The sequence below is a fragment of the Mustela erminea genome, chromosome 5 (genome assembly GCF_009829155.1).
Source record: "Mustela erminea isolate mMusErm1 chromosome 5, mMusErm1.Pri, whole genome shotgun sequence".
NCBI lineage: Eukaryota > Metazoa > Chordata > Mammalia > Carnivora > Mustelidae > Mustela > Mustela erminea.
In genome coordinates, this window is record NC_045618.1 from 41,207,356 (window position 1) to 41,351,534 (window position 144,179).

The following is a 144,179-nucleotide window of genomic DNA, read 5'->3' on the forward strand; positions in this document are numbered from 1 at the left end:
CTACTTTTTCTTCTAGTTTTACCAGTCACATTTTTCTGCTTCTTTATATGTCTCATAATGCTTTGATTAGATGCAGGACATTATGGCTGTTACATTATTGAGGATCTGGATTTTGTTTACTTAAGTGTCAGGCTTTGTTTTAGCAGTTATTTGTGGATCAGCTTTGAATCTTGTAAATTTTTTTAAATTTTATTTTTTCAGTGTTCCAAGATTCATTGTTTATGCACCACAACCAGTACTCCATGCAATACGTGCCCTCTGTAATACCCACCACCTGGCTCACCTAACCCCCCACTCCCCTTCCCTCCAAAACCCTCAGTTTGTTTCGCAGAGTCCACAGTCTCTCATGGTTTATCTCCCCTTCCAATTTCCCCCAAGTCACTTCTTCTCGTCTTCACCCAATGTTCTCCGTGTTATTCCTTATGCTCCACAAGTAAGTGAAACCGTATGATAATTGACTCTCTCTGCTTGACTTACTTCACTCAGCACAATCGCCTCCAATCCCATCCATGTTGATACAATAGTTGGGTATTCATCCTTTCTGATGGAGGCATAATACTCCATTGTATACATGGACCATATCTTCTTTATCCATTCGTCTGTTGAAGGGTATCTTGTCTCTTTCCACAGTTTGGTATTTAAAGCATCTTTGCTAGAGTGGGTCCAAGCTAAAGTAGCCTTCACTCCAGGGATATTTTATGGCTATTAATAAGGCATGACCCCTCTGGGATCTCTATTTAATACCTTGGATGACTACTGAGGATTCTGTACTCTGGCTCCTGGTCCTATGTGAGCTCTGGGAATTGCTGTTTACAACTAACCACCCACAATCCCCAGTCACTTCTTGTACTTGTAGAGTGTCATCTTGTACAAGATGAAGTACAGCTTCATCTTGTAATTGCAGAGTGTCATTCTTCTTATGTACTCCATGAAGATTCTAGGGGACCACACTGTATTAATTCCTTTCTGAAACTCTGCTAACTTCTAATTACCTGAGTAATTAGAAGTTAATATCTAACCCCCAATCTAAACCCCAATCTACTATCACCACACAGTTACACATTTATGTTCTTGTGATGAGAACTTTTATGATTTTTCTTTTAGCAACTTTCGAATATTCAATAGTGTTGTCAACTATGGTCACCATCTTGTACATTACATTCCTAGGACTTACTTATAACTGGATGTTTGTACCTTTTGACCATCTTTGAACATTTGACCATCTTTGTACATTTTGCCCACCTATACCTACTTCCTGTGATCTAGTCTCTGTATCTATGCATACACACACACACACACTTTATATATATATATATATATATATATATATACACACACATACATATATACACACACACAAATATATTACATTTTCTTTATTCATGCATTAACAGACACTTAAGCTATTTCTGTGTCTCAGATATTTAAATAATGCTGCAATGAACATGGGGTAAATAACCACAAGTGGAATAACTGGGTCATATGGGAGTTCTATTTTTAATATTTTGAGGAATTTCCATATAGTTTTCCATAATGGCTCTACCAATTTACATTATCACTAATAATGGTGCACAGAAGTTCTTCACATCCTAACACTTACTTTTTGATAAAAGCCATTCTAACAGGTATGGGGTAGGATATCTCATTGTCATTTTGATTCACATTTCCCTGATATTAGTAATACTGAGTACATTTTCATGTACCCGTTAACTATTTGTATGTCTCTCATGTCTATTCTAAATCCTATTGGACCGCTTTCCATTAGTTTTACAAGTTCCATATTTTGAGTCATAACGCTGTATCAGATATATGACTTGAAAATATTTTCTCCCATGCAGTAGGTTGCCTTGTTGTTTAGTATGTTTTAAAAAAGATTTTATTTATGTATCTATTAGAGAGAGAAAAGGGGCAGAGGAGGAACAGAGGGAGGGACAGAATCTTAAGCAGACTCCATGCTGATCACAGAGCCCAACATGGATGGGGCTTGATTTCATGACCTTCAGATCATGACCTGAGCCAAAACCAAGAGATGGATGCTTGACCAACTGAGTCACCCAGATGTTCCTGTTACCTTTGCTTTTGGAGTTAGATCCAAAATAATCACTGCCAAGATTGGTATCAAGGAGTTTACTACCTGTTTTCTTCTACGAATTTCATGGTTTCAGGTCTCACATTTGTCTTTAATTCATTTTGAGGTTTTTTAAAGATTTTAAGTAATCCCCCACATTCATTGTGGGGCTTGAACTCACAGTCCTGCCATCCAGAGGTGCGTGCTTTACTGACTGAGCCAGCCAGGTGCCTCTGAGCTCATTTTTGTGTATGGTGGAAGATAGTGGTGTGGTTGAGCTTCATTCTTTCACATGTGGCTATTCAGTTTCCTCAACACCATGTATTAAAGAAACTACCCTTTCTCCGTGCGTATATTCTTGGCTCTTTGGTCATAAACTAAGTGTATTTGCACGGGTTTATTTTTGGGCTCTCTGCTCTATTGATCCATGTGTGCATTTTTATTTCCATGCCATACTATTTTGATTACTGTATTTTTGCTAATATAGTTTGAAATGAGGGAACATAATGCCTCTAGCTTTGTTCATAAGAACGCTTTGTTTATTTGGGTGTTTTGTGGTACTTCATCTTAGAAAACAGAATGAGTAAAGTCACAGGGAAAAAAGCATAGAGCATGTGTGTCCACCCCCTTAACTTAGGCAAAGTTTTGGTTACTTGCTCATGCATTTCCAGAAGTGGAAAGCACAATCTCTAATCTCTGCCCAGTGGCAAAAGAACCAGTTTCGTCTGGAACAGAACTTTCAGAGGCTCACAGAATCAGAAAGTAAGAATTGGGACATTCAAGACAGAATATTATTGAGTCTTCCTGCACAGTGCTGTTGAACTAACTGAATGCATTCTTTCCTGCACGTTGCCACATTCCTGTACCTATTATAAAGTGAAGTGCTTTGTCCCAAACCCCATGCAAATCTATCAACCTATGTACTAGGAAATTAAGATCTTTTTACTATCACAGCATGTAAAATAACAAAGTAGCTGGGTGAATTTTCACCAAATTAGAGGGTGTTTTTAGAGTGGTTTGACAAAGGCTCTAAAATCTATTGGAGGGTCCTGGAAGGCAGATGGCAATTATTGTCTAGAGAAGATGAAAGTGAGTTATGAGATTGCTATGTGGGTTCCAAAAGCTATGATGGCAAGATGTGGACACAGCAAACAAGGGTTTAAAAAACAAGCCCTAAATATAATATTTTAGGCCCAATGCTACACAGTACAAGCATTGTCTTTGGGGCGGGGGGGGGGGAGGAAGTAATTTTCTAACATATATTCAAATAGATGAGTACAATGAATCCCATTTACCTATTACTGAATTTTAACAACTATCAATGCATGGTTAATTTTTTTAAAAAAATTTTATTTATTTATTTGACAGAGATCACAAGTAGGCAGAGAGAGAGGAGGGAGCAGGCTTCCTGCTCAACAGAGAGCCTGATGCGGGACTTGATCCCAGGACCCTGGGATCATGACCTGAGCTGAAGGCAGAGGCTTTAACCCACTGAGCCACCCAGGCACCCCGCATGGTTAATTTTATTAATATCCCCCTCACACCCATCACTTCCCTCATTTGTTTTTGACATGCCAGGCATCATATAATTTTAAAAATATTTAGTAGCAAGCATGGATTTTGATCAACTAGATTCTCACTTGGACAACTCCATGTAATATGCTCCTACATGAACAGCAGCAGGGACTTTTTAAAAACATATTTTTAAAATTTAAATTCAACTAATTAACATATAGTATATTATTAGTTTTGAAGACAGAGTTTAGTGACTCATCAGTCTTCTATAACACCCAGTGCTCATTATATCCCATGCACTCTTTAATGTCCATCACCCAGTTATGTCATCCCCCCTCCCTCTAAACCCCTCCAGCAACCCGGTTTGTTTCCTATGAGTAAGTCTCTTATAGTTTATCTCCCTCTGATTTCTTTCTTTCTTTTTTTAGGATTTTACTTTTTTAAATGTATTTTAGAGAGGATGAGAGGGGGCAAGGTCAGAGGAAGAAGCTGATTCCCTGCTGAGCAGGGAGCCCAATGTGAGGCTCAAGTCCAGAACTCCAGGATCATGATCTGAGGCAAAGGCAGATGCTTAAATGACTGAGCCACCTATATGCCCTGATTTCATCGTATTTTTCCTTCCCTTCCTATATGATCCGAGGCAAAGGCAGATGCTTAAATGACTGAGCCACCTATATGCCCTGATTTCATCGTATTTTTCCTTCCCTTCCTCTATGATCCTCTTTCGTTTCTTAAATTCCACGAGTAAGATCCTGATAATGGTCCTATTTCGTTTAGCATAATACCCTCCAGTTCCAATCACATCAATACAAATGGCAGGACTTTGGGGTTTTTGATGGCTGTGTAATATTCCATTGTAGAAATACACACATCTTATTTATCCAGCAGCAAGGACTTAAGATGTTTAAATAAGAGATGCTGTAAAGGACACCTAGTATTTTCATGTTCCCTAGTTTGATAGCTTTTGGGGTTTTATACTTGGCTCTCCTGACTGGCTTTTTGGGCTTGGAGCAGCAGAACCCTCTTGATCTTAACTTCATAATGCACTGAATGAGGTTGGATTCACTGGTTGATCTTTGAGCTTCCATCAGCTTTGAAGTCTCTGATCTGTGAACCTCATCACGTCGTGGCCAGCAGGTCTGGATGGATGTCCATATAATTGTTAACACCCCGAACTCTTAGCTCTGTTGACTTTTTTGGGTGAAATTTCCCTGATCTGGAGGTCTTGCGTTCCCACAAGTATTTCTCTAGGCCAAATTTTAACTCTTGAGTGGATGCTCCTATCTTCCTGCATTATTTCAGCTTTGCTTCATGTGTCTCCCCTCCCCAAAGACCATTCAAGGCTGTCTAAGAATTCCCCTGTCCAGCTTTAACAGCCTCTGATATTGTGTTCTCATTCTCGTGTCAACTCTGTCTTCTACTTTCCCCTACCCTGTGCTCTTTTATTGAGTCCAAATTTCATAACTAGGCTACAAATAATGACCTCTCCAGTTGAAAAAATATATATATTCATGACACATGTATGTAAATTTTCAAAATTTTACTATTAGTAGGAATCTAATTCCTACTAATTGAAAATAATTTGACTAAGACTGAAGGCAACCTACCTTCACATTGTAATTGACGTCTACCAAGAGAGAAAATTGTTTTTTTCAAAATTAGTTGAAGATAGATCAAAATAAACAAGTCAAACAATAACCAACCCACTAGTCAAAGAGGATACTCTTTGCCCACTATTCGGGTGTTAAAGTAGCATTAGTAATGCATCTATAGTGGACTGATTCTACATTACCACAAAAGCCCAGCTTTTACTCTTACTCCTAAAAGTAGAAAAACTAATGGATTTTTTCTTCTTCCTATTCTTCCTTTTCTTCCTTGCCTATTAATAGGCAAGTAAACTTACTATCATTGGAGCCTGTGGCCAGCTGGGAAAGCACAAAGTGGAGTGAGCTCTTGCTGTGATCCTTTCACAATCCCAATAAAGTGTGGGACCATCAGAACACCTACCACAATAAAAATGTCAGCTGTGTGAGATGTATGCAAGTAATGAGAATGGACAGGAGGAAACGTGAGCTAGCGTTACTGCAGCCCTGCCCAGGCAAAAGGTTCTGGTGACTAACCTAAGCACAAGAACAGCTTTCAGTTGATGGAATGAAGTTCCAATGACGTTACCTGGATTGAGCACCTGAGTGAGCGGTTAAACAGACCACGTTCTTCCAGTCGCTTGTGGTGTCTTTTCAAGTATTTAAAGGACTCCTTTGTAAGAGGAGATCAGTAAGTTTTGAAGGCTTGGTAGGATACGGATTTGTAGAAGGAAAGCCGCAAGAAATGGACATAACCAATATAACCAAACTTGACTGGAGCAGATGATATGCTGGGTGGTGGGGAACGCGAGGAAGAGAACCCTGGAACTGATGACGAGAATGGGCTGCAAAGATAACCGTTAAATGGTCATGTGGGAGTCAAGGATTACACTAACATGCTGAGGAAATACTACAGAAGCACCTAGAGCATGGCCTATGTCATTATCACTCCAGTTAGTAGGTCAGGTCAGTCAGCCACATCTTACACCAAAGTCCTCACCCGGGGAGGAGAAATGCTTCTCCATTTCTCAGAAAAACAATCTACCAATACCATTTACAGGATTTTAAATTCCCAAACAAGTGTACAACTCCAGCCCTGTTCTTCCTTCTGTAAGATATAAGTGACTATTACTAGGGGAAAAAAAAAAAGTTTAAATCATGGCTTACTTTTTAAGAACCAGAAATTTCTACCACTACTGTTTATTATCAACACACCTATCCCTTAAGCATTATGTTGAACCTCCAAAGTAAAAAAGCTTTGGTTGTGATTAGTTGCAATTGAGGAAAGTCCTAATTATGTACCCTTTGGTGGTACAGAGAGGTTGAGTTGGTTTCTTAATTTGTAAAAAGGGAACAAAGTTCTTCTGGGTTCTTGTGACACTCATCCAGGAAAAGCTAGGTCACACATATAGCACTCAGTCTCACTTGTAATAGTCAGTTATGCTTGCTATTATTCTTACAAAGTCTGTGGTGCTAAAGCGAAGAGTGATCACACTTGAGTAGTGGTTGCTTAAAAAATGACACTTGTTATACAATGTGCTTCTACAAATGAAAAAAGGGGGACTATGTGTAATACAAAAAGCTACTGAACATTTTAATAGGTTTGTAAAAAGCTGTTTTCCTGAAGATTACCACCAACTCTATTATCTCGCGGCAGCATTAACTTTCAGAGAGAGAGAAAAAGGTAATTTTTCATCCCAGTGTGGCTCTGGCACACTAATTGCAGGTGACCACTGGATGGGACCCTTGAGAGCCTACCCTCACTAAACGATAAACAGTGTCAGATCCTTATTAAAAGTAGTTGGTCTTGACTCATCTATCATCAGCTGCTAAATTTCAGTTACTTAACCTACCCGGTGCCCAATATTCTTCTTCTGATACTTTAGAAAAGCCACATTCTTCATTATATATACTTAGACTGACAAACAAAGAAACTTCTTTTGAGTACACAAAGATATGGCATATATTTGGTAGGACTTTTTATTGGAAGTCTAGTAACTGTTAAGATGTAGATAATTTTAAAGTGTATGAAATATGACCAATATGGCCAGCTTAACAAATTATTTACATGTCATGTAGAGACTATTTCATGTTGCTAGGTTTTTTTTAGTTTTGTTTTGGTTATGGAAGCTGTGTAAAGATTGTCTAACTTTTCCTAATTGAATTGTACTTCGGTTTTGTATTTTTAAAAAAGACCTATCCCAATCCAGAATTTGGTTTTGCCCTACTGATGAAACTCACTTCCCTTCAGTGAAGAGAATGCATTTCCTAATTTCCTTTGTAAGGCAGATGGTGCAAATGCTTATCTAATATCCTCATATTGCTAGCTTAATAGCTGTACCACTTATTACTCACAGTGAGTTTTAAAATGAATTTATTCAAGAATGTTCTTAGGAAGGCAACAATGTTTGTTGTTAAAAAAAACTTCTGTTTCTTCATGCTGAAAAAGTAATGTAAGAGGCTATAGTTATAAGCTTCTTCCTATTGGAATTCTGGTAGTATATATAGCACAGTGTAGTCATTTCCGCAATGCTAGAATAAATAAAAAAAGTCTCTTCTATGCTTCTCTTCAAAAAGTGATGAATAACAACAGAAGATGGCATAAAAAAGCCATTTTTTTTCTATTCATTCTGTAGTATTGGAGCCAGTATCTAGGAAACAGGAGAGAAAGATTAAATTCAAGGAGCAATTTAAAATTTAAATACTTTGATAATCTCTTAAAAAAAAGAACTAATGGTGGTGTGAGGGCTGGGGAAGTAAAGAAGGTAAACCTGAGGGAAGCTGATCAAAGAACTGCCCTGAGAACTTGAAAGTTATTTAAGGCATAGGTAAGAGGATAATTCTTAATTCTCCATAGTTATGTTACTGAAAAACCGAATTATATTACTTGGTTCATTATATAAGTTATACTGGTTTGGTTCCTAGGGCTATTACATGACCATTTCTTCTATCAGGTCCTCTACTGTCCTCAAAATTTTAAACCAAAATTTAAACCAATTTTCAGAAGAAAATTGTATTTTAATTCCTGGTGAGGCACATACCAAAATTCCAGCCACTATCACTCTTCCTATGTCAGAAAACTGACTTTTAGAAAAAATGGGCTTACTTCATAGTAGCACTCATTTATTTGGTCACTAAGGAATGGTAGTTTCTCTGTTACTTGAACTTCTACTTTTAAATGCCAAACTTTTTATATTTTACTTTTGGAAAGAAAACATTCTAAGATTGTATTTTTTTTCTGCTGACAGCATACGTGGAACACAACTGAAGCTCCTCCTGAACACTCAACAGAGATCAGTTAATACCATGTGCTGGAAGTGGGGCAAACTTCTCAGAAGCTATGGCAATAGGTAAGGCTGATTTGCTACTTTTCATCTACTGAATTTTGAAAAAACAGCTCATCTTGCATCTGTAGGCAAGAGTATCTGTAATGTTCAACATGGTAGCCACTGCCTAGCTATGTGTGGCTATTAGTTAATAAAACATTAAAATTTCTTAGTTGCCCTAGCACATTTCAAATGCTTAGGAGCCATATGTGGCTACTGGGAAGTACAGACAGAGAACACTTTCTGTAGGTACAAGTTTTACTGACTACTGCTGGTCTTTTGACAGAGATACAGAAGTTATAAATTAATGCCCAAATTCCAGAGTCTGGTAAAAACTTAATACAAAACAAATATACATTGTTTGACATGCAGAAATGTTAACATCTTGTAATCCAAAACTATAAAGTTACATATTTTCTGTCATTATAGCAAAGTATTTGATAACTATATTAAAAAGTCATCTTTGCTTAAAGTTGATTTAAGAATGATTACTCCTAGCTAACCTGAAAAGTGCAAGTCATTGAAATGTTGCTAAGTTTTGGACACTTTCTGATACCCAAAATAGACTATTTCTTTGGGGAAAAAGTGGGGGGGGGGGTATAATTTTATGCAGCCCTGAAAAATGATGTATTGGCAAATGTGTATACATGTGGATGTATATTACTGTAAAAACAGATACATAAGACTAGAAAGTTAAGTATTAAGTGATGTTATCTACAGATGGTGTTGCAAATTATGCTTTTCTATCTTCTTTACAGTTTTTCATTGGTTAGCTTATTTCTTTTGAAACCCAAAATACATAAAACAAAACCTGAGAAATTTAAGGTATTTCTACAGTTTCTTTTGCTTTTCAAAACTCCCCTTCTTAGAGAGTTATAGTCTTCTGTATTTCAGAACAGTTGTTTAGACACAAATGGTTCAGATCATAAAGTAAAAATATATTTAAAATATAACTAGCAAAAAAGAAATCGCTAATCATGGAAGAGAAAGATGTATAGGTTTTGAAACATTTGACTTAAACAAGGTCCTGGATCTGCCACAGAAAATATATCTGCACAGATAGATCAGGAATGGTAATTTACAATTATACCTGATAAGGTTCTTACAGTTATTTTAAAATCTTTAAATTATTACTTTAAAAATATAACATGTATAGGCATCCAGCAACATAGAAACTAGGATAAATTTCAAAAATTAAACACTTCAAATTTGCAACTAACATGGGGGGGAAAAATCCCTTACCCTGCTTACTTTTAACTCACAGAAATTTAACGTGTGGAGGCAATCCACATGTCCTATGAAATGTTCACACCTAAAGTCATTGAGAGGACTGTTTGAGAATTGAGATCAGGAATTCAGAATCTAGCTGGGATGGAAGCCATTTCCCCCCATAATTTCAGGCAAAGATTTTCTAAAGACTCACAAGAACAAGATTTCAAGCAGCTTTGCTTTCACAGTAATTAGGTAAACACTTACTTTTACCATCACAGGCTACAATTTTCACTTTATCCACTTTAATAAGTTCTGTCACCTCTCTGAATTCAACATCATTCAATACAAAAGTCCACACGTTATCGCAGAATCTGTATGTATTTAGAGAGCCCTTTAAAACAAAACATTTAGACATACCATGAAGTCATTTTTTCCCCCCAAAGCAATTTGAGAACTCAGCTACCAAGTACCTAATTCTTAAAACAGCAGGGCAATTTAATGTTTACCTTAAGATCTTCACCCCATAATTAAAAAAAAAACCACCCAATGTAACTTTACTAAGAGTTATATACTGTAGTTAGCAGACTATTTTCAGCACTGTTAAAGAGTCTGCAACTTACCTGAAAGAGGGAAAAGTTGAAAGGAAATTTAAATTTGTACTTCTACTGCCCTCTTGTGGCAACATGACAAAAGTTCACTGCTCTCGCAGTAGAAAATTCACACACCACTTTAGATTCCACCCAAATTTAATGACTGTTGACCAGAAGCCTTACCAATAACATAGTCAATTAATGCATTTTGTAACATTCCGTGCATTATATCCTGTATTTTTACAGTAAAGCTACAGAAAAGAAAGATAAGAAAATACCTTTACAGTACTGTATTTATTGAGAAAATCTGTATCTAAGTGGATCCAGCAGTTCAAACCCCTGTTGTTCAAGGTCTACTGCATTTTATTGTATGTGTTAACTCCAAACTTGTGCAGAAGCAGGGACTATCCAGAAACATTCAGTTTTCAATCTGTGCTTCACTCAGATGAATTACTTTATTAGCCCCAAAAACGACAACATTACTGTCCTGTGCAAATGATTTTTTTTTTTTTTAGGAGCAGGAATATGTGCTTAAACATTAAAAGGAAATTTTTGAAGAATGGGGTGAAAGTGCATGGACAGACACCAACTGAATATAATAAAAACTTGAGCCATACCTACACATGGAATCTTCACAAAGGAAATGTAGTATTGGTAAGAGATTTATATGCCCCAAACCTTCAATTCAAAAAACATTCTCTGCAGTGGTACCCATAATAATAAAAACTACAGTGTATCTAGTGTTCTATCAAGTGAGAAGGATCAGGGAAACTATAAAGGCTATGAATGACTTAATGAAATTTTAAAAACATGAGTAAGTACTATTTGTTGGACTATGCTAGGCCCTGAGCATACAAATATGATTCCTGTCATCAACAAGCTTCGGGTAGCATATTAAAGTAAGAAAATATATAGTATAGCAGTATCATGAAAGAGTAATAAGCTAGGGGCACCCAAGGGTATGGAACACATGGGGCACAGAAAGCTTCTCCCATAAACTGAAGTTTAAGTTTTGAAAAATGAGTAAAAGTCAAGGGAGAGGTGGGACAATGGAAAGGAAAACACATATATAAAGGGAACAGTAAGTTCCAGAAAACTAAATGTGTCAGGAAGTCCCAAGGGTTCTGAAGATCCTGGAGAACCTTGGAAAGCTTTTGCTCTGTCCTAAAGGTATTAGGTCAATGAAGATTTTGAACAAAGTAGTATCATCAGATTTGCATTTCTCCTGATAACAGGAAGAGGTGATTGGAAGCAGAGTGGACTGGAGGCTGAGGCAGCAGATGCCTGAATGCGAGAGGTGAGAGTGGCTTTGTTACAGCAGCAAAGAGGTCAACAGAAGTGGAGAGAGCGCCACATGGGTGGCCCAGCTGGTTGAGCATCTGACTCTTGATTTCTGCTCAGGTTATGATCTCAGGGTCATGAAACTGAGTCCCTTGCTGGGCTCTGCGTTCAGCACAGAGTCTGCTTATCCCTGTCCCTCTGCTCCTCTCCCACCCTCTCTAAATAAGTAAAATCTTAAAATAAATAAATAAATAAATAAAAATAAAAATTTCTCAGCCAATTCGCTATGGTGGGGAGACAAAATTTGTTACCCCTCAAGATTCTGGCTCCAGTAACAGTGCACTCTAAATCACCATGTGCAATAAGCAGCTGGTGTGTAGAAGAAAGCCTGGGCGCATAAGCCCACTGACTTTAGAGCCACAGGGTTGGAATCATTCATTCAGAGACTATGTGGAGCCCTAGCTAAACGTAAGGAATACCAATCATTAAACTACAAAGGGTCTGAGAAAGAGAGGAGTCAGAGAATGGAAGCCAGGACTAATCAATAATATCACAAATTATGCATGAGGTTTAGTAATGGCATGGCAAGAAGAGTTTCAGTGGAGTGGTAAGATTAATGCATGGAAAACCACGTAAGACATACTATTATGTCTTATTAGGTTAACAAAGAATTATATAAAAAAGTAGATCTCCTTAGCTATAGTCTGAGTCTTTGGAAGACTACACAGCCAAATGCCAATTTTAATGTTCATTTCTAGCCTCCCTGAACTTGTGTGTAATGTTACTGTCATACCTAATTAGGGACAGCTATGCCAATTATCTGAACAAGGCCATGTCATTGGGCCTTATGCCTAGTGTGTGACGATTCACTTTCAAATATATATTGAAATTGTTATATAAATGTTTCACTTATTTTATTGCTATATTAAATGCTTTTGAGCCAACAAAAGCTTAATAAAATGTGAACACAAGATGATATATTTTAAGTTGTGTGTTGTTTTTTTTTTGTGTGTGTGTGAGAGTGAATGCACTAGAACAAGTGAGGGTTGAGGCAGAGAAAGAGGGATAAATATTAAAAAATAATTCTGATAGTGGGCTTTGGTCAAGTAACTGATTTCCACAGTAACTGATCTGGCAAACAGTATCTTGAATGCACCTTTAATAAATACAGGTTTCTTTTTTAAACATTAATCTACAACTGGGCAACATTCTTACAGTTAAGATATCTTGTTTATTGTAGAAAATGGAACAGACAGGGAATTTAGAGGGTGATTTTTCTTGACCATTAAATCTTTTAATGTTTACTATCAGAAGTTTAGTATTTAACATTAATTACAACTCTCACCTGCCAGCATACATTCTATCAAAAGCATACGTTGACTCTTTAAAAGAAATGTTCTCCCTAAAAATTAGAAATTATTAAAATCTTAATTCTCATACTCAAGGAGATTTTTCCCCCCTGTAACATTCTACTAAATGATCTCAGTTATATGAAATTCTTTTGAGGATTTAAAACAAACAAACAGGGGCGCCTGGGTGGCTCAGTGGGTTGGGCCACTGCTTTCGGCTCAGGTCATGATCTCAGGGTCCTGGGATCGAGTCCCGCACCGGGCTCTCTGCTCAGCAGGGAGCCTGCTTCCTCCTCTCTCTCTCTGCCTACTTGTGATCTCTCTCTGTCAAATAAATAAATAAAATCTTAAAAAATAAAATAAAATAAAACAAACAAACAAAAAAATTTACCACGTTATCTAAGAGTATTGTTTCAATGAGCCCTCGGGTTCAGTAAAATTCACTACAATATGGATTTCAATGTGATCTAGCCAAATGCCTTTGAAAATTAGAAATGACCAATGTGTGATCTCTTCTACCTTTGTCATATGTTCCACCAAGCAAAACACGTTATTTGCAAACTTTCTGGACATAAAATTGATCAAGTCTGCCATAATGGGAGAGGTAGGTAATGAAAGCCTGAGCTTAGAACAGTAGGAAAAGAAAAAACAAGAGTGGTAAAGTCAGACCTCAAAGCTAATTTTTTAAAAATACACAAACTTACCAAACATTATGCAACAGAAATTTAGCTAAAAGGAACTGGAGAGTGACAATAATACAACTAGAAAACTATCAGGTATCAACATGGATTGATTTCAAATTAAAGCATCTTGGCAGATTTGTACATATGGTTGTATAAAACAGCAACCTACTTTTGCCAAAATCATTACTGTTAAAAATTCAAGAACATGTTTATAAAATTTTATAAAGATATATTTTACTCCAGATAACTTTTAAGCATTCGAAACATTCCATAACATGCATGCTTTATCCCTTCACTAAATTTGTTCTCTGCCAACCCAATATCCACAACAATGCCTGGTATGTAACAGGCACTGAAGTGTTTGCTGAATAAGTTTTTAGCTCAAAACTTTAAGAAAACCCCAAACGCTCTGGTTCTCTTAAAAGCGAATTAACCTCTATGTTCTTTTCATATAGTGTAACCTTTTAATTTCTACTGTATGATATCCCTTAAAACATCATAAGCATAAATATTACATATAACTAAAATATCATTGTACACTGATACATATCTGACTCCACCAATATCCGTATCAATGTGGTAAAATTACTTCTTCCACCATTTTCACCATGATACTTTCAGTGGGCTTTTAGTTTGACTTTACCATCAAGTTGAGAAAGACAATTTTGTTCAGTTTGGGATTACTGTTCAAATGAGATCAAGCTATCAGAAGAGACCATGATCTACTACCAGTTTAGGTCTTCATAAGAGTTGGTGGGAGGCAACATGAACGCACTTCCATGGAATGGGTGAAGATCAGAGTTTGAAAAACAGAAGTGAGCTTTAGGGAGTACTTTGTCACTTACCTTCAATCCTGCAGGTAATGGTTCAGGCTCTTGAAATCTCAGTAACTCTTCAGGGAAGGCAGCCAAACATACATAAGCTTATTTGTGAAACAATGGAATAAAAATCTAAAAACAACTGTCTCACATTACGTGGACAAACTTAGTATGGAGGTCATTTAAAAGTAAAGTATAATTAAACCGTTGCTTCCTTTTATGATTCCTAAATATGAAGGGGTCCTTAAAAGCACTGTTGTTAACCACCAGTGCAAGCTTTTAGATTTAATAAAATATCCTTACCCTGAAATTGACTCTGTTCCTGACCCTCTGCGCCAATGCTGAATTTATAGCTTTATCAAACTGAAGTAGAACTTGAAGGGCAAGTTGGGGGGTGATCTGTTGAGACTGAGAAAAAGTAAAGGTCATAAATCCTTTTAGGGAAGGACATTAAAGACAAAATATGTATGAATTATCATCTAAAATTTAACTGAGGTTAACCAGAGCCTCTTAAACTAGACTCCCTTATTCTTTAACATACTGACAATTAAGGAGTAAAAGCCTGATGAAATTTTCTTGCACTATCTTAACACAAACATAATTTGGAGAAGAAGACATGCAGTGATGTTGCACTCCCAGGACAAGACTCTATCACTCTTTTACAGTGTCTGGAAAGAGGCATTTGAGCGACTGAAGGAATGCAGTTTCTTTATTAAAAAAAAAAAAAAAAAAAAAAAAAAAAAAAAAAGCAGGCCCAGTAATCTATTTTTTTAAAAACCCAATCTCATCAAAGCTCATAAAATCTATGAAAACAAATGGAAATACTTATTATGTTCTTAGATGAGTTTATTTTAAAAGGTTACTTCTCCTAAAACTGAAATATAAATTCAAATTTAAATCTCAAAGACTATCAAATAGTCCAAAATTATCTTAAAGCTACAGAGACTATGCTTTGTAAGTAAGAGAAAACCAATAATCTCAATTTTTATGTTTAACAAAATCCTTGAAAATTTGGGCATGTTAAACTACGTCATTTGATCTTCATTATATTTTCTGCCCTGTAGTCAGGATGGGATAATTACTGACTTGCTGGGTCAAAGATTCTAAGGTACTTAACCTCATTACTTTGCCTGCAAGAAAGGCTCTAACAAAACTTATTATAGACTCATCTAAGTAAAAGTTGGTTTTTAGTCTCCCACCTGTATGAGCTCATCAAGGCTCTCTTGGAGACTGTTTCCCAAAGTTGTATTTCTGTATAATTGATATGCCATGGCTTAGGAGAAAGAAGTTGGTTTTTCTTATTCAGGCTTGCATTGATGTCCTAAAAATTTAATATGAAAATATTAAACATTATAAACCATGAATGTAATATAGTCTACTTCATACATCCTAATATATGCTACTATAACTTGTAATAATTGTAAACTGTTATATAATTAACACAAAGAAGATTAAAAATTATTTTTCTTTTTTTTGTTACTTTGACATGGGCATTTATACTCCTTTATACAAAGCATAGATATATTTATTAAAAGGTACATCTTTACCATTTCTTTTAAAAGTCTGCCTTTTGACCTAATCTATAATCAATTTATTGTGTACTACTATTCCTTTCTCCTTACCATCAGTCAGTGATGCAGACAATGTTTGGCTCACATGTGAATGCCCTCCACTTCATTTTCTTTATTCTTAATTAACATCTGGTATTTATAGAGTGCCTACCAAGAAGACAGCACTGTGCTAGGCAGGAGGAAGATGGATAGAATATGCTCCTGGACTCTAAAAACCTTATACTCTACAGAGGGTAACAGATATACAAAACTGCAATTAACTCAGTAGAGAATAAGCACCATGATAGACGTACACAGTGTATGTGGACTGAGTGAACCTGTTAACAAAAGCTTCCTGATTCTTTAAGCTAGACTTTAGCCAAGCAAAAGCAGATCATCATAGGCTGAAAGGTATGAAAATGGTACAGTTTGTAGAGAGAACTGTAAGTTGTCCCACGGTATTAAGGTCTAAGTATGAAGAAGATGGCATGAATGTATTTGTTCCAACGGGAGGGATGCCAGGGTGAATGCACTGGAAGATGAGGGCTTGAATAGGGGGACAGTAGTAGAGATTCAACAAATACTGAGCTACAAGTCATACACAAGATCCCTGACCTTGTGGCACTTTCAGCTTAGAGATGGACAGGAGACATATACAGGGAGTTATCAGGCAAAACTCAGCAAAAATAATGACTGGTTATCAGTCTTCACATTATATACCTGTGAACACTTGATATGAGATCATTTCTGCTTTCTTGAAACCTTTTCTTTGGCTTTTGGGGCCCCACACTTCATTCTCTCCTCCTAACTCACTGGATACTACTGTATTTGTTTTCTTTGGCCCATCCCTCTGCAGGTACCTGACTTCTACTTGAGTGCCCTAAGACTTCTTAGGTCTTCTCTAGATGCTTTAACTCCCTTAGTATTAGGCTATCTGCTGATGACTCCCAAATGTCTATCTCCAGTCCTTCTCCCCTTGTTGCCCTATATAAAGCTGCCTCCTTGCCAATGAATGGAAATACCAATTAGGAAGCTCAAATGAAATGTATCAAAAACTGAATTCCTGGTACTGTCCCTCCAAACCCTTTCTACCCTCACCTCACCCACCTTAGTAAACAGTAAATCTAGTCCCCCCACCCCCAATTTTACATTCGACATTAGCTTCTACCTCATTCTCCATCTAATCTGTCAATCTTTCCAGCTCTTCTAAGTATAGCCAGAAGCTGACAACCTTTACCGTCTCCAGTACTACACCATCAAGTCCCCATCATCTACCGTCTCCAGTACTACACCATCAAGTCCCCAGTACTACACCATCAAGTCCCCTATAATAGCCCCATAAGAGGTCTCCGGGTTTCTACCATGGCCAGTAAAACCCCTGCCCCTACAGCTGCCACACTGAGCCTTTTCAAACATAAAAAAAATTACCCCAATCCCCCTTTATTCAAAACCTCCAATAGCAGCATCCTGTTTCAGAGTAAAAAACACGATTGTGCTCCTCCATTACCTCAATGAACTAACCTTCTGCCACTTATTCCTTCATTCCCTCTGCTGCAATCATACTGGTGGTCCCTTGCTGGTTTTCAGTATGGCAAGATAGTCTTGCACTAGGGTCTTTGCACTGTCTGTCCTTTTTGGTTCAAATGTTCTTACCAGATCCCTTCATGGTTCACTCCCTGATTTAATTCAGACCTCTGCTCAAATGTCACTTCATCAGAAAAAACTTCTGTGGCCAACCTATAAAAAGGAACTACCTCTCTTACCCCTTATACTACTTTTTCATTCATACCATTCACTGAAGCTGACATATATATGCTTATTGTTTCCATTCACTAAAAGAGATGTTCCATAAGGATGGGGACTTTGTTCAGTTATATATTTACCATCTAGAACAATGCCTAGTAGAGAGTATGTATTCAGTAAGTATTTGTTAGTAAGTCACTTGGTGCTATGTCTAAACACTATTATCAAATATTATAAATTTGTCTAAGTATAATACAAAGTTTTCTACTTTACTGAAGAAAATGAAGCAATGAAAACTTGCAGACTCTCGGGGCGCCTGGGTGGCTCAGTGGATTAAACCGCTGCCTTCGGCTCAGGTCATGATCTCAGGGTCCTGGGATCGAGTCCCACATCGGGCTCTCTGCTCGGCGGGGAGCCTGCTTCCCTTCCTCTCTCTCTCTGCCTGCCTCTCTGTCTACTTGTGATCTCTCTCTGTCAAATAAATAAATAAAAATCTTAAAAAAAAAATAAACAAAACAAAACAAAACTTCCAGACTCTCAAAATGGCATCAAACCATCTACCAGTATCTGTAATCACATACTCTGCCTGCCTGCCAGTCACTATAGCTAAACTATCCATGCTGCTATGCAAATACAAGCTTTCTATCTCTGCATCAAGCCTATTCTCTCTAGTACACTCAAGAATATCATTCCAACAATATAATTAGTCCTCCTCTCCCTTACCGTCAAATTTCCCATCTTTATGGATTATTGCCAGCAGCAAACAGGTGGCTACCTCTCCCATCTTCCTAAATAAATAAATAAATAAATAAATAAAGTCTCAACTCCCTTTCCACACTAGCTGCACTACATTTCTCTGTGCGGCAATGCTCCTAAGAGTTGTCTGTACTCAGTGCCTTCTCATTCCTTTTCTCGCATTTTCTCTTCTACTCACTCATCATAGACTCACTCCTTATAGGCTTTTGCCTCCAACATTCAAAATAAACAGATGGTGAAGGTCACCAATAGCACTAATAAAGCTAACACAAAATTCTCACTCCTCTCCAGACTTAATCATTTGACACAGCTAATTACTCCTTCCTCTTTGATAAAGGATCTTGGCTAAGCTTGTGGGGCATGACGCTTTCTGGGTTGTTCTCTTAAGCTCACAGATTCATCCTTTTCCTATACCTTGCCCTTGAACTCCTGGGTCCAACTGCCTACTCAACATCTTTACTTTTTGTCTTTCCTATTTTAGGTGAGGTAACTCCATACTTTGATGAGCTTATGCAAAAACCTTTGAAATTCTCCCCTACTCCCCTCATCTCACCTTTACATCCAATCCCTAGAAAATCCTGTAAACTATCTTCAAAATGCATTCAAAATCCATCCATTTCTCACCATTTCCACTGTTATCACCCTGGTCTGTGCTATGGTCATCTGCAATTGGATTACTGAAACAGCTTCCTACTAGGCTGCCCTGCTTCCCTGCTGTCCCTACACTTTAATCCCAATCTAGCAGCCCATATCTCTTTTCAGCTCCAAAACTCCCATGGCTTCCATTTTACTCAATCCTTACAAAAATGTGGCTACCTAGGATCTCTCCCTTGCTCTCACCCTTCTACAGACACACTGTCTTCCATGTTATTCTTAGAACATGACAGACATGTACCTCCCTATGTAAGCCTTTGCAAAGGCAGCTCTTTCTACCTGGATACTCTTCCTCCAGGCATCCACTTGGTTCTTGTAATTCCTTCAAGTATAATATGTACTTAATGAGGCTTACACTGATGGCCGTACTTAAAATACCAACTTCCACCTCCACTCTGGAACTTCCCAAACCCCCTTTTCCTTTTTTGATGGCACCATCACCTAACACATTATGTAATTACTTTCTACATCCTCCAACAGGGGACTTTTGTCTGTTTTGTTCACTTAAGTAAAGCAAGTACCTGTAACTGACTCATAATGGAAGCCAAATAAGTATCTGTTCAGTAAATTAATGAGGGCAAAAAACTGAGTATGTGGGTGGGTGGGTGGGGGAGAGTTAAAAAGCACAAGGAGAGGTCCCAATGGAGATATACACCTGACAAAGTAGGAGTACCAAATCTTGTGTCATACTCTTTTGGCAACAGTCTAAGAGTTATTTAGACAATAGCTCTAAGTCAGCAATGAACTATCAGAAATTAAAACAATCCCATTTACAATTGCATCAAAATGAATAAAATACCTAAAAATAAATTTAAGCAAGGTGAAAGAAAGCCCTGTACACCAAAAACTATAAAATACTGAAGAAAGAAATTGAAGACAACAAAAATAAATGGAAAGATATTCCATGCTCATGAGTTGGAAGAATGCTGTTAAAATGCCCATATTACCCAAAGCAATCTACATGTTCAATGCAATCCATATCAAAATTCCACTCTCATTTTCCACAGAACTACAACAAACAATCCTAAAATTTATACGGAACACAAACCCACATAGCTAAAGCAATCCCGACAAAGAACAAAGCTGGAGGCAACATGCTTCCTGATTTCAGTCTATACTACAAAGTTAAAGTAATTAAAACATTATGGTATTGGCATAAAAACGGACATGTGAATGGAACAGAATACGAGCCCAGAAATAAACCCATATTTTTACAGTCCATTAACTTATCACAAAAGAGGCAAGAATATACAACAGGCAAAAGAGTAAATCTTCAATAAATGGTGCTGAACCATTTTCTTACACCATACACAAAATAAACAGAAAATGGATTAAAGACCTAAATGGGAGGCCTGAAATCATAAAACTCCTGGAAGAAAAACATAGGCAGTAATCTCTTGGACATTACCCTTACCAGCTTATTTATGCATAGGTCTCCTCAGGCATAGGGAACAAAAGCAAAAAACTAAACTACTGGACTACACCAAAATAAAGAGCTTTTACACAACAGAGGAAACCATCAATAAAACCAAAGGCAACCTTGTGAGGTCGGGGGAGAGGATTTCTGCAAAGGATATATCTGATAAGGGGTTAATATCCAAAATATATTAAGAACTTCTATAACTCAACACCAAATCATCAAGTAATCTGGTTAAAAATTAGGCAGACCTGAATAGACCTCTTTCCAAAGACATACAAGTAAGTGGCCAATAGACACATGAAAAGATACTCAACATCACTAATCATCATGGAAAGGCAAATCAAAACCATGAGATCTCACTTCACTCATTCTATGAGAATGGCTAGTATCAAAACCACAAGAAATGTCAAATGTTGGAGAGGATGTGGAGAAAAGGGAACACTCTTGTACCACTGGCAGGAATGAAAACTGGGGCAGCCACTGTGGAAAACAATATGTGTGTGTGTGTGGGGGGTCTCAAAAAAAAAAAAAAAAAAAAAGAAAATAGAAATACCAGATAATCCAGTAATTTCAGTAGTAGGTATTAACCCCCAAAACTGAAAACACTGATTTGAAAAAATATATGGACCCCTATGTTTGTTGCTGCATTATTTACAATAGCCAAGATATGGAACCCAGGTGTCCATCTGGAGAAAAACAGATAAGGAAAATGTGGTATATATACACACAATGGACTAGTACTCAGCCATAAAAAAGGATGGCATCATGCCATTTAAGACAACATGGATGGAGGTAGAGTGTCTTATAATACGAGAAATAATTCAGACTGAGAAAGATAAATACCATATGATTCTACTCACAAGTGGAAACAAAAGATTTTAAAAAAACACCCACGCACACACAACCTAACAAATGGATAAACAAAAAGCAAACTCAGATGGGTAAGCAGAGACTGATGGTTGGCAGAGGGAAGAGGGGTGAAGAGTTGGATAAAATGGGTGAAGGGGAGAGGGAGATACAGGCTTCTAGTTATGGAATGAGTAAGTTATGAGAGTAAGAGGTACAGCATAAGGAATATAGTCAATGATATTGAAAAGCAGTGTAACAGGATAGACGGTAGCTACCCTTGTGAACATAAGGTGTATCAACTTGCCTAATCACTAGCTGTACACCTGAAACTAATGTAACATTGTGTGTATCAATCATACTCAAAACTCCCTACAGAACTGTGGTATAAACAAATATTACTCAGCTGTAAAAAAGACTATCTTGTCATTTGTGACAACACTGATGAACCCAGAGGGTATTATGGGAAGTGAAATAAATCAGACAGAGAAAGACAAATACCATATGATTTCACCTACAGGAGGATTCTAAAACAAAACAAAACAAAACAGACTCTAATACAGAGAACTAGTGAGTGGTTGCCAGAGGGGAGGCCAGTGGCAAGAACGGGCAAAATAGATAAAGGGGACTAAGTTATAAAATAAGTCAGAGATGAAAAGTACAGCATAGAGAATATAGTCAACAATACTGTAATAACATCAGCATGGTGACAGTGACTACACTTATCGTGGTGACTGAGTAATGTATAAAACTGTCAAACTAATATGCTGTATGCCTGAAACTAACACTGTATGTTACTTACACTTAAAAAGAATGGACTATTAGGGGCGCCTGGGTGGCTCAGTGGGTTAAAGCCTCTGCCTTTGGCTCAGGTCATGATCCCACAGTCCTGGGATCGAGCCCCGCATCGGGCTCTCTGCTCTAGCAGGGAGCCTGCTTCCTCCTCTCTCTCTGCCTACTTGTAATCTCTGTCAAATAAATAAATAAAATCTTAAAAAAAAAAAAAAAGAATGGACTATTATAGACAAAAGTTGTTATATGTAAGCCTATGGTGATCACAGAGCAGAAACCTATAGTAAAAACACAAAACATAAAGGATACCACTAAAGTCATCAAACCACAAAGGAAGAGAAGAAGAAGAAAGGAAGAAAAGAAGTACAAAAACAGCCAGCAAACGATTAACAAATGGCTATAAGTACATACCAATCAGTAGTTATTTTAGCTGTAAATGCACTACATTCTCTAATCAAGACAGAGAATGGCTGAATGGATTAAAAAAAACCCAGGCTCATCTAAATGGTGCCTACAAGAGATTCACTTTACATGTAAGAACATATACAGATGGAAAAAGATAATCCATGCAAATGGAAACCAAAAGAAAACTAATGCAACTAATATCAGAAAAAACAGACTTAAACATAAAGACTGTAATAAGACAAGGTATGTGTCACATAATGATGAAGGGGTCCATCCAATACAGAACAGAATATTGGGAAATACTGGTGCACTCAGCATAGGAACACCTAGACATATTAAAAAAAGTATTAACTGACCTAAAGGGATAAACAGCAATACAATAATAGATTTCAATATTCCATTTACATCAGTGCAAAGATCATTCAGACAGAATTAGTAAGGAGACATCAGTCTTAGAACATGTCAGACCAGATGAACTTAACATACAGACATACACACAGAACCTTCCATCCAAAAGCAACAGAATACACATTCTTCTCAAGTGCACATGCAACACTCTCCAGGATAGATCACAGTTGAGGCCACAAAACAAGCCAATGAATTTAGGTGGACTGAAACCATATCAAACATCTTATACGACCACAATGGCACAAAACTAGAAATTACACAAAGAAACCCAGAAAATTCACAATGTGTGAAGATTACACAACATGTTACTAAATAACCAATGGGTCAAAGGAGAATTCAAAGAGAAATTAAAAAATGCCTTGAGACATAAGAAAAGTTTGTTGGCTACATCAAAAGCAGCGGTAAGAAGGAAATTCATATTGATAAATGTCTACCTTAAGAAATAAGAAAAGTCTCACGAACAACCTAATTTTACACCTCAAGATACTAAAAACACACACAAAATAAATGAAGCCCAAAATAAGCAGAAGGAAGAAAAAAAAAGAGGTGAAATAGAGATTTAAAAGAACTAGCAATTCCAAATGAAAAAAAGAGCTGGCTCTTTGGAAAGATAAAACTGACAATGCTCTAGTAAAATTCACCTGGAAAAAGTCAAATAAAATCAGAAATGAAAAACATGTTACAACTGACATCACAGAAATAGGATCTTAAAAGACTGCTATGAACAATTATATTCTAATAAACTGGGCAACCTACAAGAAATTAATTCCTTAAAGCACAGAACTGAACAATGATGAAATAGAGAATCTGAATATACCAATTACACATAAGGAGATTAACCAGTAAACAAAAACTTCTCAATAAACGCAAGTCCAGGATCAGATGGCTTCACTGATAAATTCTACCTAACATTCAAAGAAGAATTAGCACCAGTCCTTCTCAAACTCTTTCAAAAAACAGAAGAGGAGGGTCATGGGATTGAGCCCTACATTGGGCTCCCCACTCAGTAGAGAGTCTACTTGAATGAAGATTCTTTCCCTCTGCACCTCCCCCAACTTGGGCGCTTAGTCACGTGCTCTCTCCCTCTCTCAAATAAATATATAAATCATTAAAAAAGAACAGAAAAGGAAAACTCTTCCAAATGCATTTGAAGAGTGCAGTATTACCCTGAAACCAAAACCAGACAAGGATGCCACAAGAAAAAAAAATTGCAGGCCAATATCCTTGATGAATATACATGCAAAAATCCTCAATATTAACAAACTGAATTCAATAATACATTAAAAGGATCATACACCATGATCAAGGGGGATTTATTTGAGGGTAGAGAAATGGTTCAATGGCATCAAATCTGCCAATGTGATAAACCATATTAACAAAATAAAGGATAAAAATCCTATGACCATCTCGATACATGCAGAAAAAGCATCTGACAAAATTCAACATCCATTTATGGTAACTCTCAATGCAGTGGATTTAGAGGGAACATACCTCAACATAATAAAGGCCACACCGGACAAGCCCATAGCTAACATCACAGTCAATAGCAATAAGCTAAAAGCCTTGCCTCTGAGATCACGAGACAAGATTCCTGCTCAATTACTGTATTTGACAAAGTACTAGAAGTCCTTCCAGAGCAATTAGGCAAGAAATAGGAATAAAAGGCATACAAACTGGAAAGGAAAAGGTAAAATAACAAAACTACCAGAGAAATAAAATAATCATTTGCAACTGCATCAAAAGGAACAAAATACCTAGAAATAAATCTAACCAGGAGAGAAAATACCTGTATGTTGAAAACTACAAACATTAATAAGAGAAACTGAAGATGACAAAATAAATGGAAAGACATTCCGTGCTCATGGGTTAGAAGAATTAATATTAATAATATATTCTTATTACCCAAAGCAATTTACAATTCAATGCAATCCCTATCAAAATCCTAACGGTATTTTTCAAAGAGACAGAACAATCCTAAAATTTGTATGGAACCACCAAACCCTCAATAGCCAAAGCAATCTTGAGAAAGAACAAAGCTGGAGGAATCATTCTCCCTGATCCCACAATATCAGAAAGCTATGATAATCAAAATAGTATAGTACTTGCACAAAACAGATACACACATCAACAGAATCTAATAGCCCATAGAGAACTCATGCATAGATGCTCAATGAATGAAGTCAAGACCATCTATTGGGTGGAAGGACAGGATCTTCAATAAATGGTCTTGAGATAATTACACAAACACATGCAGAAGAATGAAACCGGACCACTAACTTACACACTATATACAATAATAAACTCAAAACAGATTAAAGACTTGAATGTAAAACTATAAAACTCCTAGGAGAAAACACAGTTACAGTAGCTCCCTGACACTGGTGCTATAATTTTTTAAATTTGACACCGGAAGCAAAATTAAAAAAAGCAAAAATAACAAACATAGGACTACCTCATACTAAAAAGCTTCTGCACAGCAAAGGAAACCAACAAAACAAAAAGGTAGCCTACTGAATGAAAAAAAATTTGCAAATCATATAAGAAATTAATATCCCAAATATATAATTCATACAACTCAAGAGCAAAAGAACAAGTAACTCAATTTAAAAATTGGCAGAGGATATGAATAGACATTTTTCCAAGAAGACATACAGATGGCCAACAGACACATGAAAAGATGCTCCACATCACTAATTATCAGGGAAATGCAAATCAAAACCATAATGAGGTATGACCTCACATCTGTCAGAATGACTATTATCAGGGCGCCTGGGTGGCTCAGTGGGTTAAGCCGCTGCCTTCGGCTCAGGTCATGATCTCAGGGTCCTGGGATCGAGCCCCGCATCGGGCTCTCTGCTCAGCGGGGAGTCTGCTTCTCCCTCTCTCTGCCTGCCTCTGCCTGCCTCTCTCTCTACCTGCCTCTCTGCCTGCCTCTCTGCCTGCTTGTCATCTCTCTCTGTCAAATAAATAAATAAAAATCTTAAGAAAAAAAAAAAAAAGAATGACTATTATCAAAAAGACAAGAAATAACAAGCGTTGGTGAGGATATGGAGAAAAGGGAACCCCTGTGCACTACTGGTGGGAATGTAAATTGGTAAAGCCACTATGGAAAACAGTGTGGATGTTCTTCAGAAAATTAAAAACACGACCACCATATGATACAGCAATTCCGCTACTGAGTATTTAGCCCCCCAAAATGAAAACACTAACTCGAAAAGAAATATATATGTTCACTGCAACATTATAATAGCCAAGCTATAGGAGCAACCTAGGTGTCCATCAATGGGTAAAGAAACTGTGGGGAATATATCACAATGGAATATTATTCCGCCATAAAAAGAATGAAATCTTGCCATTTATAGCAGGAATCGATATAATGGGCATTATAATTAAATGAAGTTAAGTGAGAGAAAGGCAAATACGTATGATACTGGATACATGCGGAATTGAAAACCAGAAAAGGGAAAAAAAAAAAGCATGTAGATTCAGAGTAGTTGTAAGGCTGGGGACACAATATAGTAGAGGGAGCCAATGTAAAACAGACATAGAAGGTTTGAATCATTCAAAATACTGACTTTTATATATATGCTACATACACAATATAAGAGTTAAGTATTAAAGAGAGAGGACAAGTGAAACTGGAATTTTGAACACAAGGCATACAGCCAAACAAAGAGGTTCAAAGTAATACTAAATAAACATAATTGTTCATTTAAAAAAAAAAAAAAAAGGCGGGGCACCTGGGTGGCTCAGTGGGTTAAGCCGCTGCCTTCGGCTCAGGTCACGATCTCAGGGTCCTGGGATCGAGTCCCGCATCAGGCTCTCTGCTCAGCAGGGAGCCTGCTTCCCTCTCTCTCTCTCTCTCTCTCTGCCTGCCTCTCCATCTACTTGTGATTTCTCTCTGTCAAATAAATAAATAAAATCTTTAAAAAAAAAAAAAAAGGCAACATACTGGAATGGGAGAAACTATCTGCAAATCATGTATGTAATAAGAAGCTAATATCCAAAATATATAAAGAATTCATACAACTCAACAGCAAACTCGCCGATTAAAAAACGGGCAGAAAAGATCCAGACATTTTCCCAAAGAACACATACAAGTCAACAACAAACATATGAAAAGATGTTTAAGACCACGAATGCTCAGGAAAATGCAAATTAAAACCACAATGAGATATCACCTCACACCTGTTAAAATGGCTATTACTAACAAGACAAGAAATAAGTGCTGGCGAGAAGGTAGAGAAAATGAGATCCCTGTGCACTGTTGGCGGGAATGCAAACTGCTGCAAACACTGTGGAAAACAGTATGGAGGTTCCTCAAAAATTAAAAATAGAACTACCAAATGATCCTGCAATTCCGGTTCTCCTATTTATTTGACGAAAACGAAAACACGAACCTGAAACTAATGTGTCAATTATACCTCAATAAATACTAATTTAAAAAGGAGCTCTAAGTTATTTATACATTTGTTAAAGTTACTTGCTTTAATGATCTTAGATTCTTAAAAATTTCTTATGCAGTATTCAAATCTGTTAGATCTGGTATCCGCCACATCAATTTCGTGCTCCTTCATTCTGCAGTTGAGAAAATTACAAGGGCTCCACGTTCGGAATTAACTCTGTAGTCCTGGTCCTGTTTAAATTCATTACCCTGAGGGAGCTGGCTGGAAGTTCAAGGCAGACTTCAAATAAGCGAAGCAGCATAGGAATGAGACACTCACGGAATGCGCGCTCCTGATATCTGACAAAATCAAGATGCGTAAAGACATTCACCTGGCTAAAATTCCCGCTTTGGGCTGAGGACCTTCCCCAGGACCGCTCGGCTGGCGCCGCGACGACCACAAACCTCCCGGCAGAGGACGCCACCGCCTCCCGCCGCCTCCCGCACTTTTCCTTCGCGGGTACCGGCCGCGGGGGCCACCCGGCAGCGAACTCGGTAACGGGCCCACCTTGGGCCCCTGCCCTCCGCGCAGCCCTCCAAGACCCAACCAACCGCAGCCCCACCTCTCGGGACCGCAGGGAGCGTGGACCCGGCTCACCGAGTACCTGTGGGGCAGGCGCTTCCCGCCGCGGAGCGGACTGAAGCGGAGCAGCCAGCAGTCCAGCAGGAAGCACCCACTTCCCGACCACCTCTTCGGCCGCCGCAGGAGCCGCAGAGCTGTGCCGACGACCCGGAAGTGCTCGCCGAACCTGGAAGTGACAGCATGCGGGTGGGCCGGGAGGCCCCGCCCAGCCCCGCTCCGACGCGCCATTCCAGACTGGTCTGGGGAGGGTGGGGTGGGGTGGGGAGGGAGGAGGGGCGTGGGGCCGGCGGCTTTCAAGCCCCAGACAGGTGAACTTGCTTCCTTTCCCAGTAATTCACCAGGTTTGCCAAATCATGCATAAGGGAATTCTAACTTTGAGAGATTAATCTTATCCACTGTTAGACACACAATTAGGAATGTTAGGGCAGTCATACTCTATGCGTTAAGTATATTCTAGGTAATACTGTTGAAGACGCTGCAATACTAAATTGAAGACAAATTGTTAAGATTAGAGCAGGACTTACCATTCAAAACAGGGCTGCAATTCACTTAGCCCAGCAAGCGCTTGTGATTCCTGAAGAATTTTAATGTGGGAGAATTTGTATTTAAAATTTGTACCTAATGGAAGACAAACATTTCAATATATATGGGTTTATAAAAATCCAAATGGTATCCTAAATGTGGATTAAAGGCAGCAATATGTGTACAGCTGTTTGCCATTAAGTAGCTGAACAGTGATTAAGGAGTAAATACATAAGTGTTACCAAGTAGACTCACTCTCTGAGCAGGCCTATAAGCAGAACAGAGTCTCATTTATGGCATGTTTTCAGCCACTTATTGAACTTTTATTGCTGGATTATCCGCTACTAAAATGATTCTAAATTATAAAATACAAAGTGTGATAATTAAGGTAACGTTTAAAATTAAAACAGGATGAATACTTCATGCCCTTGAAGAATAGGAAGTAACACCCAGACTACAGAAAAAGAAACAAAAAGTCTTAAACTATTTGAAAGGCTTATGAGATAACTCAGTGTAAACATTTAGTAGCCTAAGAGAAGACAAAAAAAAAAAAAAAGTGATAAAAATGAGTCAAAAACAAACTTTCCAATTAATTTATTTAAATTCATTAATGTTGCAAAAATATGATGTGCAACAAATCAGGACACAAGTTACCATATTCCTAACAAGTCAAAGGAAAATAAAATATTACATCTCCTTAGTAAATCACGACAACCCTATTATTTCTTACAGGGATCACATCAACATCTTGCACAGTCATCAGAACTGAATTTCTCACGCTGTAAAATGACAGCACCAGGCCAGGCAACATCAACTGAATAGCAGTGAAATGATCACAGCACACTCTGTCTAAATGGCAGCATGTGAACTTATATTAAAAAAGATACTTGAATTTTTGAAATCTGTATCCAAGTGTGTAGGTGTCTAACTCACTCTGAATTAATTGTGTTCTATGTGAATAGTGTCCTATGGACTGTGCAAGTCAGTGGCCCTGAACACACCTCCAACATTTGCTAGCTAGGTTTATGTAAATAAATGGTTTATGGGACGTAACTTTAGAAAGCTCGTGTATATAAAAAGTGCAGTGGAATAGCTAATTGGTATTATTTTCCAAGTTCCTCCTTAGCCACACTGATTGTGAAAGCACAAAGATTCCAAAATGTAAATGTTTTAATCTCCTGTAGGTCTTACAAGATAGAATCAGACAGCTATGTGAAGCAAACAGCGCAACATTATTCCTTATCGATCTGAAACCTTAATTAAACCCTTGATTTTCATCAGGTTTTTAAGTGCTTTATGCAAACTTTTCATAGCATCCTTAAAAGTAATTCTCAAAACGTAAGAAATTAAATAGATCTATCATATACAGTTGCAACAAAATAACAGCTATGTTCAAATTTTAGTGTCACTCCTCATGTTCAACACAATACTTATTTTCAAGTACCATTTAGAACTTCAAAAGAAACTGATCTGATTCTTATTCATTCAGAATCTTGCGACTGGGGTAGAGGTGAGTGAAAGGATCCCAGGTAATTCTTCTGTACTATTAGAACACTGAGTAGAAAATCTCCCATTTCCCGTACTAGCTGACTTTCTTGGGCGAGTCCAAACTCTTCAGGCTTTCTCCTAGTGACTCCAATCACACAATTCCTGTTCCCTGTGACAAGGATAAACTCTAACAGAATAGGTGGTGTAACTAATAAGCATATTAACTCTCCTCTATTCCTTCCTTTTGAGGTTTGTGATCCATTTCTTAAATATCTAAATATTTGAAAAAAAGTAAGTAAGAAAACATGATGGAATGGATTAGCAAATTTCTATTTTCAGCCTATCTTCTCCCTTCTGACTGAGCAATGTTAGCCATTTCCACATATAACACAGGGAAAAGAATGAAGCTACTGTGACCTAATATACACACCTTTACTGATCTCAACAGGAAACTGGCCTGTTCTAACCAATAACACCCTAATGCTAATTTACCTCTCAATTGAAGAAATGTAAAAAAGCCACTTCTGCACTAAATCAAATACTTCCAAAATTCCCTGAGCTCTCACATAAAAATAGCCAAATAATAACACTATAATCATCTACAAGAAGTTTCTATCAAAAATCAGATCCTTGACTTTTTTAAATTCTGAAGTTATAGTTGAAGAAATTCTAGCTACTGATATACAATCAGAAAATTTCAGTATTCAGTGCAGTTACCAAATAGTGCTATTCATTTTGGAAGACTACGTTAATGTTTGTTTCATAAAATATGAAAAATAATCTAGCCCTAAACTTTAATCTGAGCATTGTAATTGTTGACCCTCTCTGTTCAAATTTGCTTCTGTGTGAAGAGACAAAGCAGAGAGAATATAAATTCTCTTTAGAGGTATTGTCAGCCTTTGCACTCTTCACTCCAGTCTTATTTCACAGATTCTATGTGAAGACTGCAGGTTTTCCTGTTGGACACAAGAAAGCCTGTTAGATGGTGCAAAGAGCTGCCATACACGGTACTTCCCTTAACAGGGACACATTCAGTGCCACCTGAGATAACAGCCACTCTAAACTCTAAAGTTCTTTCTCTTACTTCCTTGTTATCTTCCTTTCAAACTACCCCACTAGGCCCTCCTTAGGATCCTATCCTTCCATGCCATCAACTGAGTTAAAGGCTATTAAGCTTCAAGTAGGAGGCCAATGTAGCATTTTTCTTGGTGCTACTAGGAATATAACCAAGCAGAACAAAGGTAAATTATATGTATGAGAAACTTTGGATTAAAAAGAGACACTCGAGACCAAGTATAACAAAATACAGTGGCAAAAATAAAATTAAACCAGTTAAGTTAGATCCATGACCCCAGGAGACAGATAAAATAATACAATTTTATGTACTTTCATTTCAATCAGCAATGGAAAATTAAAATTGAATGCTATGGGAGGAATGTCACATAGTGATAAATTACAAATAACAAACTTCCTAAATGCTTTTCCTCTAACCTATTAGTTATGATCTTAAGCCTTACAGTTACGAAACATTTATTAGGGGACATGTCCCTATACCAGATTCCATTAAGGTGTCGGGTAGAGCAGGTGTCTTTTAATCCACTGATTCACAACACATGCCTTTCATTATATCCCAAGTGTTACCACTGTTTCCTCTGAATTTTCATGTTCTAACAGATTAAAGGTTATTTGTACTTTAAAAAAATATTTAGGAACATGCACCACTTTTGCAACAAGTTGTATCTATAGTTAGGGGCAATGCTTGCAAAAGCAAAAGTGAATAAAGGCAATAAACTGTTGACCCTGAAGAACTGTGTACTTTATGTGGAGGAAAACCACCTATGTAAGAAGTTCAGCAAATTTTGAACAGGATAAATATGTATAGAGAAAAGACTGCTTAAAGAGCTCTATGAATATAGACTCTAATCACAATTAAATTCATTGATCCTTTATTCATAATTCTCACATGGTAAATTCCGAAGGAATGCCTAAGTTGTTATTGTTAGTTTGCTTTTTCAACACAAACTTTCTCTAAGGTTTGAGCAAGCAATAACGGTTTTGGCTTTATTTGATATAATAACATCAGTTTAGGATCTGCCTATGGCTGCTGGATTCAAGTTAAGTTAGAAGACTGCTGAGGAACACCTCATCCTGGGAATCCTCCAGCATCTCCCATAACTGGACTTAGTTTAGCATGCCAAGTCTATAACCAAAGAGGACAAAAAGTAAAGGAAAATTCTCTTTTTTAGTAGAAACTTTGTATGAAAAATGGCAATGGTAAAAGCCATATGTGTGTTCAGTCTAGGGCAGAATAAATCCTAAAAGCTTAGCTCTCATCTGCTTCATTTTGCTATTCTAGCACATTCTTTTATAAATTACCTTACAGGAAGGGCTGGGGTGTGGTAGTACCCTTAAATTTGGAGGATACTAATTTTTCCACGTGTGTATGAGTCACACAAGCAGATGATACTATCAGATCAATCTGTTGTTTTAGGATGATTTTGTGGGTTATTAAGTTCTGTTTGGGCACCTCAGTACAATGTATTTCAATGTAGAGTCAAGGTACTTACCAAATTAAATGAAAAGTTTATATGCTTATATCCCATATTGTCCAAAACAGCATAATGTAATAATGCTCTAAGACTTATAAAATAACTTAAATTTACAGTACTGTCAACATGATTCCACAAGGTCAAACACCTGAACCTCTGCTATCAAGTTTCAGTAACCGATACAGAAGTATTTTGGTAAAGTGCCCACACTGAGAGCAGTTAAAAAGCAGCCCCTATTTTCTACAGAAAAATAGTGACAGTGAGTAACTCATCACATTCTCTGAACACTACACTGCACTCACATATTCTGGAGAGTGACCCTGGACACACAAGCTTATTTCACATTAGTGAACAGACCTAAAATTTTTATAAAGTTCTGACTTTTGGCCAGAAGATAAAACATCCCATATATACATATATACAAACCCCACTTCTTAGCCTCTTAAATTGTGTAGTTCTAAAAATGGCTTTTTGACTTGTCTTTAAAGTTTAAAAAGGAAAATGTGTGCAATACATTTGTATCTGTGCTTCTGAATTAAGAAACAGTAATAAATGAGGGGGAAAAAAGCTTAGGATAGTATTAATCTTAATCTTCTTAGATTATGTACATGACCTTTGGGTATTCATGAGAAACAGTTTAACTGTCCCTCACCTTATGAGCAACTCTGTTTTCTAAGTTACCCAGGAAATGTATCTAACCATTTACAAGAACAAAAATTCAAACATGCACTTTACAAATCATGGTCTTATTTACCTGCATATTCTTCCACAAGACAGGTATACATTAAAAAATATTGCTCAGAAACAAAAATATATATTATCTCTTTCCTTTACCATTTAGGCATATAAATAGTTTACTGAAGATGATGCATCATTCAACAAACAAATGCAAAAACTGCTTTATATAAAGTGTGGTTCTCTGCTATTTAGCAATATAAAATACAAAATGATTACAATATAATTAGCTAATAAGGAGCTAAATTCAAGAGATTTGCAAACCAATACAGCAGTGAACAGTCCCTTATACAAAAGTCCAGTAAGGAAGAGTCAATTTTGTAACAGATTACATAAAAATCAGGGCCAATAAATGCATTATAAATGCAAAAAAGAGCACTGCTTCATCAGCACATTCTTCAGTCTTGTTTGGACTAGACACCAAACTTACTGTTCACTTTTCGGTTCATCTTGTTTTCCATTAAGTTCTTGATCAACTCTGTTTAATGAAAAACAATAGAGATAATAAGACACTAGCAACTAAACAATTTTCTTTCTAAAAATTGTGACTACTTTTAGCACAGAATATTATTCTGTTAAAAACAAAGCTTTGCAAAGAAGCAGACATAGTAAAAAGGTTACCAAACATTTCCCCAACCAGGAAAGATAATTTTTAAAGACAAGAGGACACTGACAAGAAATGTGCTTGTTGTTTCTTTGAAGATTACTGAATACTGTACATACAAAAGCTCAGAGTTTTATTAAAAGTTAAATTGCAACAGGTATATTAAAATCTTAAACTGTAGCATGGCTGGGATCTAACTGATTAGAGAGTGGCAGGAAAAACAACTCCTTCAAAAATGATTTTGTTAACTGACATAATAAAATGTCACCAAATGATCCATGTTTTCAAATTCAGTGATAAAAATGCATATTTACAGAAATGATTCTCCAAAATTTTTTATTAGTATACATAGAATGTAAATGCTTTTCACTTATTTTGATAGTAAGAAGCCTTCAAATAATTGGAAATATCTAGATGTGGTTAAAAATCGAACTGAATTAGAGTGGGTTGCATAGAGACCAAAATTTAAGCAAGTGGGGATTAGAAGAATTATGTAATTACAACACAACTATAAACAACACTTTAAAAATAATATACAACAGTCTATTACTCTTTTTACTAGTCTGAATTACTGATGGAGGGGAGTTTAAAACTTGGTACAATATACGAAGATACTCTTCACACTTGTTTCCCATTTTTGATCATCACCACCCATTACTAGGAGCACCTGAACATTAGTGAATGAAACCTAAAAGTTTTGGTCTGTGTAAAGTCAAATTAATAACATTTAAAAACATTTTTTATGCTGGTATCAAAAATATAAGAGGTATATAGTCTCGATAAGGCATGCAATATACATCCGGTCTTTTCAACATCTGAAATCTGTTAAATTAGTTCTTATGAACTATTTTCACAATTACTTGATTTTTCAACTACATTCAAACACTTTAACAGCTGCACTCTCTCCGGCCACACTTGCACTGAGTCGTTTGAAAGAAACAGTTACAACATTTGACACTACCGTGTGTGCACACGGAGTTTTGAATCCTCCTTATGCCCGGTACTCATCAGAGAGATGTCACCTTAAGTAAGCTCCTCCACACACAGCCTCTGTTACATTTTTAAAAATATTCTCCTTTAAAAAAAAAAAATGCTCCTTTATTTTTAAGACTTGAATGTTACCATCTTCAAGCTGACAAAGATTTATTATTTTTTTAAGACTAACAAACCATGCCAAAACTAACAAGTGTCTGAAAGATATACGTAGTGATTCTATTACAGTTAAACAAGACAAAAATAAAAAAAAAAGAAAAACTCAAGATAAAATAGTATTGATAGGTATCAAACAATATATTAAATAAAAAGTATAGTTCCACTATTTTTCTGATGCCTAAATTCCAGGTAACTAAATACTAAGAACTTTGTAAAAAGGCACAATACAGCGGATTTTATCAACAAAGGCAATTCATTTTGAAATCCATGAAGCATTTGGCTTCATTATACAGTTACAGATTGTATTTTTGATTTCAGTTATCTGTCTGGCAAGTGTACACCAGTGCTTAGAAAGGGAAAAAAAAATCAGCAATATCTAAAATTACCATCCACATCTCTATGTAAAAATGTTCATTAAACTGTTAAAGTGTCCTATAAAAATGTAGAGCTATGGTTCCATCACATGGTCAACTGAATTTTTGCTCATTAACACAGTCAAAATGTGTTCAAAGAATTAGTTCCTTATAATTGTTTCCTTAGAATGGTCAAAATGGTAATAACTACATACAATAAGAAAGACTATACTAAAGCTGTTTTGCTAATTTGTCATTATTTTAAAAAAAAAATCCATTAACAAGTCAGCTCCAAATCCTACACTGTTCTAAATTGCTATTTAAAATGGTAACTCTTTTATACCTTGCCTTTCATCTTCTATGCCGAGATATTAATAGCTAATAGTTTGTTATGCTCAAAGCAGAAGTATTCAAAATTAAAGATGGAAAGCAGAGTGTTTAACTATTTAACAGTATATTACTGAATTTTAGGTATTTTATCATATGTAGAATTTGACTGGTTAGCAGGCCGTTTAAGCGTATAGGGAAATCAATGTTGGTTAGCCAAAGAATATGTGCATTGCAAATATACTCATAAACCCCAGGGAAATAAACTATTTCTTTAGAAGAATACATATATATTTATCAAAAGCACTAGTTAGACATTTAAGTAAAATGATGAAACAAATAAAAAGTCTTAGAAGTAATTGGTTTTCCAAATAGTTTTCTTAGCAGTTTCTTTGGTTTTGCAATCAGTACCTGTAACATGAAGGAGTAAGGAGGGGCTACGACCTTTAATTCCTCATGGGCATTAATACACGATGTTAGAACAGGGTGAATCCAAGCCATATTCAGCATCAGGAACTTCAGATTCACTCTATATTTGAATTCTGGGGTATGTTTATATTTACAAATGCTGTTATCTTTGTCTACAAGCTAACCAACCAATAAGGAAGAGTTAGTCTGTGCAATGCAAATGGACTAGTCTAGATGCAACCCAGTCAAGGTGTGCATATACCTTTTTTGTTTCTTTTTAAACTTTTCTTCTTCATACCTTGGTAGGGAAGAGTTATTTCAGTAAATATACATGTTATGAAGATAAACAAAACTTGAAAAAAAGGCACTGACAATAAACTCATATAAGTCTGCAGGCAAAACCAAAACTATTTAACACACTATGTAGAAAGTCAAAATTGATCTAAGAAATCTCGCTTTACACATTCAACAGACTAAACCTCAAATCAGTAGACCAAAAAACTTTTTCGACACTACAGCAGAGCGATATTCAAGGATTTATGTTAACAGCCTTCTACCGAATCCTTTTAAAAAATTAGATGGGAGGTGAATTCAGTAAACAGAACATATTCCAGCCACTGGAATGAACCAAGGTTAGGCTGATATAAATAATATATTTCGCCAGTAATAGGATTATTCAGCGCATGGATGAATTTACTCAAATTTGGAGAACAGCATGTTCAAGTATGGAGAATGTTCTTTAGTACTGACTGACCAGGAAATCACCTCTTAAGATTGTAAATAGTCTTTAAAAAGAAATAGTCTTTAAAAATAAAAATTAACTACAACCAGAAATAATCCTTCCTGCTTCCTCAGGTGATGGCCTGAAGAAAACAGTATGGGGAAGGTGCTGGAAAATGGCTTCTTTCCCTTTTCCTTAGCTACAAAAACAAGAGCAGTTACAAAATATTTATCATACAGGAAGTGAAAAGGAGGAGTATTGAAAAATATTTACCTCTTGCACATCAATATATAAAGATCCAATACAATTAAAGAAATAAAACAAAACATACTGTTTTATGCATTCTGGTATGCCAACATATTCCATGGGGACAAGTTCCGCTAGTTCTGCCAAATTAAAGACGTATCTAATTTTTTGGCTGAATTTTGAGCTATGGAAGAAAATAAAGATAATTACCTCAATATTCTGACCAACAGAACTGACAAGAAATTCACATAAGGAGCTGGTGTTTTGTTTCTTTTTTTTTTTTTTTAAGTCAATGACTCTCAGAAAATTACCTAATAAAGGGTCTTGTGACAGCTAGAAGTGTTCTGATAAACCATGAGGGATGTACAATGATTAGTGATTTTAGGTTTTTCCGTAACCTGGAGTTAAAAAAAAAAAAAAAGGAAAGGAAACAAAAATTTTAAAGCTCTATAAATTCTAATGCTAGGAAAAAAGGTAAGACATCATTAAGTATGTGCAACTTTACACACACACACACACACACACACACACACACACACTCCTCATCCAGAAGTTCATTTAGATATGATATTCCTAAAGACAAGGAAATACACTCTTGAATTCTGATGGTCTTTTCTACTGCTACGAGATGAGCTTTACTGCATTTGGCTAAATTTATGTCCACAGTATAGCCTGTCGTTAAATGTCTCCTAGATATATTCACTTGTCTTTAGAATTCTGTCAACCAGGGGTAGAGGACAATACCGAATACGAAATTTCATTTTTCAGGATGAGAGGGGAACTGGTACTCATTTCTTCAACACCATGAAAGGCATTATGCCACAAGAACAGGAAATGTAAATCAGAGTCTAAAATTCTGAATAAAAATTACCGGCATTACCCTGAATGACTTAAAATGACCAAAAAAACCCTGCTGTTTTATTATGCATATTCCACACTTAAGTAAAGTGACCATTAAGGATTTTTTTTTTAAATAGTAAGAACTAGTCCATGCCGTGTTTAGGTATTTAGAGAAACCTATCAATGAATCTGAGTTCATTAAACTAGTTCAAGTTAGCTATAGCTTAAATCAAACCAACTGGAGATTCCAAGTTGTTCCTCCCATTAGCATTGATGACTAACTGTTGAGGAGAATACACTCCCTAGAGCTCATTCCAAAGTAAGATTATGGCTAAGCATCTTAAAAACCATAAAATATGCTAAGCACTATGAGTTAGGCAAAATTCAGAATGTACTAAAATAGGAAATGTATTAAGTTCTCCATTCTTTCCTAAAATACAAGTTATAGGGAAATGTTCAAGGTGGTACAAATAAGGAGAAAGAAAGGACTATTTTATAGTTTTGTTTTAAGGGATTATTCTTTATTAAACAGATCAAAACTAATTTTTCATGATATTCTAAAATACTGAACTGAGAAAACAGAAACGTGTTATAAAATTTACAAGTATAATTTATAGTGCCCTTAAGTGACGACAGAAAATAAAATTGAATAAAGCTATTATAAAAATTATTCAGACTGGGGTGCCTGGGTGGCTCAGTAGGTTAAAGCCTCCGCCTTCAGCTCAGGTCATGATCCCGGGGTCCTGGGATCAAGCCCCACATCGGGCTCTCTGCTTAGCAGGGAGCCTGCTTCCTCCTCTCTCTGCCTGCTTCTCTGCCTACTTGTGATCTCTGTCTGTCAAATAAATAAATAAAGTCTTTAAAAAAAAAAAAAAAAGGAAATTCTTCTAAAAAAAAAAAAAAATTATTCAGACTAGCTTTCAATGTGTATTTACAATACCTTCTATCAATTTGCTGATAGCATTTCCTGAGCCATCCCAGACTGGGCATTTTTCTTCGAGTTGTAGCACCATTTAAATAAACTATCATGTAGTTTTCTGCTACTAATAGCTCCAAAGTGCCAATAACATACCTATAAAGACAAATTGAGTTTAAGCCTTAAATACTACTTTGCAGAACCAAGAAAATTATCCAAATTATATAATGCTCTTCCTTCCCTTCAATGACAGCAAAACCAATTAAAATTTCAGAACTGTTATAGTTGGTATTATGAATATGTAACTCTAAAAGAGTTACCTTCTAGAAATACACGCTTAAAAGTCTATGGATGAACTGACATGATTTCTGGGACTTGCTTCAAAGTTATACAATGGAAGAGTATACATTTTGGGAATGAAGTATAAACCTATTAACTGTGGAAGCGTTTGATTCATACACAAATATTCAATACACTTCTTTTACCTTCATATAAGTTTGAAATTTTCCCAGTAAGTTTTTTTTTTTTTAAAATACCACTAACTTAAGAAATAGAATGACTCTGTGGAAATAGAATTGAGTCAGTTCAGTTACATTTGGCTTTTTGGGAGTAAATGCATTTAGCCATATGATTTTGAGATAAAAACAATTTCTTTACATTTAATGTAAAATAAAGAAGTTAGAACAGATAATCTGAAATATCCATTCCAGTTTTAAACTGATAATTTTCCTGTTGAGTTGGAAAATGCATACTTTTATAATGCCAAAGAATAAGGACTTAAAGAACTGGAATGGGGATAATTATAATCTTCTCCCAGGCAAAGTTCACTTCCTTAAACTGGAGATCTAATTAACCGAGAATTCTGTCCACATTTTTCTGCGAAGGTATACTTACTTAAAGAGATTGTCCATCAGGTATCTATAGTTAGGCTGACCACTTTCGGGCATAAAACAGACAGCAAACACAACAATGGCATTTAATCCATCCCCGTAATATCCTGAAAATTAAGTCAAAGATAAAAACACCAGCATGATTTTACTTTTCCAGAGGAAATCTGTACAGCTGACAGATTATAGTGGTTCATGTTCCACAAATTTTTTGATCAAAAAACATGGTTTTGTTTTTAACCTTATTGAGCCTTATAGATCTTTAAATCCCCTCTTCTCAAAATGAGAATAAAATCTGAAGAGGAAATAGTGGGCATAAAAACCAGAAACCCATTTAAAGTAGCATAATCAGAAAGCCAGTATTATTTTAGTAAATAGACAAAAGAAGTGATATAATCCAAGCAGGCATAATATGAAGACATCTGCAACACTCTTATGCAATTTATGGTTAAAGTGGATGCTTCTGAAAAAATACTTTTACACTCAACAATGCCTAGCATTTTGGAGATTCTAGAATAATGAAAACTACAATAACATCTCTGACAATTTTAACTGAAGAAAAAGTGTTAAAATGTATATGTTTATTATAATCTCTCGTATCTAGTAACATTGTTTTAACTTTCATTTCCATTGTTTACAAACATGCACTGAAAAGGTTTAAACACTTCAAGTACACTAGCATCTATCTCAATCTCTTAGTCACAAAACACATTGCTATAATTCAATAGCATAAAATGGTCCTAATTATTTCCCCACAATATAAATAAAGTGCTCTTTTTGAAAGATACTAGGTTTAAACCATGAGGCAGGTCTCACAACTTGTTTCCTATGAACTGGCTGAATTAATGCAAGACTGTGAACTTCCTGATCCAGATTATCCTGTTTTCTTCATCTGAATAGAATTAAATTAGGCGGAATAATGTAAATGCAAACATTCAAGTGATTTGCTTTCAGATGAATGAAGACTATAGAAATACAGATGGGAATGCATTTGACAGAAAGTAAATTAAGTAGAAAGGACTCTACATAAAAAACAAAAAAAAAAAAACAAAAAAAACCCCAATCTGTTTAACCTATGTGGTCCCCTTTCTTGAATTAGGATTCCGTAATAAGAAATGTTCTAGAGGGGCACCGGGGTGGCTCAGTGGGTTTAAGCCTCTGCCTTCTGCTCAGGTCATGATCCAGGGTCCTGGGATCGAGCCCTGCATTGGGCTCTCTGCTCAGCAAGGAGCCTGCTTCCTCCTCTCTCTCTGCCTACTTGTGATCTCTGTCAAATAAATAAATAAAATCTTTAAAACAAAAACAAAAACAAAAACAAAAAGAAAGAAATGTTCTAGAGAGCGACTTGCATTTTGACTACCATTAACGTTCTGACGCTATTTACAGTGTCTAGGTAAGCTTCTATACATGGCACGGTCAGGATGGTTAGAAGTTATAATCATACTCCCATAGCCTTTCCTATTTGACTTGTGATTTAAGAAACGAAGCCTTGTATTTTTGGATATCCTACAAATATGCAAAGCTGGTGCTCCATAAAAATGTGGAATGGACTAGTTCTATACTTTATGGTAAAACTAAATGATTTATTCAGGGTTTTATTGTTTGATTTTTTTTTTTTTTGAAGATTTTATTTATTTATTTGCCAGAGAGAGAAAGAGAGCACAAGCAGGGGGAGCAGCAGGCTCCCTGCTGAGCAGGGAGCCCAATGTGGGGCAAGATCCCAGGACAACTGGATCATGACCTGAGCCAAAGGCAGAAGGCTGACACTTAACCAACTGAATCACCCAGGCATACCTATTCAGGGTTTTAATGTAAAATAAGAGTAATAGTTTAAAATGCCAGGTTTTACTTATATACACAAAAAGACAAGTACAAGAATGTTCAAAGCAGTTTTAATCATAACGGCCCAAATAGGAAACAACTCATAAGTCCATCAAAAGAAAAATGAATAAGCCAACTGTGGTTTATCCATACAACGAAATACTACTTAGTAATGAAAAGGAATGAACAACAGACACAAGCAACAACATGGATAAATGTCAAAAACATGCTGAGCAAAAAAAAAGTCAACAAAAGAGGGTATACTATATGATTCCAGTTAAACGAAATTCTAGAACAGGCAAAAGTAATCATGGGGGCGGACATTAGAATAGTGGTTACTGGAGGGGGGTATTCATTGGGAAGGAGTCTGAGAGAATTTTGGGGGGCAATGAAAATGTTTTACATGTCTAGCTGTAGGTGATATGGTTATATGGGCATCTGTCAAAACTCACTGAATCCTACCTTTCAGATTCGAAGTGAAAAAGTCAGAAAGAAGAAAAACAAACACTGTATGGTATCACTGGTATCACTTATACGCAGAATCTAAAAACACCAAACTTAGAAACAGAGACTAAAATGGTGTTTACCAGGGTCTAGAGGGAAAGAAGATATGTTGGTCAAAGGGTACCAACTTACAGTTACGTGATGAATAAGTTGTAGGGATCTAATGCACAATGTAACGACTATACACAGTAATACTGTATTATGTAAAGTTGCTAAGAGAATAGATCCTAAATGTTCTCACCACAAAAAAGAAAGGCTAATTATTATGCAATATGTATTGTATCAGATCAACATGTTTTAACCTTAAACTTAACAATATGTCAATTATATCTCATGAAGCTGGGGAAAAACTGCAAATGCTACAAAAAAGGATTATACCATTTCACTATATATAAATTATAAATGCATAAAAAAGGAGAGAAAGTCCCAGTTTGGGGGTTGTCTAGAGGTCAGGTAGAAAACAGTTTTCACTGTATATTCTTATACCTTTTGAATATACTGTGTGCATGTACTAATGATTTTTAAATTTAGTTTTATCCTTTTACTTCAAACCTGTTGTTTCTAAAATGACATGATAAATGTTCACTATATATACATTTTTAACTCAAGACAGAGTTTCTTCAGGCATTTACATTTCCGATACTGCACTAAAAAATATGCTCTTTGATAGCTCTTACCTCCGTGGCTGATAACTTTCTTATAGGGTTCAATTGCCTTCATATCAACCCTGTGGTCCTGTTCTCCAATTCGGAACATACGCCAGCGTCGTCCATCTTCTTTTTCCTCTGCTGTTGTGTACTCAGTAATCGAGCCTTTCCTAATAACTTCAGTAGTTTTGGGTTTTGGAAGATCATCTGTCAAAATAAAAGGTTTTTGAATCACAAATTGTTATTTGTACAGTAAAAATCAAATTACATGTTAACCACTTTACTATCTAATTAGATTGTTCAGAGAATATTTCTATATAATTTCTATATAATGAAATATTATACCTTCCATGGAATTTTAAGTACTACTTCTGTAACAGAGGAAAAGGCTTGTTATTGATAATGAAGCCATTTTATGTTTTTGGAAATTATGGTTAACTTTTTGTATTGGCTATTTCAGAAAGCAATTCACAGTGCAATGTATGTGCATAAGTTCAAAAAAGATAATTCATACAGCCATCAGAATCTTAGTACATTGGCCTTACAATGCTGTTCAGATTCTATTTACAACACTATTCTTGGGAGTTACCACTATGGGTTATTTAAAGTAACTGAGAGCAAATTGGTTTTTTGTTCTTGAGCACATAAATTATTCCCCAAACACTGTAATACCAGATAGAAAGTGGTTAACCAGTCAATGATTATTTCTCATTTGATCAGGTTTATTGAGCAGAAATTTACTGATAATATTCTGATGTGTACATGCAAATGTCTACTTTAAATTGACATTAGCCAAAGCAGAAGCACCAATGATTAGGTGTAATTTATAGTTCAAGATTGCACTTTAGCGGATTTTAAATGAAGTAATGATTTTCAAAATTTTAGTATCGTAGTCCTTACCAAAAGATGGGGGGAGGGGAACCTACGGCATGTTAGTTGTTTGTTTCCAAGATAAAGCTGTTAACGGAAAATATCCTTCCAGGAAATGACTACAGCAGCATTAAAGAAAGAAGAGACAAAACACATAGGCAGAAAACTATTTCAGTATCTTTTTAAAATATTGCTTATTACTGGACTGCTTATTGAACCAGTAAAATAGGGAAGAGGAAAGGAACAAAGATACAGTATATCAAGGATCTTACTCTTTACTGCAGATAAGACACATAGGGCTAAAACACTGCTTTCAAGTAAAAATCATTCTAAAGATGGAATATACAAACAACTATATAAAGATACTATACACAGAAATTATCTAATTAAAGAAAACATGCAAAGCAAAACAGATGCCAATTCCTTTGAATTCTAAATAACTAATAATAAGGAATATAAAGTTTGGGGACTAAGAGTATACATTAATTCAAGATGGTTGTTTACATAGGGCAGTACTATCAGACAAACCTAATTAAAAAATCGCCCTAAAAAAAACTCCCTTCAAAGCTCCCTCTCTGCAAACCCCTAACTACTTTCAGCATATTCCCTATGTTACATGTCTCTTCAAAGCTTTTTTCTTAGCTGATTGACTAAATAAAAGAACATGCCATAATGATCAAGCAGTATTTTGGGAGCAGCATGAAAAAACGTAACTTCACAATACTGGGCAATTAAGATAGAAAATAAAGCCACCTATGTAATCTATTAAAAACAGTTTTGAAAGCCATGAGAATATTCAGTGCCAGCAGAATTTCCCATCTTAGTAACAAAATATAGCAGGAACTTTAAAAAAAAGAGTAACTTCATATGTCAACAAAATCCCTTAATCATTGATTTTAGGTTCAAGATAAAGTTTTAAGTTTTCAATTATCCTAATATGAGACTACTATTCAAAAAACATATGTATAGAAAGACAAACATTCATTAATAAAGATCAGATAAAACACTGAAACATTTACCTTCCCACTCAAATTCATTACTGTTTTCTGATGGCGTGTCTAAGCCATCTAAGTCAATCTCCCCACTTTCATCCAAATCATCTGACAGCACAGAGCCATCGCTAGGATCCAGGGTCAGGCTAATATCTGGAGCCATGAGTTTCTTTCTTACTTTATTTCCATTAACTTCTAGCGAGCACGGAATGGGTTAAAAAAAAAAAAGTGAAAAACAGATTAGAAGGAATGTTCACTTGCTCAAGTTGAATAGGAGAAAAAAATTTTAAAAATATTTATTTTTTTAGGGAATCTGGGTGGCTCAGTCGGTTAAGCAGTTGCCTTTGGCTCAGGTCATGATCTCAGGGTGGGTCCTGGGATCCAGCCGTGCATCAGGCTCCCTGCTCAGTGAGGAGTCTGCTTCTCCCCCATTCTCTGTCCCTCTCCCTGCTCATGCGCTCTCTCTCCCTCGCTCTCTCTTTTCACACTCTCTGCCTCTCTCTCAAGTAAATAAATAAAAATCTTAAAAATATATTTATATTTTTGAGAGAGTGAGAGTGTGAGCATGTGAGCAGGGGGAGGGGCAGAGAGAAAGGGAGAATCTTAGGCAGCCCCGCCCACCCTGTACAGAGCCCAACCCATGGTTTGATCTCATGACCTTGAAATCATGACCTGGGCCAAAATCAAGAGTAGGATGCTTAATTGACTGAGCCACCCAGGTGCCCTGATTTAGAGAAAAATTCTAATCACTTCATTCTTGAGAAAAATAACATGAATCAAACATAATCCCAAAGCATTAATTTACAAACCTTGGATTTTGATCGTTATTGCTTCTACATCATGGAAAGACAACACATTCCAGCAAGAATATATCTTTTTAAGTAATAGAGGCAAACATTACAGTCAACTTACCACTAAAAATGATCTCCTCTCAACCTTTTACTATAGAAATTTCCCAAGCCCAAGGGTATGTTTTTGCAGTGTTAAATTTCCAAAGCATTCAAAAAATGCTTTCTTAAACATTCACTTACTCTTTGGCTCGGTATAATAGAATAAAAAGTGAGTATGCTTTTTTTCCTTGACAAAGAATGTGTTAAAAAAAATAGCACAAAGTCCACCATTTCATTGAAACTCAAGTGCCAAGTTCTTACCAGGCTGGTTCTCTGGTCCACTTACAGCTAATACATCTGCTTCCATACTATCATCCTCTGGTAAAGGTCTAGAAAATACAGACAAAATTTTTAATTCACAAATTAAAAGAACTTTTTTGTAGTTCAAAGAGCTATTAAAAATATCTCATAGAACCAATTATGTGGAAAACTGAATAAAGTGGTTTCTTAAGCTTCAGTAATTTACAAACGACTTTTAAAGACAAAATTTTCAAGACTGTCAGATGATTTACATATTTATGTAAGTAACACATAAAAGTAGATATAACTTCCTTACGTAACTGCTCTTAAATATAACTACAAAACAAACCTAAAAATTACAAACAACCTAAAAAAAATATAACTCAAATGCATGAGCTTAATGTGAAATACAATAAATACAATGTGTGGTGAAGGTAAATGGTCCCTCACGTGAGAGGATGGCAACGATGGCTACAATTCTTCTGAGCTCAGCATTTCTGTATTATTCCTATTATCACCATGTGCTATGTAGTGACTTGGTACTTCCACCAGCTGTCCATATTCCCACTGTTAAGGGACCTTCCTGTGCCCTGAGATGGTCTTCTGACCAAGATGGGATGAAAGCACAATGGTCTGCCTTTGCCCTTTTTCTCTTAACCTAGTGGTACCCATACAAATACAACTACAAATGCAAACGTGTCAAAGTAGCTGGCCAGATAATCTAAAAAACCCTTATTTAGTAAGCTTTCTTTTAAAATAGAAGCATAAAATTTAACAATTCTTACAGACATCTAAAGAATCCCTTCTCCCAGGAACCCCTTAGACTCATTTAGAAAGACCACATTTAAGCATTCTTTATAAGAGCAAACATTTTACATTTAAATGTTGAAAACAAAAATAAAGATTATGGGAAGATCACATATATATTTGGTGGAAAATAAGATATTGGAAAATTCACCTAACTGCTGGAAAGGAATTTCCATTTTCTAGTATCAAATGAACACTTTTTGACACTGGGTTTCTGTAAGAAGCTCAATAGTCACTTAATAAGTGACATCTTAGTAAAGACATTTTGAAGTTTTGTTTTAAATCTGTTTTCATTTGAAAGCATTGCTCACATTGGAAAATCTTCATCTTGCCATTCTTCTTTAAGTTCCACACCTTCCATCCTCAGCTTAGATTCAATATCAACTACAAACTCCTGATAATCCGGAGAGCCAATGCCCTGGGAAAAGAGGAAAATCTGTGACAACATATTTTCCATGTTCCTTTTTATCTGCTAAAAAGGTGCAATAATCTTATAATAATCTTCATTCACATTCCACCCTGGTCATGGAATCAATTTATTGGGTTGCAACTACCACTAAAAAAAAAAAAAAGAATTAGAATGAAAATCAGGGTATATATATTCTAGTAAAGTAAGTACCATTTGTAGTAAGGGTATTGCGTAGTGAAAATATCTGCTTTCAGTTATATATATGCATGTGTGTCCCAGGTTGTGATTTAAATTTTACGAATGTAGAAAGAATCTGAGGTGTGGGGGGGTGAGGCACAAGGAACAAAAGTAAATATATTCTTTACTCTGGACCCATAATTAAATTTTCTGTCTTCTGGATAGAAGCTGATCCTAGAAATTGAACATTAGCAAATTGTATTTACATTCATGATTCAGTAAAGCCAAGTGGTATGTGTGCTGCATCTTTTAAAAACTGACATATAATTAATTTTTTTAAAGATTTTATTTATTTATTTGAGATAGAGAGAGCGAGCATGAGAGGGGAGAGGTCAGAGGGAGAAGCAGAGAGCCTGATGTGGATGGAACTGGATCCTGGGACTCCAGGATCATGACCTGAGCTGAAGGCAGTTGCTTGAACAACTGAGCCACCCAGGTGCCCTATAATTAACATTTTAAAAAATATTATTTATTTATTTGACACAGAGAGAAAGTGAGCACAAGCAGGGGAAAAGGCAGAGAGAGGGAGAAGCATGCTTCCTGGTGAGCAGGGAGCCTGATGTGGGGCTTGATCACAGGACCCTACGATCATGACCTGAGCCAAAGACGAGGCTTAACCCACTGAGCCATCAGGTCTCCCTGTAATTAACACTATTAAACTGAAGCATAATTAATATGTGCACTGTTCTCTATACTTCCATTTCTGTAGTTTCAATTCCATCATTCCAGAGTCACTAAAAAAAAGGCTACTCAGTAACTATCCAGTAAATGAACGCTACATTTTGATTTGCTTTGTATCTACACTAAACTTTTCCCATGTAGTTCAGCATAAGTTTTCAGGCATGGACTTAGTGACTATTTCTGTTCATGGTGACTATTTCTGTTCATGCAATTACACATGCTCACCTAGGCCATTCAGTTTTAGTTTCAGTCTGTCCAAGGAGGGGTGTTGGTCCTGACATTCTCACTTGACAAAGTGAAGAATGCAGAGATTGGTTTGGTTGATGGAATAAGACCTGGAAGTTTAAGTATATCATTTAAGAAGTCATAAAGATCAGCGGGTTACTGTCACAAAAACTGTGACAACTTTAGGGGCACAAGAGGTACAAATGAGCTAATATTTAGTTCAGCTGCATTAAAGCAAGTCAATAGATGACTGAAGTTGTTGTTTTTTGTTTTTTGTTTTTTGTTTTAAAGCAGTAGAACATGCATTTCTTAAGAGATAAAAAGTAACACTACAAGTATTAAACAAAGCAAGAAGTGATTGGTCCCAGTGGAAGAAGAAAGAAAGTGAGATGGGGAGAATGACTGATACTTTTCACAGTAAATCCTAACCTATCTGACTTTTAAAACCATGTATATATAATTTTAAAAATATTTTTCAAATAAAACAAATGGTGCCAGCCATTCACTTCAATTAGTTTTGTAAAACAAAGACATGATGCCTCCACACACTGGAGTATTACTCAGCCATAAAAGAGAATGAAATCTTGCCATTTGCAACAACATGGATTGATCTCGAGGCTATAATGCTAAGTGAAAAAAATCAGAAAAAGACAAATACCATATGATTTCACACATATGTGGAATTTAAGAAACAAAACATGAACAAAATAGATAAAAAACAGACTTAAATACATAGAACAAACTGGTGGGGAGGCGGGTAGGAAATGAATGGAAGAGTGAAGGAAGGTTAAGAGTACACTTCTCATCATGAGCACTGAGTAACACACAGAATTGCTGAATCATTACACGGTACACCTGAAACTAAATACAAGACTGTTAATTATACTGGAATAAAAAAATTAAAAAATAAAACAAAGATGTGGTCATGATTTACAATTGCTTTATCTGCTGCCATTACAATGCTCAAAAGATATACAAAGCTATACAGAAAAAGCATTATGCTTAGAACAACAACAAAATTACACTGATAATTTTCTAAAGTGTTAGATTTTTACATGGTAAACTAAATTTATATCTCTGCCAAGACTGGGAGGCTCTCTTCTCAGTTTGAATTCTTACTTCTACTCAAGGAACAGTTTCACACGTTCTCAAAAGGTTTAAATTTTCGAGGACCCACTTTCAAGGACAGAAAAAATGGCCAATGCTCTATTCCTCACCAATATATTTGCTTGGAAAACTCAGTATTTATATATGTGAGTAAGTCATTTTTAATTCTCTGGGAAAACACTGAGCCGGGCAATGTTGAGAAATTACTGGAAAACACACCTAAATTACAGTGATCTTAACTTAATTTACCACATTCTGTTTCTAATACACAGTCTACACCTCAACACAGTCTTCACTGATCACTTCATCGATTGTTCTCTGATGGCAACTTCTGTGGAGAAGAAAATAAATAAAAAAGAGATACCTATCCTACCAATCTCTTATATTCTGGACACAGAACTAGTATAAAGACCCCCAAATTGTGGCCAACAAACCCAAATACTTAATGCTTATTCCCTTAGAAATTAATGCTCATGTGAGACTGAAACACTCTATTACTAAAGGTTTAAAACTGTCTCTTCCAGGGCGCCTGGGTGGCTCAGTGGGTTAAAGCCTCTGCCTTTGGCTCAGGTCATGGTCCCAGGGTCCTGGGATGGAGCCCCGCATTGGGCTCTCTGCTCAGCAGGGAGCCTGCTTCCTCCTCTCTCTCTCTCTGCCTACCTGTGATCTCTGTCTGTCAAATAAATAAATAAATCTTTAAAAAAACAAACTGTCTCTTCCAAATTTTTAATTCACAGTACTTTTCAATTTTTTAAGTCTTTTATAATCACTCTAAAGTAAACTAATATACTTCCTAAATTCAATAATCAGAAAAAGTTGATGTTATTTTGTCTCACCTTTTTGCAGGTGTTGGAAAAATATCGGATGTTCCTGCTGTCTGTTTAAAATACCACAGGTGGGGGCACCCGGGTGGCTCAGTGGGTTAAGCCTCTGCCTTCAGCTCAAGTCAGGATCTCTGGGGTCCTGGGATCGAGCCCTGTGTAAGGTTCTCTGCTCAGCGGGGAGCCTGCTCCCCACCCCCCACCTGCCTCTCTTTAAAAAAAAAAAAAAATACCCCATGTGCCTGGGGTGGCTCAGTGGGTTAAAGCCTCTGCCTTCCGCTCAGGTCATGATCCTAGGGTCCTGAGATTGAGCCCCCGCATCGCATCGGACTCTCTGCTCAGCAGGGAGCCTGCTTCCTCCTCTCTCCCTGCCTGCCTCTCTGCCTACTTGTGATCTCTGTCTCTGTCAAATAAATAAATAAAATCTTTAAAAAATAAAAAAAATATTAAAAAAAACCCCTCCATACACAGAAAAATATTCAGTATCTCAAAATTAAAAGCAGAGATTGAAAGTTGCTATCACTACATTCCCAACACCTCGCATGGTGTCTGGCACATAAGCCTGTAAATGTTAGTTATCTGAATATTTTAAGGTAGGGCACTGGATAGCAGTCTTTGTTTTGCTCTACCCCTTGGGCTTATTTTTCTTATTCAACTACATTATTCAACAGGCTTCCTGTTGTTTTACCCTCAAAAACTGTAATGAAAATATTTAGGGCAACCCACACACATGCAATTATCAATTTCTGTTGGTAAAATCATTCGTTATTTGTAAGAGAAAGTATGTAACTTGTGAAATTCTATAAGACAAACCATGTCCTTTAGTTCCCCTACCACTTGAATAAGTCTATCACTTGAAAACTCCTCTCAACATAGAAAGCCTGAGTCTTTCAGGTCTCTCAGCTGATTTATTAAACTTTTACTTCAAAATCGTATTGAAGCATGTGATTTCAATACACAAAGCACATGGACATGGATATTTAGTTCAGGGATAATTATTTAAGCTAGTTAAACAGAACCTAGGAGAGATACAGATAGATTCACTCTTGACCATCTCAGCACAGAGTGTAAGGCGAAAAATACACTAGGTAGACAAAAAGTTCAAACAATTTAGAGAGTATTGTTCTTGGAAGGGCTTAATCATCAGCAGCTGTAAGAACAGGAAACAAACAAGAAAGGAGCAATATAAGCACACCACTGAGAAGGAAATCAGGACAATGCTGACTCACAATTAACTGTGGCTGTTTCCCATTTTTTGTTCATAAATCTGATCAATTAGAATGGGGAAATAACACTTTAAGATGCCATTTGTTAAAATAACCTAATGCAACAGGAATTACTTGATTTCTCAACATACTTGTGTTTCTGAGACCACATGATTATTTACACCAATTCAGATAAATTCAGAACACTTGCTGATCCCTCAGTGAAGTTAATAATCAAGAAAAATGGAGTACCTACTGACACAACTTGTGTCAGTAGGGAGATGTGGTGGTAAATTCAACCAAGGGAAATGTGGTGGTAAATTCAACCAAGACGAAGAAGAGGATTTCCCTATGCAACTCAGCAATATAAGCAAAAATTAAATATTAAAATCATATTTACAACTGTCTAAATTATAAATTGTAATCTTACATGCAACTTTACTATTATGTTGTTTAATCGTGCTGCTGGAATAGGTGCTGATAACCACCATCTATGCTGAAATCACTTACTAATGGCAGAAGCAAATGCCCAGGCAAGTCTTTCACTTCTCCATTTAAACAAAAGGGCTTCATTGTAAATATTTATGTTCTCTTTTCTCTATGAGGCTGGCAACACTGGTAGTGCTGTAGGAAAATACTTTAGGCCAGTCTATATGTTTACAAAGATCACCAAAACACGTCCAGAAAAATCTTAAACACTTGTCACTGTTTCCTTGAGAGCAGGGTCATGTAGGTTTTTAAGAATGAAATGACACGGGGCGCCTGGGTGGCTCAGTGGGTTAAAGCCTCTGCCTTCGGCTCAGGTCATGATCTCAGGGTCCTGGGATGGAGCCCCGTATCGGGCTCTCTGCCAACAGGGAGCCTGCTTCCTCCTCTCTCTCTCTCTGCCTGCCTCTCTGCCTGCTTGTGATCTCTGTCAAATAAATAAATAAAAATCTTTAAAAAAAGAATGAAATGACACAATGTGATGTCACCTTACGTCTGTTAGAATGACCATTCTTGAATAGACAAGGAAGAGCAAATGATAGAGAAAAAGGAGCTCCTGTGAACTGTTGACAAGAATGTAAATTGGTAAAGCCACTACAGAAAACAGTATGGAGGTTCCTCAAAAAGTTAAAAATAGAAATACCATATGATCCAGCAATTCCACTTCTGGGTATTTATCTAAAGGAAAAGAAATTACTATCTCAAAAAGATATATGCAGCCCCATATTCACTGCAGCATTATTTACAATAGCCAAGATATGGAGGCAACCTGTTTCTATTGATAAACGAATGGATAAAGAAATCGTGGTATATACACACAACGGAATATTGTTCAGCCATAAAAAGAATGAAATCTTGCCAGATGGGACAACATGGATATAGATCTTGAGGGCAGACAGACAGATCTTAAGTCAGACAGAGAAAGACAAATATTATATGGTCTCACTTATATGTGAATCTTAAAACACAGACACATGCACACACCAAGTTCAAAGATGCAGAAAACAGACTGGTGATTGCCAGAGGGGATGGGGTTGGACGAATGGGTGAAGGGGGTCAAAAGGGACAAACTACCAGCTATAAAGTAAATTCTAAGGATGTAATGTATAGCACAGTGATTATAGCTAATACTGTGTTACATATCTGAAAGGTGCTAAGAAAATAATTCTTAAAAGTTTTCATCACAAAAAAATTTTAATGTGCGCCAATGAATGTTAAATACATTCACTGTGGTGATCATTTCCCAATATATAAAAATATCGAATCATTGTTTGTATGTACACCTGAAACCAATATAATGTTATATGCCAGTTGTACCTCAATTTAAAAAAAGAACAAAATGAGATAATCTACCTGAAATGTTAACACAAAAAATTCGAGAAAAATTACAATGCTGCTGACTTTTCTCAAAATTGTGAAAATAAAGCAAAGGATAATTATGCCACCTACAAACAGTACTTTTATGATCAGTATGCAGAACATACTGGAGAAGCTCTAAGACCTTTAAGAAGATTGAAGTCTAATATTGATCTCTGACACTTTATTGTAGTTATATATTATTTGTTGTATAAAATTGTAATTGTGGAATACTACTATCATCATACTGTACTAATATTCTGCTTTATACAATATAAGCTTAAGATAATTTTCAATCCACTGTCAGCCATGGTTAATATTTCAGTACTGGCTATATATACCTCCTTTTTTAGATGCCCTCCTCCATAGCTGCTCCTACAGGCTTTGCTGCCGAGGCCATGAAGGGAATCACTTTCCTTTTCACATTTACTAACCACTTGCACATTCATCATCCCTATATGTTCTAATCAACAAAACACCAAAAACAATGTTTTTCCAATAAAAACACTGGTGTTGTTATCCAGGTTTTACATATGAGGCAAATGACATCACTTCTTGGTTCCCAGATTAAATGTAGACTGTTTCTAATATAGCACACTGTTTCCAGTTCACTGGGAACTTTATACAGAGTAAGCCTGTAATGCCAGATTTGGTTACCTTTAACTTCAAAGGTCCTCTAACACTTAAAGAACACAAAGGTACTGACTTATGATCTAGTTCAAGATTCGTGTTTGCAGAAGTGGACCGGTCATACTTCCTGTATAAGCCCAACAATGTTAGGCTGCAATAGAAGAGATGATGAAGAACGAGAATAGTTTAGAAGAAATGTAAAATGACAAGAACTAAGCAAAAGATGTGAGAGTTCATCAAGAAGATAGTATAGGAGGTAACTAAATTGGGTAATTTCAGTTACCAACGTTATTTACAAGTTGCAGAAATTCTTTTAAAATTTTAGAAAAAGAGTATGTTTCATTGAAAAAGTTAAGAAACTAGGCATGAAGAGAAATAGAGATCTAATCAAAAGGTGAGGTTGGAAAAAAAGCAACTCTAAAATGCAATCACACACTTCATTCAATTAACTTTAAGGAAGGCACTATGACTGCCGGGATGAACACGGCAAAAGCCTTGCTCTCAAAGGGCTCCCGCAACAGGCAGACAAGGGAAGTTTCAAAGCAACGTTGTAGACGCGAATAAAGTTAACAGGAGCTGATCTAGTACATCTCCGTCTGCATCAGATACACCCCAAACACCCCAAACCATTAAGTAAAAAGTTATGTCTGAATCCACGCGGGAACTCGGCTTTTAAACGTAGGAAAAGTCTACTAAAGCCTTCATTACAAATGTCGCTTCCGTGTCTATTCCCCGAGGGTACAGGGCACATCAGACGTCCGAGTTTCTTTGTTCTGTACCAGAACGGACGCTGGTTTTACGTTCGCGACCAAAGTGGCCGGTCACCGCACCCAGACCAGGGTGTGTGCAGCGGGGCCGAGAGGGGGGCAAGTTCCATCCCGAGCACAACAGCACAAACGGAAAAGGGGTGGCCGGGGGGCGAACAAGGATAGCAAAGGCAAACAGGAGCCGAGCCAAGGGCGGGGGCCTAAACTGGGCGGGGATCCGGGAAGCGCCTCGCGAGCAGGTTCCGGGCGCCCCCTACGTAGGATAACCCTCTGAGCGTCCTCTCTCAGGCTGTCCGAGGGGCACTCACCCCTCCGACGTCCACCCCAGGCCTGCTCTCAGCCCAGACCCGCCGTGCCCAGCCTTCCCCGGCCGCACTCACCCCGCAGGAAGCCTTGGCTCCCTCGTCTTCTTCGCCCCTCCAGGCCGGCGACGTGGGACTGACGGCCAGGGCGTAGGAGATAGCGCCGAGAGGAGCCCGCTCCCCTCGGACAGCAGCGGAGACCCGGGCCCAGTCCCCAGTCTACAGCTGCTGCGGGAGCAGCTGACCCGGATGCAGAGTGCGGCCCCGACGGAAGTGACAGTATCGCAGCCTTCTTCAGGCGCGGCGGACCCGCGGAGATGGAGGCGTGGCTTCTCCGAGCCACCTAGCCTCTGCCCCGCCCCCTTGACCGTCGCGGACTCGCGTCCGCGCACGCGCCTAGGGGCAAACCCGCAGCCCACCTGGGTACCTTGGTACCTGGGTATCTCTCTACTTTGGTTCTCGGCCCGTGAGACTCAGAGATATTTTTACATTATTAATGTTGGCTTTAGTGATCATTAAAACAATTTTATAGGATAAAATGGGTGAAGATACGGGAGGGGAAAATATCCGAAGCCTCATTTTGGGAAACTAAACCTCAGAAGAATCCTTAGAATTTTCTAAAATTCTCGAGGGTGAATACAACAGTGCTGCCCAGACTATATGTAGGGAGCCGATCAGATTAATTTTTTGAATTACCAGTTAGTTGTGGTCCATGCTCTGGTAAGATAAGATAAAAATGTTAGAAACATTTTATCATTAGAGTCAACAGCTATATATTACCTGTAAAGTTACCCAAAAGTTTTCCAAATGCTTACTCTCAACTTCTGTTCCTGCCTGGCCGTGGACTGGTAACTGAAGGACCCAGCTCTGTGCATCGTACTTGGAGTAACAATGCTGCTCCCCAGCTTTAAGGAACTAAGATTAGTTTGGAGAACATAATAATCCCTGTCGGAATTCTTAGGAATTCTTATCCACTAATACCGACAAAGGCAGCAGTCAACTCTGCGCAATGCATTTGAGAATGGGGGGGGGGGCGTGTTTGAGGGGGAACTGAAAGCTCATTGACCGGAAACGCAGCTCCCGGGTTTACACCGTTTTGGCAACATTGACTAAAGTTGGCAGGGGGCTAAACTCTCTGTCTCCTCTCTAAAAACAGGTAAAGATGATATCTATTTCCTAGGATTTGTGTGAGATAAAGCGCTATCTACTAGAACTGTGCTTGACACATTGTAATCATGTATGTTTGATATTATTTGCCACCTGTTCTAGCAGTTTTATTAAATAGCTGGCTTAGAAAACAAAACTGATAAACAGAGCTTTAGCTAAGCAACTTCTTGGATCATGCATATGTAAGCGATTTCATCTTCACTTACAGAATTTTCATAGTTCCATATTTTGCTTGTTTCTGTCCTGCAATGAGGAGCATTCCTCACAAGGTGGCAGCAAATCATTTGAAATCATACATAGTTGTTTTGTTTTTGTTTTTGTTTTCTTGCCATCTTTAGTTTCTTTTTCATCTCAGAAATTTTATTGTTTAGTAAGTTTGGTCAGTGTTTGCTTTGGTTATGAATAATCCATTCTAGATTTGTCTTTTTATCCCCATCTCGTGAATTACGCATATTTATTGTTGAAACATTTGAAACCATAGATGAGGCAAAAAAGATAGTAACTACTAATACGTTTATGTATATCCTTTCAGATTTTTATATACATGTAACAATATAAATAACGTATATGTTTTTATAAAAATGAAAATAATGTACCTAAAAGTTTATAATCTTTTTTTTTTTTTCATTTAAAAATATATTGTCGGGGTGCCTGGGTGGCTCAGTTAAACCTACCACTCTTGATTTCAACTCGGGTCTAATCTCAGGGTCATGAATTCAAGTACTGCCTTGGGCTCCATGCTGCGTGTAGAGCCTACTTAAAATATAATAAAATAAAAAATAAAAAAATAAAAATATATCCTGAACTCCTTTTCAGGTCAGTAAAAATATATCCTGAACTCCTCAACACCATCATTTTTATTATGGATAATTTATGTATTAACAATTCCTTATTGAACATTTAGGTTGCTCCATTTTTTAATAGTTAAAAACCATACTTACAAACCAAAAAGTCAGAAACCTAAGACTGATTTTTCAAACAATAGTTTGAAAGTAGTTATATTTTCAAATAAGATGCTCCATATATTTTCTTTCAGCTTTTAGGTGAAATACCTGTAAGCAATGGATGCATTTGTTAGCCTGAAAAAAGTAAAATAAAAACAATTAGGGTGCCTGGGTGACTCAGTTGTTTAGGCAACTGCCTTTGGCTCGGGTCATGATTTCAGAGTTTCGGGATTGAGTCCCACTTCGGACTCCCAGCTCCACAGGGAGTCTGCTTCTCCCTCTGACCTTCTCCCCATCATGCTCTCTTTCACTGTCTTGCTCTCATATAAATAAATAAAATCTTTTAAAAAAAATTTTTAAGGGGCACCTGGGTGGCTCAGTTGGTTAAGCAACTGCCTTCGGCTCAGGTCATGATCCTGGAGTCCCAGGATCAAGTCCCACATCAGGCTCCCTGCTTGGTGGGGAGTCTGCTTCTCCCTCTGGCCTCTGCCCCTTCATGGTCTCTCTCAAATAAATTAATGAATTAATAAAATCTTTAAAAAAATTTTTTTAAAAAGGATAATAAAAAAAGTTTTTCCTGTGTTTACAGATTTTTTGGACAATCTTCAGTATATTTTTACAATCACTTGTTTTCTTCTGTGTGACTCCTTGAATAGACATACATTCAGAATCTTAAAAGTTGGAAAAGAATTCAGAAGAAAAAATGTGCCTTTAGAACATACCATCTATATTGGGGCGCCTGGGTGGCTCAGTGGGTTGAGCCACTGCCTTTGGTCAGGTCATGATCTCAGGGTCCTGGGATCGAGTCCCGCATCCGGCTCTCTGCTCAGCGGAGAGCCTGCTTCCCTCTCTCTCTCTCTCTGCCTGCCTCTCCATCTACTTGTGATTTCTCTCTGTCAAATAAATAAATAAAATCTTAAAAAAAAAAAAAAAAGAACATACCATCTATAAAGTGATACATTTGCTCAGAACCACTATCAACCTTTTCCTTGTGGTTTTGGGCTTTAGCGTTATGTTTAAATAGTCACTCCTCACCCTAAAATTAGACAAGTAGTTATAGTTGCTTAGATTTTATTTAAGATTTTTTTAAATTTAAGATTTTATTTATTTATTTGGTAGAGAGAGACATTGTGAGAGAGGGAACACAAGCAGGAGAGGGAGGGAGAGGCAGAAGCAGGCCTCCCGCTGAACAGGGAGCCCAGGACCCCGGGGATCATAACTTGAGCCGAAGGCAGACACTTAAAGACCGAGCCACCCAGGTGCCCCTATAGTTTCATTTTTTCAAAAACCAGTAACATTAAATTCAATCGGAATTTTGTCTGTCTGCTTATGATATGAGGTAGGGAATCTGATTTTGCCAAACTGACAAACGAGTTTGCCTAACATCATTCACGGAATAATCCAGTAATTCCTAAACTTGAGGAGGACTCAATCAAATGAAAGTTTACTTTCAAAGAGGTCATCTCAGGTGGCCGATGTTATTCAAGTATCCATTCACAAACATTTTGACAAACATTTGTATTCCTTCACAAACCATCAGTGAACAAACTTGCAATGAACATATTATGAGTCCCATTATTGGGCCCCAAGGGTACAGATAATAAAGACAGAGTGTCTGTTTGCAAGGGACTCTCTGACTAGGTCAGGAGAAGGGCAAAGAAACATGGCAAAACCCTTTGGTGGACTGAGGCAACATTTGAATTTCCAAAGTTCAGATAAATAGAAGGGAGCTAAACAGCTGGCAGGGGAGCAGGGGGAAGTGGGGCCTGTCAAGGAAGACTTTCTGAAGGTTATCCCTGGCTTAGTAATACAAGGAAGATCTTCCAGCCAGAGGGAATGGCGTATGCAAATGCACAGAGGCTTCTAGGAACTGCCCCTTCTTCTCCAATGACTGGAGCCCCAGCAGTGGGAGGATAAATGGGTGTGAATGGCCAGTATCAAAAATAAACTGACCACACGAAAGGGGGACATATTTTTTTAACACTAAGAATTTATTCAGAGCCAATATAATGAACAACATGAAAAAGCAATCACTTATTTGTTTATAACTGCTTCAAAAGAAGAGATTGAAAGATGTCCCTCATAATAATGGCATTATTAGGACAAGTTCTGAGAGAACCACTTTGAAGGAGGCTACACTCACACATACTTTGGTATGTGTGTTAAAATCATTCACGTTACTTTGCCATACTTCATACATCAAAACAAAAGCACTCAGCCAAAACAGACTTAGAGAGTGCTGAGTCTACCTGCTTCTCACCCCCACTACAACGTTGGATCAGAGAGGTAGGGTGAGAGATGATTAAGAAGACATTTCAGACAACACTAAGAAAATGCTTGTGTAAATTCAAATTTTAGAAGGCAGAATGTACATTAAACAAAACTTTTGAATAATGCTGCACTCCCCACTGTATAATTTTATAGACAGATTGTTATTCTTGCTTATGAGCATATAAATTCAGTGTTGTTTGGCAGCTTGCTCATAATTTTTGAAAAAAATGTGAAGTATCCTTTTTACATGGACTGAAGATGTCTTTGCTGGTTGAGCTTGAGGGTAAAACTGGATACAATTATATATTCATTTAATTATTCATAACTCGAGTCTGAAATGCATGTATATATATTTTTCACTTATTCACTTTATAAAATTTGAAACTAAACCCAGCAGCAGTTTTATCTTTGGCTTGGTGACAAGTTTCTTTTCGACAATGAACCAGTAAAAGAAATTATTCCAGAGAGAATTTGTGCTTCATTTCAGAAAATCAAATTGGATTGCAGACATATATTACACATCACTGTTGCAAGATGCTTCCACATTTCACAGAGCACATAGAGGGAAACAGCAGCACACATTTTTAAGAAATATTTCCACATGCAGAATTAGATTATGGCCATTCAAGAGGAAAACTAGGCTAATTTGCCAGAGAATTTTTGTCCATGGGACTTTAAGTATTCGCCTCATTCAGGGAAATAGGTTATGGGTAGAAGTCATGTGAGAGCAAGAGCTCAGATCTGGAGTGAGCCATGTTTGTTGAAGATGAGAGAGGATGTGCATTTTATTCAACATAAGTTAGAAGAGTCTAGACCTATCTTAGATTACTCATTAAAACTAATAATGTGAACAAATCTTAAGAGTCCATAATCAAGTCTTCTGTGAAGCTGTTTCTGCAATGTCGTAAAAGGAATAACAAATATGAGTTTAAAGGTATCTGAGGGTATATACTTTGTCATATAAAAAGCCAAAATTTGGCCATATCAATGCAACAATAAATTGGAGATCATGGCTGACATTTCGAAAGAAGATGGCGGAGACCCATCTACACTGAATAGGGGTCATTACAAAAAAAACCAAAAAACAAAAAATAAAACCGCTCCCCTTCTTAATTAATGCTCTTGCAAAAGTACTTGAGACACAGTATCCCATGCTTGGTTTATTACTAAAATAGAGATAATTTTGAAGGGGGAAGTAGATTTCACTCTTCTTTCTCTCAGTATGACATCTATATTTAGAAACATAGAAATAAGTGATAGCCTCCAATTAGAAAAAAGCAGTTTGATTGACTACTGATGATGATGATGATGATGATGATGATTTTTACCAGAGATAATGCTTCTGAAATTCTTCCTGAGCTGGGTAAATAAAAGTGAGAATTTACTAACCAAGGTGAACTATTCTGTAGTCAGTTATAATACCTGCAACCAGATTAATACAAAATTAGATAATAAAACTGTCATTCACCAAAGCAGTTACCATTTCTTCTGCATTTTTAGAGTCAAAATACAATCTTTTGTTTCAAGGGAATAGGTGTATTTCAGGGACACTGGGAGGCTCAGTCGGTTAAGTATCTGCCTTCAGCTCAGGTCATGATCCCAGGGTCCTGGGATTGAGTCCCACCCCAGGCTCCCTGCTCAGTGGGGAACCTGCTTCTCCCTCGGTCTGCCGCTCCTCCTGTTCATGCTCTCCCTCCCTCTCTCTCTCTCTGACAAATAAATAAATAAATCTTAAAACAAAAAACAAAAAACAAAAAACCAGGGCGTCTGGGTGGCTCAGTGGGTTAAATCCTCTGCCTTCGGCTCAGGTCATGATCTCAGGGTCCTGGGATCGAGCCCAGCATCGGGCTCTCTGCTCAGCAGGGAGCCTGCTTCCCCCTCTCTCTCTCTGCCTGCCTCTCTGCCTGCTTGTGATCTCTATCTGTCAAATAAATAAATAAAATCTTTAAAACAAAAACAACAACAACAAAAAACCAGGTGTATTTCAAAATACACAAACAATTGTTGGGTCACTGGGGAATTGCATTCTAATTAACAAAGCCAAATGCTAACATGGTTCTGTATAAGGCATTTTTATTTAACAAATGCTAACAATGCTCTCTGTATGCACTTTAATTTAATACAAATATAAAAATTAAAAGGTGATGTCATCTAATTTGCTATGGCAATAGGCTAAATGTTCTACAAATGTATTTCCAAAAATATTTTACTTCCTAAAAGTAACTACCTCAAGTGAGAGAATCTATATCATTATTGATATTTTAAAATGGCACGGGTAAAAATGCAGTTAAAATGTACTAACCCAATTCTTTTTTTTTTTTTTAAGATTTTATTTATTTGACAGACAGAGATCACAAGCAGGCAGAGAGGCAGGCAAAGGGTGGGGGGAAGCAGGCTCCCCGCTGAGCAGAGAGCTTGATGCGGGGCTTGATCCCAGGACCCTGAGATCATGACCTGAGCTAAAGGCAGAGGCTCAACCCACTGAGCCATCCAGGTGCCCCCCCCCAATTCTTTTTAATGAATGGCTGTACCACTGAGGAGAAAATATTAATACTGTAACATTATTTTTCATTTACATGGCTCCCTTATGATGCTTAAAGACAAACACTTTTTTCCCCTATATAATTGCTAAAGCACCAAATTATAGTTACTGAGAAAAAGAAGGACACTTTCCAGTTTCAGGTATTTATGGAATGGGGAGCCATGAAATGACAGAAGTTTGCCATGAATTACCATCTTTATAAGGTCCTTAATCTCTAAAATTCTAGATTTTTTTTTTTTTTTTTTTTTTTTTTTTTTGCTTTTGGAGTACTAACTCTTCAGCAGGTCACCCATTAATATGAGGGACTTTCCATATATATAAATGTAAGATGCTATTCCATCTGACAAACACTATTTTAAAATTTGTATCTGGTATGCTTTGTGTGTAGTTTGGAATAGGAGAGAGTATGGGGCGAATCTGAATTAGTAAGATGACTAATGCCTGAAATTACATTATTAGTCTTTCCTTAATTAGCTTACAACACTGATTCATGTTAAAATGCAATTGTTTTTTTTTTTAATTTTTTTTTAAATGCAATTATTTTTCAGAGAGGGTTTAACACATAAACTTGACACTACAATGGAAGGCCAGGGACTGGGCTAGGATTAGGAGCGGCCGTCTAGTCTTTAGCCGGCTACAGTCTCTGTGACCTTGGGCAAGTTCCCTATCTTCCTCAGATCTTCAATTTCCTTGTCACTAATTCATATGGTACACCAAAGACTCATTTGACCGTGGTTGGAACATTTTGCCAAAAGCTGGGTTTATCATCTCCTTACATTTTAGAAATTCACTCAAATGTCACCTGGATGTTTAAGTACAAACAGGAAAATGACACATCTTTCGTATTATTGTCTTGCCTTAAAAAAAAAAAAATGACATAAAAACCTCCAATCCAAATGCATACATCAAATCCATGCCAGGTGATAGGAAAGATACTTTAAAGAATCGGAATGTTTACCAGGGAAATGGGTATTTATAATTTGCAGGTTTGCAAAATACAATAGATAGCACCCTGAACTCAGGAGGAGTTCAGAGTCAGCAAATTTCCTTTACAATTCCAACCCGACCATTGAGGATTCCCTGCCACACCTTGTAGGCTCTGTGTTTTTTCTAAGACTAGGAGAGACAAGGGCAGATGAAGAAAGAGATGAGTCTCGGGGAGTCTCAGGCATTGCCCTGAGGTGATCATTTTTGTTTAAGGAGCATTCTGAAAATGAGGAGTTCCTTCAGTTTAGTTTATGAGACTGTCTCCTCCTAATAGTTTCTGCTTCAGTTCTTACCTGATGTGGAGGGACAGACATCCGCGGTCTTGAAGTTATCTGGAGACAACTTGAAGCTTGTTCCTCTTTTTCATTGTAATAATTCTTTTTGGGTTTTGACTATTAAAAAAGACCTTCTCTAGCAAGCCAATTTCTTGACACAGCTATATATTTTTTAAAAGTATTAGTAGAAACGGATATGTTTTTAGGTTCTTATAGCTAGAGTATGCTTTCCAAAGGTGTCCCAGGGGCCTTGGAAATAAGGGATCTTTTTGTTAAATTAATACATCTATCAAAAAATAATCTTCTCATTTCAATTTATTTCAGAACAAAAAGTCACAGGTTGTGGTCTTCACTGCCCATTGTCCCCCACATCCTCGTAAATTGATTTGGTGTTTAATTTTTGATCTAGGAAAGAATAATTCATTTTTATCTTCATTTAATTTTAATAGCCAAGGAGGAGTCTATAGAGATTGAATAAATTTAATCCTTCTGCAATTAGTGTCAAATTAATTCATTCTGGATGTGGATAACTAAAGAAATACAGACCCTCCCACACACTGTCAGAAACCTTTATCAGGTTTAATGTTTCATGTAAATGATCCTACTTGAAAGGAAGCTTGTCTTGTTTCTCTCTCCTCCCTTTCTGTCCTTGTTAATTGTTTTTAAACCTAAACTGTCTCTTGGCTTCTTTGAGGACGGTAGCCTTCATTGAATCCACCACGCGATCCTACAAAGATAACATTCTGCCCCCTACCTGGTTCCTTTGGGTGGAGAAATTGAATTTTCCCCTCAATACATTTTACAACATAACTTCTGTGGGATTGCTCCAGGGAGGATGGTCTGGTCAGACCTCACGAGACTGATCTGGACATGTTTTGCGTGCAGCAGGCGGATGGGATTATTTTAAGTAACCCCTGGTTTCACGCAACAAGATCCATCCGGATCATTCCAGATTTGCCACCCAGAGGCGCTTTTTCTGAGCAGCAATGTTAACCCATCTATGGGGAAGCACAGATATAGGAAGCTACCAACCAGGTCAGCAACCAAACTTCTAAAATATCCTTCCTTCTTTCTTGCCTTTAAAATCAACGTATGAGGTTGTATGATTGACATCTATGCGGGTTTTATAATTAGCCATCTTACTGCATGAAGAATAGAACAGTCTAATATAATTCTCTTAATTTCTAGTATAGCTATAAAAGCATACAGGCTATTTCTAAACATGACTCATCAAGATTTTTTTAAAAAGATAATTTAGTTACCTCTTGTCAAGTCACTACTTAATGTTACTGTCTATATTTGCTGTGATAAGCATTAAAATCTGTATATTGGTTGATAAATCATTGTTTAGGAGTGTCTAAAAGGTTCAGTAAATTGTACGAAATTGCCGTAGTGTAATAAATGGTTATTTGATAATGAATGAAATTGTTTGAAAATACTGTTAAAGTGTCAAGTTTAAACATATAGATCATCATTCAAAAGGAAGGCAAACATGGAAACCACAGTGACATCATAAATATACTGCAATAAACACATTTATTTATATCGGGCAAGTTGTAGGTACTTTGTATAAATGTGTACAAATTGATATATGAAGTTAATTTCAATCTGTAAAAGTAATTGCATTGGTTTAACTTATTTAACTCTCCTTACAATAATATTTATTGCAGAAAAAGAAGGTAAAGAAATAAATGATGATAAATAGATAAAATACATAGGAAATGGGAATTGTTTTACAATTTAATTACACTGTCACATAAAATTATCACACAAATACACCAAACCGACAGCAGAAATACATTAAAACTCTATTATCCAATGCAGAGAACAGTTTTTGTTGGTCTTCATTTCATTCGCACATTTAAAATAATTTTTATTTCTTTCTACTAGCACAAAACGTGAAATTTCATGTCAAAGCAAAAAGAGTAAGTCAGGCACAAAAGTTTTCTAAAAAAAAAATGTTCTGTTTTGTACTGTATTGTGAAGAATGACATAAAATCTAAGAAAAGGGCAGCAAAAGCATTCTCAGTCCCCCATGATAGGTATATTGAAGAAACAAACTCAGGGGCTTAATAGAAAATGAAATTAATTGGTTTGTTTTTAAAGATTTTATTTTTTGATTTTTTAAAGTAGGCTCTATCCCCACCATGGGGCTCAAACCCACGACCCCAAGATCAAGAGTCATATGCCCTACCAACTGAGCCAATGAGGCACCCCTGAATGTAGTTGATTAGTGAGACTTGGGTAGAAGTCATAAGATGTGCACATAACTTAGTAGGGGTACATCTTTAATGGCAGAACACTACATTCTGGGCTAAATAAACATATGTGGCAAAGATTCATTGGTTTTAAAAAAACAACTCAAACATTTATTCCCTAATATTTACTAGGCATATGCTAGATGTGGGGTGAGTTACTTTGGCTCTGTCCCAGAAAAGCTGACCATCTTATAGGTGAGGTGAGACATGTTCATAAGAAACAAGGCATTTATGTCAGGCTTGGTTACTTATTTGTTGATCTGCATATCAGGTTATTTTGCCCTAAGTTTCTCAGCCATGAATTGGGACCAGAGTATAGCATCACAAAACTTTACCATAAAATTCTTAAAACTTGGTGTCAATTCCTGTCTTTGATGTCTAATCCTAAAAATTCTGCAACACATTTAATATCTACTCTTGTAACATATTTAGGCTACCAGGGCAATAATAATTTTATTTATTCTATGGAAATACAAAATTTATAATGAAGAGTACACAATTCAGTTTGGGAAAGTGAACATGATAATTAAACTGAACTAGTTAAAGGGAATAATTCATTGAAGGAATGAGTGGGAATTGAAAAGAATTATGAGAGTGAAAGCTTGAAGGTTTAATGCAATTAATGATAGAAAGTGATTCAAAAGCATATCATGCAATTTCTTTATGAGGGTCAAATATTTAACCATAGATAATAAACTAACTTTTTAGATGATATTTAGTTTTTATGAAACAAAGTCATATTTCTTTTTCCTCTCTCATTTTTTCTCAACATCCATTCAAATAGAAGGCAAATGTGTGGGTCTTTCAATCTGGGGTTTAAATTAGACACTGTAAACACAATGCTTGGATCATAACAAATTGGATTTATTCTTCTAATTTGTTATAAAATGCCAAATGGGGCAGCATAACTGATGAATGAAAAACCAGAAGAAAGTTTTCATGGACTAATTGACCAGACTAATTGACCAGCCTTCAGATAAAGACTTATCTGAAATTAATTATGCTGTTCTCTAAATTAAAAAAAAAACCTCTGATAAATTTCTAATCACTGGTATTTGAAGCATCTCCAGTACTATAGGTCTTACTGAGTCATTTTACAGTTCTGCCTGCTGATATGCATATATGTATATATTTTCATTTTATATATATTTATGTATAGATTCTGTTCCATGTATATTTCCAATGGGCATATTTTTCCTTAAGCAAAACAAGCAGAGGGAATGATGGAAATACAGTCGCACCAGCATTCAAATTGTTTAGAAATTTTAAATTGATAAAATAAGAATAGCCCATTTTTAGTATGTTACTTCCATTTTTATAGCTGTTAAAAGATTATTTTTAGTAAGTCAAATCTAATGATAAGAAAAATGTAACCATAATTCTTAGCAGAGAGAGCAGTATCTGATTTTTCTTAATGGCATGATTTATGGTAATTCAAGGGTATTCTAAATCTCAAGGGTTTCTAGGCTCATTTTGACTTCAACTGGTGAATTCATTTATAGAAGAAAAGAAGTAGACACTGAAATAGGTAAAATACAATAATAAAAGTAATTCAAACATGACAATGGAAAATGGAGATGTTTAAAAAGAAAATTTAAAGTATCAGATATTGATGAGAATAGACTCATAAAATGTTATTCCTAGAATGGTTTTCATCTTCCCATAAATTAAATAAATTGACTCACTTCTGAATGTTAGAGTCTTCAAAATGATATGTATATACTGAAAATATAATCTTTTTTATTGGCTATGGCTATAGAAAGGGTCATAAGTAATGTGTGCCATTAGTAGAATTTAGAAGACATCGTTTATTACACTTCAGAATGGCCTGTTATATACAATCATTATTTAAGAAAATATTGAACATGGGAAGTAGTTAATTTTTAACATATTGGAAATATTGTTAATTTTAAATTCAAATTTCTTATTCTCAAAGGGAACAGCGTATAATCATTTAAAAAAATTATACCCCTGTCTTAAATTTAAAGATGAAACCCAAGACAACCAACATAGCAGAAGGGAAATGCCTGCCTCTCTCTGAACATGTAAGGTGCCACATGTTCAAATAGAACTCTTTTGCTTTTATTTTCTTTCTTTTTTAAAATTTTATTTATTTATTTATTTGTTTGTTTGTTTGACAGACAGAGATCACAATTAGGCAGAGAGGGAGACAGAGAGAGAGAGGGGGGGAAGCAGGCTCCCTGCCGAGCAGGGAGCCTGATGCGGGGCTCAATCCCAGGACCCTGGGATCATGACCTGCGCCGAAGGCAGAGGCTTTAACCCACTGAGCCACCCAGGTGCTCTGTGCTTTTATTTTCTTAAAAAATAGATTTTTTTTAAAGTAGTCTCTACACCCAGCGTAGGGGCTCAAACTTACAACCCCAAGATCAAGGGTCACATGTTCTATCAAGAAACAGCCAGGCTCCCCTGCTTTCATTTCTAATAACCTGTTAGCTTTGATGTTTTTGCTAAGACTAGTACTATTGTTCCTTTCTGCTCCAACCTGACACCAATCTCATTTGACATGCTTTCCTCCACTGTGTCGCTTGGGTACCTGGAGAAGTTTTGTGTGCTTGAGTGTGAAATGTTAAGAAGAGAACAAGGTAAATAGTCCTCCTTTTCCCTAAGATTAGAGACGAACTTTAGACTAGTCCACTCTCTCTCTTTATACAGAAATTACATTCAAGTCAGGGCAAATAAGATAGGAAGTTACCAGTTATGTCCGCATGTACATCAGTAGGAGTATGAACATGGGAAAGCTACACGGGTCTTCCTAAGACTTGACCTGTCACAGATACCGGTGTATGTCTATAGGCAGAAAGAGACCTCTCTGAGTTATGGAACGTAGAGGTAACATCGCTCAGGGTCCTGTATTTGGAGTAGTTCTGAACTCTTTCTGGGTTTAAGCAGCTGTTGTTACATGGCGCCAGGGAGAGTAGAGGAGGGAGGAATGCTACCACGTGGTGCTAAAAACAGATTGGAAGCGCTGGTGTGCATTTGCATAAATATGCTCTCTGGGTTTGGCAGGTCCTCTTTGCTTTTAGACCTCTTTATCATCCTGAGCTGTTAGGATCCGTGATCAAAGGAGTGAGACTGATAAAAAGCGAAGGTCAAGCAAAGCTTTATTTGTGATTTACACATATTAGAATTTACCCCATTTAGATGTATAGATCCATACATTTCGAAAAATGTATATAGACTTGGAAATACCACCACAGGGGCACCTGGGTGGTACAGTTAGTTGAGTTTCTGACTCTTGGTTTCGGGTCATGATCTCAGGGTCATGAGATTGAGCCCCACATTGGACTCTGCACTCAGTAGGAAGTCTGCTTGGGGTTCTGTCTCCCTCTCTCTCTGCCCCTTGCCCCTAAAATAAATACATACATCTTAAAAAAATTAAAAAAAGAAAGAAAGAAAGAAAGAAAGAAAAAGAAAATACCACCACAAACAAGACATAGAATATTTATATTATCCTGAGAAGTTCCCTTTTCCCTGACCTTACCCTGCCACCTGGCAATCATTGACCTCCTACATCTTGTCCCAATAGTTTTGCCATTTGAGAATGTCATATAAATGGTAGCAGATAGCATGTTGTCTTTCGAGTATGGCTTCTTTCTTCTAGCACAATGCTTTTTGAGATTTACCTATGTTGTTGTATGTATCAGTAGTTGGTTCTATTTTATTGCTGAGTAGTATTCCATACAATGGAATGGCTATACGATAATTTATCCATTAATTGATGGGTACTTGAGTTGTTTCCATTTTTTGGTGATTTTGAATAAAGCTGCTACTAACATTTAAGTATAGGGCTTTGTGTGTATATATGTCTTTATTTTGGAGGAGTTAAATACCCAAGAATGGTTTCTGGGTTGTATGGTAAGTCTATTTTTAACTTTATGAGAAACTGCCAAGCTGTTTTCCAAAGTAGCTACACCACCTTTCATTCCCCCTGCGATGCATGTCAGTTACAGTTGCTCTGCACCCTTCTTGGTATTGTCAGTCTGCTCTGATTTGAGCCAATGTGGCAGGTATGCAGTGAAGTGCCTTACAATTTAATGAAATCTTTTCATATTTTTAACATTGGATCCCATGGGTCAGTTCAGTGAAGTTCAAATGATTCTGTCCATAAGGATCTTGTCTCCTAGTTGAAAACCTAATACAAACACACACAAAAATCAAATGGAATACTTCAATAGTAATCCAACAGAGGCACAAGAAAGATATCAAAAGGAGGTTCATGATTGATTTCCAATGAATTATTCAGTTAATCATTGCTATAGCAGTTTACCATTCCTGGATGTTTTTCTGTGGATACCAGGTCTATTGGATTCTTCCTTCACAATCTGTTACTAGTTTCTTCTTCCTCATTTGACTGTGAACACTTCAGTCCAGGCCTTATCATCTCATCCTAGATTATTGTAGCAATTTCTAACTGGTGTGGTGACTTCTGGATTCTTTCTACTAGGATCAGACCTACTTATGGCCATTAAACTAATCTACATAAAACAGTATTCTGTTGTTAACATAACAAATTACCACAAATTTAGTGGCTTAAAACAATACTCTCTTATTAGTCCACAGTTCTGTAGGTCAGGAGTCTAGACACAGTATGATTGGGTTCTCAGCTTAGGGTCTCACAAAGTGGGAATCAAGGTTTTGGTTGAGCTGTTTTCCCGTCTGGGGCCTTCTTCTGAGCTTATGTGGCTCCATTCAATTCCTTGTGGCTGTAGGACTCAGGTTCCCATTTCTTACTGGTTGTCAACTGGGAGATGTTCTCAGTTTCTCGGGGCCACTCTCATTCCTCTACAGGTGGCCTTTTTATCTTCAAATGCAACAATGGAAAGTCTCCCTGTCTTCAAATCCTTCTCATTGTCTCAAATCTTTCTTTCTAAACAGAGCCCAATCCCATTTAAGGGTTTATGAGATTAGGTCATGTCCACCCCAAATAATCTACTTTTCTTAGAGGAAACTCTTCCATAAAACATAACCTAATTATGATTGTGATATCCCATCAACACTCAAGTGTAGGAATTATTAGACAAGGTGTGTACACCAGGGAAGGGAAATACTAACAAATTACAATATTGGATTAGGTTTACACATTCAGAGAAACTTCTCTAGTAACAAACTATAGAAATGATCCCTGAAAGTATAGTCTTTTGGATTAGGTTTAGATCGAGAAATTTTGTCTGTGTCCTTTCTCCTCCCTAGAGTCTCATTTTCCTCTAAATTATATCCCTGGACCAATGCATTCTTGAGCTTGAGGAGTGGGGAGGAGATGTACCCCAGTCTTGGCTTCACACAGTGAGAAGAGCTCTAGTCCTCCACTTCTTCTTGGGTACTTTACTCTTTGGTATTCCACAGAAGCTGAACTACTGAGCTCTTCTATATGCTTCCGGACCCGGAGTGCACTCTGCAGTATAAGCTCTCGTCATTGCAAGGTTTTGAGCAGAGGACTGACATGATTCAACGTACATTCTAGAGAACCGTTCTCACTGCTGCTTTGAGAATAGGCTTTGGTGATCCTGGTGCAGCCGGGGGAAGCGGAGGGAGGCAAGGAGATCAGTGAGGAGGCTGCTGCGCTGACCCAAGTCAGAGATGATGGTGGCTTAGATCACCAGGAGGAAAAGCAGAGAATCAAGGATGACTGCTAGAGTTCTGCTACGAGCAGCAGGGTGGATGGGGTGCTGTTCACTCAAGTGGAGAAAAGCTACCTCTTTTTCCCAGGGAATGAGGCACTTGTCCAAACCCAGGTTATTAGGGTTTGTTGCAGGCACCGAAGTGCAGATGTGAAGCAAGCATTCAGTGGTAATTTGGCCTCCAGTAATGAGGTTAGGTTTCTTTTTTCTTTCTTCCTTCCTTCCTTCCTTCCTTCCTTTCTTTTTTTTTTTTAAGAAAAGGTGTTTCTCATTTGGCAAACAGAGATGAAATTTTTAGCTTAGTTATTCCTCGTGGTGCCATACAGAGTATTTTCTGTTAATCATATCCAAGTCCTGAGGTTAGAGGTCTGCTGGAGCAAAGGATCAGAGCTGCCAAGTAAGGATGGGTCCCTCTAACATTGGAGTGGATCACACCGGGTTGGGAGTGATAAAGTGATCCCTTGGTATTGATAGTTGAGGACTGATTTCCTCTAGACCCAGCCTACACTTCCGTTTCTGAACATTCAGGACACCATGTGCTCGCCTGCATCAGCCTGGGTCCGAAGCTTCCGGGGTGGGGCCCTTTTCTGTTGGACACCTCTGGTTTAGTCCCATTACCTTGGCAGGTGGCCTTGGCATCTACACTGCCCACAAGAAATCAAAGGATAATTCAGATTCATAACCAAAGTGTCATTTAGGGCTTGTCTCTGTGCATAGAAAGTGAAATCAAATGTTGAGGCAATTAGGAGAATTATTCAGGCAAAGACATTTCTTCCTCCCTTATATGGATATTTCATGAAAAATTTCTAGGCCTGTCATTAACTAGCTCATTACTTTAATTAACCACTTCATTATGTAAGTGTAGACACAGCCTTAAAATTATTTGTACTGTTTCTTCCTGTGTGTAAATAACTGCAAAGTAAAAATATTAATTTATGAATGTAATTGTGTAGGTGATCACTCCACATTTACTCAGCACTAGCAATTAGTGCATGCAAATCAGCTAAGACAAAAGTCTCTCTGATCCTGTTCAGAATACAGGAAGAGTTAATTTGCAAGAATGCCTGCTTCTCGCCCATCTGATTCTCAAAAGTCACGTTCTTCCCTCTGAAAATCAGAAACTGACCATATTTGTTGTGCGCTTTCTGATCACTGTTAATGCCCTTGCAAACACAGGAAATAAAATGCTAACAAATCATCATCCATTACCTAATTATATTTACCTAGACAGATAAAGTTAAGGGGAAAAGTGTGGATCTTTTTCTTTTTCTTTTCTTTTCTTTCTTTCTTTTCTTTTTTTTTTTTTTAAAGAAAAGGCGTTTCTCATTTGGCAAACAGATGAAATTTATAGCTTAATTATTCCTCATGGTGCCATACAGAGTGTTTTCTGTTAATCATACCCAAGTCCTGAGTTTTTTTTTCCTCCCAAAGAGGTGTAAAATGTGTGTTGATTCCCAATTAAGTCAGCTCCCCCTCCAGTGGGGATAGTGCTAATGGGATTTAAAAATTCCTGAGGCTTCACCAGGGTCCACATTAGGAAAAATTCTGACGTAGATGGAATATCACTCCTTCAGCAACACAAACATCAACTCACAGAGAATAGTACAACTGACTGCCTTTGACATCTTACATGGTGGAAACTGTTAGAATTAGTCATCTTCATTACAAATCACGCTTGTGGCTGTATAGCAGCATTTGAGTTGCCTCGATCATTGGACAATATTTGGACATTTATTTCTAGGTTATCTATTTAAAAATATACCATGTGGAAGTTTTATAAGATACACTCACAGATCTGTGTAAACTGAGCGGCACCGTGGGCCACTGTGACCACCTATATTATTCATTCTTTGTGTGACATGGGAAGCATTCAGGCGCCAGACTACCCAGGTTAAGAGCTACCTTGGAAAGTCACGGACTGGAGTGGTTCAGGGAGACGAATGTAGGTATACAATCCATTTCTTTAATTATGAGTTCGGGGTTTCAATTTTTATTCTGCAATTCCTGTTACCCCCACCAGAGGGAGCAACCTTAACGTTGGGAGAAAAAAAGCAAGTAGCCTTACATCTCTACTACTCACAGAGATGGTAGGTAGCTTATCTGCTGGACTCTGGTATCTAAGTGCCAGCCACATGCTAAGTATTTTATAACAGTGTTTCATTATTTTTAATCCCTTCAGTTTAAATTGTAGTCTTTATTTTCTAATAAGAATATATTCATAAATTTCAAAAATTTTAAAGTACAAGAGTATAGAGTGAAAACCTCTCCCAGCCACATTTGTCCCCCAGCCTCTCAGCTACCCTCCCACATGCAACTAATGTTACCAGCTGTTTGTGACATTTCACAGGTACTTAATGTTATCAGTTTCTTTAGAGCTAATTTATGCATATGAATGTAAATGAATATATTATTTCCTGCCCTTTTATTTTTTAAATTTTACTTATTCATTTATTTGTTTATTTCATTTATTTTAGAGAGTGAGAGGGAGGGTTCAGCGGAGGGGGAGAGGGGCAGAGAGAGCATCTTAAGCAGGCTCAACACCTGGTACAAAACCTGACGCAGGGCTCCATCTCATGACCCCAAGATCATGACCTGAGCCGAAATCAAGAGTTCCATGCCTAACTAACCGAGACATCCAGGTGCCCCTCTTTCCTACTCTTTTAAAGATAAATGCAAGTATACTATACACACAGTTCTGCACTTACAATATATCGTAGAGATTTTCCCCTATCAATACAAAGAGATCTTCTCCAGTCCCTTTCATGATGTCATCGTACACATATACCATAATTTATCCTATCAGTTCCTTATTGATGGACATTTACATTATTTAAGAACTTCTGTGGTTACAAACAAGGCTACAATGAAGCAACCTATAAAGACATTATTTCTTAAGAATGCAAGTTTACCTGTACAATAAATTCTGAGAACGGGAGTACCTTAGTCAAAGAGTATAGGCACCTCCACATTATCTCTGACCATAGCGCCATTTCACACACAAGGGCTCAGAGAATGCAGTGACTCACTCAGGACACAGTTGTTAAACACTGAAATCAGAATGTAAACATGACTAGTGCTTTAAAAAAAAAATCCCCACATTGCTCTTTTACTGGCCAGTAAAATTTTCCCTCAATAATAAATAATAACTAAGTACTTAATATGTATAACGTGTGTGGTGAGTGCTGTGTAGGATTCGAAAGAGTGAGGACATGGCCACTGTCCTCAGGAAGTTTACAATTGAGCAGTTTTAGTAAAACATTGAAAGGAAGTGGGTGTAGTTATGGACTACATCAATCTATCTATCAATCAATTGATCGATCTATGCATATATATGTCCCCATCCTCATACTATATATGTATGTATGTATTATATATGTGCATATACACTTATGCCCATATACAATATGCACAATTTAAGACAAACAGTGGATATGAATATTTAAACAAAAGAAATTGAGGTATCTATTTAATGAAAAAATATGCACATTAAACTAGCTTTTAATAATTTAAAAACAATACAATTGTATTACAGGGATAAGCATTCTTAGTTCTATTACCCAGAGATAACTACTATTAATTTTGGGGGAGGTCTCCTTCCATTGTTCTTATTTACAAAATAGGATCCTCTTTAAAATATTGTCTTATAATCAATTTTTTTCTCTTAACATTGTTTAATAACTATCTTCTCAGATCATTAAATATTTTTCCTTAACATCATTTTCATAGTTTTAGGGGTTTCTATTATATAAACTGAACTATAATTTATTTAACTAAATCTCTTATTGTCAGAAAATATTCTCATGCCTCTCGCCACATTAATTATGATACACAATACTGTGATGACATTTTGGACTTAATTTTTTTTTTTTTTTCAAACCATTACGCAGCACTCCACCCTCCCCCTTCAGCATCTGTCTGGATCTCCCTTTCCGGCAAATTCAACCTTGTAGCTAGTCTTCGTGAGGGGGCAATTCCCAGGTTTCTCCCCCCTCCCCCCCATTTCTGGACATGAACAGAAATTAAGGGGACCCAGTTCTTCCTCAACTAACTTTCTGGTAGCGCCGTGGTAGGCTCGGGCAGTCAAGGCATTTGCTCCCGGGACTTTGGATCCTGACTGAGTGGAGGCACAAGCAAAGGGAACTTTGGAGGCCAAGGTCATTCTTATGGGTGTGGTGGTGAAAGGCCACTGCATCCGTGGGATGGCCTTGGTTTACCTGGCTCTCTTGTAGCCTAGCTTTCAAGCATGATTCCCTAGCCTTCTGTTTGATTTGGTCAGCCCCCAAGAACCTTCCAATATCATCTCTCTGCGTAAGACTGCCAGCACTGGTCTTGATTGCTTACGACTTAAAACCCTCATGAACGCAACGGCAATTGTAAGCCTGATTTGTGATTATGTTTTTATGTTTTTAGGTAAAAAAATCATTTATGAAAGAAGGGAAAAGAGGGGTTCTTTACATAATAAAACTCTCTCATGTGTTTTAGAAAATCATGGATAAAGTAAGGTACACTTGAATAATTTAAAAATTGTTTATTGACTAACTTGTCCATAACCTTTTGGCATCTTATCGACATGGAAAGCTGTATATTTGTCAAGAAAGCCCTTTAATACTTCTGAGGTGATGATTATCTATCTAAAAGTTAGTTGTATCTAGCTTTAAGCAAACTCAATATATATACAAATTCAGATCTATTATTCATAGAAATAGGGAGGAAGAGGGGCTCTTTAGAAGAGTGAAATGTAGAACCTAGAGTTCGTGCCCATCACCTCCTAGCAGTGTCACCTTGTGCAAGTCACTTGAACTCATGGAATGGCTTCTCGATCTGTAAAAATGGGGAGGTAACAGGGACCACTTCACAAGGTTGTTACTTGGAGTCTAAACTTCAGGACATGTAAGATACATGTGAATGTCTGTTGTACTCTGTAAAATGTTGAAAAACATTTATTTTGTAATTGCAGGAAAACGGAATTTCTGGTCTTTTTAGAGTTTGCTCATTAGTTTATACCTAACATGTTTCCACCAAACACCCTAAGAGTATTCAAATTGATTCCATTTATAAAAATTCAGCTTGATCACTTACTCACTTTAATTACTAAAAAACTATTCCTTTCCTTTCCTTTCCTTCCATTTTCCATTCATATATGGTCAGTATCTAGGGCATAACAGTGAAAACAAAGGTAATAGCCATTTATAGTTCAATTAAAGTAACTTGACTCCATACTTCTTCCAAAAACCTATATTGTGGGTTGAAAAAAGAACAGTTTAATCAGTTGCTTAGCTTCCATAGTGCCCTGCCATTGTGTTTTATAATTGGTTATCCTGATACAACATGAGTTCTTGAAGTCAGCGCCTTGGGTCTATACTCTCTAGGTTGCCTTACAGACAGATAATTGGGAAAGGGGATCCAAGGGGATCTGCCCCATAGAAGCAGATTGCCCAGTGGAGAGAACGGAGCATCTACTGCCATCCCTTCATATCATTTCAAAGGCCATGGGGAAGACAGGGAAGTTCTGGGGACAGTACTCAAGGGATGGTGAAAATGGACAGTATGGGGGGTGAGGATGTGGGTCTGTAGGTCACCAAATCCTTAACTTGCTCATATTTGTTTTTCTTGTTATCCTATTAGTGTTACAGGTTTTCCACTGAGTTGATTTATTTCCATTTCTACTGTCATGTAATATGTCTGATTCTTGTCATGTCTTCCTCTCTTCTTTGGTCTCCTAACTGGCCTCTTGCACCTACCTTTCCTCTTTTTCAATTCAGTTTTTATGTAGCTGCCATACACAAGAGATAGACTGTATTTATCAAATATAGCATACTAGCTCATTATAATTAATTTGTTTACTGGCTATCTCCCATCCTTCCTAGAATATCAACAGGGACATGGTTGGTGCATGGTATGGTGCATTTCTCTATATCTAACCCCTAGAACAGTGCTTCGCACATGACAGGGGCTCAGTAAACATTTGTTGAATGAATGAATGAGTGAACACCTTTGTGTGAAATGACCTTTCTTTTTTCCAACATCTACTGAAATTTTCTTTGTTCTTCAAGGCATAGCTGAACTTCCCTAACTGTTCCTCTCTCCCAGCACTTTTATTCATATCATAACATGCATCAAATTCTGCTTTGTATGGGGGCGCCTGGGTGGCTCAGTGGGTTAAGCCGCTGCCTTTGGCTCGGGTCATGATCTCAGGGTCCTGGGATCGAGTCCCGCATCGGGCTCTCTGCTCAGCAGGGAGCCTGCTTCCCTCTCTCTCTCTCTGCCTGCCTCTCTGCCTACTTGTGATCTCTGTCTATCAAATAAATAAATAAAATCTTTAAAAAAAATTCTGCTTTGTATGAAATTACACCTGTACCCCATTACTTTGTAACTATCTCAAATGCAGACTCTGCTCCACTCACCTCTTGTTCCCCTATAATGTCTAGTACCTTAAAGATGGGAGTAACCAATTAGCATTAAGCTAGTGAGTACTTTTAACTTCCTCAGCAGGTGATTCTACGATAATCCTAAATGGTCAATCCAAGTGACCTAATTTAAACCGTCAGGGATTTCAATCGACATGCATACTGAACATTTACATCATACAGTTAAAGTCTATGGGGGATACAGAAGGAATATAAGGCATTCTGTTGGCTCCTAGGGAGTTTACTGTTTAATTAGGAATATGAGACAATTCCATTGACCACAGTATTAGAACCACTTTAGGATTCTTGTTAAAAATGTCTCTGCCCTGGGGCGCCTGGGTGGCTCAGTGGTTAAAGCCTCTGCCTTCGGCTCAGGTCATGATCCCGGGGTCCTGGGATCGAGCCCCACATTGGGCTCTCTGCTCAGCGGGGAGGCTGCTTCCTCCTCTCCCTCTGCCTGCCTCTCTGCCTACTTGTGATCTCTGTCTGTCAAATAAATAAATAAAGTCTTAAAAAAAAAAAAAGGAAAAAAAAAGTCTCTGCCTGAAACAAGACATCCTGAATCACAATTTCTAAGGAGGTGGCTGAAAACCTGCATAATTAAGAAGCTTCCCAGGTAACTTATATTTTCAGCAAACTCCGAATTAACTGGCTTTGTTCCTCCTTTCATTCCCAAATGGTGCACTTGATCCCTCATTATAGATGTAGTCAGCCCCCAGTTCCCAGGAATAATACTAGGTTCTAGATCCATGTGCAATGATTTAGTATCAGATCACTTCTGTTACAAATTTGGTATTCATTCATTCATCAAAATTCATTTATCTATTCATCTCAAAGTTTACTTAGAACCTTCTGGGTTTATTGTATACGCCTGAGTTTTAGGTCTCATTTGTAGATTTCTCCCTTCGTCCTGATTCCAGTCATCATCTGTTAATCTTCTACTAGAAAAGTTTCCCTTTGCACTAAAGTCTCATCCTGCTCTTAGTCCTCCCCCCAGAGACTGGAGCTCTGTTCTGAGCTGTAGGCCAGTGTCTGGAGCCCAGCTCCTTGTTGACAACGTTTCCAGAGGTTGAGCGCTTACCTGTCTAGTCTCAGGCTTTCTGGAGTGCCAGATAGAGAGCCTCTCCCATTGTCCTCACTCATTTAAGTAAATGGACACAATCTTTATGTGGATAGTAAGAAAGATATATGAATAAGTGGCTTTTCTAACTATAAAGTGTTATACAAATACTAGTTATTATCATAAAAAATAGGACCTCTGCTACAAGTCTGGTATCTCATTCATTCATTCATTCATCAAAATTCATTTATCTTAAAACTTACTGCTATCTTTAGTCAATGCAGGATGTTATCAGCCCAGAGGTACTGGAATACAGCTCTCCGCGGTCAGCCCATCAAAAACACAGGAGAACATGAACGAACATCCTCCTCATGGCTGCAAAGTTAAATAGAAGCACGGTCTCATAAACCTACCACATTCAGAAGCATTTGAATTGCCACTGACAGATTTACTTAATGCTTACTTGAAGCTATACGAAAAGTCCAAATATTTTTTAAAAAGTAAAGAAAACATGCTTTTCACCAGAAAACACACAGTATAGTAGACACGATTTCTTGTCTACTCAACAACCATTCTATTTTCTCATATTTTTTTCCTGCTGGCAAAACTGATTCTCATTTCAGAGGCTGCAATGTCAGAAAGGTACCTCCCCAGTTTCCCTGTAACTAAGGCATTGGCGTGGCATCCAGTAATTCTTTTTTTTTTTTTAAGATTTTATTTATTTATTTGACACAGAGAGAGAGATCACAAGTAGGCAGAGAGGGAGGCAGAGAGAGAGGAGGAAGCAGGCTCCCTGCTGAGCAGAGAGCCCAATGTGGGGCTCGATCCCAGGACCCTGAGATCATGACCTGAGCCAAAGGCAGAGGCTTAACCCACTGAGCTACCCAGGCGTCTCTGGATCCAATAATTCTTGACCAATGGACCTGAGGGGACGTCTGCTGGTGAAGTTCAGTGAAGTGTTTCTCCCTGATGAAAAGAAAAATATTGCCCTTTCTGCCTTCAGACATAGCTCTAACTTGATGGCCGGGATAGCAGCAGCCACCTTGCTACAATGAGGGCACAAGTCTGAGGGTAACAGATAATACACTGAAGATTACTGAGCCTTAATTCAGAGAGAGCCTGGATCATTGATGTCACTGTTGAAGGACTAAATTGGCCTTGCCTGCAGCCTCCTTGAGGCTGTTACCCTTGGTAGATGATCTTTGCTTTAGCCATTTTCAGTTAGGTTTTCTGTATTTGTAGCTAAAATAATCTTAAATTTAAACACAGTCTTTAAATTAACTATCTTAATTTGTTACTGCCCTGGATATTTGTAAGAGACAGATTTGATTCACCTTGCGTCTTTCTCTGATTAAGACTTTGGCTTGAGGAGTAGCTGTAGTGTAGTAGAAGTGTTATTGAGTGCTGTATGAGCTTATATATATGGTATGATTTAATTTTTATAAGCCAAGTTCAAATCGTTCTGCCTCTGCACATGGTAATATTGATTCTGTCTTATAGATCTGGTAAGTAAGGTAGTGTGTGGTGTGGAGACCTATCCAGGGAGGGGTGTTGAAGTTAGTATTAGAACTCTGTATCTCTGACTTGGTTTTGCTGCTCAAATTTCTGGATTCATGATATAACATTCTGACTTGCATAGTTAAAAATACCTGCCAAAATACCATGACATGATTAAAAATATCCTTTTTACTGGAAGCATGCTGGGAATTTCTGTTTCAGTTAATTGGAGATGTATGTGTGCATCCAGGTCTGAATAGATCACAAAGGCCCTCATTTTCTTTCCAGCTAACCTGACCCAGGAGATGTTTTTTGAAGTCTTCATGCAAAAAATGCACTTAGTGTACATTTCCAATGTTGGATTCTATACATTAAGTGAATAATGTCCATACGTGCAAATTTACTCTTTGGAATTTGATCAAGAATCTCATTTCATAGATATGATTTCAAATCCATTTTGAAGGTTCTTCTTCTAAGAGTCATGGCCAATGTATAAGTGTTTTGGCTTTGCAAAAGATACGAATATTAAACACATTTCATTTCAATGAATATGATTCAACAGGATCATAAATCCTTTCAGTATGAGTTCGCTAAATAAGAGGGATACTGTGTACTCTGGCAACATTACTAATTAATCAGTCTTGTTAGTATTTATAATTATTCTTTAAAATGAAATTTATAATCATAATATGACCCTGAGTAAATTAAGAAAAGCAATAAAAAGATGTTGACGCTCATAATAGCAAAAGACAGTTATTTTAGTAATTTTTATATCCAGAGGAATAATAATTAGAAGATCTAATCTATTTTAAAGTTTCTATCATAAAAATGTGAAAGGCGGTGTTTCAACTATAATAAGATTCTTTTTCAGGAATATGATCAATGAACAACAGACAATATAATAAAGAGAAAAGATAAATGTTTCCCGAATATGACTATTTTCCACATTTTAGAAATGGGAGGTAATCTTGAGTGTCTCAGAAGTACATTATATATTGTTGAGGCTAACTGAATTATAGATGAAGCAATTATGTCTTGTAATATAATCTATCCGTTTAAGGGTAGAAACTACCAAAGTGCAAAATAAGTTTTTGCATTGTAAAGACCATACATAGTAATTCTTTGACAACTAGAAAATATAGATGAACAAAAACATAAATGAAAATAAAAATGTAAGCAAACACAGTCCATTACTCAAGAGATTACTATATTTAATGCATATTCTTTGGCCTCTATGTATCACATACATTCTGTTGTACAACTTGTACAAAATGGAATTGTAGTTGTATTTTGTTTTATATCCATTTTTTAAAAAAATTTTGAAATGCTTTAAAACTTAAGAAATTTTGGAAGTACAGAACAAAGAACTGCCTAAACTCATCAACTCATCATCTAAAGATCCTACTTAACTACCAATAAATGTTCTTTTTTTTTTTAAGATTTTATTTATTTATTTGACAGAGAGAGAGAGAGAGAGATTGTGAGAGGGAACACAAGCAGAGGGGGTGGGAGAGAGAGAAGCAGGCTCCCCGCTGAGAAGGGAGCCTGGTGTGGGGCTCGATCCCAGGATCCTGGGATCATGACCTGAGCCGAAGGCAGACGTTTACCGACTGAGCCACCCAGGCGCCCCAACTACCAATAAATGTTCTTTATACAAAAAGGATCCAATCCAGAAATAGTTGTTGCTCTGGTCTTGTCTTTTTAGTCTCCATTCTGGGACAGTTCCCCATTCCTAACTTGATTTTTATGACCTTGATGCATTTGAAGATTATGGTTATTGACCTTACTATTAGTTAGGATTATGATTATTAATTTTTGGTCAACTGTCCCTCGATTTGGTTTGTCTGATGTTTCCTCATGATTTGGATGCAGCAGATGCATCTTTGGCAGGCAGATCTCAGAGGGCTGTTGGGCTCTTATAAGATGGTACTTGACTGGCTCATTAGTGGTAGGGCTGACTCTTGTTACTTGAGTAAGGGGGTGTCTGCCAGGTTTTCCCACTATAAAATTCTTAATTTTCCTTTGTAATTCATAAATATTTTGGGTGCAGATACTCTGAGGCTGCGTATATATCCCATTCTTCAACCAATTCTTTTCCGCTAGTTCTAGCATTCCTTGGTGTTTCTTAATTAAATTTATTATTACTATGATAGTTACCAAGTGGTGATATTCTACATCTATTATTTTTTCTACATTTGTTAGTTGACATTCTACTGTAAGGAAGAGCTTTTTCTTCTTCCATGTATTCATTCATTAATTTATAACAAAGTGGATCCACAGATTTCTACTATTTTCAATGAGGTAAAATCTATTACTGTTATTAATTATTCTGACAATTAAATTATCCCAAATTTGGTCAGTGGGAGCCCCTGCAAGCTAGCTTACATGTCCTTCTGACATGTTCCCATTGTTCTCTAAGCACTACCTTTTTTTCTGGAACAAAGATATTCCAGGCTTATTGTGTATTTTCCCTGCCCTAGCCCTAGAATCAGCCATTTCTCTAAGGATCCTCCCTTTTGAATGGAAAGTGGTATAGACACCAGACCTCAGCAGTGGTGTCCTTACTGCTGATGCCCTTTTACTAGAATGTTGATGTGCCCAGGCACTGAAGAGTGGACAAAATCAGGAAATATACATATACACATATACATTTATATTTGGTTTTATGTTTATGCATTCCAAATAAAGTGAGCTCACACCAGTATCTCCAATTTCAGTTCAACACTGCAGGGTTAATTCTAATCCTTCCTCTTTTTATATCTGTAACTCTCTTTTCTGACAGCAAGAACCCACTTTTCTTAATCTGCTTAAGCTGTCTCTATGCGGCCAACACCCAACCCCTGCTCTGTCACTTTTAAGTTGATTAAAAAAAAAACAAAACCCAAGTAATATATAGTTATTATCTTTCAAGTCACTAAATGATTACCTTCAAGACAATTTTTAAAGGCCAATTATTATTTCACCAAATATATGTAGACATTTAGGTTGCTTCCAAGTGATGGACATTCTTTTATAGAATGGTTATGCAATCCATTATTATTTACTATCCCTAGAAGGGAAATTACTGAGTGAAAGTCAAGCCTATTTTTAAGACTCTTAAGTTGTAGTGCCACATTTTAAAGTCAAGTAAAATGATAGGAATTTGGATCCCACTTGTATGGAATTTACAATCACTCTTTCATGGATGGGACTAAAATGGAACTTTGCTCTGGCTAAGGTGGCAATTACACTGTAAAACGAAAAGTACAGAAGAAATGTTTACTCAAGAGAGCCAATGGTTTTTGCACGTCCTTACAAGCACATTCATCTCCTCAGTGGCTAGGTCCTCGGTGTTGCCCTGGTTCAAGGCAGCTTGCTGAGCACTACAAGTGACACGAGGTTACATTAAATGCTAGTTCCTTCCTCAAGGAAGCCATTAAATTAGTGAATTAAAAATCCTTAATTTATTCATCAAAGGCAAGTCTTCTAGGACTTGTGTTTGACAGGACTTCATTAAGAATTAACTTTCATTATTTAAAAACATTTTTAAAAGGCATTTAAAAAAAGTCTACCGTTGAGTCTCATTTCAGAATGGCCTTTCCTTTATATCCTGTGGGACATTTTCTTACTAGAACACCAGAGAGTACATTTTTATTATAAAAAAGAACTTGTGCTTAAGGAGTAATTTTGGATCAAAATATTAAGAAGTGTTGTGTTTTTTGTTTTGTTTTGTTTTGTTTTTTCAAATTCTAGAACAGTCTAGTCTCTTGTTTTTTTGTTTTTCTTTTTTTAGGGAACATGAACTTAAGATAAGCACATACTTTGGCCTAGATGCAGACATTGGCCTTTTTAAGGTAGACTAAGCTTTAAAATCCATATGGCAGCCTAATTTAGGGCTTCTTTGTGAAAGGGAGGCAGTAAAGGATGAACTCACTGGTTTTACTAAACTGGGTGCCCACCATCTGCCCCCAAGACCCCGAGCTATGTGAGCAACACTTTACCCTCAAGAAAGTAGTGAGCAAGAAGGTGAACAAGTTAATAAAACAAAGACCTACTCTCACTAAATTAAAGAAAATGAGAATTTAGTTTATTTCTTTTCATTTCCAAGCATGCTCTAAGTCATAACGTCTGAGGAACGCAGTCTGATAAACCAGTAGGCCAGGGAGATGAGGCAAGTCCCACATCTACAGCAGTTCCTACAAGGGCTGAAGTCACTGCGAGTAGGTTGGTTTCTTTAAGTTTATCTGCCAGAACATAAACATGAAGGCAGTCTGAGGTTCACATTCTAATACTTCTTCTTTCCTTCTCCACCTTCAAACTTTCTAAGAGTTCCTATTGAATACTGGCTCTGAGGGGCTCTTGAAGTCACTCTGACTCAGATCCGTGAGTCTTGCTGACTCTGTTGGCCTGGGGTAAAAGGATCCAATCCTTTGAAAAAAGTCTTCTAATTTCTCCAATGAAGAGCACAGTGTCCCGTTTCTGCTGGGTCTCATTTATCACTCCCAAGAAAAATCTTTTGCAGACAGACAGATCGTCTTTGAAGGACCCTATCATACTCTGTTTTTCACAGGCTCTCACAGAGGAGCTGGCCTCTAACTGTCCTTTGGGAAGCTCTTAGAAGATTCACTATCTTTCTTAAAACGTTTGAAGGCAGGTTTCCAGATTTTAAAGACTTTAGTGTGATGATAGCCAACTCGTTTTAACCTGAGTGCTGGAGACACTGGATTGAGGTTCTGCGCTTCATCTGGGCTCAGTGGTAAAAGGATACTGGGGCCGATTGCTACCATTTGATAGGTTTGGAAGGAGGTGGCTACCCTTGTGCCCCATAATGCTGCTTCCAATTCTCTTTTGGACTAAGGATAGGGCAGAAAACATTCACTGTGACAGCCTGTGTTTCTTGAATTCTGCATATGATGACTGTGTCACTCTGACCATAGCAGGGTAGTGCAACAGTATGTTCAGTTTCCTGGAGAACGTCTTCAAACAAACTGGGGTCTTTAAAGTTCAACCTTAGTAAATTTCCCAGTTGTACCTGAGGTCCTTTTTCTGCACGTGGACCTCACATCGTGGGGGCTGAGGAGCAGGGAACAGAAGATACCTACTTTCATATGATCTGCACCACGCTTTAAGAGAGGAAAAATGTCCCATCACTGTCAATGGAATGAATATTCTATCAAAACGGCTCTCTCATTCCCCAGTATTGAGATTAACTTTACCTGCTAAACATGGTAAAATTTATTTCGGTGGCCTATGACCACCATCTATCAGCATCCGACCCCTATCTATATAAAACAATAAGCATGATCTTAAGGCACTCTTAGGGGCTGTCGAAGAGATGTATATTTGCTGACATACAACCTGACTGAAGCCAAACACCATTACCCCTGTGACTGATTGGAGGGCAGCCGTAACTGAACAGTTTTATTTCCCTCCAGCAGCTGAGCTCTCTGACCATGCGAGCTGAGCTGACACGGCATTTCAAGTCCTGTTACCAGCTCAATGGTTCTCTCTCTCTCTCTCTCTCTCTCTTTTTTTTTCTTAAAAAAAAAAAAAAGAGAGAGAGAAGGAAAAAAAAAGGCACCTCTTCATTTAGCCTCTCCATCTTGATCATTGCTGATGGGCTATCAATAATTTCAAGTTGGTTGAGCAGTTGGCTGAAGGTTAAATAAATTCTGCTGGCTGTTTGCCTGATTGTACCCGAGCGGAAGGATTCCAATTTAAAGCAGTTTTCTTGCAAGTGTGCCTTGGAAATGTTTCTATAGTCAAGAAAGTTAAGAAATTCAGTGTTGAAGGCTCAGGTGTACTTGAAATGGAGCCATAGTCACGAGCCACAAGAACCTGACACGAACAAAAATGCGGTAGTTTTCTAACTTCAGATTTTCTGTAGGGTCCTTTAGAACCCAAAGAGTACACAGAATTAATTATCAGCAGGCGAAATTCTCAATATGCTATGACACTATTTTGGATACTGGTATTTGCTTTTTTAAAAATGAATCAAATTATATTTCAGTAATTCAGCCATTAGCAATAAGTATAGGGAGGTGTATCACGAGCTATGGTTACATAGGTTTCCCCTGCTATCTGAAAGAGGAACATGCCTATGAAACCCTCTGTAAGCCAAAACGGCATCAAGTGACCATTAATTTACATGGAAATCTTTTTTAGCATTTCCAGGCCAAAAAATAACCTCTTTTAGATTTTTCTGATACCTCAGGACATATCTTGCTGACAGATGCACAAAATAAATCAAGATAAAGCCCACGGGTTTGACACGGTTGGAAGCTTCAGCGTCTTCAGGCTGAGCTGCTGAGAGCAGTTCCTGGGGAAGCAGCCTGGTGGCGCCATTCTCGCCGCTCGGGGTGAGCCTGCCTCTGGGAAGGCTGACTGTGAATCCCCTGGAACGCTATTTTTGTTTTTCTCCTTGTTTTGAAAAAGCAAAATACTCTTCGGATTTCTTTTGATTAGTGAGCACAGGTACTCATGTAGGTCTTTCAAGAATGGGTGCTGTGACGTGGACTTTTGAAGAGCAAGGGTTACCTGTATCGTATAAAGTTTTCCAATTGCTAAATAGTAAATTTTTATAGTACTTTTATTTAGGGCGCCTGGGTGGTTCAGATGTTGAGCGTCAGACTCTTAACTTCGGCTCAGGTCATGATCTCAGGGTCGTGGCGTCTGCTGAAGATCCTCTCTCTCCCACATTATGGAGGTTCCTCAAAATGGTAAAAATAGAACTACCGTGTGATCCTGCAGTTGTACTACTAGGTATTTTACCCAAAGGATATGAGAATACAGATTCGGGATACATGCAACGTGACGTTACAGCAGCATCATCAGCAATAACCAAACTATGGAGAGAACCCAATGTCCATCGACTGATGAATGAATAAAGAAAATGTGGTGCGCGCGCACACCCACACCCACCCATGCCCACACACACCCTGGAACATTACTCAGCCATCAAAAGCTGAAATCTTGCTATTTTGCAACAATGTGGATGGAGCTATAGTGTATTATGTTAAGTGAAGTGAGTCAGTCTGAGAAAGACAAGTCCATATGATCTCACCCATATGTGGAATTCAAGAAAGAAAAGAGATGAGCATAGGGGTAGGGGCAAAAGGAAAAAAGGAGAGAGGGAAACAGGTCATAAGAGACTCTAATGACAGAGAACAAACTGAAGGTCGATGGAGGGGAGGTGGGTGGGGGGTGGGCTAGGTGGGCGATGGGTATTGAGGAGGGCACTTGTTGTGTGTTATATGTAAGTGAGGAAACACCGAATTCTACTCCAGAAACCAATAATGCACTGTATGTTAACTACCTAAAATTAAAAAAAAAAGTTTTACTCTTCCCCTCTCCCTTTGCCCCTTTCTCCTCTTCTTTGCCTAAAAAATAAAAATAAAAAAATAAAGCATTTGCATTCAGGAGATGATTTTCTTTTTTAAAGTAAATTTTTCCCCATTTTACAAAAATAATATGCACTGATTATGGGATATGAACAAAGCACAGGTAAACAAAAAGAAAATAAAAATCACCTGTCAGTTAATTATTCTCGGCATTTTATGGTGCATCTTCATAATCTTTTCCCATGTACATATATTTATAACACTTCCTTTTGCTAAGATACGTTTTTTACAGAACATAAATGTTGCATCTGTAAAAAAAAATAAGCACATAGATGCTCTTATAGTTATTTTTTGAGCTTCTGGAAATTAAAGTTCATTTGGTGTGAGGTGATGCTATCAGAACCTTACAATACATTCCCCATGAAGCTCTCAGTTTCTCAGGTCTTTTTCATGATCTCCTGGTTTTTGAACTGTAATTTTCTTTTCCTGTTTTTAGAGAGGGATGGAGAGAGAGAAATGAGGAGCAGAAGGAGAGAGAGAGAATCCCAACAAGGCTCCATACCTGGCGTGGAGCCTGACACAGGGCTCGATCTTACAACCCTGGGATCATGACCTGAGCTGAAACCAACAGTCAGATGCTTAACCAACTGAGCCATCCAGGTGCCCCTGAACTGTCATTTTCTAATCTCTGATTTTGACAATAACAGCGTATCTGGTTTGCCTTGGTCTTAACTAATTTATTTTAGATACACTTATGTGGATTTCCAAAGAATTTTTAAAGTTACAACATTTTTTGGCATTGCTTCACAAAGAACAAACCCCTTATCTTCCTTCTGGGTAGGTTAGAAAGGCTGATTATGTATATGTCATGATTCTCAACCTGTATAGTCCCCAGGATGATGGTGTCCCTGCTTCAGCCTTCAGGGGGCTCTGTCCCTTCTACTTTTCACATAGGAGGCAGATCTATATAAATGTGAGCTACCCCATTTCCAATTCCCTGGTAATTCTGGCCTGGTAGAACTCAACAACTGTGATAAACCTTGGTCCTTACATACTTACCCCAGTTCTTTTAGGCACTTAGCCTTCCTTTAGCTGCCACCACCAGATTAAGTGAAGAGTACACAAGATATTATCTTGGTTCCTGCAGCTTTCTCTGACTTATTAAATTACCATGTTTTTCTGAGTGACAAGGGAAGATAATAACAAGGGAAATGGAAATGAATTTCAGTGATTTAGAGTGCCGTTACTCAAAGCGTGCTCCAAAGGCCAACCTCATCAGCATCATTTGGGAGCTTGTAAAAAATGCAAAAATCTCAGAAACCACTCAGATCTACTAAACTGGAATCTGCATTTCGATCAGAGTTTCATGTTATTAGCACGTATATTAAAGTTTGAGAAGCTTTTGTCTAGGAGAATAAATTTCATTAAAATGTTGAAATTCAGTAATTTAAGTTGAAGCTCAGTCATTTATAATCGTGCTTTTAAATGATGTAATCTGACACAAAAACACTGAAGTTATTTTGATTTGTTTTAAAACGATCAGTTCATGGTATGACCCTGATTTTTAAACTGTAAAAAATAGCTGTGGTCTATTCTCTTAACTTGGTCATTGGTGTTGATCTCTCATGAGTTGGTTTAGACCGCACCCTGAATGGAGTTAGAAAGGTGAATCAGACAACTTATCAAAGTGTCTTCAAGCTTAATGAAATTAATAGAAAAGCAATAACAAAAAGCTTCTAGATGACTTAGCCAGGCTGTTCTAAGTGTTTTAAAGTAACTCAATACTCATAACAGTCCGTTAGGATAGGTACTAATACTGTCCCCATTTTACAGCTGGGAAAACTGAGACTTGGAAGGGCTGAGTAATTTGCCCAAGGTCTGCAGAGAGTAAGGAGCAGAGCTGGAGTTCAAATCAGACTAATTAGCTCCAAAGTGCATTTTCTTCATCACTCTGCATTTGACTGTATAAGAACACAACATGGCCACATTTCATGGGAATTCGAAATATGCTAATTTGAAATCACATAATACGAACATAGAGGTTGACTCTCTCCTTATGCAGAAAGTTTTAAATCATGCGATATTCCTCAATGGGAAAAAAAAGTGTCAAAATTTCTTAATTTTGAAGCCTCCAGGTTGAGTGACTTGTAAAACTGTGTTTGCGCTATTGCCACGTGGTGGCGCCACTCCGACTAGGAAACAATAGCTATTGTTTGCTCTAGAGAAAGCTAGTCTTGAATTGTGCTACGCCTTTGGGAATAACCCTCAAATACAATGTAACCTCTATGAATTTGACTACCTTACTGTAGGCCTGGTTCACACTGTCGGGGTTAATTTCAAAAGAAAAATCTCAGCTCTGTATATTACCCTTCTCGTCTGAGTTGTGACATTTATTTCAAAGTTTACCTTTCAAAAAGGCACCACACTGGGAAAGAAAGCCTGGGACATATTGTAATTCAACAGCAATTCAGAACTTTTTGCTTCTACTACCACTTCTCAACCAGAATTTGTCCGTGAAATACATAAATACAAAGCTTAGCATATCTGGTGCCCCCTTTTGTGGGAATAAAACAAATTGCTTCAAGTTAGAAAGTAGATAACCAGCTCCTTTTCATTATTTATTTTATTAGAGTCAATCTCATTCTAAAATGTTCCTTATGCATTTTATTGAAAGTTAAATAAAATTCAAATAATTTTGAAAAAATATATATATACATATATATGTACATATATATATGTATATATATATACACACACACACACATATCCTTTAAGATATCGGAGCATACTGTAAAATATTGTTAAACCAGGTTTGGATATCACTAATACAGGAAACTAGCAGATCCTCAGTGAATGTTTTTCTGCTTGAAAAGTTTATGACTCTGAAGCTAGTTCTATTTGCTAGAGCATGTGATTAACCACAGACTCATCCAAAATAGAATTTCACCAAGAAATGAAATCCAGATGGTCTTTCTATTGCTAAGGTGATCATCAGAACATTGGAGTCATAATTTACTGAACTAATAATCATTTTACTGTAAGTTCAAGGCAAAAGTGAATTCTCCGTAAGGAGACAAGTTATCTCATATCATTTTAAAAACTGTCAGTTTATTCACGGGTCAGTCATTAATATATGTGCCAATATACTAGAAATATAGATCTAATAAAACAGGAGGTTATAGTAAGTCGTTAATTAAGACTGGTGGCTTTGGCAAACTGTCTGAATCAATTTTACAGATTCATGTCAAAAGTGTTAATAGTAGTTGAAAGGGTTTTTTCAAAGGATAGCTCGCAAAATTAAAAAAAAAAAATCCATGACCAAAACCCATATATAAATATAAAAATGGGTATATTTAAATTTCTTCACTAAGCCCCTGGATCTGCCTTGTTGAAACCATTTCACGCAGTGTAAATGGGAGGTGAATACCCACGAAAGAGAATAAATGAAAAGTGGGTGCTCCTTGTTCTCCTTCATGACCTCCAGCAGATGCTTCAAGGTAGAGAGATGATGGGATGATACTCACAAGACAATTATTGAGAGAGGGGAGAGCAGCGGGAGGTTAGGTCAGTGCCAGCATCTGCCAAAGACTTACCATGAGCTGCACACTCGGCTCAGTGCCCAAGACAGGTAACTAAGTGGACAGGTTTTGAGTAAAACCCTGGAGCCAGCCTTCTTCCTGGGCTTTTATTTTGCCTCTACCACTTATTTGCTGTGTGACCTCAGACACGTTACTTAACCTCTCATGCCTCAGTTGCCTTCTCCATAAAACAGGGACAATATTAGTATTTACCTCCGAGGGTTGTTGCAAGGATTAAGGGAGTTGATGCAAAAATACTTCAAACAGTATTGGTACAATTTATTTATAAAAACAAACAAACAAACAAACAAAATAGGTTTGCCTTAGTCTTCTCCAAATCCCTTAAAGTCTGCATGCAGTGAAGCCCACTCCTGAAGCTAGATGTGCGAAGATATCTTTTAAAACTATGAGCAAGGGACGCCTGGGTGGCTCAGTTGGTTGGACGACTGCCTTCGGCTCAGGTCATGATCCCAGAGTCCTGGGATCGAGTCCCATATTGGACTCCCGGCTCCATGGGGAGTCTGCTTTTCCCTCTGATTTCTCCTCGCTCATGCTCTCTCTCACTACCTCTCTCTCAATAAATAAATAAAAATCTTAAAAAAAAAAAACACTACAAGCAAGCTTCAGTCAACCTCATTGCCTTCTGGATTGCATTCGAACTCCTTGGCCAAGTTCAGAGACCCCTTACAACACGTTCTCTCTACTATTCTAGTTCCTGAATTTTATCTGCAGTCAGCCCTACATTCCAGGCACAAGACATTATTTGTTCTCCCCCAAATCTGGCAAGTTCCATGCCTCTGAACTTCACTCATGCTGGTCCTTTACAGGAAATATTCTTTTTCTCCTTGTCTAGTTGGTGAAATCTGTCAAGGCCTAGATCAAACATTTTCTCCCTTTTTTTTTTTTTTTTAAGATTTTATATATTTATATATATATATATATATATATTTATTTATTTGACAGACAGAGATCACAAGTAGGCAGAGAGGCAGGCAGAGAGAGAGGGGGAAGCAGGCTCCCTGCTGAGCAGAGAGCCTGATGTGGGGCTCAATCCCAGGACCTTGGGATTGTGACCTGAGCCGAAGGCAGAGGCTTTAACCCCCAGGCACCATTTTCTCCTTTAAAAAGCCCTCCCAAACCATTCCTCTTTGCCTGTCCCTCCTCTCCCAGCATCACGCCCCCCATGAGTTATTCTCTATCTCCTCCATCCTTTCATTGATACTGTTGTATGTCATTACATTAGATGTCGGGCTAGAGTGTAAGTTTCTAGAGGTCATCCCTCCCCAACATCAGTTAACTATTTATTGTATGACAGAACACTATGTAGTTTGGCCTTTCAATGCAGCCCCCCTGTTATCTTGAACTATTCTCATCCTGGGTTTTTGATTCCCAGGAGAAACCTAGATTTTCTAGTGATGTCTCTATCCGGGATCACATGAATTTGCCCAAGCGCCCACAGCCGAAGCCAGCTCTCACAACTCCTTCTCGGTAATTAGGAGCTGGTGCTGGATGCCAGCCATTGTCCCTTCCCCCCCCACCACCCCCACGTCCCTCGGGCTTGTGCCACCTACAGACCACTGGACTTCATGCTCCTGCGAGCACTTCTCATTTGAAGAGGGCTAGCTGCTTACTACAGACCTTGTTTCTCTGAAAACAAACAGGAATAAGCACCAATGACCTATTTTGGATTTCAATATTGTATTTAAGCAGTGTAGCTGAATACAGACCACCAGAGCTGGCCCTGACACCTACATGAATCACGATCTCTAATTCCTTCGGCTCAGGTCATGATTCCAGGGTCCTGGGATCGAGCCCTGCATCGGGCTCCTTGCTCATCAGGGAGTCTGCTTCTCTCTCTCTTTCTGTCCCGCCCCCATGCTTGTGCTCATGATCTCTAATAAATAAATAAAATTTAAAAAACATAAAAGACATGTTTCTTGGACATGGAGACAGAAACTAATGAAGTACGGTGAGTGGTCAAAGAGTTTTGAACTCACAAATAAGAACTACTTTTGCAGGTAAATAAATGAGGGGTTGATATATTCTGATCATTTGTAAAATGTCCCTCCCACTTTCTATTGCTAGGGAGAGAGGTGCAGGACAACAGATATCATTACCAACACCCAGGAAAGAAAAGCAGCAGCTAAGGGTCTCAGTGATTGTTAGCATGAATCCGTGACGATGCCCATTACACATTCGCAGAGGAGGTGTGTGAGTCAGCCTGTCTGAAAGTACTGGAGCCAGTGTTCAATGCTTCTAGTTCTGGATGACTTTTATCTTAGGGTATATTCAACACGCACCTTATTAGATATATTGTACTTATTTTAAATTAAAGGTAGGGTACCTGCTCAAAGCCTTCTGTAGTCATTGTCAGCCTGGAGCAGTGAAGTAGGAACTAGAGGCCTCCAACCAGGTCATTTTGCCTCTCCTTAACCTACTTCATAGTTTGCCCTACAAATTCTTCTTTTAGCTATAAAATAGGTTTTTGTTTTGTTTTGTTTAGAGAGGTGGGGGAAGGGCAGTGGGAAAGGGAGGGAGAATCTTAAGCAGACTCAATGGCTAACGTGGAGTCTGACTTGGGGCTTGATCTCAAGATCCTGAGATCATGACCTGATCGGAAACCAGGAGTCAGATGGTAAACCAACTGTGCCACCTTGGTGCCCCACTACAAAATAGTTCTGTTGTGGATAAATGTTGGTGTTAGAATTAGTTTACTAAAAAATCTTACTTTAACACACTTTTTCCCCCAGTTGTGCTATTTTATTAAATTTATTTATTTGACAGAGAGAGATCACAAGTAGGCAGAGAGGCAGGCAGAGAGAGAGGAGGAAGCAGGCTCCCTGCTGAGCAGAGAGCCTGATGTGGGGCTCCATCCCAGGACCCTGGGATCATGACCTGAGCCGCCCAGTTGTGCTATTAAAAGAAAAAAGGCAGGAAACAACCACTTAACTGTGTGCACTGTTTCATGACATGTGCCTTCTCACACAAATCTTCAAGGGAAGTATTGTTCTTTCTTTTTTCTGTACAAGGAAAGCAAGTCCACTCCACACTGAGGGCTTGATCCCAGGACCTTGAGATCATGATCTGAGCCCAAACCAAGGGCCAGATCTTTTTTTTTTTTTAAGATTTTATTTACTTCTTTGACAGGCAGAGATCACAAGTCTGTGTAGGCAGAGTATGCAGAGAGGCACAAGTAGGCAGAGAGGCAGGCAAAGAGAGAGAGAGAAGGTAGCAGGCTCTCTGCTAAGCAGAGAGCCCGATGCGGGGCTCAATCCCAGGACCTTGGGAAAATGACCTGAGCGGAAGGCAGAGGCTTTAACCCACTGAGCCACCCAGGCGCCCCACAAAGGGCCAGATCTTTAAGTGACTGCACCACCCGGGCATCCTTGATTCTGTAAAGTTTTATTGGGACACAGGCGCATGCATTCATTTACCTGTTGTTTATGGAGGCTTTTGAGTAGGGCTATAAAATTTATGCATGGCCCTCGGGCCTAAAATATTTACTATTTGGCTCTTTACAGAGAAAGTTGTTTGATTCTTGATCACCCACTTTTTCTAAAGAACTGTACATTTTCCAAATAACATATGGGGTAAGAAATCAGTGAAGTTTCCTTTTTTCCAAATTTGCTTCCCCTCACCTCAATACTAAAAAACATTTCAGAACACAAGAAGATAATAAAGAGGAAGAAAATGATGACTTATAATCTTCTTGTTTAGAGATAACTACGGCCATCCTTCAGAACTTTTTCCTATGGGTACATGAAAATATGTAATTTTTCCCCCCCACAATGAAGTAATAACTATATACAGTGCTTTGTTATTTGCCTTGTTTACTTAATATATTTTGAACATTTTCTCATGCCAACAAATATGCACCCATTGTTTTAATGGCTGCACAGTATTTGATTTTATGGTTTTGCCATAATCATTTAGTTGTGGGGTTTTTTGTTTTCGTTTTTTTGTTTTTTGCAGAAAGGAGGAGAAACTCAACAAACTGCTTAGTGCTAGAGTAAGTTATGACTAAAAAACCACTACCCAAAATTATGAAGATTTTTTTAATTACAGTAAAATTATAGGTCTATTTGCAACTTAATCTAGTGTTGGGCTCATCTGAATGAGGTCAAGTCTTAAGGAGTATTTTACAGTATTTTACCCTGCAGTCTAAAATCTGCAAGGGCTATCTGACTACTTCCCAGTGACCGATGTTAAAGTGAGCATTTTATATCTGAGACCAGCTCTGTTGATATATTGCCAGTTCCACGCCTGGATGTTTTACTTCCCTTGTTATGTTAAAAGGGAGGCAAGCATGCTGTTTGATAACATGGCATAATTAGATTGTTATACCAAATAATAGCCACATCTACACTAGCGTTTTGGCCTGGAATATAAAACAGTACCTACTGAGGAATAGGGGAATGGGAGAAAATGTTACACACAAACTCTTCGTTTTGTCAATGAGGAAATGAGGCTCAGAGAGCTGACTTCTAGAACGGTGCTCTTGAACTGTTAAGTGTCTTTGTTCTTTTCATGATTAAGTTTTAAAAAGAGCCAGGTCTCCTTTTTGAATGAGCTCTTACTGGGAGCACCAGTACAGAACATGGATAGAAGGAGAGCTGCTCTGGCTGAAGCAGGCTGGAGGGCTGCCGGTACCAGCTGTGGCCCCCTGGCTTCAAGACTATATATCCTGGTACTTGTGGGGTCTTGAACCCCAAATTGGGCTCATTTCATGTCTCTCCTTTGTGCTGTCTTTCCCTATGTTAAGAAGAGTTTTCAGGGGCATCTAGTCGGCTCATTTGGTTAGTATCTGCCTTCGGTCATGATCTCAGGGTCTGGCAATCAAGTGTTGCATTGGGCTCCCTGCTCAGTGGGGAATCTGCTTCTCCCTTTCCCTCTGCCCCTCCTCCCTGCTTGTGCTCTCTCTCTCTTTCATTTGCTCTCTCTCAAGTAAATATATAAAATCTTAAAAAAAAAAATAAAAAAGAAGAGCTATCTATCTGAGATGCATTTAATTGGGACTTATTTTCTCCTTTGTCAATCTTGTCTAACTGGGAGGGAAGAATAATATTCGGGGCTAGCTGCATAAAAGCATGTGTTTCATGCAGACTTAAAAGTCAGAAAGAAAGATATTTTCCCTTGACATCATTTCAACTTCAGACCAGTGTTTTGGTGATGAATATTATGTTATTAATGGTCAAATATATTGGATGAAGCCCTCATTTTTGTTACTCAGTGGCACCTGGCCACAGAACTGATCATAGTAAGCAGATCACAAAAAATTTACTGTAATTTTAGGGACATTTTTATTCCAACTTTTTATGAAAGGCGAACCATTCTATTACCTAATCCAGTGGCATAAATAAGAATTATTAAAACCCATCTAGATTATTACTTTATTGATGTTTCTCACCTGCACATCCTAGAATATACAATGTTTATCTTGGAAAGACAATACCTTGCAGCACAAAAAGAAAATTGAAAGCCAGATCTTCTCTAAGAGAAAAAGCAGGATCATTATGTAAACAGCAGCCGGGTCTCATCCAGAATATGTCACATAAATATCACACCACGAAACAAGAAATGTAAATTATTGTACATACGCTGTAATGGAAAATTGTATTATACATTAGTGGAGTCACCCATTTATCTAATCACAATCAGTTCCCATAAAATCTCATTTAGGGAAGTTGAATGCAATTCAGGGGAGGTGGCTATGGGAATTTCAATCATGGGAACCAAGGATGGAATGAAATCTTACCAAGGTCTGTGAGTCAGCTTTTACTGCCTTCAAATACCTTTCAAATCTCTAGAGTTATCTACATCTGAAAGGACCAGCCCAGCCTCTTATTGGGACGGGGCGGGGGGGGGGGGGGGGGGGGGGGGGGCGGGGGGGGCGGAGGAGATGGGGAGGAAGCCCTGAGAAAACCAGAAGAGACCAGCATACATGGCTTTTATTTCTAAATCCTGGTTCAAGGACTGTGGTCAACCCACAGCACCATCTCAATGTCATCTAGGTCTTCTTACCCCTTTGGACCAGAATGTGGTCACTTCCACTCATTCATTTGTTCCTAGATTCTCTTATTCAAGAAATACCTACTTAGCACCTTCTATGCCCAGGCTTTGTGTGTGAGGTGCAGATGCAAAGAGATTGAAATACTGTGCCAGACTTCAAGGTGCTGCCATTATAGCAGGGGAAAATAGAAGTGTAGTGGGGAAAACAGACGTCAGCGAACAATCACCCCAACATGTGTGTAATTTCAATGATGGATGCAAAAAAAGGAAAGACAGAGTGCTGTGGGAATGTAGAACAGAGCTGGTTTGTGGATGGCATACCCAGGAGTGGGTACGGGTGGGGAAGGAACAAATATCAAGCGGAGGGAACACTCCATGTGTAGGTTTGGAGAGGAGGAGGAGCTTGGAGCATGAAAAATACTGGGAGGTGACGGGGGTTGCTGGAGCCCAGGCCCCTGCGGGGAGAGGCGGGCCAGATGGGGCTGGGTTGCTGAGGAGGTGGGGAGTGGCCACAGCCAACAAAGCACTAAGGATTTTGGATTGTATTGTACAGGCAATCAGAAACCACTGAAACAATTTTTAGGTGTTTTTTTTGGGGGGGGGGGTTGGTTAGGGAGAAGAATGCAGAGAAATATACCATCTGATTGCCATTTTTAAAAGGCCCCTCAGGTTGCAGATGAAGAGAGAGCAGGAGGTCTGTGGGCCATTGCTACAGGGGAAATGATGGACTGCTATTGAAGGGATTGGGGAGAAGTGCCTGGATTTGAGAGAGATTTCAAAGTTAAAGTCAACAGGGTTAGCGATGGATTGGGTCGTGGGGTGTGGTAAGGGAGGGGAAGGTATCAGGGATGCCTTCTAGGTTTGTGGCTTGAGGATCTGGATGTGTGACATTGCCAAGCCCTGAGACAGGGGTCAGGATGGAGAACCAGCAGCCTCACTGCCCGGTTCGCCTTCTTTGCTGGATTCACTACCATAAACAGACGATAAGCTGTGGACCATAGCTCTTCCCCGTAATGATGACAAATGGACGGGTGGAAGCTGCTTCCCAGCAGTCTCCGAGAGAGCTCCGCGAGTTCCCTTTCTGAATTTATCAATATAAGATACGTTAATGGATATTAATATTAGGTCATGGTAAATATGAATTCAGTTGTATTTTAATCTATCACCAACTGCCAGAAGAACCTCACTGCCATTCTCTTAGATTTTCAATGGATAAAACACAAAGACTTAAAAACTTTCCTGTATGCAGTGTCTTGAGGAGACAGAGTATATTTTTGAACCACTGTGAACAATAATAGTCATAATACATTATAATTTATGGACAATCCATGGCTCAAAGCCTCTCGGCGTTTTAACAGAAAACAGCTAAGAGAGTCACTTGATAATCAAACAAGGCAACGTGCCCAAATAAATAAGTCCCATATTTGGTTCATAAATAAACTCCTATACCAGGACTCGACATTAAAAAAGTGCTGTATATGAAATTGGCAAAGAGTGGGCAAAATGGTTCTTCTCACCTGTAAGTACGCTGCAGTCATGGGTAGGACTAGGATAGAGCCTGGAGCCCCAGCTCTTTTGTGGACATTCTCATCCTGCAGAGCCAACACCGCTTAGATCAAAGGCTGCCTGTCATCTTTTGCTAGCCTCACCGAGACAAGCATCAATATGCCAATTCCCAGGTTACCTGGCAACCAGGACGCGGGCGTGAGAACTAGCCTCCACCAACAGATGCACCTGTAGGACTGATTCATCTGAGCCAACCGAGAAAACTCCCGTGGGTAGCGTTTCCATGTTTGCTGGGGTGGTGCGTGGCCCAGGTGTGTGCCGCTTGGTGCAACAGAGGCGACGGGGGATTTACCCAGCTGGTTTTCAGGGTAAATTCCTGGTGCAGAAGTGGGGGCAGATGGAAGCACTGTCCTCTGGTGGTTAGGAAGGCACTGTCCGCAAAGGTGAGTTCTCACCTGGCCAGTTGCATCAGGTGAGTCAGGCCTTGCTCCGGGAAGCTCAGCCTCATGCTCTCGGCCTCTCTCTCATCACTGATATCCTCCACCCTCTCTGAAGAATGCTCACTTTCCCTCCCCCTAGCTTCAGCAACCAGTCTTCTTTCACCGTATTTGCTTTATGCCTTCCTCTGCCGTCTATGTGTACTTTCTGGTTCTCATTTTTGCTCTACCACTTGAATGCTGTCTGCCTGGAGGCCGTCTGCCTCCTGACCCCTTACTCCTAAATACTTTCAGAGCATATTTCCTAAGCCCAGGTATCATCTTCTGCAGAACCGCGACACTTATCAAGCCCAAGAAAATTAATATTAATTTCATAATACTATCTGGAATACAGTCTATATTTAAATTCCTCCGGCAGGAGAGTATCTTTTACATTTTTTCTTTTTTTTCAAAAACAGGATCCAATCTAGGTTCAGTATTTTAACTGGTGGTTATGTCTCTGTAGTCTCCTTTAGCCTAGAGTACTTCTCATTTTTAAAAGTTTAAAAGTTTATCCTTGAGATTGACTTTTTTTTTTTTTTAAGAGATCAGGGGGAGGATTAGAAGGAGAGGGAGTGGGGGAATCCTAAGCAGGCTCCACACCCAGCACAGAGCCTGCCACAGAGCTCTCTCTCAAAACCCTGAGATCATGATCTGAGCCAAAATGAAGAGTCTGACGCTTAACCAACTGAACCACCCAAGTGCCCCTGGTGCAGATGTTAACATTTTTTGGTAAGTGTATTTCACAGGCAGGGCTGTGTATATCACTGATAGTGTTCCATTATCTGTGATTCTAAATTTGATCACTTGGTTAGGATGATCACTGCCAGATCTCTCCACTGTAAATGTATGTCTTTTCTTTTGGCAAGTAATCTTATAGTAAGAAATCTACTTTCCCTCTTGCGAATATCTTCTTGAAAACCTTTCACTTTAATGATTTGTATTTATTGGTAACTCTTGCCTGGCAATATCTTTCTTAAAAACGTCTTTAAAAAGATTTATTTAAGGGCACCTGGGTGGCTCAGTGGGTTAAAGCCTCTGCCTTCGGCTCAGGTCATGATCCCAGGGTCCCGGAATCGAGCCCCTCGTCAGGCTCTCTGCTTGGCAGGGAGCCTGCTTCTCCCTCTCTCTCTTTGCCTACTTCACTGCCTGCTTGTGATCTCTGCCTGTCAAATAAACAAATAAAATCATCTTTAAAAAAAGATTTATTTACTTATTTGAGAGAGAGAGAGAAAGCTCCATTGCATGTTTGCATGAGGTTGGGGTGGGGAGCCGAGGGAGAGGGAGAGAAGCAGACTCCTTGCTAAGTGTGGAGCTGGATGGCGGGGCTCTAGGTCAAGACCCTGAGATCACAACCTAAGCCAAAATCAAGAGTCTGTTGCTCAACTGACTGACCCACCCAGGTGCTCAACTTGCCAGCTTAAAAACTCTTCTTCTCCCTTATCAGGCAAAATTAGTCTCTGTTTCTTACAGCTAAGGACTCTGACTTAGTAAGCAACCTCCTATTAGTAAGAAACAGCATGGCACCGGAAGACCAGAGAGCCAGTACTGGCTCGTGAAGGGGCGGTGTCCTTTTGAGCAAGAGCTTGGTCCTGCGCCTGGCTCTCACAAACCCAGTCCCAGAGTACTGTTCTGAATCTAGCCAATTTTTAACTGCTCTCCACCGTCTTCATGACTCTTCCCAATGATGTCCTTTTCCTCTGCTCCATTTTCATATTCAGGGAGCAGTGGGGCAATGGGAAAGATCAAGTGTACTAAGCTGGGATAAGGGCTGAGGAACTCCACTACACCCTCCACAAGGCTGGCTCAGATACGCCTCAGAAATCTGACTCCTCCTGTTCCCAGGTGCCAACTGCCTCATGGGAGTCAAAGAACAAGGCAATGCCAGCCTTCTCTTGGGGGCACTCACAGCTTTTGTTGGATGCCTCTATGTAGGCTTCTCATTTCCAACTCAACCTATCTTCTCTTCTTCAGTGGGAATCTCCCTTGAGAGAGATGAGGCATTGAGAATGAACATGGACGTCATCAATGAACATTGCCGCATAGAAGAGACATTTAATGTCATGGTGTGGAGTGAATAAATACTAACATATACAAATATAATCACCCATAAATATACACATTTCTTGACTACACACACACACTCAAAAGACAATGTTTTGATGGAGTGATTCCCTACAGGCTGCTGAAGACATCGAGACACCTAGAGGCCAACTCCATCACCTCATTTATAGTTCATCAATGGCAGAGGTAGAAACGAGTCTCCAAAACTGGATCATTTCTCTTCCTCATAACTAGGTTCTGTGAAAAGGCACCATCCAGAACTGGCTTGAAGAAGCATACATCAGGCACAGCTCATTCAGACCACTGCCCACATGAAGCATATATTACACTGTAGCCACTTAGCCACCTCCAAGCCATGGAACCCCATAGCTGGATCAATAAATATCAGAGCATCCAAGCCTCATCAACCAGGATGGAGGTGACCCCGAAAGTCCTGTACCTGATTACCAATTCCCGTAGATGCCCTCAGTTTTTAGTGTAATTGATGTGTCATAGACTTCATCCCGTGATTTGTTATGGCCTCATTGATTAACGGGGGGCTGACAGAGCCCAGTGTTTTCCTGCTGTTCTCCCTGGCAGGGATGTTTGTTCAGCAAACAAGAAGGCTGGGGGAGTGATGAGAGCTCAGGGACTCTGCTTCCCTCCATGTCTCTTCTCCCTTCGGGGTATCACAGAATTAGCCAGGGCTGGATTCATGTGACTGGGGCTTGAGAATGTGAGTCCCCTTCCCACTGGTTCCTATCGTTTCCTAAAGGAAACAGCAGTGGGCTCCTTTAGTTTCATAAGTCACTGGAGGCTTACAAGAATTTATGAAAAGTTACTGACTGGCTCTCTTAGAAAAACAAAAAAATAATGCAGGCTGCTGGCAAAATGAATTGACGGTGATCAAAGAACAGTTTCCTCTGGGGATGTGTAGTAACAGGGAAAGACAAGAATAAACCTGGAATGATGGAAAGATTTCAGGTCTTGATCTGGGTGGTGGTTACACAAGTATATATACACGTGTGTGTATGTGCATGTAAGAGAGAAAATTCATTGAGATGTACACCTAAGATTGATGTGCTTTACTCTGCATATGCTACAATCTTATTAATTTTCTTACTAAAATACAGCCTGCTATAATGGAAACAACATGGTCTTCAGACCACCTTCCTCTCACTGTTTACATCTTGGCTGTCTTCACTTCTTTAGCAAGGCCTCCACTGTCCAGAGCCAGTGATAGTACCACTCTATTATACAATAAGTGTTACCAAAATAAGGACAGGAGATCAAATGACGCTCATGGTCAAGACTCAGGACTAAGGCCAAAGTCAGGTTAGAGTTCACCAGGCCAAGGTCCAACATACAAACCAGAAAACAAAGTCATGATCCCAAATCAGACATGAGTGGTCATCAAGCCAGCTACCAGGGTAACTCAGATGTGCTGGCCCAACAGTGCATATTCCAGTCTATAAACAGCTCCGAGGCGGATCAGCTTAGGGGTTTGAGCCAGCTTCCTAAGGTGAGAATAGACCTGTGATTCTCAACCGGGGCAATTTTGCTTTCTAGGGGACCTCTGGCAATGTCTGCGGACTTTTCTAATTGTCAGAATGAGTAGGAGGAGGACTCCTGGCATATAGAGGATAGAGGGCAGAGATGCTATTCATATTTTTCTTTTTTTTTCATATTTTTCTTTTTTTTTCCTTTAATATTTTATTTATTTGACAGAGAGAAATCACAAGTAGGCAGAGAGAGAGATTGGAGGAAGCAGGGTCCCCACTGAGCAGAGAGCCTGATGCGGGGCTGGATTCCAGGACCCTGAGATCATGACCTGAGTCGAAGGCAGAGGCTTTAACCCACTGAGCCACCCAGGCGCCCCCAGAGATGCTATTAAATAACCTAGCCTAGGGGCGCCTGGGTGGCTCAGTGGGCTAAAGCCTCTGCCTTCAGCTCATGTCATGATCCCAGGGTCCTGGGATCGAGCCCCGCACCGATCTTTCTGCTCAGTGGGGAGCCTGCTTCCTCCAATCTCTCTCTCTGCCTACTTGTGATTTCTCTCTGTCAAATAAATAAATAAAAATCTTTAAAAAAAAATAAATAACCTAGCCTACACAGGACAGCCCCAGCCCTCCCCCACAACAAAGCATTATCCAGTCCAAAATAGCCATGTGCCCAGACTGAGAAACTCCAAAATAGAGCAGGCTCTAGCTGAAGTGGAGAGATCTAGGAACTCGGCCGTAAATGTGTACAAAAAACTGTGCTCTTCTTGCACTGTAGGAGCCAAGGGCCAGGGATCCTCCAGAAGGCAAAAATCTGTGTATAAGCATTCCATTCACACTCTCTTCCATAAAATGTTTCATTTTGTGGCTCTTTCTGCAAGAACACTGGCAGACTGGTGTTTAAACATATTTTACAGTTGGTATTCTGGAATGTAAAACCTAAAATTAGTTGGGAGTTTTCCTCACTGGCTGAGGACCTAGCTACTGGCAGTTCTGTCTGACAACCAACCCATCCTTCTTGGGCTCCAGGCCAATTTCTTTAATGAATCTCTCTAATTTAATTCGTATTTCCCCACCTCTCTTTTAAGTGCCACCCAGGCTCATTGAGCCTAATATTTGAACCAAATGTATTTAATGTCAGTCCCTTCATTAAACGTTACAAGCTCTTTAAGGCCTTGGCAGGCAGGTACCCCGTTCGATAACCTGGCGCCCTGGCAAAGTCAACAGCCAAGGCCAAGTTCATCCCTCTGCTTCCCATCTTACAGCTGGGGCTGGGGCCTCGTGGGCGAGACAGGCTTTATCGCTGGGGAAGCGTTAAGTTTTCCAGGCCAATGGATCCAGCGCTCTGGCTATATCTCATGCCTTGACACTAGATGTCAGCGAAGGGTAATTGTTGTCTCAATTTAGAGGCCAGCTCAGGTAGCTGCTGGCACCCTTGGTTCATGTTTTATAGCAAAGGTGAAGTATGGCTCCGTTCCCACTGCACACATATATTACAATAAAAGGGGATATTGGCGCCTAGTGTTTTTAAAGGCTAGTCATAAAAGATGAATAACGAGGCAGTTTAAAGCTAAAAGACAGCTGCCAAGCTCAATGGCCATGATGGATGCCGAACACCCAGTGTGGAGAAAACCCATTCCTCCGAGACCACCATCCAAAAAATTAATTACTACAATTCAGCATCTTTAAATGTGCCACTTAATATACTGCTACCATAATTAAATTTCCAGCCCTGTGACCTTGAGACCATTTCCTGAGATAATAAATGAGATCAAGGTTTAATTGATGCGGATGCAAGTAGAAACTGTCCAAGGATGCAAAGAGCCTCCACACTGTGAGTCAAGGTTGGGGGGCGGGGCCGGGGTGGTCGAGGTGGGGCAGAGTTCGGCTACAGTGTTAAGCTTGTCCTTCTGTGATGCGGGGTGTGTGTGTGGGGGGGGGGGTCTCTTAGAGTTTCTGTGTTCGCCACCAGAACAGCTCAATGAGGTGGTGACAGCCCTGACCTGGAACTCAGGAAGCAGGCGCTGGGGTCAGGGACGTGTTGCCAGGATTCTAGTTGGCCTTAGACCAGTCACTTCTTCCTGGGCCCTGGAAGCCTCTGTCCTCTCTAGGAAGAAGAGCTAGACAACACACACTGTGCAGTTCCTTCTAGCTCTGATGTTCTGTAATTCCTTTTGGTAAGCTGCTGGCGGGACACGTTAGCTGCCTCACCCACCAGCTATCCTTTAGACACTGTACAGTAATCCATCAGGTTTCTCTGTTAACTACCAGGGGTTCTGAGGGCTGACCATGGGTGAAAGTGGTCACTACTATCTCCCCCCTGTAGCATGTCACTGTCTCAATAGCCAAGTTCCTTGAAGGGCGATGGATGGCCCTGGTCCAGCTAGCTTGGGACACACTTAGGACATACTTAAGGCATGAATCTGGCTAAGATGAAAACAGAAGCAAGTGTACAGAGGGGAGCCCCATGCAGTCAGAGAACCACCAGCGGGAGGAAGAGTGGGTAAGTCCAGTCTTGTGCATTGGGCCTCAGGCAGTTTCAATTAAAAATTGACAAACATCAGCTAGGCACTGGGGCTTGTGCTAAAGGCAAGTCCTTGACCTCAATTTGCGTGCATCTTAGGGAAATGAGAATGAACCAATTTGCAACGGTGTCATAGTATAATAATACAGATATGGATAGGCACTACTAATGTAGGTGGGGCCTTCTTAGCTTTGCTTTGTTCTCCATTTGCAGCAGCATCTCTGAACACCTGCCAGTTGACTGGTCTTTGCAGCAGTGCCCCCTCCCCAATATAAACATGGAAGCGACAAGACTTCATTCATCATACCTTAAGGAGGGTCTGTCTGTGTTAGCCTTTTCCTCCATATGTCAATGCTGAATAAATCCCCCAACCTCTCTACCTATACACTCACTATGTTCAAGGCAGCGGGTATTGCACCCGAGGGCATGTTTGGCGGTGTCTAGAAACACTGGGCTGGGTATCACAGCTGGGGTGGGGATAGCTACTGGCTAGTGGAGAGAGGTCAGAGATGCTGCTAAACATCTCACAACACACAGCCCACCCCCCCCACCTCAAAATTTGGCCTAAGGTAGTCTGTCTAACTTCAATTCAGACAGATGAAGGTAATAAAATCAATTCCACACATCTTTTATGACTTTGATCTTAGTAGATCAAAATAACTGGTTTCACTTTTTTTTTTTTTTTTTTAACTTAGTGAATGTCTCTCTCATGAATGGGTAGGGGCCCAACATACAGTGCTGTCAACTGGTTAAAGCAGATGTCGAGTGTTCCCAGAATCCTGAGCCTCACACCAAGGAGGGCTCATGTCAGAGGCAAGCGGTCATCAGAGGGCATGGGGATAACAATGACGGACTTCTTGAAAAAGGAAACTGACCCAAGGACTGAGCCTGGAAGCACTCGACACAGGGAGTCAGGAAGATAAGGAAGAACCAGCAGAGAAACCTGAGGAGGAATGATCAGACCTGAAGACTAGGAGGAACACCAAGGGAGAGGGGAGCCCCGGAGAGAAAACGAAACAAGGATTTTGATGATGTCTAATGCTGTTGAGAGGTCAACCAAGTAGAGGCAATGGATTTTAGTATCGAGATCACTAGAGACGCAGACAAGATCTTGTTCTGTGGAGTGGAGGGACAAGTGATGTGAGGGAGTTCAGTAGAGGATGAAAAGAAAGAAATCACTCTTTTGAGGAATTCTGCTATACAGGGAACAGAGAAATGGGGCTGTAGCGAGAAGGGGCTTGTGAGATCAAGAGGTATTGTGTGTGTGCATTTAGAGGGGAGATATTATAACATGGTGGCATGTTGATGGGAATGTTCTGCCATGGAGGAAAATATCAGTGATGCAGGAGTGAAAGGGGACACTTGGTTTGAACAATATTTTTGCACTAGAGAGAAGGGATGCGGCTTAGTGCACAAAGTTGGACTAAGATAATAGCAAGGACAGTTCATCCATTGTGTCAGTTATCCATTGCTGTGTAACAAATTGTCCCAAAATTTAGTGGCTTAAAACAACATTAAAACCCACATTTATTATCTCACACAATTTCCTAGGAACTTAACATCTAGGCTGGGTGGTTCTGGCTCAAGGTGCCTCATGAGGTTGTAGTCAAGATGTTGACCAAGGCTGTAGTCATAGAAAGCTTTGATTTTGACTGGGTGTTGAAGAGCTGCTTCCAAGATGAATCACTCATACAACTGGAAAGTTCATGTTGACTGTTGACAGGAGCCTAGATTCTTCACCAGATGCATCTCTCCACAGGGCTGCTTGAGTATACTCACAAGATGGCAGTGATTCAAGCAAGAATAAGGCAGAACCCTTAACGATTTTATAATTTAGTTTAGAAGTTACACACCCTCAGGATCTCCACATTCTGCTTATTAGAAATGAGTCATTAAGTCCTAGTCAAGGGGAGGGAATTTAGATTCTACTTTTGCGGATATATTTTTAAACTACCACATATAGTAACAGGAAGGAAGTTGGCAGATGCAGGCACAGATGTGGTGAGGGGGAATTGGTAGATGTTCTTTTCTGAGTACTTCTATGTTTTTATTGAAATGGTAAGCAAGGAATCAGCTGAGAGTGGGCCTGAGAGAAGGGCTGGGAAGTTGGAGGAGAGATAGAATATAGGAAATAGTTGATGAGATCAGGAGAGTGAACAGACTGGTAGGACTTCCAGGTGAACTAAGCATCCCTCTAGGGGAGTGATCATGACCTTGAAGGGTAGTCACTGAGCAGTTTATGTATGTTTCTTCAACCAGGGAAATATGAAGATGTACTGTAAGAAAAGAAAACCTGATCTTTAGGATTGTAAGACCACATTTGTTTTTTATTTTTCTTTTTATGTAAATGCTAATATACACTTAAAAAAAAAGAATTTGTATTAATAAACAACATAGTTGTTTGTTTGCTTCTATTTATAATTTATTTCATTCTTTCTAGTTTTCCAAAATGAACCAAATGCAGGATTTTTCCTCCCTAATTTAACATGAGCAAATGTGTGTAGGTGTGAATCAGAGTCTCCCTGTGCCCAGAGCTGGTCAGGTCCCACAGCGAGTACTGTTTTAAGGACAGACTCAGCATTTTAAGAGAGTTTAAGTTCATACTTGATAAACTGGGACGTCTGAAGAAGATGAAATGTCTTGGAAGATACATGGTCACTGTCTTCAAACACCTGAGAGACTGTGCAGGGTTGTTGCATCTGGCTGTGCTTCAGTTTCTCAAAGATGTCCCTCTCCAGCAGGAAGGGGGGGTGTTTGGGTGACCATCCAGGGACGGGGTGCTCATCACAGGTTGGTGGACAGAAAGCTTTTGACATTCAAGTGGAGTTGCTTTTCTGAGAGTATCCTGCCACTCTCCCCAGCTGGAGAGAACTCAGTTCCCTCCTTAACAGGACAGATGGTGGGAACTCACGCATGGGGTAGATGAGGGCACTGGGTGAGTAAAGCCCCAACTCAGGACATGCTCTAGCTACACCAGATTGAAGCTGGAGGACACTAACAGCCCCTCACCTCCCTGTTTAAATCCCACCTGCCCTTGCAGACCTCCTGCACGGGTGCTGTGTGCCAAAGGCAGTAGCTTCATTCCATTGCTGAGCCCAAACAGGAACCACTGGTAGAAGCCCCCAGATTTCTACTCTTTTGAGGGAAACATCCCAGCAGGTGGAAATACTTCAACAGGAAAAGGATTCCCTGCAAGTGGTGAGCTCACTCTCCCTTTCAGGAAGCATCTGCCAGACTCCTTTGGAAAGAAAGTCTGCACCAGGTGGGAGGTCGGATGAGCTGACTTCGCTTCCAAGGCCTCCTCCAACTCTCCATGGCTGTGACCTGGGCACCTGGGGTCTTCTCATTGAACAAATGTTTATTGAGCTCCTACAGTGCGACACCCTGTGCACTGAACCTCTTTTGTACTTCACTTCTGGCGTCCTCATATTCGCCTCTCGCTCGGACATGCGGTGGTCGGGTTTGTACAGACTGCCATGAGGTATCTGAGGTTGATAAAGTCCCTCAAAGGTACCTCTATCAGATAATCCTGGTTGAGATTTTATATGACAAGCTAGCATTGCTGTTTATAGTTCATAATCAGAGACCTCAAGCCACAGAGATGCCAACCAACCTGCTGAAGTCTGTATTTATTTGGTGGGAATTTATGATTTAAGAAATTGAGAATTATGTTTTCCAGAGTCCTTTTCAGCTCAAAGGGTCTGATGTGAGGTTTGTGAGTTGTTTTAAATTCTTTCTTTGTATATTTTTTTGAGGGGTATTTTCCAATATGTGGGGTTTTGTTTTGTTTTTAAGTAGGTTCCATGCCCAGTGTGGAGCCCAATACAGGGTTTGAACGCATGATCTTGAGATCCAGACCTGAGCTGAGGTCAAGAGTCAGAAGCTTAACTGACTGAGCCACTCAGGTGCCCCCAGTGTGGTATTTGATACTAATTTGTTGGTTTAGAAGTTTATCTTTGGCATCAAATGTACTGTTATTAAGTTTCTCATAAAGTATAACTTTTCGTAATTTGATTTTTTGATACATAATATATTCACACAATTCAAGCTTTCCTCTCCTACCCCACAGCTCACAGTCTCCTTGTGATATAACCAATTACTAGTTTCTTATTTATTTTTCCAGAGGATTTTTATGCATACTCAAGCCAACATACATGCATGTATTTTTCTTCCTGCTTTAATAGTATTTTTACAGGATAGCATACTCTGTATGTTTTATGTATCTTTTTTCTCTTAACACATCCTTGAGATCTTTTCATTCCAACATATAAATAAATTCATCATTCATTTTTATAGTTATATAGCTTTCATATATCTGTGGGCAAGTATATCTGTAGAATAAATTTTCAGGAAGAAGAAATGCTGCATCAAAACTCACATGCATTTGTAGATTTTTTTTTTAAAGATTTTATTTATCCCTTTAAGAGAGAGAGAGAGAGAGAGAGAGCACAAGCAGGTTGAGGGGCGGAGTGAGAAGCAGACTCCCCGCTAAGCAGGGAGCCCGAGGTGGGGATCAATCCCCGAACTCTGGGATCACCATTGGAGCCAAAGGCAGACACTTAACCAGCTGAGCCACCCAGGTGCCCTGCATTTGTAATTCTGATGTAGATTGACATACTTCCCTCCACTGGTCTTGCCTCACCACCCACAATGTATCTGAGTGCCTGTTTAGGCACTAAAATAATTTTTTTACTTTCTAAAAATTAATAAATGACTTAGGATGTCTTTAAATGAAGGTAAGTGAGTGAGATCAACCTTTATCTACCTGAAACATATTTTCAAGAAAGAAAAATTGGAATCACTATTACTCTAAAACGGGTCTACAAGAGAACATTTTATGACATGAACCCTGAGGTTCAAGTTCTATTCCCATCACCCAGAGGATCAGAGGAGTCTTTTCCAAAGACTGAATGCTCAGGTTTCTGGTATCTCTTTTTCCTTCCCTTGTGAATCAGTTAAGTGAGTTTCTCAGCTCCCCTGACTGCCAGGAAGGGAGGTTCTTTTTGTTGCTCATCATAGTGGATTGCGATGACATCATATGCAATGAGCCCTGTCCTCTTTCTCTCTTTCTCCTAGTACACTCGAACTGATTTCTTTCTCCTGGGACTTTGTCTCTGCCTGGGCACATTCCTATCAGTAACCACTCCCTTTGTCAATTCTTTCTCATTTTCTTCTCATAATGAGTAGACTCTTGAAGCTGCCTTAACCTGCATTCCCTTTTGCTCTGAAGAGTTCAAACCCTTGCTCATGTCATTTGTCTGATGCTGAATTTTGCAAGTCAACCTAGCAGTTGTTGCTGAATATAGAGATTTTACTACAGTTGACCCTTGAACAACATGGGTTTGAAATGTGTGTGTCCATTTACATGTGGATTTTTTTTGATAAACAGTATAGTACTCTAGATGGATTTTCTCAATAACTTTTTAGTTTAACAAGTTATAAGAACAGAGTGTATAGTACCTATAACATGCAAAATATGTGCTAATTGACTGTTTATATTACCGGTAAGGCTTCCAGTCAACAGTAGGCTATTAGTAGTTACGTTTTAGTAGGAGGTCAAAACTATATATATTTTCAACTGCAAAGGAAGTCAGTGCCCCTAACCCCCATGTTATTCAAGGGTCAACTGTGTATCTCAACAACCATATTTACACGTAGTCATTCTTTCCCCTAGCAGGAGTAACACACATACTTGTTTAGAAGGGGGGTCGTGCCTTCCAAGGGAGTAGGGGTATGTAGTCGATGATGCCCAAAGCCAGGAACCCCACAGAACTAACTGGGGTAACTGGTCTTTTGGACTTCAGAATTTACTAGCAGGAGCTGTCACTTTTGTAGAACAATGGTCATTTGCCAGGCACTTCACATTCCCTAGCTCATTTAACACTGATCATAAAGTCATGAAAAAGCTACTGTTATTAACCCTATTTTACAGATGGGGAATCAGAGGCTTACAAAGTTTAAGTTACTTATCTAAGGTCACAGTTCGCACCGAGCCCAAACTCAACATCCAGTCCCACTAACCCCCAACCTCAGCGGATACAAGGGGAGGCTCTGAACAGCCATCAGAAGTTTTTTACCCCCTCACTTTCTCAACAACCTTTGTCCCTTCCATATTTGGTCTTTAAAAAAAAACCCTCATAATTTTAGTTTCTTCCTTTGTTTTTAAATAATTATCATACTGTTCTTTATAGTAGGAAAGACAAAGGAACAAGCAATCAGCACTTGCCTTGATTGATGCTCAGCTTTCTCTTTCTTATCCTCACCGCGGTGTCTCACAGGCTGTCACCAAACCCACTTCCCAACTTGGGGGAAGATTGTAGGAGTATACGCTGAAACCTGAAGGCAAAGTAAAAGCAAAGAGGAAGTTGCACCTTTCAGAGGCACGTTGCTGGGTTCAACAAATGTCTACCGATCTCTAGCCCCGTGCCAGATAGATAATCGCATGCATCCTTATTTTAAGGAATTTTTAAAAATCTACTGAAGTTGGGTGGAGATAGTCATATGAATGACGATGACAGAAGGCACAATGAAAACAAGTCTTTACATTTCACAAAGCTCTCTTTGTCACCCTATATCGTGTCTCTTATGCATAGAATTCCATAGACATCCTTATTCAAAGCAAGATTGTCCTTTAAACAGGAAGACCTTGCGAAGAAAGGAAACACATAAGGGTTCCAAATTATTTGCTAGTGGATTCTTTGCAACTTTGACTACATTTACTTCTTTTGATTCCTCAGGGTAAGATGTAGGAAGATTAATGAAGTATGCCAACCAAAGTATATTGCCTTCTCCACTATCTCTTAAAAAAAGAAAACCATGAGGGCAGTATCATGCCAAAAAAAAAAAAAAAAAAAAAAAAAGAAAGAAAGAAAAGACTACAAAGGTGTCTGTGAAGTAATAAAGTTCATCTCTACCAAGGAATCCTATTATTTTATAGTCACACGGATTGAAGCTTGGGAGCTAGTTCTCTAAGCCATAAGCTCTCTGCCTTCCGAAATGCATAAACAAAAGCCTGATACATTCTGTCATCTCTTCCTTTTAATATATCCTGAGATAAGGAGAAAAGATGGTTGAAAATGAAAGCTATCGAATAATCCCTTCAAACTCCAAATCATCCTCTCAATCAGATCATAACTAGGTAAGACCGTCAACAGGTAGGCAAAAGCTGAGCATGGTTTAGCTAGAAGGCAAACAGGGGAAGCCCCAAACCCAAAGGTCACGAATTAGTCTGACTTTAAAATTGTACATTGTTTAATTATAGGGTTCCAACAGTTCAATTCAGTCAAAAGAAAAACCCCTTAAGGATGTAAGTCTGTTGCTGTAATGACACTGAACCACCTCTAGGAACACCCCCCTCCCCCATCTGCTGCTTAGGTATCTTGTGCTGTCTGCAGAAACCCCAAGATGGCATTCTTGCCTTATTTTTCTAAATGACTCCTCTAGTTATTTAAAAAAAAAAAAAAAAAAAGGTTCTGAAATCCTCACAAGGTTGGGTGACTAGATTTGGCGGGGAGAAGGGGGAAGTCACATTCTATTATTTAATCATCAGTGCTGAGTGGGTCGAAAAGGCCATTGTCTACTGGCTATGATTTTAGGTATGCTGTAGGAAAGTCTCGTTCATAATGCTCTCTGTCTGCTGGTCAGCATGCTACATGCAACCGGATTTTGAGTCCCCTTTCTCCGGGTTACCTCTGAGGTTATAAGGAGCCCCCTACATTCTCCCCCATCCCGCCCCTGTTGACATTTAGGAGCGGTAGCACAGTAAGTCATTATCAGACACAGATAAGAAAATGGGGGGGGGCAGGTGTTAATTATCTAGCAGGGACCTGAAGCAAGAGGACATAGAAAAGATAAACTTTGGCTGAACCAGAGATGGAGTGGCAATAATCACTGGCAGCTTCTTAATTTGATTTTATAGATCAGAGCTTCTGTTCACCTGTTAGCTTATTTTAATCTTCCCAACAATCCTGCATGAGGCAGCAATGTCAGTCACCAGTCCCAGTCGATGCACAATGCAGTTCAGGGAGATGCTCTGAATGGTCTAACGCTGTACAGAAGAGCCCAGAGCAATGAGCCCAGAGGGATGATATGGGACAGAGTCAGAATGGGAGTCACCTCTACTCCCTTTTGTGTGTGTGGCCCTTTCCTCCCAGGCAGCTGCTTCTCACTGACATTTAAACGCACTCAAACCTCTACCATCCCTTGCTCTGCTGTGAAATTCAACGAGCATGTTTCAGTCTCCATTCTCTTGATCCCTAAGGAGAAACTATCACTACTGATCATTCTTTTCCTCTTATAACACTTTCCCTGCCTAACGCTGAGATACTTCATGGTTTTCCTCCCAGCTTCTGGCCATTCCATTTCAAGTCTCCCACGCAGGCTTATTTGCCTCTACCCCATCACCACACAGACCAGCTCCCCCTGGCCTCTCCTCATTCTTCTGTCCTGTCCCCTTCCCTCCCTCCATACACCTCCATTGTGATGATTGCTAGGGACTTGCAAATATGTATCTGCAGCCCTGACCTCTCCTGGGAGCTCCGCGCCTACTCGGCAATATCTTTACTTGCTATCTCAAAGGCACCTCAAATTCAGCACATCCTGCTCCCAGACTCAAACCAGGTCCTTTCAGGTTTCCTAATAAGGTGACTAGTCCCAGCATCCAAAATGCTGTTTAAGCTGGACTTAAGTTCAGATTTATCCCGGACTCTTCTCTCTTCCTCTCTGCTATAGCCACTCATCATCAGTTCTTCTCAGTTTTATCTAAATAGCTCTCAAATGTGCCCACTTTCCATCTCTGCCACTGCCACTACACTAAACCTAAGTCACTACCACCTGTCCCTAAGCCACCACCATTCTCCCTAATGCTCTGGTTTCTTCTTAATCTCTACAATGAAATTAGAGTAATTTTTTTTTTCAGAACATGAATCTGGTCTTTGCTTTTTTAAAACATGGCAGGGGTTCACTATTGCCCTTGTGATGAGGATCAAAATCCTTAGCATGTTTTAATAGGGTCCTGTGTGGTTTGAGCCTTGCTACCCCTCTAGCCTCATCTTACCCCTTCAGCCCTCTCCCCAACCTAAACTTGCCCTATGTATTTCAGTTGATTTCACTGTCTCTTGCTTCTAGGGCCTCACCTGTATCTTTTCATCAATCAGATATCAGATCAAGGGTTATCTTAGGACTAGGCTTCCCTCACCCCTTCCTCTCTCCCTCCAAAGTCAAATTCCTTTCATATTACCCACTTTCAAGAATGGTTACCACCCTACAAAGGTTTCATCTCAGTTTGTCACTCTGTATGCCTTGGCATGATTATTTGGTTGAAGCATATTTTTCCTATTATAGTCTAGGCTTGGTTTTTGCTCACCCTTTCAGTACTGCCTAGAAGCATCGGGCCTGGCATATAATAAGTGCTCAGCAAATACTTATTAAGAGACTGAATATCAAGAAAGGAAAACAAGAGCAATATCTATTTCAATATTTCACCTAGTTCCTGTCACACTATAGATTTTCAAGGACAGCTAACATTATCTATATCCTACTTCAGGGATCTTACAGAGGAATGTCCAGTTTGGTTACTTTTTAATCTCAAGGAAGTCCCATAGTTGTTTTTAACTTAAAAATCAAGGTAATACAACCTGAAGAGTAAACATCTGTTTACTGAAACTCCTATTTCTCTGAAATAGACATCCAGATACATGCCATAGGTTATCAAGGCTTTTTGTCATCAGGAAAAGGAAAAAAATCCACAGATAGAAGACCTTGTTGCAGAAGATGGATTTCCTCATTCAAATCAGGAGAATGGCTCAAGGCTGGTTGCTGAGAGGATTCACCAACATTTCCCTAGTAAAATGCGACTCCCAGAAAGGGAACTGAGAACAAGGAAATTTGTAGAGGGAGGAGGGGCCGTGGGAAAAGAGCCACGTTATGTGGGGTGAAGGGCATCTGAGCTTCCTCTACCTCAGAAAAGTACGATGATCAAAATAAAAGCATTATAATGGCATAAATATACCATACATACATAGAACACCCAATAGATTTTTCCTTAGGGCTAATCTGATAGAATGCTTTCAGAATGAGAGAAGCTACGATTGTTAAGCATCATCTTCATGCTAAATCTAATAATTGCTAAATCCAATCCTTGGCAGTTAAGGAATGATATGATTCCTCCACAAACAAATCTGTAGCTGAAGAAATGTGACATTTCAGTGGACCGCGGTTTTTATCACACTTATACACTGTGTTTTCTCCAAAAGTACTTTATGCTTATGTTGATACACACACCAGCTTTCTGGGAACATGCCATTTTATTTTTTTAAGCTGCCTGTTAGTAGCCAGTTGTTAAAGATGTTACCACTTGGGTTGCATTCAACAACAAATTGGTGGGTTATTTCCTAAACCAATTTGTTTGGGTAGAAATTCAATAGATCTCTCTTAAAACCCTGAAGTACCAAAAAAAATTAATATCTAACTATAAATAGAAACTAATGATGGATAATTTATAAATAGAAACTAATGATGGATAATTTATCTTTTGTATTCACTTGTGTTTATTCATTAAAATCCACTCATGACTAAGAAAATGAATATTACTTTTCTTTCTTAAATATTAAGTAGCTCTAACTTCTGATTCAAGAGGAGTTGAGGACAAATACAAACTCTCAGATGTATTTTTAAAGGTAGAGTTTTTTCCTTCAGTCTAACTTAGGATCTCTGGGATAAACAAGATATTTTACATATGCTGCTAGGAATAATTGATAGTTCAAGCTTCTGTGTGTTATACTTGTTAAAATATTTGCATTCAAAAGCAAAGCCAGAATGGTAGCTCAAGGCTATATGTATATCTTTCCTAAGGAACATAAGACATAAATAGCATTTTGAATTGTAATTGTTTTGAAATCCTAAATTTAAAGATACAGATGTGCATTTTTAAAGAAAGAGGACATTACCTTTTCCATTCAAGCTTTTGCACTGATTCTATGTATGTGCCATACATTGTGGTAGGTAGTGGATACACAAATCAGGTTGAATGCTTGTCCCTAAGAAGTTTGTAAAGTCTAGTGAGGGGATACCGACTATACTTCACTAATTGTAGTGTAGTGTAGTAAGTACTGTGTAGTAAGTCCAGCGTAGTAAGCAACTGTGCTCAGTACTGGGATTCTGGGAACAAGTGGGAAGGGCTCTGTTCTGGCTATTAGTGATATTCACTAAGATTCTGGCTCTTCTTGACACCTGCTAGGACTGCATTTCTTCACTTCTTTAAATTTAGGCATGACTTATTTTGGCTAATGAAATATGAGTGGATGTAACACAAGCCACATCTAGGCGGGAAGACTTTTTCCTTCATGATGACTGACAGTTCTCCAGATGGTAAAGGCCCCACCAGGCTCCAGCCCCAAAGGAGGCTGAGCTGGAACTGAACACCCAGTTAACCTGCAGTGGGCATACTGTGTGCATCAGAAATAAATTCTTTAATTTTTAATTTTTCTTTTAAGTCACTGAGATTTGGAGGATGTTTGTTGCTGCAGCACAGGCTAACCTCTACCGACTACTACGTGCTTTACTCTGGATTCGGAGAATTGCAAGTTTCCTGGTGTGTACAAAGCTAAGCTGAGACCTGAAGAATGAGTAAGAGTTGTCCAGGTAAAAAACTGAAGGGAACACTGTTCCAGGGGTAAAAGTACATGCATAGGCTGGGAACAGGATGAGAATTCAGCAGGTTTTGGGGAGAGGTTTTTGTTTTAAATACAGTTAGAGTGGAGCGGTCCAACGGAGCTATTGGAGATTACTCTGAGTAGAGGTGACAGTAATTGCTTATCAAGGATACAATTCCAAAGGATTTCTGACTGCTTTATTTGGGCTCTTGGACACAAAAAGGAGAAATGAAGAACCGAATTGCTGTGGACCAAAATAATGGTACTTGCCTTTTATGGAAAATCCACCTGCAAAGGTCTCCTTTTTCCAGAAGGGGTACTTATACTCCTCACTCATTTATATTGTCACTTCACTCTGTAGTTACTTCTTTACATATACGCTCAAATGAGTTTTTCATCTTATTAAAGTCAGTTATGCCTGTGTCTGTGAGCATTTACTAGACTGTAAGCTCCTTGAAGGCAGGGTCCGTATCATGTTCATTTTTGTTGTATTGTATTGCATTTTTGCATTGTAGGTAGTCCATAAATTCCTATTAAGACAGCTACTGCTATTTTAGAAGTCTAAAAGCAGATCGTAACCTTGACTAGCTTCTAAATAATTGCTTTAAAATGAAAACAGATCTCTGTGCACAGCTGCGGTTATATCCATTTAAATATGCTCCAGAGGGGCACCGGGTGGCTCAGTGGGTTAAGCCTCTGTCTTTGGCTCAGGTCATGGTCTCAGGGTCCTGGGATCGAGCCCCACATCAGGCTCTCTGCTCACCAGAGAGCCTGCTTCCCCCTCTTTCTCTGTGCCTGCCTCTCTGCCTACTTGTGATCTCTCTCTATCAAATAAATAAAAATAAATTTTTTAAAAAAGATTTTATTTATTCACTTGACAGAGATCACATGTGATCTCTGTCAAATAAATAAAAATTAAAAAAATTTTTTAAAATATTTTATTTATTCACTTGACAAAGATCACAAGTAGGCAGAGAGGCAGGCAGAGAGAGGGGAGGAAGCAGGCTCCCTGCCGAGCAGAAAGTCTAATGCAGGACTCGATCCCAGGACCCTGAGATCATGACCTGAGCTGAAGGCAGAGGCTTAACCCACTGAGCGACCGAGGTGCCCCTAAAAATAAAATCTTAAAAGAAAAAATGTTCCAGAAACATGTTGAGGTCTTCTGATGACAGGGAAGGCTGTGGACTTATGAAATCTGCTGCCTGAGACCTAGATTTCAGGGCTACCACATCCTTGTGATGAGCCCTTAGGTTTTACTTTCATAGGATTGGTCTCCTAACTCATGACCTGCAAGGAAAGTCTGCCATACTCACCTCTTGGGAATAGTGATGGACCCAAATAACAGCTTAGAACTTTGAAGTGCTATGCGATATGATGTGATATTCATGGTAGTGCTGTCAGCATCGTGATTCTTGGATCATTAGAAGAAGTGGGTGTCATGCAAAGCCTATGCAGCTCACTAGAACTGGGCTTGAATTCCTTCTTCATCAGTTAATAGTTGCATACTCTTGGTTGAGCAATAAAAACCAGCATGTCACCAATTTCATTCTGATTTAAACTAGAATACTTCCTCTTTACAAATATTTTTAGAGAAGCCTGACATACTAGGAGGCCACTGATCTTTGAAATCATACAGGTAGAATTCAAGTCCCATCTCCATCACCTATAGACATGTGGCCTGGGGTAGGTTAATTAAGCTCCTAGAGTCTCAATTTCCAGATCCATATCATGGGGACAGTATTATCTAGTTTCCCAAGGTTAAGAGACTACTTGAAGTAGAAAGTGCTGACTTAACATGCCTTTGAAATGTTAATGTGTCCATTAACCACAGAGAAAACTTCATCCCTAAAAATTCTGAATTCACGCTATTCAAGGAAAAAGCTTGCTAAGACTCAACAATTTGTACAGGGCCCTCTTTTCTTATCTCAACATAGGACATGACTGAATGAACTTAAACATAGACCTCTGGTCAATGGGTGACTCACCAGACCAGCTAAGATCCCTATTTACCTGAAGTCAAGGCAACTTATGAGGGCTCATCTTCCATTTCTCTTTCCTTTCTAAGGGATGACACGGACTTGTTTTCCCCAGGGTTGACCAAAGAATTTTTGGAGGAAAAAAAGAGGTTTGGAGGCCACATTTCAATAAAGACCATTGTGCCACGTGAACGCCACAGTCAATTTGTTGTCTGTTTTCTGAAGTTACACCATCTTGGCCCAATAAAATTGCTTACTGTGGTCATCTGTCATGGTCTACCCAACTGGAGCCCAGAGGAAAGCTTGTCTAGAGCAGGTAGATGAGCCAGGCCTCCAGAGGGAAGCAGATCTGCCTGTGCCAAGCCTCTCTTCACATACAACCTCTGACATCGGTTCTTGATAAAACAGCCTAAGTAAGCCGTCTACCAGGCCCCTGCTTTCGCTGTGAGTGTGGTTTGTATGCAGCAGCACCGGTATCTCCTGAGATCTTGTTAGAAATGCAGACTTTCAGGCCCCACCCCAGACCTACTATATCCATCTGCATATTAACAAGACTCCTGTGCACTTTACAGTTTGCAAAGCACTTGGCTACAAAGTCTAAATGATGCCTAACACCAGGTGCCAAGGAGAGCCATTATTTGGGACTTACTGGGGAACAAACCCTCAAATGTCTTCACCAAAATTCTTAAACTAGACAAGACACTCAATTAAAGAAGCCCTCATCTCTCTGCCCTACCACCCATGTAGACTACTCTGGGCGCAATAAAGATATTATTCACTTTCTAACAAGGATCTTCGGATTTCAGGAGTTGCATAAAATCATATAGCTAGACAGTTGCTAAAATGTAAAATAACCTTCCTTTTTCGTCACTATTGGTTTTGGCTGATAGAAGTCATGCATACAGTCATATTTCAGAGAAATTACCATGCCTTAATGAGAACTTTAGGTTGAGGGAAGACATTTCAGTCAAATGATAGTGAAATTGATATGATCAAAATGAAATATGTGGCATATTTATCTAATCAGCTAGAGCTGCAATCTCTAACCATAGTCATTTACAGCTCAATCAACTCATCTAGTCATTATCAGCTAATGATACAATGAGTGATTACTCCCACATGGAGATAATAAGTGAGTTCATGAAAATCAGCACTTCTGTTATAAAGTGTGACAGGTAGGACTGAAAATAAGGTCCTTGTATGCTGTTAGTGGCTGGCTCACCTGACAAAAATTTAATAGGAAAAAATGGAATGGCATAGTTATAAGATGAGGTACAACCCTTTTGGAAAGCAACTTAGCAATCTGTATCAAGAATCATTAAATTTTCCCCACCTTTTTATCATGTAAAAGATTTTTTTTCTTTTTTCTTATAGTTTTAAACAATATCAAACTTTCAAAAATTGGAACTGGAGTACAAAGAACTTCTCCTTGGGAGTAGGTTGTTGATATGATACCATTATCATCCTTGAATATTTCCAAGTGAATTTCCTACAAATGAATAGATTCTCCTCCATAACCACAATACAACATAAAAATGAAGAAATGAATGTTAATACATCACTCCCATCTTGTCTTCACACTCTATTCAGTTAATTTTACCAATTGTTTCAATAATGTCTTCACAGTAAAAGGATCCAATTCTGAACGACACATTACTTTTAGGTGTCATGGCCCTTTAGTCTCCTTCAATAAGGAACAGTTCCTCCTTCTGCCCTTGTTTTTCATGGTCATGCCAATTTCAAATTTTTTTTTTTAAGATTTTATTTATTTTAAAGAGAGAGAGATCACAAGTAGGCAGAGAGGCAGGCAGAGAGAGAAGGGGAAGCAGGCTCCCGGCTGAGCAGAGAGCCCGATGCGGGGCTCTATCCCAGGACCCTGAGATCATGACCTGAGCCGAAGGCAGAGGTTTAACCCACTGAGCCACCCAGGCGCCCCCAATTTTGAATTTTTGTTATTAGTTTGGATTAGTCTGATGTTCCTTCACAATTTGATTCAGGTCACGTGACTTTGGTAAGAAGATCACAGAAGGGAAGATGTGTTCTCATGGAATCCTCTCAGGTGCCACATCATTTTGATTTGTCTCATTACTGGTTATATTAACTGTAATTGCTTCATTGAGGTGTCATCTACCAGGTTTCTCTACTGCAGAGTTCTTTTTCCCTTTGCAGTTAGTATCTATCAGGTAGGAATTAACTTTGAGGTGATATAAACATCTTATACCTCACTAAACTATTTCTTTATCTATATCATTTGGTTATTTAGATTAGCATTAACTCTTTAATTCCCATTTTTTTAAAATGGGTTTTCATCTGTTACCTCATTATTTATTTTGATCCTCAAACTGTCCAAGATTTAGCTAGTGAGGACTCCTTCAGTTTCGTTTTGTGTTGTTTTGACATACTCCTCTTACTCTTTGAGCACTTCTCTTTCTAGCACAGGATGGTCTGGGCTCATCTTGTACTTTCCCTGCACCAGCACTGGAATGTTCTATTTCTCCAAGGAGCCTTGGTTCCCATTATTAGAGAATGATATTTAGAAGCCAAAGTCTAGAAGCCAGATGTGCTCGTTGCGCAGTGACACTGGGAGTCATGACTCGCAGGCTGCCTCAGCAGCCAGAGCTAGAGAATGGACATCTCTATATCTCTATAGGTAAGTAGGACATGGATAGAGTTGTTTTTATCTACATATTCAACCATGAATACAAACTGATACTTTAAAATTGAATCTGACACTGGAGGGTTTCTTGTAGTTTTCTTTTCAGTAATTTCCTTCTTTGACAATGAGATATTGGACTTCCATCATTGCTGGGATATTTACTGATCTGATGAGCCCACTGGTGTGAATCTCCAGTCACTTCTGCTACCCTTCTTCCCCGTGGGGACACCCTTACTGTCCTTCTCTCAGCCTCCAGGACTTCCCTCACCCCATCCACTGTGCTTTGCCCCCTGTAGTAGCTTTTACATTTAGCATACTTACCATATTTGGAGTTCAATTTCCTTCTTTTTCAGAAATTTTAGGAATATTTGATTTGCAGAATCTATTTATCTCTTTATAGGGACTTTATAACCTAAATTATTATAGAGTTGGGGAAACATTTTGCATGAAAGGTAAAGAAAGGACTTGCTGAATTATAGACACATAGACACATATACATATAAAGTGCATATATTTTCAGTTCTATAACTTTCTTAAAAGGTTAACAGTAAGATAGCAACACAAAAATGCACACATCCAGATATCAGAGTTGTTTACTCTCCTGATGAGCATGAAATTCTGATTTGAGCTCTAAATCGACAAGCAGATAAACAAAAAAGACTAACAACTTAGATTTTCTATTCTTTCATCCAGTAGAGAATAGACCTCTATAGTCTATTAATCCATTTACCTATATTACCAAACAGTAAGACAATAAAACCAAATTTCACTAATTATAGCTGCCAGCATAATTTATTCCTTGTGTGTGAATAAGAAACAAAAGCCAACTGCAAAATTAGAGGAGACAAGAGAAGGGGGAAAACACACACACACACACACACACACACACACACACACACCTCTACAGAAACACAGAGACAGAAAATTTCAAGTCTATTATTGCTTGAGATTTATTTCTGGAAGCTGAGAAAAGACGTGTCTGGTCTTAAGCCACCCTCACCCCTACCCTCCCAATGGGTGTACCACTCTGGCACTGCAATTTACCTGGTTCTGTCAGGGATGCATGATTCAGTCTTGGTGCATGAATTCCAAGCTGTTAAAGGATAATTAAAAGAAGTAAAGTCATGATTCTTATATAAATACAAAGTGAGTATATATCAAAGATTTTAGCTAACCTAGTAACTAACAAGGGAACTGGTAAGATAATACAAGCAGTTTTTATGACTTTTAGAAAAAGGAAAGGAGAAAGAAAGGAAAGGAAAAAAGAGAAAGATATAGAGGAAAAGAAAGAAAAAGGATTTACTATATAATTTTAATTCTGACCTGTAATCCAAAGGAAAAATCAAAATTAATTCAAAATTATAGTTTATACATAAAGATGTTCACCTCAGTATTATATTTAGTAGATGCAAATTGGAAGCAATCTAATTGTCCATCAGTAAGGAAATGATTGGGGTGCCTGGGCGACATAGTCATTAAGTGTCTACCTTCAGCTCGGTCATGATCCCAGGGTCCTGGGATCGAGCCCTGCATTGGGCTCCCTGCTTGGCAGGAGGCCTGCTTTCCCCTCTCCCACTCCCCCTTCTTGTGTTCTCTCTCACTGTCTCTCTCTCTCTATCAAATAAATAAAATCTCTTAAAAAAATAAGGAAATGAATAAACATTGGTAAACACACAGATTATTAAACAGTCACTACAAATGGTGGTTGAAGACCCCCTGGTTAGGAGGACAATTTGGGCATGCATTGAATCTAGCTGAGAGCAACAAAGTCTGGAAGCAAGGGTATGCTATGATTTTAGTGACCATATATTTCAGTTCACTTGGGACTGCCTCAGGATGTCCTTGTTGTCTTGTTATTAATCTCCTTTCTTGCTTTCAAAAGTGTCTCACTTTAGATAATAAATTATATGGTCACTTTAGCTATTCTTGGTTGGCTGGGGGATCAAATCTCATTCTCAGTAATTTTTCTAGGAAAACATCCTAGAAGAGGAGGCCACAAATAACAGGAGTCTTTCTGCAGTATTTACACCCAAATTACACTTAGATAGGTCAGAACAGTGGCTGGCATATTAGAAGCACTCAGAAATGCTAGCTATTATTGTTACTACATTTGGTGTGACTAGACAAGCTAAGTAAATACAGGATACTTCTGTGGCTATTCTTTATGAGGATGATCTTGGCCTTGGGACTGCCTAGAGACATCTGGGCTCTCATAACAAACATGTGGGCAAAACTCACAGGCACAGAGGTGACACTCTGCCCTACCTACTCTCTCTATATATACTCTATATCTTGTTCATTATTTTCCTTCTACACATTGGCTTCTACGCATAAGAAAACTATAGTACACTTAAACTTCCCCTTTTTCCATTTCTTTGGGCTAAAATGTTTGAGTGGGGATCTCAACAATTTTCAGACTCCTCTGAACTCATACAAGCAGACCAACACATATCTTGTGGAAAACTACTGAAAAAACAGAGTAGTTCAAGAGAAGGGGACAAATCTTAGCCATCAATTGTCTCTTACAACTGAAGTAACAGAAAAAAAAAACCCGCAGAAGATTTCAAATAAATGTTCTCATCAAGATGCAAGAAGAGTTTGGATCTATAAAGCTAGAGAGGACATGAACAGATCACTGTGCAGAAAATGCAGCCCAAGAAAGATGTTACAGAGATGAGAAGTAGGGGCCTGAAACAGAAGCAGCAGACTACAGACTGTTGTAGGAAACTGCAAGTTATAGAGGCTCTCCCCTGACTTAGAGAAGATTTATGAGAAGAGAAGAGTTGGACTTTGAAGAGAACTAACAGAAATTCAAAGTACATATACTAGGAATTCGAGAAAGAGAAGACTAAGCAGACAGAAGAGAAGTAATAATCAAAAATATCACAGAAGGACGCCTGGGTTGCTCAGTTGGTTAAGTGACTGCCTTCGGCTCAGGTCATGATCCGGTAGTCCCAGGATCATGTCCCACATTGATCTCTCTGCTTGGCAGGGAGTCTGCTGCTCCCTCTGACCCTCCCACTTCTCATGCTCATTCTCTCACACACTCTCTCTCAAATAAATAAATAAAATCTTTGGAAAAAAAATCATAGAAAACAACTTCCACCACCAGCTGATGAAAGGCTTGAATATTCAGAGTAAAAGGGTTAACTGAGTGGTTGGCAAATTAGTGTAGAAACTCTCACCTAGACATGTTTTGTTGTGCTTTTTAAAAAAAAGAAAAAAAAAATCTCCTGTAACTATTTACAAAGTAATGTGAAAGGTCAAATTTCCCTACTGCAACACCAGATTTGAGAAGGCAGTAGAGCAATAGATACCAGAGGGTTGAAAGAAAGGAATGGGATCAGAGAATCTGATGTCTAGTGTAAGAGCTGCAGAAAAAAATAATCAGAAATGCAGATATTTTGATCTTGATAAAATCCCAATAGTTCATTTTTGCCTTTGCTTCTCTTGCCTTTGGCGATGTTCCTAGGAAGATGTTGCTGCGGCTGAGATCGAAGAGGTTGCTGCCTGTGTTCTCCTCAAGGATTTTGATGGATTCCTTTCGCACATTGAGGTCCTTCATCCATTTTGAGTCTATTTTTGTGTGTGGTGTAAGGAAATGGTCCAATTTCATTTATCAAGATCAAAAGCTTTTGCACAGCAAAGGAAACAGTTAACAAAATCAAAAGACAACTGACAGAATGGGAGAAGATATTTGCAAACGACATATCAGATAAAGGACTAGTGTCCAAAATCTATAAAGAACTTAGCAAACTCAACACCCAAAGAACAAATAATCCAATCAAGAAATGGGCAGAGGACATGAACAGACATTTCTGCAAAGAAGACATCCAGATGGCCAATAGACTCATGAAAAAGTGCTCCATATCACTCGGCATCAGGGAAATACAAATCAAAACCACAATGAGATATCACCTCACACCAGTCAGAATGGCTAAAATCAACAAGTCAGGAAATGACAGATGCTGGCGAGGATGCGGAGAAAGGGGAACCCTCCTACACTGTTGGTGGGAATGCAAGCTGGTGCAGCCACTCTGGAAAACAGCATGGAGGTTCCTCAAAATGTTGAAAATAGAACTGCCCTATGACCCAGCAATCGCACTACTGTGTATTTATCCTAAAGATACAAACGTAGTGGTCCAAAGGGGCACGTGCACCTGAATGTTTATAGCAGCAATGTCCACAATAGCTAAACTATGGAAAGAACCTAGATGTCCATCAACAGATGAATGGATAAAGAAGATGTGGTATATATACACAATGGAATACTATGCAGCCATCAAAAGAAATGAAATCTTGCCATTTGCGACAACATGGATGGAACTAGAGCGTATCATGCTTAGCGAAATAAGTCAAGCAGAGAAAGACAACTATCATATGATCTCCCTGATATGAGGAAGTCGTGATGCAACATGGGGGCTTAAGTGGGTAGGAGAAGAATCAATGAAACAAGATGGGATTGGGAGGGAGACAAACCATAAGTGACTCTTAATCTCACAAAACAAACTGAGGGTTGCTGGGGAGAGGGGTGTTGGGAGAAGGGGGTGTGGGGTTATGGACATTGGGGAGGGTATGTGCTTTGGTGAGTGCTGTGAAGTGTGTAAACCTGGCGATTCACAGACCTGTACCCCTGGGGATAAAAATACATGTTTATAAAAAAAAAAAATTAAAAAAAAAAAGAAATGCAGATATTTTGAAACTACCAAAAAATATCTTTTAAAAATAAAAATTTTTAAAGATTTATTTGAGAGAGAGGGAGCATGGATGTGTGAGTTGGGGAGGGCCAGAGGGCTAGGGAGAGAGAGAAGCCCAAGCATGCTCCATGTGCCCAGTGCAGAGCCAGATACAGGATCGCACAACCCTGAGATCATGACCTGAGCTGAACCAAGAGTCAGGCGTTTAACCAACTGAACCATTCAGGTAACCCTCATGATAAAAAAATTTTGATTAAATAAGTGAATCAAAATAAAGAACTCAAGGGAAAAAATAAGACTCAGTGTAAAAGAAATGGTAGAAAAACAGAGATAATGCAAATGTTAAAAAGCATTCTTCAGGGGCACCTGGGTGGCTCAGTGGGTTAAGCCTCTGCCTTCGGCTCGGGTCCTGATCCCAGGGTCCTGGGATTGAGCCCCACATTGGGCTCTCTGCTCACCAGGGAGCCTGCTTCCCCCTCTCTCTCTGCCTGCCTCTCTGCCTACTTGTGATCTCTTCTCTCTCTCTCTGTCAAATAAATAAAAATAAAATTTAAAAAAATTTAAAAAAATAAAGTATTAGAATTAAATTATGATGTGTGCACACAAGAGAACACAATGCAGTCCTTAAAATATTACAGAAGAGTAATAATGTTGTGAAAAAAATAAATTTAAAATAATATAATTCTATTTAGTTTTTGAAATAAAAAATTAAGATTTTTAAAAATTCATTTGCTAGAGAGTGAATGAGAGAGAGAGAGAAAGAGAGAGAGAGAGCACAAGTAGGGGGAGCAGCAGGCAGAGGGAGAGGGAGAAGCAGGCTTTGCGCTGAGCATGGAGCCTGACATGGGCTTGATCCCAGGGCACCGGGATCATGACTTGAGCTGAGGGCAGCCACTTACCCAACTGAACCACCCAGACATCCTATTTTTTGAAATTTTACCATGGCTATTTTAGGTGATTGAATAAAGTTCTTTGTGCTGTGCTTATTTCTATTTTTCAAATAGTATTTTAAAAAAAGATTTTATTTATTTATTTGACAGACGGAGATACAAGTAGGTGGAGAAGTAGGCAGAGAGAGAGGAGGAAGCAGGCTCCCTGCTGAGCAGAGAGCCCAGTGTGGGGCTCGATCCCAGGACCCTGAGATCATGACCTGAGCAGAAGGCAGAGGCTTTAACCCAGTGAGCCACCCAGGCACCCCTCAAATAGTATTTTTTTCAATGATGAATAACCATCGTTGAGATTCAATAAAACAATTTGGCAGTATGTATAAGAGCGTCAAATATTTCTGTTACTTGATATGGCAGCAACCTTGCCTAAAGTAAGTATGAAATGCACACAAATGTAAGCCATAATATGACTTAGAATACTATTTAAAATAGTGAAAAACTGGAAACAACTACAGTAAGTTGACTGAACAAATTCTGTTACTGTCATCTTATAAAATATCAGGCAGTTGTTAAAACACGGGGTCAAATAATTTTTAACAACACTGGAGAAATACTTATGATACAATGCTAAGAGATGCAAGCTGACTTAAATTTATATAATCCATTCTGTAAATATATATTCTATAAATATATATGTACTAAAAAATACCAAAAGAGAATGCACTAAAATTTAATAGTGATTATATCTAGATGATTTTAAATTTTCTTCCCTATACTTCCCTGAATTTACCCAAACTTTTAGCAAGAAGAATATATGAAAATGACACAGCTGGAAGAGGTGAAAAGATGGCTATGAAATCTGTGCTGTAACATGAAGATTATTTGTGCTGCATGGAAAAAGAAGACAAAATCAGAGGTACATTCCATGTTCTGGACTGAATGATTGTGACATCCTAACCCCCCAGTGGAGCTGTGTTTAGAGATGAGGACTCTCTGGAAGGAATTAAGCTAAATGAGGTCATAAAGTTGGAGAGCTTCATCTGATAAGATTAGTGTCCTTACAAGTAGAGACCCCAGAGATCATGGTCTCTCTCTCTCTGAGCATACACTGGTGAAAGGACCTTACAAGAAGGCAGCGGGGGAAAGAGGTTTCAGTAGAAACAGACTCCACTGGCATTCTTGATCTTGGACTTCTCATTTCCAGAATTGTGAGAAATAAATGTCTGTTGTTTAGGCCACTCAAGGCTATGGTATTTTCCTAGAGCAGCCTGAACAGACTCATACGCTAGGTTAAGAAAAAAAAAAGTCCTTTTAAAATGGAAGGAAATGCTCCAAACAGTAGTATCTGCTGCATTACCTCCCTTTCCTGCTTCTGAACACAACAGGAAGACAGTGGGTTATCTGGTGATGAATTGTGGGTCATGGGGGCAAGTCCTAATGCTTCTGGGAGAGCCCAAGCTCAAGGTGGGCCACTAGTTGTGGCTGCCCTACTCCAGAACTCTTGCCTTCAGGGTTGGTGCCTGATTTTAAAAGGTCAGTGCTGCAGAAACCCATTCAGAAGACATTAACGAGATCAGCGAAGGCTCTTCCAGAAACAATGTCTAGGCTGGTGGGTTAGAGCGGGAACAGTGCCTTAAGTACTAATACCCAATACCTTTGCCATTTCCCTTCTGCCTCTCACATTTGCATAGCAATTCTCTTAAAAGAACAGGTAGGCATTTCAGTGATTATATATCAGCCTTTCTTTATCCTGCTCCATTCTAAGTTAAAGATAGAACAGAGGGTTTCATTTTCCAGTTTTGTAAAAGGAGGGAGTAAAGGAGCCACCGTGTCACACATAATCTTATTACCAGGCAGAACACAAAAGTCATAGCAGATTCAGAGGCCTCAGTGAGCAAGCAAGAGGGTGTGTCAAAGAGGAAAGATGGCGGATGTTTGCACACTTGAGAGCAGGCTGCACACCATGTCATCAAATTAACGTGTTCTTCCTAAAAATCTCAAGACTTTTTCATTAAGTAGACAAAATTCAAATAATGTAATCTGTGCTTTTGCAAATTAGCCACAAACCATCTAGTTTCTCACCAATTACTTGAGATTTTTATCTACCTCTAAATGTTACTGACCTAAGAAAAAAAATCTGATCAAAGGCTGTAGAAATTCTAACCCCTGCAGCAATTATTAAATTGGTCCACTCTGTGTCCTATGCTGACAAATGGTTATACTCTAGAGCCTGACGACCTACAAGTGTCTCAATTAGACGCATGGATGTAGCAGCAATGTTTTAAAGTTGTCTACACTTGACTTCATCCCTTTAAAACAATAACCTGCCCAGCCCCCTAAAGTCTCCCCAAACCTAATAAATAGAGATGCCTTTTCTTTTATATCCTAGAGCAGATGTGAGGGCGACCGTACCTCAGGTACTCACATAAAATGAGGATAAACACCTTTGTGAAATAAATCTCCCTCTTATAACCAGCTTCTTATATCAGGCTTCTCCTTGTTGTGAAGATCCCTGCATCTACATAGAATCTCCTAATCTGTTCCACCCCTTCTCCCACATCAGCACTAGTGGACCCTGGTTGTCTAGAACCTAATCAGTTGAATTACGAAAGGCTTGATAATGGATGCCAAACTCTGCCAAAGAGTAGCAGTTAAAACCCCTGACATCTCTTGGGCTGTGAAATTGACCGCTTGAGGGAACAATGGAAATAGAATGTAATGGCGATATAATTTGGTATTTAGGAAAGTTTATTCCTGTCTGGAGAAGTTACCAGATTGGTATGTCTAAATGCTACCTTTCACAAAAGATTATACATCTCCCAACACTAAAGATGACTTATTTATTCCTGCTATACATACTACAGTGCCAAGCACTGTGTAGTCCACAACATAAATGTTCATAAATTGTGAGGTTGAAAATTGCTTATACTATATTGCTATTTTTTAAGGATTTTATTTATTTATTTGAAAGAGAGAGAGAGAGAGAGAGAGATAATATAACAGTGGGGGAGGAAAAGGGACAAGCAGACTCCACTGAGCATGGAACCAGACATGGGGGCTCGATCCCACAACCCCAAGATCAGGACCCAAGTCAAAACCAAGAGTTGGATGCCCAACTGATTAAGCCAGCCAGGCATCCCCCATGGTACTATTTTTGTCCAGTGAATTCAATGAACAGAAGGACTGGTTGTTTGGGGACAATGCAGATTCATTTCTTGTTTGCCTACTGTGTATCTCTTACTACAACAATGTGCTTATATGTGTGTGTATGCCTGCCCATGCACAGGTGAGGTAAATTCATGTGACACTCTCCGCTCACATGACAACAGAAGCAGTCCGACATCCAGCTTTCTTAAGAGCTTATATTTGGAACAGTCAGCTGCGAATTGCTTCAACAACCATTAAGAGAGGCCATTTTTCCTGAACAAAAGTTTAACCATGTTGAGCCAAGTTTGACAAAAGTTCAACCAAAATTTCAATATTTTGCCCAAATATTTACGGAGTTCCATCCTTGTACATAGTGAGATCTGGTTTCCCATCCCTGAAGCAGGTCTTCATGCTTCGAACAGCTACCCTACCCTACCCTACAGCCTCTATAAAAAGCCCATAAGGCCCACATTTGGAACCATACAGATCTCAAAGTGCCCAGAGGACAGATGAATTGCTCTTAGGTCCCTTTGGGTTCTGAGTCTCTCTCTTGCTACCTTTTCTTCTACCTTCTTTAGACCCATACTTTGTGTGCGCTAACTGTTTGGTACATGACTGACACTTGTGTTTGGGTGTTATCTCTCAGAAGGACACTTCTCACCCACAACCACCAGCTCCCAGTCTCAGAAGCCCTGACCAAATCAGAGCCCCAACGCTCCAACGTGCTCCAACTTGAAAGATCAAAAAGCTGGAATGTATTTTAGGCTCGTGTCACAAACCCACAAGTGAAGATGGGCTTCCCACAGCAGTGAAACCTAATCATGCAAATGAAAGACCTGTTGCATCCTAAAAGCACAACTCTTTTTTTAATTCTTTGAGGTTTGTAGGGGAATTGTAGAGAAGGATACCCATGAGGACTTGGGTCTACAAGCAAAAAGAGAAGTGAATGTTTTGTTCTCTATTTGCCGTGTTTGACCAGTGACGCGCCTTCCAATTACAGTAGCAACAGAAAAAGCCACCTGAAAGAGAGTAGGAACGAAGCCATTTCTTTAGGATTTCTGGTAGTTGAGGAAGTCAAGCCTTGACTCTCGAGCTAAGTGTCCTGAGCACTTGTAAGCACATCCTTCACCTCCTTTTAGAGGTTCTTGGAGGGTTATTCTTTCTCTCTTGCTACTTCCCTTTGCCTTGCCTGCTGCCCTAGCTCAACAAAAAGGTCCACATGGCTCCTATCTGGCAAATATATGATAAATCATATAAAATATGAGATAATGAGGAAGTGGTGATGCAACATGGGGGCTTAAGTGGGTAGGAGAAGAATAAATGAAACAAGATGGGATTGGGAGGGAGACAAACCATAAGTGACTCAATCTCACAAAACAAACTGAGGGTTGATGGGGGGAGGGGGGTTGGGAGAAGGGGGGTGGGGTTATGGACACTGGGGAGGGCATGTGCTTTGGTGAGTGCTGTGAAGTGTGTAAACCTGGTGATTCACAGACCTGTACCCCTGGGGATAAAAATATATGTTTATAAAAAAAAATATGAGATAAGAGTTGATAATGAACATGTTTTCGTGTGGATTAAAGGAAATAGTTATGTGAAGAACGCTGAGCATGTTACTTGGCACAGAGTAAGTACTCGATAAATGCTATTTGTTTGTTCATACCCCTGCATATGTCCCTACCATAGTTTTAGAGAGGATTTAAGGCAATTATGGAAATAATGCCAAAGAGTCTATGATATAACCTATGATTCTGGGCTCCAGAATCAAATGATGGAGACCATTCTGCCTAAAATTTTCCCACATCTTACCAGCCAGCCCTATCAGCTTCTGCTCATATATACGTCTTGCATGGGATCTTCTATTTAAGTTAATGCATGTGTGTCTCAAAGTCTGGCCCTCCGAGAAGCAGTCACCTGTGTTCAGTTACACAACACGTTCCTGGACAGAACATCCACACTGAGACAATGCAGACAGTTTGACAGAGAACCCGATCCGAAGTAGGAAGCAGATCTTCCATGCATCCAAGCCAGGGAACTCCATCGTGGTCCTGAGGAGGACGGCTACCAAGTGCCTTGTGAGGAGATGCCGATGACATCTTTTATTTTGTCACGATAAAAATACCATATTTTTATTAGAATAAATTACTGAGGTATAGTGAGTAGAAAGTGAAATTCTTCCTTCATCTCCTTACCTCTCGCCCTCCCCGCTCATGTCTTCCCTCCAGAGGGCACCTCTTAATAGCGGGAGATGTGTCCATTCTGATCTTTCTCTAACCATTTAAAATCATAGAATACACACATATTGGTTTAAAAATACATAAATAGGATCATCTTATATAAGTATATATTTCCACCACTTGCTTTTTTTTTTAAAAGATTTTTATCTATTTATTTGACACAGAGAGAGAGATCACAAGTAAGCAGAGAGAGAGGGGGGAGGAGGCCCTGACAAGCAGAGAGCCCGATGCGGGGCTCGATCCCAGGACACTGGGATCATGACCTGAGCCGAAGGCAGAGGCTTAACCCACTGAGCCACCCAGGCACCCCTCACCACTTGCTTTTTTCATTTAAAAATATATCATGGAAATCTTTCCTTGATGTTATGCTTGGATCTATTTTTTAAAAAAGAAATGTATTCCAAATATAGCTATACAATGATTTATTTAACCGTTTTTCTACTTATAAACCGACTGAACCACTCAGGTGCCTAGGGCTATGTATTTTATAGGTATTACCAAACTACCTTCTGATACATATGTTCTAATAAGTTGTGTAAGAAGTTACTTGTTTCCCAAATCCTTACCTACAAGAAATATGACTGTCCCTGAAACATTTTGTCATTCTTGTAGGCAAAGAAAGCGAACTCGTTGTTCAAATGCCGCCTATCAGTCCTATATTCTTAGATAACTGCCTGACTAGAACATGCTCCCGGAAGTAACAACGTAAGAACAGGGACGGCAGTCGTGGTTCCAGATTTTTTATCTAGAAAAATCCTGAAGCCGGTGGGATGGTGGCTAGAAGACTACATTGGAATGGTGTTTGCCGTGGAAGCTGGTTTTTCTTTATATCGTAGGATATGTGACTTGGCTTCTGGGACACTAATGAAGATCATGGGATGGTTGAAATTCCCCCCAGTTCCTTCTATCCTCCCAGTTTATGCAGAGACAGAAGTTTCGGGAAGGAGACTGCCACCACCCAGCCAGTCCGAAACAGAAATTCTTGGTGGCGAAAAGAATGTTACACTTACGTTGACTTCCATTTATACTGCAGCAGTTTCCATTGTTTGAGTAAAAAATTGTTAAGACTGACGAATAAAATGTCCAAGCATCCTGTTTTTCATTTTATTTCCTAGCTTAGCTGCCTGGAGCAGGTTAATGCTGAAATACTTCATATCAATTAATTTAGTTTCTATGGGAAATAAAGTTTTGCAATTAGAGAAGAAACTGTAGAATATGTTATTCCAGTACAGGCTGGTGAACATTACGTTCCTAAAAGGAACTTTGGAGTGTGATGTGGCATTAGCTATATTTAGTTCTGAGTGGAGATAACCACTGGAGGGGCCTACTTCACTATCAGTTTGAGAAATTACCATTGAACCAAAGGATTTGGGGAGAATCAGAAAGAGGACAGCTGGGGTTTCCCTTACTGTGAAATCAAAACACCTCCCAAGTACCACTTCTTTTAATCCTGAACACAAACTTCATTCTAATTACACTACCAGCAATAGCTGAACAGTGTGAGATCCACTATGAAATGAATATTACTAATGTAAAAAAAACCCCAGCATATCCATTTTTTAAAAATTTAGTATATTAATGTGATCCATGACTTAGTCACCTTTTGTACTGCTTTCTGTTTGATTATAATTTTATCTATTAATCATGTTAATCCAATAGACTCTGCCTTAATCAAATGTGAGTCAATTACCCAGTTCTTCAAATTATATTTTTTAATGAAAGACATTTTTTAAAATTGAATGCCAATTAGGGCCAAGCCAAACTTGTTCATAAAGTTTGGGTTATCACAGAACAGTATGAGCTCTTGACTATACCTGTAATTCCAGCTCCTTCTGATGAGGGCGTGCTGTGTACTTTTAGACAGAGCCATTAACCTCTCTGTAACTCCCGGTTTTCCACCTGTGAAATGAGGATAATGATACTTCTGGCTTGGGAAATGATTTTATGACTCTTAGTTGAGAAATGCAGCTAGAATACCATTTTTTTTTTAAAGGCTTATATAACTTTGCTCTTAATTTCTTACCAGGATTGTTTTTGTTTTTCCTTAGCACCAAACTGCTTTCTGACACCATTAGAGAACTGCACATAACTCTGCTGAGTGGGAAGTCATTTTGGAAAGGGTCTCTGGAGAGCTGATTCTTGACCACAGATGATTAAGGAGAGAGTGACGAGGATACTTTAGCCAAGCCTCCCCGGAACCCTGGAACTCTGTGCTGCAAAAGGTTGTAATGTTGCTTCCTCGGTCAGCAGAAGAGAGCCCCACCGTCCATCACGGAGGCCTCCTACAGACTCAGAAATGGGGAGTGGGGGTCAGACTGCAGAGAGGACTATTTCATGCTTGAAGGGCCTCCATGGATGGGTTTCTGGGGTCCTTGTACCGATACTGTGTACAAGGTAGCATGTGTACATTTTTCCAGAATGGGATTCCAGAGTTGTTATGAATTTTCAGTGAGATTCTAAATGGAGTCTACCAACCACGGCTTCAGGATCAGACTATGTGGTCAGGGGCCCAAACCTTGGGCTGGGGCTGATCCGAAGGCTCATCTCCACCTGCTTAAAGGGAGAGGAAAGATATCTCATCAGCAGACAAGTGTTTCTTCTTTCATTCTGCAAAGCTGGCTGCCATTACACTGTCTGAAATGAGGGATCTGGACTTCTCAGGAAGAGGGCTCTTTCGTAGTTGTTGAAGTTTAGGGAGGTAATGATAGTTATTTCATTCCCTTTCTTTTCTGTTCTAAGTACCCTACTCCTCTGGTATTTTGTTTTGTCGTTCAGCTGAAATCACGTTAGTGTATTACAGGCTGAGCCAGCTGAGCTCATTCTGCAGAGAAATGACAAGCAGCCTAGCGGTGGGAAAAAGCTCTCCTAACAGCAGGTAGGAGCATGGCGCATTAGTGCTTCTTGATGGACAGCTAGGGACCTGCTGTCAGTTTCTGAGTTCTGTGTCACCATGGTTCCAAGGATAAAAATTTGTATTAATTATCATCAAGGAGGGGGTACCTGGCCAGAGAGCTTCTGGTCCATAAAAATGGCCTGGGAAGCTGGCCGAGTAAGCTGAGACGTTCCGACCCTTCTGCTAATAAGCTTTTGAAGCCAACCCTCTTGAATGGAAGCCCCACATTTCCAAGGGACTCAAGGCCACTTGGAGCTAACCACTCTACAGGAGTAATGATTTCTGAGTTGTAATGCAACTGTTAAAAGTGGGTGAGCAAAACTTGCAGTGTGCATACAATATAAGTGAAGCCCTTTGGCATTTTAATCTGTGTGATCATCTGAAAATCTCTGTTTCCATCAGACCCTTGTGCTGAGCGCTGCTATAGGAATGCCTACTCACAGCCAGTGGGCAGCATGAAACTCAATATTGGGTAAACATCTAGTGTTGTTTAGTGTTCTCATTACCTTGTGGGCTCTGAGTGCCTGGATTCTGGGTCCTGACTCTCCTCCCTTCTAGCCCCCAGCAAAGATGCTGATGAACATCTTGTGGGGAAAAAAAGGAAAGGCCCTACTATGCTTGAGTTAGATAGATAAAACTTTCTTCCTCCAAATTTAGGACTCTCTTAGGTTTTTAACAGTGGAACTATTAGGTCAAAAAAAGTGAATATTTTGAGGCTTTTGAGAGCCAGATTGGTTCCAAAGTATCGTGTCAGTTACAGAGTTTATTACTGGTCGTATGTTCTCCTTTGAGAATTATCTTTTAGGTATTTTTTCCTTTTACCATATGAGTTTTAGTTTTTATCTCATCTATTTGTGTGAACTCTACACACTAAAGATGATATCTCACTGCAATATTTGCTGTAGATATTGTCTTAAAGCCTTTGGGAATTTTCTTGACATATAGAACTTTTTGCTTTTATGAAATAAAGGCATGTCCTTTCTTTTCTGAATTCCTTGGCAATTGTATTTCAGTAGCTATTTATTAAGGGCATATAACATGCCAGGCATCGTGTATGCCCTGGCCTCAAAGAGCTTGCAATCATTCTATGGGGATATAATGGCATAGAAGGTCTCACCATATTGGACTGGGGAACTTCCACTTCTGGAATGAGAGCTGTCTGGGTACTCAAAGGAAACCTCTGGCTATCGAACAGTACAGGGTTCAAGAATTAAACCCTAGAAATGACACACTCTTGGAGATATTGCTAGTTTTACAAGAAATGTCTCTAAAGATCCCTCCCTTTCCCAAAAAGAAAAAGGGTAGGATAGTGCCAGAGTGGCTAGCAGCAAGAAGCAAGAAGGAGGGTGACAACAGGTGGGTTTTATATGGTTATCTAGCCTTGGGCCAGTTGCAATGGGAAAGCTGACCTGGCATTATTACCCTTAGAGCTGGGCAAGAGAGGACCTGTTGTGGGCCCATGTTTTAGAGAAGCCTCTCCTATCTAAACACACACACACACACACACACACACACACACACAACACCCATAGATTAAGTGCCAACACAGCATGACCATACCCTAAATAAACGTTCTCATGACTAACTCCAGCAGGGCTCCAGGGAAGCAAACACTTGTACAGGATAGCATCTAAAGGGTGATAAAGTTTAACTGTGGCGAGGTTTGGGTTGTTGGAGATGGATACTGCTTTAGAAGGTAGAGAGGATTTGAGGGGTGGAAACCTTTAGGTAAAAGAAAAAAAAATAGATTAATAAATTTATTAAAGCCTCTCTTTGTGTGTGAATGCAATAGGTCCTCACATAATAAATATTGTTCAGGAGTCTCAAATGTCCTTTTTTTTTTTTTGCTTCTCTTTGTGTCCAGTTTGTGGTTCTTGAGGGACTCACAAATTCATACAGTATTTGTGACAGATGCACAAGATGGTAAAGAAAATTTTCCAGTATTACACAACTTGTATTACTTTCGCATTCACAGATTTGCAGGTGTAATATACCATATGTGAAGTGTGATACCTACTGATTTCAATATATTAAAAACCAGAGAGATATCAAGAACTAGAATAATTATAAAGTTATACAAATATATAACAATAATTAAAAATTCTAAAATTACATTAGAAAGCTTCAGTTTCTTAAAATTATTTTGAACTGTGTATTTTGATGGACAAAAAATTACATGTATGCTTTGGAGTGCTACTGCAGTTCATTGTTTGATCTTTTAGATCATTAATGTTAGTGGAAAACAAATTAGGTGTCTCGATTACAGCATAATAAGTGATTTTTCTGAGAGACAAATATGCTCTCGTTTCACTCATATGTGGATTTAAGAAACAACATAAATGAGCAAAGGAGAAGAGAAAGAGAGGGAGAGAGAGGCGAACCAAGAAATAGAATCTCAGCTCTGGAGAGCAGACTAGACTGACAGTTACCAAAAGGGAGGTGAGAGAGGGATGGGTGAAACAGGGAATGGGCTTGAAGGAGGGCCCTTGTGATGAGCACCAGATGTTGTACAGAAGTGCTGAACTGTACAGCTGAAACTAATATTCCATTGTATGTTAACGGGAATTTAAATAAAAACTTAAAAATTCGTTCAAGAAATTAAAAAAATAAGTGTTTTTCCTGGAATGAAACCAAGACAAATGCATTTAATCAAGTAGGTACATAATCATTAATGAATTATGTAAGTCCTTATTTTATTCGTCAGCCAAAAAACTCACTAACCTATCAAAAGCACACCCAGGCAGGTGCAATATTAACTTCAGTTGTTCCTAGAATTTTGTCAGCTGTCAGTGACATAAAAAACATAGTTTTACACCAAATTTTCTACTTGGTTGTGTGAAGGTATAATTGTCAAGGTGGGAGGATGGAACCACAAGCACGGTCTGTAGGTCTGATTTATAATTTCTAAGCATTTAGATATGGAAATGTAGACATCTCAGTTTTCATCTTGCCCCGACCACCAAACATGTTAGTGGCAGATCTGCCTAAATTTTCAAGGGGTCTGAAGTGGTCCAGGTTAGTGGCATCTCCCCTCCTGGATCAAAGATTAAATTATATAGGATTTTTAAAAAAGTGTTGATTACATGAATTGTGAAAATCACACATGTCAAAACTTTCACTAGGATACAGCAAAAGTGGTATTTCGTACATTTAAGTGCTTAGACTAGAAAAGAATAAAAGAGGGACACTTGGGTGGCTCAGTGGGTTAAAGCCTCTGCCTTCGGCTCAGGTCATGATCTCAGGGTTCTGGGATCAAGCCCCGCATCGGGCTCTCTGCTCCGCGGGAGCCTGCTTCCTCCTCTCTCTCTCTGCCTCTCTGCCTACCTGTGATCTCTGTCTGTCAAGTAAATAAATAAAATCTTTTTTTTTAAAAGAAAAGAATAAAAGATAAAAATTAACAAATGGTGTTCAACTAAAAGGTTTTTATAAGGTAGAACAGAATAAACTTAAAAATGTAAAGGGAAGAATATAACAAAGGTCAAAACAGCAACCGGTGCAAAGGTAAACAAATGATAGAATAAAAGAAAGTTGCTTCTCTTAAAAGACATATCAATAGAGAAAATTTTGGCAATAATGATCAAGAAAAGAAAAGAGATGATCACCATCAAGAAGAGAAGGGAAACATAACTATACATATAGTTAAAATTTAAACATGTGATTAAGAAATACTATGAACAGTTTTATGCCAATTGAGTTAAACAATTAGATGCAAAGGACAAATTCCTGGGAAAGTATGACTTTGCAAAAGTCAGTAAGATATAGCTGGCACTGTCTCTTACTTATAAAAGAAATAAAAATATTTGTCAGTTATCTTCCCATAAAGAAAACATGAGCTGCATTCTAATAGACAAAACTAATATTCAACAAACTGCTCTACAAAATCCAGAAAGAGAAAACACTTCCTAAGTTTTATAAGGCTTATATCTCTTTATTTTTTTTAAGGAGGAAGCAGGCTCCCCGCTGAGCAGAGAGCCCAATGCGGGCCTTGATCCCAGGACCCTGGGATCATGACCTGAGCCCAAAGCAGAGGCTTTAACCCACTCAATCACCCAGGTGCCCCTTACATCTCTTTATACCAAAATCAAACAAGGACAGACTGAGAATGGAAGATTACAGAACTTTTACGGAATTTCAAGTCCAGACATTGTCTTTGAGAGATTTGACATATATTTAAATATTTTTAATATTTTCTGTTTAATTTAAAAATTTTAACTTGAATTCACCCAGAATTTACTTAGATAAGTGATATGAGATTAATACACACATATACACACACGCACATTTTGCAAAGAGCTAACCTATCATTCTCTCACTATATAGTAAATAATCTTTTCCCTTTAGTGAAAGTGAGAATTTTATTACCAGGAATTTTTATTACTAGGTATTTTTAACATATGCTGACTTAGCTACTTGGGGTTTATCCCTAGTAAACACTGAAAAAACAGATTTTCATGTTGCTACACACACACACACACACACACACACACACACACAAAGTGAGAAGCAGGCAATCATTCATTCAATTTAAGTTAAATTTAGTATTAAAATTAGCCCACTTTATTTGAAGAGCTTGTGTCAATACCTTACTATCCACCTATCTTTGTAATTACCACAGTGACAGTTTAATTACCATGGACAATTAAAACAGTTAGTATTATTTTGAGTTTTTTATGTTATAGTAGATTATTTCACATTAAATGTTAAATACCTATCAGTTTTCATTTCCTGTTAATAAATTCCCATATCCATCAACTTCAAATATTATAACACTTTCTAACACACACACACAAATGGAAGGAGGGAGGGACTAGAGAAGGAGGGAGCCCCAGCAAACTGTTTCAGGCCTTTGCAGGAAAATTACTCAGGCAGCTGGTATCTTGTTGGCTTGGGGTTCTGGCTGATGACAGACAACATAATAAATAATCTATTTACTAGCTCCTAACAACTAAATAATGCACTTATTTTTCACCATAACTGAATTGCCGATACTGTATTGACAAAGTGTCACAGGGCTGAGGTTAAACTGACCTCATGTCACCATTTTTCTTTCTACAGCATCAGTGAAGACCCCAGGAAAGACCCTTATTACTCTGATTAATGGAAGGCACTAAAGGTTACCAGTAAACTTGGTTGTATTTATTTATTTACACTTAATTCACTGCTAAGGGATGGGTGGATGGAAATTCACCGGGTAATGAACAACACAGTAATTTTTTCTTCCCTCCCACACTGTCTACATAAACGGCTGCTTTTGTTTATTGCGGGGCGCTTACTGGTGCAGTCAGCTTCTGATCCCCATTCCAAACGGCAAGAGTAGAGCATGCGAGGCACAGAAGTGGAATCTTCCCAGGGCTAAGACGGAGTCTTTGCTCTATAAACATTTGTTGATTTGGCTCGGAGACCGCAGACCCCACAAAGCAGATGGCACAGAGTAACCTTCTATGACTTTGAAGAAAGCAACCACTTAGAATCTCTCACTATGCCTTCCAAATATTATTTTCAATACCAGTAAAAAAAAAAAAAAAAAAAAAAAAAAATCTTTAGTCTTCATATAGGCAACACCAAGGTGATCTGCTAATCTTCACCTCTCCCACAACTTTAGTTCAGGTCCTATCATGGGTGATACCTCTTAAGTCATCTCCCTATCTCTAATATATCCTCCCCCAGCTTTCACAAGACACCTAGAGCTACTACAGCTCTCATCACACCATGGGGCCATCTAGCATGCATCTTTCCCTCTAATCCCACAGATTCACTTCCTCCTTGAAGTGTAAGAACTCAATAGTGCTCTGCCCGAAAGCCTCCAGTATTTTGGTTCCTGATTGAGTTCTTGTTTCTCTGATCAATTTCTATCTTCAAAGCTTTGTCTCCTAATTAGATTATGAATTCTTTTGCTATGAGTTCCTATTGTATTTTTAACCTAGCAAGTTCGTAGGCTCAGAATGGCTGTTTATTAAGAGTATGAAATGGAGGGGCGCCTGGGTGGCTCAGTGGGGTAAGCCTCTGCCTTCGGCTCGGGTCAGGATCTCAGGGCACTGGGATCGAGCCCTGCGTCGGGCTCCCTACTCAGTGGGGAGACTGCTTCCCCCTTTCTCTCTGCCTGCTGCTCTGCCTGCTTGTGATCTCTCTCTCTGTGTCAAATAAATAAATAAAATCTTAAAAAAAAAAGTATGAAATGGAGTCAAACTTGCAAGTGAGTACAACTTTAACTTGAAGTCATGTACGTGTGTGTGCATGAAAGAGGGAGCAAGAAATTCTTATTTATTCACCAATGTGTGCTACTTAGAAATATACATCCTCTTGTAGATTGCACTGCAGCAGAAAAATAATTCATAAGAATGACAAGCTCTTTGAAGTCCTATGGAAATAATCACTTATCAAACTAGTTCAATTACATTTCTTACTACTGATTAAGATTAATCTAGACCTTTGTATGAACAAAAATTTGGCTGGTGGGGTGGGATTTTACAGCTGTATCACTATAAATTTATGTCCACCATATAAAAATTGTCGATGTATATAATTAACTGTCAAAATATTCCCTAGGGTTAACTGTCAACTGAATTAACTAAGAAATACAGTTAGGTTTTAATTAGCCATTTTAAGGCCTGTAGAATTAGGTGCAGAAATCAGGGTGACAATTTCATATAAAAAAAGGCCTCTTCTCAACTTTCAGGTTCACATGAGATTCTAAATACATAAATGTATACTTCCCAGTGAAATCTCCCTCCCTCCCTTCCTCCAGTCTTTCCTCCCTCCCGTCCTCTATTTCTTCCTTTCTTTTCATACCTTTGTAACTTATTTTTTTTTTAAAGATTTTATTTATTTGACAGAGATCACAAGTAGGCAGAGAGGCAGGCAGAGAGAGAGAAAGGGAAGCAGGCTCCCCACTTGAGCAGGGAGCTTGATGAGGGGCTCGATCCCAGGACCCTGGGATCATGACCTGAGCAGAAGGCAGAGGCTTTAACCCACTGAGCCACCCAGGTGCCCCTGTAACTTATGTTTTAACAGTAAAAGTAAACACACCTAGACAAGAATATTTGTCAAAGAGAGATTGCCAGCTATTCCAAAGCCTAAATTTTTACCATTCCCAGATTTTCAATATTATTTTTTAAATGTTTATTGGAAAAATCTCTCAGCTATCAGTGATTTGAGTTCTTTTAATTATACTAAAAAAGAATCTTATTCAAATATTTCCAAGTTCATAAATTTGTGAAAGCCATGGGTTGTTGCTGTCAGTTGAGGACAAACTCAAAATGTTGTTTACACATCTTTTGAAATCTTTGAGTGTGATAATATTCACACACACATATTCCGACTAGAGTAATAAATCAGTAAAATACCACATACTTAGCTCTGCTGAAGCTACATTTAGAAGTGACAGAAGTTTCAATTATTTGATTGCATTCATCTGGCCACGAAGCATCAGAATAAATTATAGAAGAGGCAGTTTATTTCAAAAGAATGAAGCTATTCTGACATTTTAACTGATGATTATTTGATGTACTCTTAAATTGTAATTGACTTGATACCAAGTCACTGGTCATCTGAACCCTGAATAAGTTGAAAATAAAATGTGTAAGGTAACAAAGATTATTAGACCATTTTCCAGCTCTCATTCTGAAATCCTTTCTAGTTTCAGTTACCTGTCTTGAATTGATCTAATAAACTGAGGAATGAATAAAGATCCTCTTCTTTTTGCTCTATGGAGCCAATATAACAGATTTTGAAAAGATTACTGCAAGTATTTGAAGAAACTGACATCTCTTTCTGCTTTTACCTCAATTTAAAAAAAGAAGAAGGAAGAGGAGGAGGAGGGGCGCCTGGGTGGCACAGTTGGTTAAGTGTCCTACTCTTGATTTAAGCTCAGGTCTTGATCTCAGGGCTGTGAGATCCAGCTCTGTGTTGGACTCTGCACTCAGTGGAGAGTCTGCTTGAGAGTCTCTCTCCCTATCTGCCCCTCCTCCCTTCCCTTCTCTAAGATACATAAATCTTAAAAAAGAAAAAAAAAAAAGGAATTCAGGATTAATTGTCTTGATTTGTCCTGAATTGTCAGGATTAATATGTCTTGATTTGGAGAGTCTTGTGACATGGCAGCTTCTTAATCACTGGGCCCTGTTTTTAATATGGGTCCATATCTTCCCAAGGGACATCATCACTCCCTAAATCTCAGGCAGTGGTTGAAGACCCCAGTGACCAGGATATGACATTCTGCTATATGACCTTAAACCAGTCACTGAACCTCTGTACACCTCATTTTCTATATTTATAAATAGGAAGTAATAATATTCCATTCAGTGGGTTATTTGGAGGATCCAATAAACTAATAATGTATGTGACAATGCTTTAAAAAAATAATGTTATCAAACTGCACAATAATCCGAAGTGTGTTACTTTATGTTTCCATCATATATTATTCCTCAACACATACTGCCCACAAAGTGTGTGCTAACCGCTTGGGCTTATAGAAGAGGAACATGTTACTTCTCTCTGGACCAACTGCTTTACATATCTACCTTTATAATAGCATTTGACATACATGATTTTCTTGACTTCAGTGTTCTCTAAGCATTTTTAGTCAGTTATCTCATAAATAACAATACGGAGGGAGCATGCAACTGAATATATTTGTATGTTTTACATGATTAAATACATTAGGGGCCTTAAGAAAACATATCCAGTAATTTTAAAAGGATAGAAGACACTTTGTGTGTATATATGGAAATTATTCAATTATTCTACTCTTCAGTAGAAAAAGACATACTCCATTTCTAACTAAGAAATAGTTAGAACCCCAAACTATAAAAGAAATGGAAGGATTGCTGAAAGGAGTGGCGATTATTAAGGAATACATTAGGAGAGAGGACACTGAAGCACAGATCTCAGAAAAAGAAAAAAAAAAAACACAGTTTTGAAAGGTGGAGGTTTACCCTGAGGTGCAAAGCCCAATATCTTTTTTTAAAAAAAAATATTTTATTTATTTATTTGACAGACAGATCACAAGTAGGTAGAAGGGCAGGCAGAGAGAAAGAAAAGAAAGGGAAGGAGGCTCCCTGCTGTGCAGAGAGCCCGATGTGGGACTTGAGATCATGACCTGAGCCAAAGGCAGAGGCTTTAACCTACTGAGCCACCCAGGTGCCCCCAAAACCTAATATCTTGTTTGCCACCACAGTAACAGAGTGCAGATGCTGGCAGGAGGAGCCCTTTTACCTGGTTTTATTCCAAGAAGAAGAAAAAAGTGAGGCTAAGAGAGAAATCACAGA

The 144,179-nt window shown here is 38.7% G+C and overlaps 2 protein-coding genes and 1 pseudogene across 7 annotated transcripts; all 3 read right to left on the bottom strand.

Annotated features, from left to right (window-relative positions):
* Positions 1-7,523: 7,523 nt before the first annotated feature.
* On the bottom strand, positions 7,524-28,192 carry GTF2A2 (general transcription factor IIA subunit 2). Of its 3 annotated transcripts, none has more exons than XM_032342724.1 (5): positions 28,049-28,192; positions 15,625-15,746; positions 14,729-14,833; positions 9,969-10,095; positions 7,524-7,817 (listed from the first exon to the last, which is right to left on the bottom strand). In XM_032342724.1, exons 2-5 carry the CDS (start codon positions 15,694-15,696, stop codon positions 7,792-7,794), a joined length of 330 nt encoding a protein of 109 aa, XP_032198615.1. In that variant the 5' UTR covers positions 15,697-15,746; positions 28,049-28,192; the 3' UTR covers positions 7,524-7,791. The 3 variants fall into 3 exon arrangements, with proteins under 3 accessions (XP_032198615.1, XP_032198617.1, XP_032198616.1); XM_032342726.1 differs by lacking the exon at positions 28,049-28,192 and adding an exon at positions 27,776-28,008; XM_032342725.1 differs by lacking the exon at positions 28,049-28,192 and adding an exon at positions 27,487-27,577.
* A 934-nt stretch (positions 28,193-29,126) lies between these two features.
* On the bottom strand, positions 29,127-55,063 carry BNIP2 (BCL2 interacting protein 2). Of its 4 annotated transcripts, XM_032342719.1 has the most exons (11): positions 54,850-55,061; positions 46,857-46,963; positions 45,760-45,827; positions 44,636-44,803; positions 42,777-42,953; positions 39,782-39,884; positions 38,912-39,043; positions 37,443-37,529; positions 37,217-37,315; positions 36,427-36,462; positions 29,127-33,798 (listed from the first exon to the last, which is right to left on the bottom strand). In XM_032342719.1, exons 2-11 carry the CDS (start codon positions 46,904-46,906, stop codon positions 33,747-33,749), a joined length of 972 nt encoding a protein of 323 aa, XP_032198610.1. In that variant the 5' UTR covers positions 46,907-46,963; positions 54,850-55,061; the 3' UTR covers positions 29,127-33,746. The 4 variants fall into 4 exon arrangements, with proteins under 4 accessions (XP_032198610.1, XP_032198614.1, XP_032198613.1 ...); XM_032342723.1 differs by lacking the exon at positions 44,636-44,803 and having other exon boundaries at positions 54,850-55,063; XM_032342722.1 differs by lacking the exon at positions 37,443-37,529 and having other exon boundaries at positions 54,850-55,063.
* Positions 55,064-70,290: 15,227 nt separating this feature from the next.
* Positions 70,291-70,374, bottom strand: LOC116592054 (annotated as a pseudogene).
* Positions 70,375-144,179: the final 73,805 nt, after the last annotated feature.

What these genes read in the sequence shown, in the direction of transcription:
- GTF2A2 (XM_032342724.1), bottom strand. Translation starts at nt 15,696, where the DNA reads ATGGCATATCAATTATACAGAAATACAACTTTGGGAAACAGTCTCCAA. An exon ending in GCCTTGATGAGCTCATACAG is followed by an intron (nt 14,834 to 15,624) that starts GTGGGAGACTAA and finishes ACTTTTTCTCAG; the next exon opens with TCTCAACAGATCACCCCCCA. An exon ending in GGAACAGAGTCAATTTCAGG is followed by an intron (nt 10,096 to 14,728) that starts GTAAGGATATTT and finishes TTTGTTTTAAAG; the next exon opens with GGCTCTCTAAATACATACAG.
- BNIP2 (XM_032342719.1), bottom strand. Translation starts at nt 46,906, where the DNA reads ATGGAAGGTGTGGAACTTAAAGAAGAATGGCAAGATGAAGATTTTCCA. An exon ending in CTGATGGACAATCTCTTTAA is followed by an intron (nt 39,044 to 39,781) that starts GTAAGTATACCT and finishes TTGTCTTTATAG; the next exon opens with GTATGTTATTGGCACTTTGG. An exon ending in ATACCAGAATGCATAAAACA is followed by an intron (nt 36,463 to 37,216) that starts GTATGTTTTGTT and finishes TTCCCTACCAAG; the next exon opens with GTATGAAGAAGAAAAGTTTA.